This window comes from Argiope bruennichi, chromosome X1 (assembly GCF_947563725.1).
Source record: "Argiope bruennichi chromosome X1, qqArgBrue1.1, whole genome shotgun sequence".
Taxonomy (NCBI): domain Eukaryota; kingdom Metazoa; phylum Arthropoda; class Arachnida; order Araneae; family Araneidae; genus Argiope; species Argiope bruennichi.
This window is the reverse complement of record NC_079162.1, coordinates 101,498,227-101,642,405: the sequence shown is the minus strand read 5'-3', so window position 1 is coordinate 101,642,405 and position 144,179 is coordinate 101,498,227. Positions and strand designations below refer to the sequence as shown.

The window sequence follows — 144,179 nt, the reverse complement described above, 5'->3', positions numbered from 1 at the left end:
ACTGTACTGTTACGCATGAGTTTACTGTTAGGTTATGGATCTACTGCGTTTACACATCTTATAAAGCCCCAAAGCTAAATTAACCTTAGTTCCAGTTCTGCGTTTGTTCAGTTACTTATATTAATGTACAATTTTAAAGCAACACTAGGAGTATTTTGGGACGGACCTTGTAATTTTCATCCGTGGTCAGATGACGAAGATGATGTCTGAGCTGCTCTCTAAGTTTCCTCACTACATCAGTAGGAGAACATGTAATTTCGACGAAATTAACGTGCACCAGACATGCTTACACAGCTTTCCTTCAGTGGAATCGAGTCTCGAACCCAGTATCTTACCGGCAGGCCAATGCGGCCTTTCCAATTTCTAAATTATTGTACTTAATGCCATAAATTTTTAATGTTCTTAAATTGTAATATATATAATGGTGAAATTGGCCTTTAAAGCAAGTATAATTTAAGCAAAAATATTGAAAATATCAAAGAAACACCCGGATATATGCTTCGAAGATAAAACACAGCCGAATTTGTTCAAGATCGTTTTGAAATTAGGGACGCCGTTGTACATGCTTTCTTTCGATGAAATTGAGCTTGCTGAAAAATTAAATATGAGTAGATTTTGATTTCTTATGTGAATTTGATTAAATTGAGCAACTGCCCGGTTTCTGTCTCTTTGTAATGGCTTGAAAAAAATCTCGGGAATTGAAAAATGTGTCCAGTTTTTCCGCATCGAGCAGTTGAGAAATGCAGTTTTCGATCGACAGAAACATTTTGTATTGAAATCCTAAACTTGGTTTTTCACAATTTGATCCTAAGCTGAATCAAAATCTACAAAGATAACAAACAGAGACTCGAGTCTGCCCAAGGAATGCGTAATAGCTAGACTCAAAAAAGAAACCTGATGGATTGTTGAACAATATTGTCTGAACCCCTCTTGACTGTGTAATAATAAGTTATAGTTCTCTAAATACTATGCAAGATGGTACAATACTATGATGGATGGAATTCGTGCCATTATCTTTGATAATGCACTTGTTGAGCTATAGGCTAATGTAATGTACCCTAAGAAACTTCAAATCTGTTATAACTTTAGGACTCATTCAGTATAATTAAGAATTAATTATGTTAATCATAAGCGGGAGAGACATGTTGAATTTATTGTTGCATTCACTCTTTATCAAACTGTTCTTCGTATATCTCAGAATATTCTTCGGGAAAAATCTTTGCACATCGAAGTCTGTTTATAAATTCGATGCATATGATTCTCTGTTGATGTATTTGTCTTCAATCTAGATAATGGAAGGCTTATAATAGTATTTCATTTAAATTATCATAAAGATTTATAAGCGAAATCACCTAAAATGTTTACATAAGGTGGTGAGTAAGAAAATGGATCAACAGTTTTTAAGATAAGATAAATACTTTTTGAGTTTCATTACACAAAAGCAATTTTTTTTGTTTATTTGGTGACGGAAGGTAATATTTAAATTATTTTGAGAAGCATCAGTAAGTTTGTAGACGATATTTTGTATTAACTGTTTAAACAATTTGTTTGTTAATCTATTGAATATCGATTTTGCTCATATTAGCTTCTTATTTACATTAATAACTTCCTGTGGCTTTGTGTTTTCTGGTATGTTTTTGCTGTTTGTAAGCATGGATCATGTCTTACTTTTTCTAAGTGCGTGACGTAATTAAATCCAAACTGTGTTTCTAAGCTGTTTACTAATGTTCCTACTTTATTTGCGAATCTGTAAGAAGTCATTAAAGGTGGAGATTTCATCTACTTTCTATCTACTGAGTTTTGCTTTACTCTATAATGTGTTGTTGTTTACAACTTATTGAGATATAAGTGCATCGCATTTGCTTTATTGTGAATATGAGTTAAGGGCGACCGGGGCAGGTTAACACCAATTTTGATTGCAAATTATTTTTTTTGGTAATTATTAAATAGCTTATATGTATTCCAACATATTCCTATATCCTTTAGCTAGCATAAAACGGAATTAATAACAATTTGATTAAAAAATAAGCGAGCAATATCGAGTTGAATGAGCTAACTCCATCATTGTCAACGTGCCCCGGGGCCGGGATATGTTGGCACCATACGGCATTATATATTTGTACTTTTCTTAAATATACTGTAGGTATTTATCTAAAAAGAAAATTTAAAAGTATGTTTTAACTAGGAACTTTTATTGAATTAATGTTTAAATATTTGAATTTAACTGAAAATTGCATTTTCTTTTTCGAATTTAGGAACATTTAACCAAAATGTAATGAACCGAGATCGGCTTCAAATTGGAAAAAAAAATGTTTTTGCATCTTTTTTGACTCAATGTTCAAAAGCAGTGTCAGAAACATTTCTAAATCAGCCCTTGAGACGACTGCTATTTCAGCTTTATTGGGAGAAATAAATGCATTCGTCATTATAAAACTTTTCTTGAGGAAACTCGCCTTCCATTCTTGTGGGATCTTTTGGTTCAAAATTTTAGACACGAAAATTTTGATTTTTTTTTCAATTAATAGTTTCACTAGTATAAAATCATTAACCTCTAGATCTTTTTCTAGATTCAAATAATCCTAGTCCTCAATCAAATCACAGTTGATATCAAAATCGTCTTCACTGATACATTAGATGTGGCTTAAGGATGGTCCTTTACGTAATTTGGAAGAAATTCAGAGTCAAGAAATATGTCTGAGCTCAGTAGACTTATTTCAGCAGCTGAAAAGTCGCTATTATATTGATCTCGGTGGAAGCCAGTAGGAGAGCAGTGGTAAAGAATATGGAACATGTCTTGTCCATATTTCATATGTCTGCAAGTCCGAAACTGTATTTGTTGTAACACTGTGTAAAAAAAAAAAATGCAGCAACGCATGTTTTATTAAATGAGGTAACCCGACTGAGAATCGTTATTTCAGATTTTCTATTGGACAAGGGAGAGCTCCTTTTTAAAAATAAGATGAACCACTCCTCGCCTACTTATTTATTTCCAATTCCATAATCAGGAGTACTGCGGTGGCCTGGTAGTAAGATTCCGGCTTCGGAACCGGAGGGTTTCAGATTCGAGACTCGATTCCACCAAACAACCGTCGTCTTAGCGGGTCTGGTGCACGCTAAATCCGTCAGGACCAAATGTTCGCCTGCTGGTGTAGTGTAGAAGCTTTGATAGAGGGGTGCCAGCTCAGGTGTCGTCCTCGTCATTTGGACGAGGTTCAGAATTACGAGGTCTGTGCCCAAATAGCCGTAGTGCTGCTTTAAACTGGTACGTAAATATAACTAAGCTAACTAAACTTCTATGAATCAGGCATTTTTCGTTTCAGTGAAAGAGCAAACTGGTAAGTAAATTTGCGTACTTTTCTCGGACTGAGACCAAAATAAGCATCTGAAGCTCGTTTTAAATATTCTGCGAGATATGCTTCCTCCTGACAGCTGAAAATGTTTCGTATTGGCAGGTAGCTGATAGGCACTTCCCGCTTTTTGACGCTTTTTGGCAATATATATATATAATGACATTTTAAACTCTTAATTTAATCCAAATTAATTTCCAAAGCTTTATCTTAATTTAGCCTATAGTAATTTCATTCTCTTAATTCCTGATCCAATTCCACTTTCTCTACTTAATTAGTTTAACAGAAGCTTTGTAAAATTGCTGAATAAGCTAAAGCCTTGCCGAGTGAAGGGACAAAATACCGCTGACTTTACAAATTCTTCTAAAAGATCCCTGTGTTTCCCTTGCTTTTTGATTAACATGCCATGAAAATCCCAATTAAAATATCACAGTATATAAGACAGCGATAATTTGTTTCTCCCTCCTTTTACGCCACTTCTTGACTAATCTGTTGCTGCGAGCGAACGTGTTTGTCCGCGCCTTCTTTTAAATAAATTATGCCTTCCCGGGATGGATTAAAGTGAACTTTAAAACTTCAATGAGTCTCTTCAATGTCTTCGAAACTGCATTCTGCTTCAAACAAAATAATGCTTAAATATTATTTAGTTGACAAGAATAGTTTCCTGTGCAAACTTGTCAAATTAATTAAAATAAAATCCGGGGTAGAGGCAAGTAAAATGAATGACGCAATAGCTCTTCGCCGACGCTTTTCGTCACGGCCAGCCGTCTCCCGTGTCTCCGTAGTTCGTCATGGCAGCCGTCTACAGTCTCTCGTGGCATAGCTTCGCTGCGCAGTTCGGCCACGTTGTTCCACGACGTTGAAATTTTTCGACTCCGTAGAAATGATATATTTTATGTCTTCCGCAACCTGAGATCTCCAACTCTGCCCTTGTGTTTGTGCTTCATATCATCATGTGCGTGCTCCTTATATCTTCAAGAAGTACCAACTTGTGCCATGATTCATCCAGTTGGATCACTTGTGTGCTATATTATCACCAAAATATAATGATCACCTTCCGACATCTGCTTTATTCGCCAGTAGTATACAGAGCCAGTTCCAGTGCTCAAAATTGCCTTTTCGTGATTAATTAAAAAAGTGATTATTCTTCAAAAAGTTATTAGTTTTAAAAAAAGAATCCGTCAACTGACTCAACGAGTGAAAGTCGAGATTTAAATTCTATACTTTTTATTTTATTTTAAATTTAATTTTCCAATTACAGTACAATTTCAAATGATATTTTCATATTATTATTTAAAATATTATGATGTTTTTAATTTTTTTTTCACATCTATTATTTAAAATTTATTCATAATATTATAGTTTGTTGAATTTGAAATTTATGTGCATACTATTAAAATCCAGAAAAATGATTTCCCTAAATAAATTTAATTTAATTTAATTTATCTAACTCCAAGGTTTTTAAATTAAAGAATAAATAAAAATCTTAATTCCTGATCCAATTCCCCTTTCTCTACTTAATTAATTCAACAGAAGCTTTGTAAAATTGCTGAATCGGCTAAAAGCCTAAACGTTCCCACACTCCGAGTGAAGGGACAAAATACCGCTGACTTTACAAATTCTTCTAAAATATCCCTGTGTTTTCCTTGCTTTTTGATTGGCATGCAATTAAAATCCCTATTAAAACATCACAGTATATAAGACAGGGATAATTTGTTTCTCCCTTCTTTTACGCCACTTCTTGACTAATCTGTTGCTGTGAGCGGACGTGTTTGTGCGCGCCTTCTTGTAAATAAATTATGCCTTCCCGGGATGGATTAAAGCGAACTTTAAAACTTCAATGAGTCTCTTCAATAACTTCAAAACTGCATTTTGCTTCAAATAAAATAGTGCTTAAATATATATATATATATATATATATATATATATATTATTATTATTATTATTATTATTATTATTATTATTATTATATTATCTTAATCGTGTAACATATTTACTATTTTTTAATTGCAAGTAATCTCTTCCCCCCCCCCCCTGGTATTGTTGCCGGGAGCGTGAACTTCCTTACCTCTACCCTAACTATGCTATTGTTTTTTAATGAATTCGTGAATTACTGCAATAAGAAATTACCATTACCAAGCAAAACCCACTTCTTGATTAGATAGTTTTTGCATCATAAAACAGAAAAACACAGTAAATCTTTCTTATTATTGAATCCTTCATGTTATTTTGCATGAATCTGAATTACTCATCATTGCATCTGAAATGTGAGTATTTGACATTCCAAAAATAAGAAGCGTATCTACATAAAATGGAACCCAGAATAAATGCAAAAACTGCTCCACTTCTCTAACTTATTTTTTAACTATAATCTGCATTTCTCCCCCTCTTTTTTGTACCGGAAAGGAAAAGAATGAAAAGATAACTAAATCCATATAATAACATAGCGGATGTTTTTTGAATTTCCGAAGCTTTCGAGATGTTTTCTGTTTTCATGCGAATAGAAGATTTGTTCTTTTATTTGATTTCTGAGAAATGCGCACCTGAAATTAAATCGTATATCGTTTTCAGAAAAGCATTCTTAGAATCCTCATGTTTTCAAATTCCCTTGAAAATCAGTATAGTCCCCCCCCCTCCCTTTTGTAGCTGGTGACCTGATTCGCAAGTCAACAGTCCCGAAAAAGTTTTGAACTAGAATATTATTATTTTTGAGCAGGAGTAATAGAAGAAGTGAAGAATTTTTTTTTTTTAAATTACTTTGATTTTTTTTATCCGAGATAGATTGGAACGAATTCTGTTAAAGGTGATTCTCGATCAAACGTTCCAATACCTAGGTTTGTTACATTATTTGATTCTTAAAATATACTAGCACAAAAATTAAATCAAAATAAGAATAAGAAACGCCTTGTTGTGGACGATAGAAAGGAGGAAAGGGACCCCCTGACTAGTATTATCTAAAGCATTGGGTTTTATAAACCTCTGGCATTTATTGAACAAGTGTAATTTTTCTCTTAATTTACTTAATATTATGATTTTTAAATAAATAGATGTGATAAATATGTGAATCAAGTTTTTTTCATTAAATATATATTTTTCACATTTCTGCATTTTGTCTGTTTATTCCCTCCTTACACACACACACAAGTGTGTGTGTGTGTGTGTGTGTGTGTGTGTGTGTGTGTGTGTGTGTGTGTGTGTGTGTGTGTGTGTGTGTGTGTGTGTGTGTGTGTGTGTGTGTGTGTGTGCGAAAACTGCTAGAAATATCCGGTAGTCTTGTTATTTATTAACTATGCAAGTTAATCAAGATGGCGATATATTTAATTTATTTTATTAGAAGAAATTTTAATGAAATATCTGCTTTCAAATACACAGAATGTTCATTCTAATCATTGCGCAATAGTTTATTTCTAAAGCATTAGAAACAGAAATATACTTCCAGTTGGCAAAATGTTTTAAGTGACTTAATTTCATGTGATTTGAGTCATTAAAAGCAACGCTGAAAGACCTATGAAGCCTAAGTCTTTCATTCATCCCTCAGTTCAAATTTGTCATATTCAACAAAATATTTTTAACCGTCTTATATTATAAACAGAAAACGCTCCACTTTTCTGAGATTAAAATTGATCAAGTTCTGATGTTCCGAATTGTATTATTTTAACCTAGTTAATGGGCGATCGTTGATTGTCAGATCTTTTTCAAGGCTGCTGTTGAAACTGTATAAAGTCATTTAAAATAGTTCTGTTCAATTACTCAATCAGCTTTAGTCGTAGAAATGTAGAAGGTTTCATGTATAAAATATTAACGAGCCTAAAATATTTTACTGAAAACTATTTAACAGATTGTGAAACTGTATAAAAATTTGGATTTGTTAATTTCTACTGTAGAGTTTTTATTCACTAAAACAACATAAAACAATTTTCATAACATCATGTAAAGCATTTTTGAAACTGGGACTTTATATACCTTTCTCTTACAATTTAAAAATTAGCTTTGGACCATGATTTGAATGGACACCTTCTAAATTTTATGTTTCGAAGCAGTTCAGATTTTGATAGGAAACTTGAATTAACTGCAAACGGATTTGATTATGAGTTTCCAGATTTTATGTCACCTCAAAAATGTTGATGAGAAGCTTCCGGTATGGTGGTTGGTTCTTACCGCCCTGGTGGGTACAGAAAGAGGTAAGCGTTGGCTACCTCTCATCGATGATGTGACGTATTTCCTAACGGAAGGGTTATACCGTGATCGGTGATGGTTTTTAGGACTCAACAACAGTCCCAGCCTGTATCGCTGTCGCAGTGGTCCAGTCATTCTGTTTCATCTTGTGCCTTCGGGCCGATCGGAGTAATCACTTTGTGATAACCTTTTGTTTATGGGTGGTACCAGAAATATTTCTGCCTTTGCTCATGGTGCGGTACAGCTGTTATACCAATTACGAGATGGGATTTCTTTCCTCCAAGTAAATTTTCTAGCAGTACTCTAACTACACCATGAACCCCCTTCCCTGTTATGTCGTAGCCCACAGAATCCGGAGATTTTTACAAGCAGATTTTAAAATGAGTGTAGGTGCTAATAAGTAAAGTGAGACATGTTTTTTCAACTTTTTTTTTCTAAAGAAGCCATCTTAGTATATAGAAAAGGAATAAATTAAAATGCATTCATATATACTCGATGATCGAATTGAATTGGTTTTATATCCATTCCTCAATAATGTTATATCCTTATTATCCTTATAACATTATGTTATAATGTTCCTTATTAATAATAATGAATCTTTAACAGCAAATAATGACCTGTATAGATAATTTCATATATAGAGAATATAATGATATTTTTCTTCTCTATATGCCTTCTCAATATAATCTTCTCCATATAATCATCATATAGAGAAGATCTATATGATGATATTTTTAGACATACAGAGAAAGGCGTTTCAGCATAATACTTTTGAAATTATATTACTCTTAAAAGTAGTAGTTATAAACAAATTACCACTTATACCGATTAATAAACATAAATGAACCCAAAAATGATAATTCACATCTGTATATCATATTCTAAGCAAACCGCACTCAATTTTTCTTTATTAAATTACATTTCTTTAAATCAGATAGTTAATGATGTTTTATAAATTTTTGTATAAGAAAAAATTATTATAATTCAGTTACCAATTATATACAATCAGCGTATATTTCAAAAATGTGACATCTATAATTGGATTGATTTGCAAAAATGGAATATTTTTTGTTGTTGTTGTTGAAAAAGATTCCACATTTTATATACAAAATGTTAATTAACAGTAGTCTAATTGCCCGCTTTTCACTTTCTTCGATTCACAGTCAATTTTCTAAGTATTAATAAAATGGCAACCAAAAGAAATCGTCACATTCTTTCCTTAATTTTTCAACTATTTCTTTACATTTTTTCAAGCAACGATGATTTGTTAGACAAAATCTATGTTTTTCTTAGTTAGTTTCAACATTCTATTTTTTATAGGAAGGAAGTAAACTGCATGAAGAAATTTGGTTGGCTTTTGAAAAAATGGAATTATACATTGATTGTTAATTTTAATTGGATTAAATTCTTTCTATGACGATGCCTGAAATATAATTTTGATTGAATATGGAAAAATACACAAATATTAAAAATAATTGAGTCTTTCTTCTTTTTATTTTTAAGCATATTATAAGGTTATCAGCGAAAAATTTGTATAACTGTATTATTTTAAAAACAGAAGCGAAAAATGAATCCTAATCTAAATTAATAACTAAAACTAAATTTTCGATAAAGTTTGATTTTTTTACATTCCCCCCCCCCCAAATAACTAAAATTTGCAGATGAAATTCAAATCCTTTTTCGTGGGAAACTAAATCTTATCATACGGACGAAATATTTTAACTGAAATAGTTTAAGATCAAATAAAGCAATAATTCTTCGATTTATGAAAGCTCAAATTCTAACGAATCAGCTGCTAAAAGAAAATAACTCAGTAATTTATCTAAAAGGTTTCTCTTCTAAGAAATGCTCTGAAATATAATCTTACATATTCAAAAATGTTCTCCGAAATGAAGCATGCATTTTACACGAATTTATAGATGTAGATGTATTAAAATAATTTATTAGAAGGTATTGAAATCAAATACATGCTTTGAAATATAGAGAGTGTTTCATTTTAATTATGGAGCTATATTATATTTCTAATCCATTAGAGTGAAAATATTTTTCCGAGTGGGAGTATATTTCTAAGTGACTTTTAAAGATTTAAGTTATATGTAATTTGAGTCAACATACGGCCAATGAATAAACCACGAATCCTAAGTTTTTATACAGTGTCCTGTTCATATCTTTCATATTCACAAAATTATTTTTGGCGCTCTTATCAAAATTATTTCTAAAAGATTAATTGATTGCACTAATTATTATTGAAGTATATAGAATTACTCGGTTAGCTTTAGTCGGAGGCTCAAGTGGAACGTCTTTTGTATCAAATATTAATATACCTAAAATATTTAATAAAAATAATTTATAGGATTGTGAAACTATATAAAAATTGAATTTCTTTATTTTTTTTTAACTCAAACAGCCTAAAAGAATTTTCTTTGTGAACATCACGAATGCTTAGATTTTTATTTCCACACATGATGGTTTTGTAATTCGTAGTATACTAAATAAAACCGGTACTTGTGTATTAACTGCATGCCACAGGCAAAAAGGACGAAAGATCTTTCTTTGCATAAATCAGAGTAACTAAATCTAGCGTGCAATCTTTGGTTATTAATCGCTGACATGCTAATAGAAAAATTCCCAGAAGACTGAGTACGTATTCTGTATGCCATTTTTTTCCGATCAATGAAAACCAAAAATACTATTGAGAAACCCATATAAAAATAGAAATGCAATTGTAATTATATTATCACATAATAAATGTCATTTATTTAATTCATTGTGTTTCTGAGTAATCATGTTTACATGCATGAGAAAGTACAAATAGACAGACAATCAACACTTTGAAAGACCTGGTTCAAAATTTGATATGGATTTATATTATATATATACCAAATTATATACCAATATATATATTATATATATACCAATTTATATTATATATATGCCTGTATACCAAACCCCACGAATGTGTGTGTGTGCATGCATCTACATGTGCGTAGTAAATGTTTCAAAACATAGCAGTCTCGAAAACGAAAATATATTTAATAATTTTGTTCAGAAGAATTAATTTCAAATTCGGGCGGTTTAATATTGTTAGACAATAATTGAGTAAATTATCTAAGTTTATACGCTGGCTCATGTGAAGCTAAGCTTAATGTTATGAATTAAAGTGACGATGGAATTCATAAATTGTTGATCGATTGCATATTAAATGCAAGCTTAAGAGTGCTATTTAAAGCAACGAATGCCCTTTTCTTGTGAGTTTTTTAATTCCTTCTTTTTTATTATTTATCCTTTAAAAATTATATTTTGAATATAATTGTGCATTAATTTGTAATTTCCTTTTAAAGTTTATTTTCGAAAACTCTTTCAGCCACATGGGCTGGATTTTCCTTAACAATTTTATTTACTTTTCTCAATTCTGTACCAGTGTTCTTTTCTGTATATTTTCAAATATTTGAAATTAAATTCTAAAATAACTACTTAAATTTCTTTATATATATAACAAAAATCCTTATAATAAATGTTATACAATTTTTTTAGAAGCTGAGATACATAAAACATTTAAAAAATAAACTATTTTAAGAAAATCATTTTAAATATACTTCCTCTGGGCCCATTAACTAATAATTTTATTAAACATGCATTTAAATATATTTTATTCTCATATTTAACCCCAAAATATGCTTACAGGGAAAGTGAAATTTCGATTTAGGAAACATTTTATAATTTTAAAATCGCCAACCATTAATCAAGTTTAACTTCATTAATGCTAATTATAAAGCATTTTCAATGTAGTGATTGTTTAATATTGTAAATGAAATTATTTGATAACTTTGTGATTAAAAAAAACTTCTGATTATTACCTTAAATAAGACACTAACTGAAACAAATTACACATAAAATTGCTTTAAAATCTTAAATTTAACTCAAACATTTTACTTGATGTGACGTATACCGTCATCTGTTTTCAATTAATAGAACTATTGCAAACGGCACATTACTATACATACTTTCAAATTTTAGAATATTCAAAAGATTTAGATTTGAATAGAAAGTTGTCTATTGAAAATTGTTGTCAATAAAACTATTTCAGCCAACCGCGTGCTTATTCCGTTTTCGTCTACTTCTGCATGCGAATGTATGTATCCTTTTAATTTATTCAGTCGATCTTTTTTAAAAGAAACATATTCCATTCGCAACTTAAATAATTTTCAGTTGATCTATTTCATTTTTCGGCTGCCGTATTTCGTTCTCTGAACTAATAAAAGAATTTAGAGCACAAAATGCACATAATAATAGTCATACAAAATTTTGTACATGAAATCAATCAATAAAAAATTAATCAACATATGTTTGATAAGATAAAATTAATTTTCCACTAACTGCTACTTATTTTGAATATTTTTGACGAAAATGAAAAAATTAAAACACTGTAGGAAGCTATATTTATTTTATATTTAAGTAAAACTAATCATCGATAGGAAATAGGTAACGAATGGTTAAAAAATGTGATTAGTTTTCGTCAAAAAAACATTTTTTTATTTTAAAGATTCTGCATTTTATTTATTAAATATTTGTTAATAGTATTCTTATTGTCCGCTTTCATTTTCTTCGATTCACATTCAATTTTCTACTTGTAAATACAATTGCAACCATAAAAAAATCTCCTTAATTTTCCTCTAATTCCTCAAATCCTTCAAGCAGAGGAGATTTGTTATTCAAAATCTATATTTCTTTAATTAATTTCAACATTCCATTGTTTTATTGGAAGGAAATAATTCCATAAAGAAATTTGGTAGCCTTTTGAAAGATTGGGACTATACATTCACTGTTAATATTAATTTTGATTGGATTAAACTGTTTCTAAGATGATGTCAAAAATATTATTTTGATTAAATATTGTAAAATACAGAAATATTAAGCAGAAATTAGGCGTTTCTACTTTTTTTTAGTTTTAAGCATGTTGTAGTGTAATCAGCGAAGCTTTAATTTTAAAATCGAAGTGAAAAATAATTTATAATCTAAATTAGTATCTGATACAAGTGTTTGGATCTGGTTTCAGATTTTATAAATTTATCTTCTTCGAAGTAAGTAAAATTTGCGAGTGTATAATTCGAGTTCTGTCTAGTGGGGGGAAAAGACCCTATTAGATTTGTGAAATTTTTTTACCACAGTCATGAAATAATTTTAAGATTTAAAAAATTAATATATCTACTATTTATGTAAGTTAAAATTCTAACGAATAAGTTGCAAGACGAAAATAACTCTGTAATACATCAAAAAGATTTTACGTCATGGAAAAAGAAATTTTTTCTGAGAAAAAAAAAACTTGCATATTCAGAAATCAAGTGCTCCCAAATAATATATACTCTGTACCACAAATCGAAAAATGAGACATGTTTATATATATATATATATATATATATATATATATATATATATATATATATATAAGATTTGCAAATCTAATATCTGCTTTGAGATATACAAGGTGTTCATTCTAATATTTAATTTTTTAATCGCTGGAGGCAGAAATATAATTCTGCTTGGAAAAATGCTTTAAGTGACTTTTAAAGATTTAAGTTTTAGGGTAAATGAATCAATAAACTCTCCACCAAAAAAGCTTTGAAGTCTAAGTTTTTTACAATCTGTTAATATTTGTCATATTCAGAAAAATATTTTTAACATTCTAAAATTTTAAACCCAAAATGCTCCACTCTTCTGAGATTAATACTGATCAAGTTAATTTTTGAATTTTATTATTTTAAGTCATTAAGTCTTAAGTAAATTATAAGACTCCACAATTACATAAAAATTTAGATTTTTCAATTTCTAGAGTAGAATTTTGTTATTCACTCACGAAATATAAAACAATTTTCTTTGCACCACGGAAAGCAATTTTCCAACTGGAATTACATTCCTTTGTCTAAAGATTTAAAAATTAGCTATTGGACCTCGGTTTGAGTAGACTTGTTGTATATTTTATGTTTCGAAGCTTTTAAGATTTTGATATGAAAGCCGCATTAACTGCAAGTGAGATCTGATAATGCGTTTCCATATATTTGTATTGACATGAATTTTCTTAGAAATGAAACTGACATATGCGCAATTTAATGACTATTTTCACTATGAATAATAAAAATATATAAAATATCTGTTTGATAATCTTTTCAATTTTTAAAAATACTTAGAGTTTTAGGCTTTAACAATAATGAATGTTTTATTTTTTATCACAAGATGTTTTAATTATTGTTTGAAATACAGCAAATATTATTATGTTGTGTGTGTGTGTGTGTGTGTGTGTGTGTGTGTGTGTGTGTGTGTGTGTGTGTGTGTGTGTGTGTGTGTGTGTGTGTGTGTGTGTGTGTGTGTGTGTGTGTGTGTGTTCACTTTTAAAATTGATACACATGTTTTGTTGTGAAAGAAGTGAGAGAACATTTACATGCAAATTTAATTATTTTCAAACAGCTTTTGTCTATAATTATAAACACAAAAGTACTTGCAAAAATTAGAAATGAAATTGTAAATTTTTATGTATTGTCTTTAAAAAAATATGGCAATTTTGTAATGCGAGTAAATGTTGAATAACGGCAACTTTAAATGAAGCGACTAGTGAAAATATTTATGGATTTAGCTGTTATACTACTTTGTTTCATCAAAAACATCAAATATTATCCTTTATGAAAAGAACATGAATTAATCAATATTTATCTTAGAAATATGTTAAAAGAATAGAAAAAGAATTCAAAAGATAATATTCAAAAGACAACTAAATTTATATCTGAAAAATATTAAACTCTTCGTTTCGAAATCAAATAAAAAAATTCAGCTAATGCCAGTTTTGATCAAAATCATTTTATAGTTTATTTTGCTTTTGAAATTTTGTCCTTGATAAAAATCATTCAAATGTAGCTTCTATTACTGAAAATTAGTTAGCTTCTATATGTATCACAATTTTGTTTCATTTTTCCCTAATATGTTAGTTCACTGATTTTGTAGCATGCTCTATTAAATTAAATATTAAAACACTGAATAAATTATTTAAAATTTTCTGCTGTATAGTTATTTTGCATATTAAATAATGTCACACCTATTTATAATTATTTATATAAATAACACGAATAAAAACCTTCATTATGAAAATTTTGAAATGTGAAAATTAATTGAAATTTAATAAATGTCTAAAGGATTGTGAAATATATAAATTTAGTTCTTTTAAAGCTTGTACATTTGAATGTGAATTTTATTTTATTCTTACATTTGCAGAAAATGATTTTTTTTATGAACAATGTAGCGATTTGTTTATAATATTTTAAGATTCCAGTTTCTAGTACTTTCTATTTCCAAATGTTCACTTCAATCCTAGTGTATCAAATAGATTACATTGCTTTTTTAGTCCATAGATTAAAATCATAATTTAATGTTTGAATATTAGTATACTGCTTACAAAATCGATTATATTTTTTACTTAATGTAGTTCGAAACTTTTGTCAAATAAATAAATAATTGCATTGTTCACTTCATTTTTAATGTTTAGAATGCATGCTGACAATTTAATTTTTTGATGAGAATTTCAATTATTTATTTATGTGTTATTTATTTATTTATTTATTATTTAAAAAATACGCTGCTTTTTTGTAATCGGTAATTGAATTGAAATAATATATATTATAATAAGTTATCTTTCATCTAATTATTTTCGGATAAAAATCTTCTAAAATATAAATAATTATCAGATTTAAAAAAAAAATTATGATTCAACAAAGTAATATTGGCTAAGGTTTATTTAGAATTTAATATACAAGTGGTAATTATCCCTTATACGTTAATTTATGTTTATGAGTAGGTATAATCGGTAATATATTTATAACTACTACTTTTCAGAGAAATATTATAGTTCCGATAATATTATGCAGAAACTCAATTCACTGTATTTCATACGCAAAAGAGCGTCTTATACCTCTTCTGTGTATTAAATTCTCTATATAAGGCAGCATTTGCTATTGAAGATTAGTATTATTAGTAGGGAAAAACTGATATCACAAAACTGTTGAATGAATATAAAAGCTATTCGTTTCGGTCGAGTATAACTAATGAATGAAATTGAACTTACCCATTCCGTACATGATTAGAACGGCTTGTTTTGAAAAAAAATCGCCAAAATAGGACTCGCAAAAATTATTAACGCCAACAATAATTTTTAGGCTGCCGTGTACATGCCAAGTACAATTTCGGAATATAAGGTTAACGTGGAAGATAAATACTTCGTTCGTAATACTTTCCTCGTTTGTTATTACCTGCTTCTTTTAATGCAACCAAGTGTTATAGATCGATGTAATAAAAACACTGGTTTTCACCTACAGAATTTTTTTCCAACGTCTTAAATTACTCTTAAATATTTATTAAATGTCGTAAAGCTTCAATTTCGGTATTTAAACAATTGTATAAAAAAAATTCACCCATACGTAAATTAAAAATTATATGATAGGAACTTTCATTTTGATGCCTTCTTTCTTATGCATACCTCAAATTTCTTTAAAAAATTTATAAAACCTGTATTTTGGTCATGTTATTTAAAAATATTCTTCATATTCTGCCCTCTCCCTTACAATCCTTTAATCACGCCTATTTCACAGAAGAATATGCAATAAACCTTTTCCCTTTCTATTGATTGATTGTATCTGTTGTTCATCTGGTCTAGTAAAATCTTCTCCACATCGAGAAAATTCTTTTATATATATATATATATATATATATATATATATATATATATATATATATTATCTGGTATCACAACTATTGTCATGTGAACATTCACAATCTACATGTGTTTCTGCAAGTGGCATAGCATTACGAAGAACAAGATTTATTCCACGCAATTCTTTTTTACTTATTTATATGTAAATTTGTATATAAATTATTTTTCTTATTCACCATTTTTAAATATTAAAGGGGAAAAATTTTGCTTATTATTTTAATATAATGGAAATTTTAAGCAACGTTATCTCATATTGTAGGTAAAAAAATTAACATATCATCTTGTTCCAACATTACAATTTTTTTTAATCGTGTGGGGAAAGAGGGTATAAAATTGTTGACAATGCTTACCTGTAAATACTTGTATAGTTGTAACTTGACTTCAGCTTATCACAATAAGAAAATTATTCCTTAAATATATTTCTGGTCCATATAATAATTTTATTATGGATCGTAGAAGTTCGTAAAAAAGATGATACAATTGGAGCAGCAATTTCATCTAAAGCATCAGTCATTTCTAAATTCTTTTCAGATGTTCGATGCTGAAGCGGCAGCGTTAAAAACGCAACCACTGAACATAAAAGCCACTGAACCGCAACCACTGAACATAAAGTTTGTCTCGCAAAAAGAAGCATAATGAGACTGGAAACATAATGATAAACATAAAAGTTCCGCAAAGCGTAAAGAGTCAAAATGCATGTCCACTTTTAATTTTGTGTTGTCCTTTTCCTTTTAACAACTGTTAAAGCAAAAAAAAAACCTAAATTTTTAAGATTAATTAAAGCTAGCGATGATTGCTCAACAAAATATTAGCTTTTGGAGAAATTCTGACAGCCCAAACGCAGAAATGTCAAAGAAATTGGTGGTATGGAGATGGGATGGGAGATTATGGGAGATACCGTTAAGTATACCTAGACAAAATAGATGTCGATTAAGCAAATTAATGAACTAGAGTTAACATTTTCAGAATTGATCGAATTTCGGAATTATAGAATCCTCAACAACGCACGAAATTTGCTCAATGTACCAATTTACATATTATCTATGTGTGCGTAATTTCCAGTTATAACTGGATTCATATTTTCATTGATTACCTTCAGATCCCAGGGTTTTTGACAGATGGAAAATTTCCGAAGACTTGATTAAGAAGGGTTTTTAGTCTCTTGCGAGAATTTGGAATAGATGGATCATATGCTGATAAATGTAAAAAATTCATTGCGAATCTTGGGTAATTTTTTTATAAAATTGGATATGATCCAAATCAAGTTTAATTTTGAGATCTCTATGTATGATTTTCCAATGTGCGTACAAAAGAGTCTCAACGATTTTCATTATTCTCTATCTTAATAGACTTCAAACATCATACTGTTTTTTTTTTTAATTCAATAATTTCTCCTACTTTGTCTGCGCTCTTTTGTGAATACTTTGCTTATGTAATATTATGTTTATATGATCTTATAAATAGACTTGTCTAACTATCGTAATCCAATAAATGCATTCAATTTTTCTATCTTTATCTCTACTAATAATAAAGGAGAAAGTGTCAGAGTTTTCATGGTTGTGTTTGCACTGTACAGACCACGCCGTTTAACCTAGAGCAACTAAACTTGATACATATATTCTTCGGAGGGTGGAAATGTGAACTTCCAAGAGATTTTAAAATTACATTTAAATTAATTACAAAATTAAATAAAACTTTGACGTTTCACCTGATAATTTACGAAAATATTAGAGCACAAAAAAAATTTCACATCACTTTAAAATTCACAGATTTCTCTTCTTAATGGTATCATTTTTTTGTCGCCCAATTTTTTCTTATTTTTAATCCATTATTAAAAAATATTTTTTAATTAATTTACAACGATGTATTACATTGTTAAACTGAAACTCTAATTGTTTTCATTATTGCCCCTAGTATTTCATCTTGGATTTTTTTTTTATCTTCTCTGGTAATGATTGTAGGAAGTAACGGCTTATTTTTACATAACAAGCAGATTTCAAATTTTGCTTTTAATATACCTTTTGAAACTTGTACTTATAATAAGTTTTAACTTCACAAGTATGCAATACCTAATTTTTTATAAAGTGTGTCCGTTTTCTAATCCTTAATGTAATAAATTAATTGATGTATAAGAATATATTAAGATATATTAAAATAAAGTATATAAAATAAGAATTTATATTAATAAAATTAACTAATATTAGATAAAAAATATTTTTATAATACAAATAGACAATGCTGAACGATTCTGTTTTCTTCTTTTCAAAAAAACCCTATATTATTTAAATTTTAAACGCTTCTATTTTTCAAATTAAAGTTCACATTTCAGTTGAGATGACTGAAAATTGGAAAGAGGCATTTGACAATAAACGGAACGGTTTAAGGCTTATAAAATATTAGTAAGTGTTACATGTCTATCGAGTTTGAAGTTTAAATATACTCTTTTTATAACCCATCAAAAACAAGCCAAATAAGTTTTAGCAACTTTAAATTCAGACTATGGAAACTAATTAACTAAGTTGATCGTCGCTTTCATAAAAACGTTTTTTATAGGACAAAGAAAACACTCTGAGCTGATAAAAGAATTTAGAACATAAAATGAGTATAATGTTATTCATAAAACATTTGGTACATGAAATCAACCAATAAGAAATGAACAATCTTATTTTTGATAAATAAAAATTAATTTATTACAGGTTGGAAACTATTTCGAATAATTTTTTGGTGAAAAGGTGTTTAAATACTACAGAAAGTTACTATTTTTATTTTTAACGAAAACCAACCGATTATAGGAAAATATTATTGATTTTCTTTTAAAAAATGTATTAGTTTTCGTCAAAATTAAAATAATTATTTGTTGAAAAAGAATCTTGATTTTATATATAAAATATTAATTATATAATTTTATATATTATATTATTACCAGTTTTATTATACGTTTTTCACTTTCTTTAATACGTAGCCAATTTTCTACCTATTAATAAAATGACACCCATAAAAAATCATCACACTGCCTCTTTAATTTTCAAATAATTTTTCAAATCCTTCAAGCAGCGGAAATTCGTTATACAAATATGCTTTTTTTTAAAATTAGAAACAACATTCTATTTTTTATTAGAAGAAAAAGTACGGTAAAAAAATTGGATTGACTTTTGAAAAATTGGAATTCTACATTGAGTGTTAACATTAACTTTGATAGGAGTAAACTGTTTCCAATATTATGCTAAAAATACTATTTTCATTGAATATTGTAAAATACATAGATATTAAAAAAATTGACGTTTCTTTTAAGCATGGTGTAAGAATATAAGCAAAACAATTTGTATAAATATTTAGTTTTTATAAAAGAAGTGAAAAATGTTTCCTAATCTAAATTAATCGATGAAACAAAAATTTGGATACGATTTTAGATTTTTTACAATTTTTTTCTGCGAAATGATTGGAATTTTCAAATGGAATCCAATCTCTGATTAATGTAAAGCATATTCTATTGAATGAATAAAAAATGCTGACTTCAGTGATGAAATAGTTTTAAGATAAAATAAATCTGCTATTTATATAAGTATATAAGTTAAAATTCTAAAATGTAAGCTACAACACGAGAATAATACTACATTAAAAAGATATTTACTTCAAAGGTAAAATTAATTTTACTAAAAAAAAATTGCGTATTCAGAAATGAAGTTCCCCCAAAATATACGCTCTTTATAATCCAAATAAAATATGATGCGAAATCATGATTTGAGTGGCCACCTTGTATATTTTATGTTTCGAAACTGTTAAGATTTTGACATGAAAACCGCATAAACAGCAAATAGATTTTGATGAGGCTTTACCAAATTTTTTGTAACGACATGAACTTTCTTAGAAATAAAATTGTCCTGCGCACCATGTATTATTGTTTTCACTATTAATAATAAATACCTATCAAATAAAAAAATCTTTTCGATAATCTTATCAAAAATAAGAAATCTTGGTATTTTGGACTTAATGAATGTTTCTTCAATCATTTATCGAAAAATATTTTAATTATTATTTTAAATATAACACATCCTATTGCGTTGTGTTTTCTTTTTATTTCTAAAACGAAACATATATTCTGTTGTGAAAGAAACTAGAGAAAATTCAAATGCAAGTTCAATAATTTTCAAATACTTTTTCCTACAATTATAAATACAAAAGCACTTACAAGTATTAGAAATGACGTTTAAATTTTTTTATGTACTGTCTTCAAAAAACATGTCACTTTCATAATGCAAGTAAAATATGAATAAATCCAACTCAAAATATAGCGATTAGGGAAAGGTTTATCAAATTAACTGATAAATTATTTTACTTTATCGAAAATTGTAATTATTAATCCTCTTAAAAAGAACATGAAATATTTATTTAGATTCGCATTTGAAAAGTTACTAAAAATTAGTAAAAATTACGCAGTAGAATTAAATAGACAAATGCAGGCACTGCAAATTTTGATAAAAATAGTTTTGTTGTTTAATTTGTTGAAACTTTTTTCTTGATGAAAATTCATTCAAAAGTAAATTCTGTCATTAACAAGCTCTTAAAATTTTAATGAAATCAAAACTTATTTTTGAGATTCTTTCACCTACTACGGAACGAAATATGTGAAATAACCAAATAAATAATAATCTTTTTCTTATTAAAGGCTAGATCCCAAGTTAAATGTTTGACTTGGGATTTAGAAGATAAAAATAAAAGGCACGAATTTTTCTGTGCATGTTCTTACAATCAAGTGTTGCCGACAATATTGCATTGACAAAAGTTTTTTTGTTTGTTTGTTTGTTTGTTTACAATCTCGAAGCAAAATTTCGGCTTGATGAGAGTATGGCGGCAAGTTCGAGACCCGATTTCACCGAAAAGAAGCCGGGTTTAAAAGTACTTGTTAAATTTCTCGATTTTTCTCTCTCTAATGTAAAGTGGGAAGCCGGTGCCGTCTCACATGTTTTCATTATCAATTGATCAGTGTTTAAAATCACGAGATCCATTCAAAAATTATTCTATAATAATCTTTAAATTGGACGTAATAAAATTGAAACTTGAAAAATGAATTGAATTTTGTGCAACTCAGCTAAATGCATTCAATTTTCAGCTTAAATAAAAAAAACAACTTTTCTCCAAATATTTCATTGTTCTGATAGAGTTACTATCTCCTTCAGAATAAAAATTTATTCGAAAAATCGAATCTTAAGTGAAATATCACGCTCTGAAACAAATGAATGTTATTAATCGCTTTATCGTTGATTGAATGAAAACTAATAGAAAAATTTGGAGTGATTTTCATGAGATCTATGTATTAAATAATAAAACTTATCTAGAAAGAGCAGTATCCAAGAATCTTTCTTGTGCACTTCGTAGTGAAGTTATTACCCAATTCCTACCACTTGAAATTGCATACATACCTTGGGATGAATGATTGCCATGAACACCGCGAGTGATCAAATTCTTATTTTCGCACGTGAGGGTTGTGTACTCCGTAGTGTAATAACGAAAATAGGGCACTTATTTATTAAGCGCATGCCTTTGGCAAATGAGAGTTGCAGAAGTTCGCTTTTTGGCGTACAATCTTTGGCGATTAATCGCTGACATGCTAATGGAAAAGTTCCAGACAAAATAGAACATATTATGTACGTATTTTTCTTTTTCCCTGATCGATTGCCGCAAATAACTGAAAGAGTCGCACAAAAATAAAAATACAATTGTAATCACAGTATCACATATCAAATTTCATTTATTTGATTCATTGAGTTTTGGAGTTATCACATTATCAATGGCATACAAAAGTATAAATCGACTGACGATTAACTGTTTGACAAATGTGATTGGAAATTTGATATGGACCCATACTACAGATGCTTTCCATAGACACTCACGAGTGTGTGTGTATGGAAATATAATATAAAAATAATTTAAAACTCAGCAGTATCAACAAGAAATTATATTTAATATTTTTTTGAAAATAATTCATTTCAAATTCTGTTGATTTAATAGTTGCAGTCAATAAGTGAGTAAATGTTCTAAGTCTTAAGACATTATACTTTTTATCGCATGAAGCTATTTTGCATCAAAGGAACAGTGGAAATTAATAAGCTTTTTTATAAATTATTGACCTATTATATCTTGCACACACGTTTAAGAGTGCTATTAAAGGCAATTTATGCTCTTTTCTTGCCAGTCTTTTAATTTCTTCTTCTTTTTTTTACCTTCATCCTTAAAAAATACATTTTGAATGAAATTATACAACCTTTAGTAATTTCCTTTCAAAGTTGATTTTATACAGCTTTTTCAGCTAAGTGGGCTAAATTTTTATTAATTTTTTTTTTGTTTGCTTTTCTAAATTCTGTACTTTTATAACTATGACTATATTTTATGTATGATTTTCAATGATTTAAAGTTTAAATCTAAAATGACTATTTAAATTTCTTTCAATGTGCAACAACTTTTAACGTATTTTCTTATAATAAATGCTATACAATATTCCCCAGAATTAAGATACATAAAACATTTCAAAGACAAATGTGAAAAAAAAAATAAGTCATTTTGAACTATAAGTCCTATTAACCCGTTAAATAATAATTTTTGAACCAGTATTTAAATATATTTAATTCGACATTTCACTCTCTAAATTTGTTTATTATAAAACTGAAATTTCGTTTTCATAACAGTTTTATAATTTCAAACCCCGCTGTCCCTTAATAAGTTTAACATTATGAATTATAAAAAAATTTCAATTTTTTGACTCTAGTATTTCAATTTTAGTTCAACGTGGCCTATACCGCCATCTATTTTCAATAAATAGAAATACTACAAACGACACACTACTATGCATACTTTCAAATTTTAGAATATTTAAAAATTTTAGATTTGAATACGAAAATATTGTCTTTTAAGATTTTTATATGATCTGAAAAAAATGTCAGATTTCGACAAAATATTTCCGTATCAGTAAAACTATTGCAGCAAACCGCTTGATTATTCCGTTTTCGTCTCCTTCTGCATGCGAATGTATCTCTTTGGTTTATTCAGTCTTTTTAATAAACAATATCCCATTCACAACTTAAATAATTTTCACCCTGATCTAGTGCATTTTTCCAACTGCCTTATTTCGTTCTCTGAACTTATCCAAGAATTTAGGGTATGAAATATGTATAATGTTACTCATACAAAATTTTCTACATGAAATCGGCCAATAAGAAATTCGTCGTCTTATTTTTGATGAACAAAAATTAACTTGTTAAAAGCTGCTAATTATTCCAAATATTTTTGATGAAAATGAAGAAATTAAAACCTTGTAAGGAACTTCTTTTGTATTATTTTTAACAAAAACTAATCGTTTGTAGAAAAAATAAGCTAATGACTGTTTTAAAAACTTTGATCATTCTTCAAATATAGAATAATTTTTTGTAAAATATTCATTCTGCATTTTATATACAAAATATTACTCAACAGTAAATTGATTGAAACAACATAAAACAATTTTCATAGCGTCATGTAAAGTATTTTTAAAACCAGAACTATATATGCCTGTGGCAAATTGGGATGACCGAGGATAGAACCTGGGACCTTGTGGTTCGCAGTCGAGTAACATAGCATAATATAAAAGCAATTCCTCGTGTAGCGTTAATATCTTCACTATAAATAATAAAAATTTATCAAATAAAAATTAACCTATTTTTAATCTTATCGATATTAAAAGTACTTAGAATGTTAGGTTTCAAGAATGATAAATCATTTTTTAAATATTTATCTCCAAATATTTTAATTATTATTTGAAATACGGTAAATATTATTATATTGCGTTTGATTTTAATTACTGTTTTTACAATTTATTTGCCGTTTTCAGTATTATGATAAATATCTATGAAATAAAATACATCTTGTTGTAAATCTTATCAATATTAAAAATTCTTATTTTAGACTTTAATCATGAGAAATTTTTTAAATTATTTATTACGAAAAATTTTTATTAGTATTCCTATTCACACATCCTATTGGGTTGCACATTCTATGATGTTGTTTTTTTATTTTTGCAACGAATGCATATGTTCTGCTGTGAAAGAAATTAGAGAGCATTTACATTCAAATACAAGTGTTTTCAAATAACTTTTGTCTATAATTATAAATACAAATATTCTTGCAAATATTAGAAATGTGGTTAGAAATTTTTATGTTCTTCGTAATGCGATTAAAATATGAAAAAAAAAAAATGCAACTCCAAATGTAGCGACTAGTGAGTTTCTACCGAATAAAATATTATGCTAATCTATTACATCGAAAACTGTAATTTTATTAATTAAAAACTGTAATTTAGAATTTAAACTGTAATTTAAGCTTTGTGACAGTATGGCGGCAAGTTCGAGAACCGATCTCTCCGAAAAGCCACCATGTTTAAGAAGCTTGGTACTTGTAAAATTTGTCATTGGTCCTCTCTGTGGTATGAACTGGAAGTCTGGGAATCTGGTGCAGTCTTTAATGTTTTCTTTATCAACAGATTAGTGTTTATAATTACCAGCTAAATTCAAAATTATCCTATAATATTTTTAAAATAGGACTAATAAAACCAAAACTTTAAAAAAATGATTTAAATTGCTTTGTGCATCTCACCTATATACATTCAATATACAGCTTGAATAAACAGCTTTTCCTCAACTGCTTCGTCTTTCTGGTAGAGTTACTGTCTCTAAAAACAAAATATATTCTAAAAATTGAATCTTATGTAAAATGTCATGTACTGAAAGAATTTAATGTTGTTAACCGTTTTATTTTGATTAAATGAAAACTTATTTTAAAATTTGGTGTGATTTTCAATAGAGGGCTTCAGAATTATTCATTCAGTCAATTATAAAATTTTAAAAATTCTAATCCCGTGTGAATTCTTTGGTGTTTTATGGAATCTCTGCTTAAAGTCAAAGAAGATTTTTAATCCTATAAAGTAAATAATAATATGTCTCTTCATTCATTAGTTTTCAACGCGCAGTTAAATTGAACCCTCTGTATGCAAAATATCTAAAAAATATTATTCTACAAAATCTGTCAGCATACAAAAATAAATAAATAATGATAACTATAATAATATCTTTCCATTTTATTTCTGATTTAATTATTTCTTATATTAATCTATCAATATATGGATGAATTAAGTAATTCTCGGACTTCAGAAGTAAATTTAAGAAGCTTTTTTAATTCGAAATTATTTTATGCATATAAATATAAACAATAAAAATTGATGATGATGATGTCGTGTCCGCGTTACCACGGAAAGGGGGTGCAGTAGTTTTTGAGGGTAAAGACCCCTGAGCACCCGAGAGCAGAAGTCTGACTTCTAGCTCATATGAAGATGAAACTCCCACATTCGCTTGCACAATCCCTTTTTACTGGGGGGCACATTCACACGCCTCACAGATAAAGAACAACCATGCCCGCACTGGGATTCGAACCCGGGACAATAAAAATTCTGAAACGTGAGTGAAACTTCATCGAATAATATTAAAAATTATGAAAAATGCATACGTTTTTTTTCTTTTAAAACATAAATATTTCAGCAAAAAAAAAAAAAAAAAAGAGAAGAGGAAGAAACGGTCTGAATGTGCGTGAAATTTTTAAATGACAAATCTAAGATACTTTTGTAATTTGTTAAGAAAATACATAAAAGCTATGAATTCATTTTCTAGGTACGAAATTTAAAAAAAAAAAAAAAGTTTCTATAATTGTCTTTTTTTTTCTATGAATTGTGCATAGAAGAGAAAAAAAGATTTATCTTGATTAAAGAATCGAAAATAACATGAACGTATTATTGTTATTAAGTGCTAACAGAATGCTCGTGTCACGCGTTCAAAGGGAAATAATAATTCTACTTTATAAACTACTACTCAAACCAATAAGAGATGGCGCTACTAGCTGGATGCGTTGTAAAATGCTACCAAATCGACTTCGATTACATTCCATAATTGGCGTCTATAGACAGAACAAATCGTAACCCTGAACGGATATGTAGGGATCTTTTAGGGATAAATTCTTCGATCATAGAACTGCGATATACTTTTGCCAAACACCGTTACAAAGTAAATTATTCACTAGCAGTTGTTTTGATAATTTATTTGAAAAGATTTGATTTTTTTTTATGTGTGTGTGTGGATAAGGAAAGATTCTACGAAGGGAAGAAAAATAAATATATTACAACTTTCAAGGATTTCATTTTCTATAAAGTAAAGATATAAACCGCGCACGAATAAATAAATAATAACAAATTATAAAACTATATATTAGTTTAAAATTAGATAGAAATAAGCTATCCTGAAAAAAATTATTGTTGTTGTTTCTAATGGCACTTGCCATGGACAAGCCAAGGGAGGGTCTCTTTTGTTTTAGTAGTGCCAGCCAACTAGGGCCAAGAGTACGTCTTAGCTACTCACGCATCACGTTCGCTTGCACACACCTTTTTACAGCAATGTACATTCACACATCTCACAGATAGAACGGGTGAAGAACAACTGCGCCCAAACCGGGACTCGAACCCAGGACGCCCAGATCACGGGGAAGACACTCTACCCTTATGCCAAGACGCCGACGAAAAAAATTTAAATTTCTTTAAATGAAAAACTGTGTTATCAAAGTGAAGAATTTACTGCAAAAAGAAAGTAGCACCAAATTATCAAGTTTTTGGAAGATAATAAAATATGTTTGAAAATTAAATTCCCAAATTGTATTAAAATACTCTTTTTAGTACATTCCTTTAATTCTTGCTAACAAATTTTTAAATAACCAAAAGAACAGTGTTTCCACTTTAAAATTTATCTTCTAGATGATGTGGCACATGTGTAATTGTTGGAGTTATCTTTTTCTTCTTACAAAATGTTGTGTTCTCTTTAGTTCTAGAAAAACGATTTCACGCACAAAAAAATAAATCATCATAATATTTTAATTAGAAAACTTCAACTGAAAATAACATATATTTTGCCTTTACAAACAGAAAATTATTTTTGCCAAGCTTCACATATTTATGTCTATTTAAAAAGCAATGTAAAATAATTTATCATTTGGTTAAGCTCAACTGTGGGACAATTTCATTATAATATTTTATTTTGCAGTTTTAAGTGGCAGGGAGTAAGACTATGCTTACTGAAGATTGATTAATATTAAAAGATTGTTACCCTAAGATCTATCTTGAAACAGACAAGTCCAATTTTTGAAAATGAAGAATTTAAGTTGCATCTTTCATACACCAAATGAAATGTTTTTTTTTTTTTTTTCCAACGAATAATACATGTAATAAAATTCCCTCAGAATCGGCTACTTCTCCTTTGCTTCAAATCCTCTAATTAAAATGCAAATTATGAAAAGCAAAATAAAAATGAATATAGTATTATATTTGGAAGTCTTCTGCCTGTAATAATGATTTCAAGGATATTTGGGAAGAAAAAAATACATTAAAGAATTTTTAAAAATTAGTGTCTACTAAATAAAATAAGAGCTAAAATAAACTTCTTTGTGAATGTTTTAGCCTAAAATTGATAAAATGGTTACATGTTGAATAAACAAAAAGAGCAGAAGAGCTTTTGAAATGTAGTTTTACTTTACAGCCGTTTTATCCACAGTGAGTCTAGTGGTTCTTCATCTTTTTAATGTTCATGGAGTTTTCATACACACCATCTTTACTTTTTCGCTAATATCGCTTTAAAAATTTATCAGCTTTCGCCGAAACTTTAGCAAATAGAGAATTTTCTACCACCATTCGGTGCAGTATTCACAAACAGTAACGTATAGAATTTCTATAATGCACCGATATTATTATCAAAGAACATTTTATACAATATTTAAATAATTTGCATGGAAATGTATATTAATATCAACCAAGGTTTTGGTTTAAGTGAATAGGCCTTATTTGTATAAAAACTGATATAAAATGGGCAAATAATAGAGATGAATAGACAAGTCATAATGAGACATAAAGAAAAAGAATAGCCTCATAATATTGATCAGAGACACAATCTCATCAATTAAGGCTCCACAACACTTACTAAAATCCCTTGGAGTCGTGTTCAATAACGCTATCTTCCATATAGGTATAAGGGTTTTCTTCAAACAAGTGCTCAACACTGACTGATAGAGGCTGCGATGTCGCGGTATCTCCTCACCACTCGTTCTGCGCTTATCTGTAGTTAAGCCAGTCAGTTTTTTGTATTGCTGGCTATGCGAGGTTTGACTGTATAGAAGTTCTTAGATGGAAGCACGTTCTAGAATCGCGACTTTTGGAATGCCAGAGTTTGTCACTATGCCACTTCAGTCTTTCTTTGCATAAAAGATCAATGTAGCAATATCAATATCGGAATGCAGTTTTGTCGATGAGGATCAATGTTTCTCTTCTGAAAAAAAGTTGTTCACTGCAACGTCATCATTATATAATAAATTTTCTATTTCTGAGTAATGATGGTATCTGTTAGAGAAAAAGTTAGTATTTGTCTCTCGGCTTTGAAAACATGAACTTTTGCAACTGAAAAACAAATACATTTCTGAAGCCTTAAACTGAAAACTATGACAGTTAAATCAATTTGCTCTTTTTCATTGCAAAATTTTATCAAAACATTATACGAAGTGCTGAATGCAATCCAGAATATTTGCGTTTCAGGAATATTTATTTCTGATTTATTTCTTCAGGCAAATAAAGTGATAAAAGTGCATTAATAGAATTAAACCATCGATATGTATTTAAACAGTAAGCTTGTTTACAAAACTAAAATATTCTCTCTAGAGGATAGGAAAGGAGTAAATTTTTCAAGACTAGAAATAATTTGTGTAAATTACAAATTTTATCATATTTTTCACCTTACAAAAAATTTGCGATTTTTCTGAATGATCAATTTTCTATCTCGCCTTATGATTTAAAATATTTTTTCAAACTCTTTAGCAGTTTTAATCGAATTGTTATAATCTATATTAAAACATTCTGATCTAATCATTTAAAGCATGTTATTTTATCTTTGTTTATATAGTAATTCAAATTTCTTAAATTTTGTAACCTTTTAGTGGTTCTTGTCTATTTTAAAAAAAGGAGATGTCATTGCTGACCTCTCTTTGCTAAAAAATATTTTATATTTATAGTTTGACAATTGGAGTAAATGTAAAAAAAAGTACCTCAAACAATTCTTTATTCGAAGATAAAATAAAAATATAAGTTTATTATCTCGTTGTTAAGACTTTATTTCACCGGAGCAATCATTGGAAGAAAAAGAATTCCTATGTAACAATTAGAAAGAAGATATGTGCCGTTTTCCAATTTTTTTTCTGAATGTGACTGCATTTTGATGCTAAATTGTGGATTGTTCACGTGATCTCAACACAGTAGTCGCGTGCATCCTGTGAGAGCATCCGTTTTTCCCTACCGAAAATTCCCTAACGATGACTCTAGTATTCGTAGGCACGTATTTGCTAACATAGCGGCGAAGTTGTTGTCTTTCTTGTTTATTATTGAAATAGGCTACATGTAGTCTGAAATCTGCAATTAAGAATTCAAAACTTACATAGTCATTTAAAATACTCATGTTTCTTCTTTAAGCACAAAAGTAGTTGGCAAAAAAGTAAAAATGGTCAAAAACAGCTTAGGAAATTTTTGCGTGTTTTTGGGACTACTATCACTAATTCACGCTGCTTATTCTGCGGCACAACGTAAGTTATCATCTGGAAGTAAATATTGTCTATTTTCTTTGAATTGCGTTAATTTTTTATATAAAAATCTTGTGATATTGAATTAGAAATCGTCCATTATATTAATTACCAGCCATAATACCCATAACAGGTTATTAGACTTTCTTTTGCAAGCAGATTAGTCTTTAAATATCGAATGTTTATTGGTTTTTAGTGTTTTGATATATGAATTAGAACACCTTAATTCACAATCTCTTTAAAATGTGCAAGAAGTTTTGTTTATGTATAGAATGTAGATTTAGTTCAATTCTTTTTCTTGTGGTGACTTTTGTTTAGCTTATTTCATCTGTACTTTGTTTTCATTCTTATTTCTGTTCATTTTGTTTCCAAGAGGATCATGTAAATATTTTGTATCTGAGTAAAATGAATAGTATTTCTACCATTTTTGTGCATAACATTTTGAATATATATGCTGCCTCCCTTTTTAAATACAGAATATAGTCATGTGATGAGAAATATATATATTTTTTAATTCTGGAAATTTCTAATATGTGGAAAGTGATGTTTAAATGCTATCTTTATTAATATATGTGTTCTTATGTTGATACTTGACTATGGAAGGGTACAAATACTTCTCATGACCCCATAGTGCTTCCTTTGAGAATTGGACAAAATTTAAAGTGTTATGGATAGAAGATTAAGGATTTTAGACTGTACTTTCATATTTAAATTATACTTCCATTGATAATTTTTTGTTACAAATGTTTGTTTATAAATACTTAAACATATAGAGTTAAATCATAATCATGCTTTAATTAAGGTTTTTTTAAAAATTATTTTATTTTGGAACTAAATTTCTTTATTTCCAAGACTTAATTAGGATGATTTATTATACTGAAAATTGTGAAAGATTTATTCAATTGGGATATTCAATTCAAACCATCTAAATTGAAAACCTGTAAAGCTTCAAATTTACATAGTTTAAAATTAAAGAAAATTCTGCTTGTTTCAAGAGTGAAAGAAAATTGTTCTGTGGATGCATCTTGATAATAATGTTCATTTTATATTAAATTCATAATGTTAATTTTATATTGCATTTTTGGGATATAGACATCACATGCATGCATTTAAATAAGTTTTCTTAATTGTATTTCTATAGGATAAAATTCTAATTGTATAGAATATTTTAAATTATCTATGCACCCATTTAAATTTGTTCTTTTCATCAGAGTAGATATTTTCATCTTGTTAAAAGAAGAAAGGTATTGCATTAATAATGCTAAGCGTTAATGGGTAGCTAGTGACTAGTGCTACATTTTTTTCATTTAATAAAAATTCCATAAAATTTTAATGGTAATATCATTCTGAGAATTTTAATTTATGTATTAATTTGAATTATTCTTGCATTCCATAATTGATATTCAAATTTGAAATTTTCATTGTTACATTAGTTTGATAAACTGTTCATTTCTCTAAGATTAAATTTTATTTAAATGTGTCATGTAGTAGTTTTTGAAGATTTACTATATTCATACTTAAAATTAAGGATATTTCTTTCTTTCTTCCTTTTTTTTTTCTATAATGAACAAATGTGATAGGACACTCAGCCTCCTTTCCACTTCCTCAGTGATATATAATTTGAAATCTTATTTATTTTCCTTGAATTGCAAAATAATGAACAGGAAATTTTATGATGAAAAGATTAGCCACTTAATTCTGATAATTAACAGTGTATTTGTAATTACCTGGATTAGCTGTAGTAATCTTTAGTTTGATATCAAGCTTTTTTAAAGATTTTTTTTTTTTTTTTTTTTTTTTTTTTTATGTAGGGGAAAAAAAAAAATTTTTTTTTAATGGCATTATATGGAAGAAGTTACTAGACTAAATTGCATTATAGAGAGAAGTAATTCAGTGGTTTGATAACTGACATCCCATTATGTTGCTACTTTGGAAAGCTGTAGACTTTAATTGTTACTGGAATTCCATATTTCTTAAAACAATAAAGAAAATAAAAACTGATTTTATTTTTAAGCGAACATGAATAAAGCAGATTTTCAAGATCTTTAAATTTTGGTATAGAATAATTGATGCTACTTTAATAATTCTGAGAAGGTTTATTTATTTATTTTGTGTGTGTATGAAATTGTCATAACACATAGCAAAATCACTGATGTTAAACATTGTAAGCCAGAATCTTGCTCATGAATGTAATATTGAAGTAGGAATAAAAATTAAATTTTTGAAGATCTCTAAATCTAATTTTTTATGTTCATTTGAATTTAATAACTAATATGAAAAATATATATATATATAAAACTTAGCCAGTTATTTGAATTAAGCTCTTTAACTAAAAATTTTTTTCTTTTGAAACAAACAGACAACTCTTCAATACCAAGTATTTTGAAAAATATTGGTTATTTCTTGGGGTAGGTTCTCTATGAAAATAAAACTGACAAAATTTATTTGATATTTTTGTTTTAAAATTTAATAATTAGTTTTTCGCTAAATGTATTTATTAGAAAATGCTTAACTTTTATAACGTTAGTTAGCATAAAACATTGTCGATGTAAAACTATTTTGTTTACCTCTTTCATTTTTATCAACAGTTTTGATGTGTATGCATCTAAATGTTTATTTCTATTTTTTTTATAAATTCTTATCCTTAATGCAAATGATGCTTAATTCATATATTTATTATCCATTTATAACTATTTGTTAGTGTTACTATTATGCAAAATTTATAATTTTGTTTTTGTTACTTATTCTTTGAAATTTTTTTTTAGATAGAGCATATTTAAGATTAATCGAACAAACTTTTGAGAGTTTACCATGTGATGTAAGTACTTTTCTTTTTTCAAAAATTCCTGAAAATAATCTATAAGATGTATTATATAGCAATTATATTAGCATGCTGATTGCAAATTGTAAACTAATTCACAGTTGGTAGTTTTGTTTTGATTACAAGTTATCTTGCAGATACTTTATTAGGCATTACTTGTCATGATATTTTATCTGTACTATATTTAAGGTTAAGAATAAGAAAATCTTTTTCTAATCAGATTGATTTCTAAGACCAGAAACCTGATATTTGCCTTGGCTGTTAACATATAAATGTTTTAACAGGGTTGCCACAGCACTGGGAAAACATAGGGAATAGAAAAATAATCTAAAAAACAGTAGAAATGCTGGGGATTTTGAAATTTATTTTAAAAATTGGAAAATGGCGTGGATTTAAAAATTTCTTAGTTTTTTTCATCTAAAAAAGTGCCAATCTTTTTTAGCATTTCAAGAATAAAAGATCATTACAATAGCTGCAAAATCTAAACACCATTCATGACTGTTGAACTGCAGAACCTCATCCTATTTCTATTTCCTTTTTTTTTCTGCTGCATAGATCAGTCCAATTTCCAAGACTTAAAAAAAAATGTTAGAATAGTAGCTACAAGCTACTTGAATACTATTGGAATTACTGAAACTGAAAAAAGATACTGTTAGGATTTTATATTTGTGTAGAATACTAAAAAAAAAAAAAAAAAAAAAAAGTACATATATAATAAGTACATAAGTTGAGTACATATATAAATATTTTGCTGCATCTTATTTAAACCCACATTTATTGGAAAACTATCAGTATCATTTTAAAAGTGAATGGTTGATTCGCTGAAGAGATTTGTTTTGGTATGCAAAATTAACACATATGAGATATTATGAAGCTTTAGAAAAGCAGTAAGTTCATGGGGAAAAAGAGAATCGAACAAATGCAAAGTAGCTTTGCAAACTAAATTGTTGCAAAAGAAGGAAAAAAAGAAAAAGATTGACTGAAAAATCTGCAGCAGTTACAGTAATTCAGATATAAATTGGCCGAATATATGGCTCATATATAAATTGGCAAAAAAGACTCATTTATTATGTTTTGTTTGTTAAGCAATTGTTAAATGGTTTGTATCATGATAATAAGAATGTTATTTTGTGTTTTATTTCACTTGAGTCTTTAATTTTACATGACTTTAAATTAGGGAGCATGATATTAGTGCCTCGCCCTCCCGTGCAACATGTGAATTTGTCTTGTTAAATTCTAGGCAATAATTAAATGATTTTTTTATTGTTTGTAAATATAAACATTCATTTAATACACTCTTATTTTGGGTAATTTGTAATATTGAATTGTTACTTCCATTTTCTTTTTACAATGATAAAAATTGGATAAGGGGGTATTGCTATTCTATTATAGCTAGCACATATGTGCTGTTTGTGAATTTCTTCTTATGGTGCATATAAATGCAGGTTAATATTTTTCCATGTTTGAGTGGCAACCCTGTTTTATTACCTCACAACAATGCCATGTAGACCATGTAAAATTGCTGACCCTCTTGTATAAGCCTCTTAGTGAATTTAAGTGCTCTTTGCTGGCTTAAACTTGCAGAATTTGTTTTCATGGATGAATATACTTATTTACTCTTATGTTCAGTATACTTCCTGTATAGATGGATTTTTTAATGTTTTTCTGTAATGAAATAAAAATTTTATTTTGTTTCAGATTCTATCTAAATACACAAAATCTTTGTTTTTTACATAAATTTTTTTAACTGTGGTCATGTGTTATTAATCATTTTTCTGTATTTATTTTTATGCATAATTTCCAAGCTGTTTTACTATTAGTTTGAAAGAAATATTAATTTGAAATTTATAAGTTAATGTAAAAGGGAATTATAAATATCTTATTGTTATATTATTTGCCTATAGTAATATGACTCTCATGTATGAAATTACACGTTTGAAATTTAAATTTTGTAAATCAAAGTAGCAGTTGATTTAACACATTCATTACTATGGGCGAAATATCTTGTGTTCTGGCAGTGTTAACTGTGGGTTAGAATTTGACTTGCATATTAACTTAAGAAAATGGGACATGTTGGTAGATGTCTACAGAATTTATATACTATTTTCTTTCTTTTGATATATTCTATTAAGGGAATACTTTCCCTACTTTTCTTTCCTTGAGCTTGCATCTAATTTATACACTGTGGTGAATGTGTTAAACAAATTTATTTGAGTAAACTCAATCGCTTAGGGTTCCCTTTAAATTCTCAAGACAATTGAAATTGACAGATTGAGACAGAAAGAAATAAGATAAGAAATAATTTCATAGTCGAAAAGTGAAATAAACTTTTTCATCTCAACAACACTCTGTTCCTAATGGCAGATAAATGTTAAAATGAGAATCATGCTAAGCAGTTTTGTTCTTACCTCATCTGAAATTATACATATTAAATTGAAGATTTTTAAATTTATTTCAATATAGTGAAGTGTATTGGAAAAAATAAAGTTATTATTAGAATTAATATTTGGCAATTCATGCTATAAAAATCACAAAAATATTAAATATCATCCAAAATAAATTTTTTTAGGTTACAATGTAAAATACAATTTAAATAGCAACTTCAAATACATTGTTAAATTCTGAATATTATAAGAGACATGTCAAAAATATGGCATTTACCTTTTAAAAGTTACAAATCATCTAATTGTTCTTATAGATTTTTATAAATTCTGATCAATCTGTAATTTACTATATACAAATGAGATATTTTTTTCATATTTATCTAAGATTTTGTTTTATTTGTCTAGATTGTTGCACAGACAATTTTAAGTCTGTTTCTGACAATATTTGGAGTGACAGTTATATCAGGGGATTTTAAAGAAATCCGAGCTGTTACTGAGTTAGAAAATAAGTAAGTATACAAAAGTGCACTTTTAGTTAATACTAGAACTGAGTAGTAGTTAAATTAATTTTTTTATAATTATTAACACTACATTAATGTATTTAATTGGATATTTGTGAGATAAAATGCTAATACTTTCCACGTATTTTCATCAATCTCTTCATTAGTCATTTGCATAAACTTTTCCTTGTATTGTGCATAATGCAATTTTCCAAACTCTATATACTTTGGAGATCTATATTATTTTTGAGTAACATCAAAGGAAGTCACTGTATTCGAGTTACAAATGTTCACCCATTCTGAATTCCCGGTCAAAGCTAAACTTAAATGTAAACCAGACTTTACAAATAATTTTAAAAGAAATTATATTTGCAGCAGTGAGGGTTTATTTATTTATGTGCATGCAGAAAAAAATATTTTGTATATAAAGTGTAGCTGTCAGAATTTTGTTAGAATATGTTTGTTTGCATTGGGCTGCTCTCTATCAGCATAAAACTTTAGTGTTATATGGAAAATAGTTATGTGCAATAATAATAATATGCAGCATTTATTTGAATTTTAAAATGACGGGGGAAATATTTGATCCAGTAATTTATGAGTTGCACTTCCTAAATCACAATTCCATTTGAAAAGCTGAACTCCAAATTCTGTCCTACAAATAAGCTTGAAATTATAAAAGTTGCCTGTTATAAAATTTTTTAAAACTTTATTTATTTGTCCCCGTTGCTTCCCCACTGCATGTTCATCATTAAATAGTATTGTAATATTTTTTTTCATGCTTTGTATATTGTGAAGTTTATAATTAGAAATTTTCATAATGTCATTGTGTTGCCAATTTGTTAAGTGTTGTTTGCTTTCACAGCATTAATTTGTATCTGTTGCTTCACTAAAATGTTTTAAATCTTTTCAGCTTTTAACATAAATATAACTAATATTTTATCAGTTAGAGGCGTATATAAATTTTGAATCGCTGTTGTAAGTTATTTCTTATTAGGATCCTAAACAGATATTTAATGATTTAATCACTTGAGGGAAATTCCAACCCAAGCAGGGTAAATATATAATTCTTTCTAAACCAGTACGAATTTGCTAGTTGAGTTTTTCTAGCATGAATGATGCATTTTATGAATTAACTTTTTTTTTCAAACTCTGCACTATGAAGTTGAATATTTAAAATTTTTGATATCACATCCACATTTTCCTGGGGGGCAATTCCTTATTAGGGGTTAAAAGTTTCCGATATGATTGATTCTTGCTGTCCTGGTGAGTGAACAAATGGTGCGAGGTTGGTTACCCCCTACCGATGATGGGAAGAGTTGTACCTTGAGTGGTGATGATCTTTAATACTCACTCATAGTTTCTGCCAATGCTGTCGTGGCATTGTGGTCATTCAGTTTTTTCCTCAGAGCGGATTGGAGTAGTTGGTTGTGATGTAACATCTTACAGCTGGTTGTGGTATAATTGAACAGTTTCCTTCCATGTTTAAGATTCTGCATTCAGTGTTTTGCTGTATTTGAGTTTAAAAAGAAATGTTATTTTATTTATGTTTTAGAAGATTTTTGATAAATTTTGTTAACTCTGATATAAGTATCTGAAAATATCATCCAGTGTTTTAAAATTCTACTCACTCTACTTTAGGGTTTAGGATTCATTTGTTCTTTTCAGTTTAAAATATTCTGTACGCTATTTTACTATGAATCAAATTATTCCCTTTATAGATCTGCCTTTTAAACTAGTATATAATTATTGCAGTGTATCACTAGTGCTTTAAAGCTGTATTCTCCTTTGAGCTATGTTATAAAATAACTTTGTGTTGCTTTACTTTTAAAGTGTAATTTGATATTTTTTGTTACTTGGTTTTCTTGATTAGTTTTAAGCTTTTATTTTATATTGTACACTACCAATCATATATTAAACTTTTTTCCTTTGTGACTCAGAGTAATCTCCATGAAGTTTATTATTTATCAAAGCTTGAGATGAGATGACATTGAATAAAGTTTGGTGATTGATTTAGATTGTTAAATTTTGAATATATATATATATATATATATATATATATATATATATATATATATATATATATATATATATATATATATATATATATATATATAATATAGAAATTAGAGTTGTATATCATTATTTTCAAATATCAAGTTATAAAATTTTATGATTAAATATTTTATTGGTGTAATTTTTTTTAACCCCTGAAAGACAAAGAAGTTTTGCGGGTTTTGAATTCAAAGTGAATGAATGTATCTAGGAATCAGATGATACTGATGTTTTATTTTGAGTATTGTTGCAGTGTACCTATTTTTTCTTGAAATGTTAACATATTGCTTAAAAATTTTTGTTGCATCTGATAGGTTCCAATCTTAATTCCATTATATCAGTGTATGATTTTTCGTTTTTTTTATTGTTATAGAACATATGAAGTGATTGGAAATAGGCCTTCATTTTATTCATTCAGTCACAGAGGAAGAGTTTTAAGTTCTGTATACACTCAAGGAAGTCTATGAACTATGTCATCTGAATTGAGTCTTCCTTTTATTTATATATTTTGTGTATTTTCAACATAAATAAATAAACAGACTTGTTTCATTTTTATTTCATGTATTGTGTTTAAAATTCTTTAACTTGTAAATATGAATTTTATTTTATAATTCCTACCTTTGAGATTGACTTCAATTATGTTTAATTTGTTAATGTTTAATATTTACTTCATTTAAAAAATTAAATTATATATTTTTTAAAATGCATTTTTATGTATATGTACCATTTTTCCATAACGATTGATTATGAGAAGTGTTTTAACATTTTGTAACATTGTTCATATTTGTGTAAAAAATTAAAGGGGTCATATTTGATATATATGGATTACAATAATTGCTGAAATGAATCATTTTATAAAATAACATAAATTTACTAGTTATAAATTTTTGCATGAATAATTTTTACTGCTTAGCAGTGTCTAGCATTGTGAATATGATTAACTCATATTTACATGACTGTTATGTAAGGCTACGTAGCAATATTCTTCAATGAATTTTCGTATGCAATATGATTTTCGATATGTTTCTTATAATAAATTGCTATTGAAAATTGTACTTTTAATTATCTGTATATTTGAATCTTTATCTGTAAAAGAAAGTTATTCTTAGAATTTGGAAAAACTGAATAATTTTATTTTACGTACAGGGAAGAAATACTCAAAGGTACATTTCAAAAGTAAAATATATTTCAGTTCAGTTACAGACAGATTGGTTATATCATATATATATTTGAAGCATTGTTTCATTCTTAAAATATTTGTTGATTATTTATTTTTAATTTTCATAAATGCATTTTTAATATAGTATTCATAAACATAAAGAAATTATAATATATAGAATATTAATTAGTGAAATAAAATAACAAGATTTTGATTTCTCAAGTTGCTATTTAGTACTTAATTCTGAAATGCCTTTTAAAACATCGAAGATAGTTACTTAATGATGCTTTAAACCTAACATAATTATTGCACCATTAAAATAATATCCATAGTGTTCCATTAATTGTGATAATGTATATGTCTTGCAGCAGAGTAATAACATATTCTTTATTACATTTTTCTGCATTTTTATTTAGTACAATTGCGTTTTCCTAGGCAGTTATTTTTGTCAAGAAATTATTAATTTCATATAATTAAATTATTAATGTCAGCTTGGTTTTGATACTTCTGATGCACTATGTTAAACTTTTTTATGCATTAGAAAGAAGTGCTTTCATTTGTTTATTATTTAAAATTCAGATAAACAATTCTTGTATATTGCAATTTTTGATTTTAAATTTTGTTATTCTTTATGTATTAACAGTGATAACATACAATCGCTACAAGCCAAACTCGGACACCACAGGAAAAAAAACTTGCTCTGCCAAAATATTTTAGCTAAAATGAATTAGAAAAAACACTAAAAGGTTTTTTTGACAGTGAATTTATTATACAACTGAAAACAAAGTCAAATAGCACCAATTCGTAAATTATAATTAAAAATTTAGCTATAAAATTATAATTAGTGAAAAAGAGTCCATAAGCCAAACTCGGACATCTCACAATTAAGCAGCAAATAATTGCAACTTTGAGTAAAAATTACTGCCACTTTTATGATTAATGTTAGAATTCTTCTGGGGAACTTTCCAATTGTGTTATTTTCATTTATTGTGGAATTAAATAATAATTTAATTAAAATATCAGGGCAAAGAAGAGAAATGAGCATTGAGTTAAGACAATTGGCTATTAAACATGCTAAAAATGGAAAGTATGTGCCAGAAATATCAGAGATTTCCCACAGAAGTCATTCAACGTTTAATGACATCATAAAATGCTTATTCTTTTCTATCAGGTGGAAAATATGGCTAAGACAGCCAACAATAAGATTTTCAAAGAAGCAGATGATCGATATTTAATCAGAAAAGTAAAAGCAAATTCATTCCTTAGTGCACCAAACCCATCTATTATTGCTAGAAAGGAATTAGGAAAAACATTCAGCCCATGACAATATAAAAATGTGCACCATAAGGCAGATCTCAATGGGAGAAAAATCAGATAAAAACTTTTCATAAGTAAACGAAATCAGATTAAGAAATAAATTCGCAAGGAACATGAAAACAAGGATTTTTCTTATTGGAAAAATGTCTTATTTACTGGTGAGAGCAAATTCGACATTTTTGTACCCGATGTCAAGCCTTGCGTCTGGAGAAAATCGAAGGAGAAATTTTGCACAAAAAAATTTATAAGCAACTGTGAAGCCTGGTGGTGGATCAGTATTGGTCAGAGGCTCGAATTCAATTACTGGACGAGGAACCCAGTATTTTATTGAAGGGAGAATGGATCAGAATGTATACCTCGACATTTTAAAGAAAAATTTTAGACAATGTGTGCGGAAACTTTCTCTTGCCAACAACTGGCGATTTTATCAGGATAATGATTCGAAACATAATGCTTATCGAGTGCATTCCTGGCTTCTATATAATTGTCCTGACGTCATGGACACTCCACCCCAAAGCCCTGATATAAATTCCATCGAAACTTTATTGGAATACTTGAAGAAAAAAGTCTGGGAACACCCCATTTCCTGTAAAGATGAATTGAAAAGAGTATTTTTGCAGGAATGATAAGATATTGAAATTAATTTTTGTGAAAAAATTAATTTAGCCCTAAGTGTCTTAAAATGGTTATAAAAACAAGGACTTACATATAAAACAATTATCTATTCGAAATATTTACTAATTTTTAAAATTTTCTTATCCGTCCGAGTTTGGCTTGTGCATTATTTTTTCTTTTCTTTTGCTTTTTGCCATAATTTCTGGTTAAAATGAATTAATTTATAATTTTTGTTATTTGCTTTTATAATTGCAATAAATATGCTATTGAAAATTCATTTAACTAAATTTCTTATTATTTTTAGTTTACAAATTTTGACTATATTAGTATCTTTTCTTTGATGTCCGAGTTTGGCTTGGAGCGACTGTATAAGGGCAGAATTTGAAAGTAGTTAGGTTGCTTGATTAGGTTTACAGGGGATTGTTTTCTTGGAATTAAATATTAAATATTTTTTATAACTTATTATGCTACTCATACAAAAATAAAAGCAAATAAGTAACTGTCTATGCAAGATGACTCATCATTACTGAAATGTAAATATTTCACATGTTAAATGTCAATATATATAAGCTCACACACACACACACAAAAAAAAAAAAATTAAGATTTTAAGGACTTTTTTTAAATACTGTCATGACTTGAGATGAAGTTGCCTACTTTCCTTTTTTTTCATATAACTTTCCATAATAAACATACATTGAAAAATCACACACATATATCTTTAAGGCTGTGTAGTGGTTCTGGCATGCTATTGAACCAGATAAAATAGATGCTAATTTCTGAAAGTTTATTTGCAAGCATTGAAAATAACAAGCCAGTAGTTTAAAGGAAAGTATACTTTAATGTAACATTAAAACTCTTAGTAAGAAATTACATTTCGAGACAAAGTTTATCATAGTTGGGAACTGCTTGAAACCTATGGTTAATCACCACATGTGCATCGTGAATGGAGTGCAAATTCATAACGATTACTACTAGAAAATAAACAAAAGCATTTGGATTTATTTACTTATTTTTAAGAGTGGGAGCCATTACAGTGAAAGTTAACCGAGCTCGAACATGATTTTCCGCAGTATATCGATAAAATTCCAGTCATACAATGTGCGTTTAACATTATCGCAAGTAGTTATCTGTAATTTTGAAGAGTTCTCATTGATTGAAAATGAAGCCCCCCCCCCCTTCCATGAACTTCAAAAGTAATAGGCGGCGAAGAACTTTTATTTATAGAATAGGGAGAATCACTGAAAGATAGTCTTACAGTTATCAGTTGACGATGAAAGCAAAAACAGCGGAGAAAAGAATGATAAATCTCCTATAATTTACATAAAGAAAATTGAATTGATAAGAAAAAAAGAGGCGCATTAACCGTCTAATTTTGAAATGGGATTGGCCTAAATGGACACCTTATGAGAGGCATTAAATAATTCTGCTTTCCTGACAGAAATTTTTTAAGTGTTGCATCTATTATGGTTTAAAAAAAAAAAAGCCTTTTTTTTGTTTTCTCATACGAAGTACAGAAGTATTGTGTTCGTCAAAACATTCGAACGCGAGGTTTTGACGAATATCCACCTTTCAGATTTCCCTGAGTCCGAAAAACACCATTTTGCATTTTGTCTGTCAGTCTGCCTGTGAACATGATAACCCAAAAATGCTTTGAGATTGATGGTTGAAATTTAGTATAAGAAAGTAAGACAAAATTTGCAGATTTCTATTAAATTTTGAACAAAATTAATTCACATAAATTCTGCCCATTTAGCTATTTGATTACAACTCTTCCATAACTCCAAAACGCAAAGAGGTTGCTGAAATGTGGCACCTAGGCGTAACATCTAAAATATATACTATCAAATTTGGGAATAAGTTGACCGTTTGCCTGCCTGTACTTTCGGATTTATGTAAACGTAATAGCATAAATGGAATGATTTAAATCGATAAAATTCGGTATGTTATCTCGTGACTACAACTATAGTTTCGTTGCAAATTTTGGTGTCAATTGGCTGTCAAAAGCCGTCCAAAATATGTATCCTCATAATGGATTCAGGAAAAATGCTAACTTCACGCCAAAGATTTATATTTCGTAACTAACGTTCACCAATGCCATGCTAGGAATTCGCAACCTCACCCAAAGTCTACAAATTTATGCGATGGAAGGGGGATAAGAGCTTTATCGGAGAGTGGGAAAGCTAAAGTCGTACCCCTTAAGACTATTCACGAATAAATCAAAAATTTGCAAGAAAGAATAAGAAATACCTTGTTATCATCATAACCATGGTTTATGAAATGAGCAAAAATAAAAATAATAAAATCGGCCGGAGTTGTCTTCCCGAAACTTTTTCGCATACTCTCTGATTTAAATTTTATCCCCCCTCCTCTCCCTCTCCCCTACCCGCATAAAATTATAGACCTTGAGTACGGTTAAATGGCTTGCAGGGCATTAGTAAACAATAATTACGAAATATATTTTGTTTGGCATGAATCTATCGTACGGATATATATTTTTGAAATATTTTTTTGTTGACTTAATGAAACGAAAATTTCACTATGAACTACAGTTGTAGTCACAAGATAACAAACTGAATTCCCTTGATTTAAGTCATTGCGTTTATTAATTATTGCTTTTACACGCATGCGAAAGTACAGGCCGACAGACGGTCAACCCTTTCACAAATTTGGTTCAAAATTTGCTAAGAATATATATTTAAGATGCTAAACTTGTGTTTCAAATTTTATTTATCTAGCTCTTTACGTTTTGTAATTATTGAATCCATTTATACTCGAAAAGACAGACGGGCATATTTTCTATGAATGGATTTTGTTAAAAGTTTGATAGAAATTTACAATTTTGGTCGTAATTCCACATACTAAATTTCAACCATTTAGCTTAAGGCTTTTTTTGTGTTACCGTATTCTAAGACAAATAGACGTAATAACAAAAATGTGTTTTGCAGACTCGGAAGGTTTGCAACGTGAGGATTTCATCAAGTTCGATTTTTTTTTCTTTTCTTTTTTAACGATTACAATACTTCCTCTGCACTTCATTTGAGAGAAAACAAAAAATGAAAAAGGATTGACTGTGGAGACTTGCATCGTAATTTGTACCACGTATTGCTTAAATTGTACTAAAGAATAAATGTTTGGTAAAACTAATTAAACCTTATTTTAGTGCTTCAACTTTTTAAGTATAGACGTGACATGAAAATATTTTTGTTTTTCTATCTAAATGTTTCTTTTTTCACCAATTACATTTCAGTATTTGTGAACCATTTACAGTATTGTTGAAAGAGTTTTTCGGAAAATCAATTTCATCAACACTGTAAATTTGATGAGCAACAGATTTGTGTTTGTTTATTTCAGCTTCGTATTTGTTAAAGAATTCATAAACTCGGTCTTTATCAAAACTTCTAGCTCTTGGCATTGAGGTTGCCTCTAGAATGCATAAAGATAACAAGGGATGATTTTTCAGAAACTTGTAGTAACAGTTTTCCCACTAATTTGGTTTTCCAAGTTAAAACAATTTGGAAGTTTTATGTTTTTTAGCATATTCAAACACCAACTTACCTAAATTAGTTTTTCTGTAATTTAAAAAATACAACAAAAAGATTTTAATGTAAGACTAGACTGAACTAGCTTTTGTTCTGTTTGGGTCTTCCAAATATGACATGCGAGTTTCATCCTTAAAAATAACGTTGGAGAGTCGATTTAAGAATTTCATATTGTTCATGAGCATCATTTAATTTTATTTTAACCCTACTAATTTGCTTAATGATTCAACAATATCTCCTTGTTTCCATCTGTTGTAAATTTGCTTTGATATTTTGGAACCTATAAAAAAACCATTTCTCCTTGTTTTCCATCTGTTGTAAATTCGGTTTGACATTTTGGAACCTATAAAAGAAAGATTAAAACAATTTTATCTTGACCATAATATCGCAATAGTGCTACAATATAGTAATTACCCAATTTTTGCCAAAATTCCTACTGTTAATTAAATTGTTCCAAAAGCTAAATCGTAGTACGATTAAGGAATCGTTGAAGTTGGTACAACTTACGATGCCACACGATGGTACGATTTATGATGCCGATGATTTGCATTTCAAACGAATACATTTAATCCAGGAATAACGCATCAAGGTGCTGTTTCAAATCAAATAGCCTTTTAATTATTACAGAATGAATGTCCGAAAAGAATTATGTACTAACGAAGCATCTACGTATTATGAAAGCTAATAATAGTGTAGAAAAATTATAAGTCTACAAAAACCTTATTTTTATCAGCATGTTTAGAAGCTGGATGTTTTTTGCTGATGACCAATTAAAAACAACATAACTGACTCAAAAGTACATCTCACCATCGGTAAACGAATTGTTTTTGATGCTTTATTTAAAATGTAAATGTTTTATTAAAATGTACAACAATCAATGATAAAATTTAGGCATTGGTACGACATGAGCAACCTTCCACCTTACTACTAATCTCAAAGAGTTCATGTGCAGGTCACTGCAAATAAAAATCTGAACTCTCATGGTATTCACAACCTTGTCAGTGTCCAAAATGGTTATGCGGGGAGCATAACATCTTCATTAAGGAGTATAGGAGAAAGTTTCGGAAGATCACTTCCGCTGGCTTAAAATATTATTGTATAAAACATCTACTTCTTCGATAGCAATTAAAATCTTTTCAATTGACATCTGTTTCATTTTTTTCCTTTTAACTACAACAATATTTATGTTTTTTTTAAAAATATGCATGTTCTTACTTTAACCCATGCCTATTAATTTTTGCCATAAAAAGTTTGACTTTGCGGATCATGATTTCGCCGTACACACAATGTATTGATAACGTAACCCTGGCGTTCAGCAAGGGTTTACTGTATATCGAAAATGACATTGCGTGTATGCAAATTCGAATAGCATGATGACTTTTTTGATATATAATTAAACATCTTGGCTGCCTCATGAATTGCCTGTGATTAATATACATTTTGTAATTTAAATATTCCTTCTCTATTACAGTTAAGAGATATCAATTAATTACAATCGAGAGATATGAATTAGATTGATGGTCCTGATCATTCTCCGTTTTACAAAAAATTCATCTTTGCTATGTAATTTTGCCGTTAATTTCCTTTTTTTTCCAAACAATATTTACTACGTAACTGCATTTATTTAGTATCTCTCGGGCAGCGGTGGCCTGGTGGTAAGGTCTTGGCTCGTGAGCCATAGGGTTTCCGGTTCGAAGCCCGATTCCATCGAAGAACCGTCGTGTAAGAGGGTCTGTTGCACGCTAAACCCGTCAGGACCAAATGTCCCCCCGCTGGTGTGGTGCGGTGTGGAGAGGGGGCTGCCAACTCAGGTGTCGTCCTCGTCATCTGACCGCGGTTCAAAAGTATGAGATCCGTCCCAAAATAGCCCTAGTATTGCTTTACAACGGGACGTTAATATAACTAAACTAATTAGCATCTCTCTTTCAACATGGTAGGGTCGGAGGTAAAGGATTTCTAGGTCAAGTCCTCCGCGATCCAACCCTCAAATAGGTGAATCAATCCGGACCACATGCGTAAGTCGTGGTAGCAAACATGTTAAAAGAAATCGTTCCGTAAATATGAATTTTGAAATAAAAAGAAATATGATTAAGAGGGTTTTTTCCCCTTCTCTTTGCAGCGACATAAAAAGTTTTTTTTTAAAAAATGTTTGTTCAGCATTGTTTTCAACTAGATATATCAGACCGCTAATAAAGATTTTTTTCTCTGAAGAATAAAACATTAACATCCGTAATTCTATATATTTTGAGCAAAAGCTATAAGAAAATTTTGAAAAATAATATTATATTAAATTATTGGTAATAATACTCTCCCTTTTGAAAATTTAAATTTTATTTCATATATTGATTTTTAACTGAAAAGTTATTTTCAATTTTGAACAATAAAAATATGTGTTAAATTGATTTCTGATTAGTTGCGAAGCAATGTCTTTTACAGTCGTAAAAGTTAATAGATTTTACTTTATAAAAACATTAGATAACAGTCTTTTTTTTTTCTGTAGTTCACACTTTTTGAGCGTGTGATTTCTTCATGTGTTAACGTGAGGCGAAATTATATATATATATATATATGAGAGAGAGAGAGAGAGAGAAAGGGAGAGGTCGTAAACATTGTAGTTAAAAACAATTTCACCAACTGACTCGAAAATGCACATTTCTTTAAAAATCTTGTTGTTTTTCTGATCAAGATATTATTTTATGTTACTTATTTTAAAATATACGAGGTTATTTTCCTTTAATAGTTATACACATTTTTCTTGGGCTGCAAAACCATTTAAATTTTTTTAAAGAATGTTTTTAGCAATCTAAAAATATTAATGCACTGTTTTTTTTTGTTTGTTTTTTTTGCGCAAATAATAGCATTGTTAAATTGTTTCCAAACATTATTACAAATCAGTTTATTTTAGTTTAGTTATATTAGCGTCCCGTTTTAAAACAACACTAGGGCTATTTTGGGACGGACCTCGTAATTTTGAGCCGCGATTAGATGATGAGGACGACACCTGAGCTGGCACCCCCTTTCCAAACTTCCACACCACATCAGCGTGACAAATCAGATATGAAGATGGTTTCATTGTATTTAATCAGATATAAAGATGGTTCTATTTTATTTAATCAGACGACTTCCCAATTTTGGAACAATCATTTTATAGCTTTTAAACCAGGCACTGTAATATATTAAAACATTTTTCAGCACTCATTGTTATTTATCTCATGCACTGATGAATGCATATTTTAAAAAATGAAAATATTCGATGAGATTAGTCTTTTCTATATCAATGTCGTTTTTTTATTACAAATTTATTGTTGAAAGAATTGGAAAAGTGTTCAAAGTATGTACTTCAAATGACATTTTTCTGAAATTCATTTCCACAAAGAGAACAGTTGATTGAATAAAAACCAAGATTTAAAGTTGAAAATTATTGGTGTTGCGTTAAAAATTTCGTGAAATGAATTTCGTCTACAAACTGAATAATTGAATGTCTTCTTTGAATAGTATACCTAAGATTATACAATCAGAATACATCTGAAATTAATCTAATTTACGATAGGTTCTGAATGGGAGAATTGAAGAAACTATGAATATAGTAAAAGATTTTTTTTTTTTTTTTTTGTGCATTTTGGTTTTAAAACGGAAAAGACCAATTCCAAAGGAAATACAGATAAACGAGAAGTTTAGTTTTAAGGCAGGGGTTCCCATATTGCGGGTCGTCGCTACAAGATATTGAATGTATATATGTTTTAACTTATGAATACATATCAGGTTTAAAATCATCTAGTCACAGGGAGAAACACGACAAAAAAAAAAGCGTAATTCACAAATAACCAGCTCATGTCATTTCAGATCCCGGCCACTTAATTAGAAATTCTTTTTCGCTATAAGTATTCAGTTCAGTTTGCGTACGCATTAATTTCAAAGCGGTTATTTATTATTTAATGATAAATGGGTTTTTTTTTGACAAAAGCTTTGTTTTTTTTGTCCTATTAAATTTTTACTGGAAATAACATGTGCTATTCGTGTAGAATAAATCATTGTGCCCAGGATGACGAGGGTCGCTATAGATTGGGCCTCAAAAAAGTTCGTCACAATGTTTCAAAGTTTGGGAATTCCTGGTTAGGTTATGATTCTGGGTTTTTTTTCCCCCAATGTAAAGGTAAGGGGAAAAAAAACTGGGTTTACCAGATTTACCAGAAAAAAAACCCAGTTTTTTTTTAATTGACTTTTTTAGAGATATATTTTCGGAAAATTCTACTGCTTTTTATTATCTCAGCTGACAAATAATTTACAGATAGTACAAGTATTCGGAAAGCTCTGACTTTTTGAAAATCACAAAATTTTATTTTATCCTAAATTTAAAGTATGGTAAATTTATACAATCGGATTTCTCCGAATTTGAAATTGTTACTAATTACTAGCACTCAGAAGAAAATATTTAAGGAAACTTGTGTGGGATATGAATTATTATTTCGGAGAACGAGTTTTAATCTTTTAAAAGAATTGTCGAAATTGCATCGATACTTTGTTCTTCTCAACCATAATACTTATTAAAGCACTTACGGAGGAAAAATAAAAAGAGAATTAATTTTTTAAATATACAAGATAACTTTTTTCATAAGTAAATTCTATTTATCTTTAAAAAACATAATAAAGTATAAAATATGTTATATTGGCTTTTGATTATTAGAGATATTTTAATTTAAAAAATGAGACACAATGAAATTAATTTTCATTTCTTATCGAAATATTAGACTTATGCAGAAAAGAAAGAATTTTTAATATCTTCGCTAGCCGTATTTATACTTTTCAGAGATTAGCAACTTAATACTACTTCTTTTTAAGCTTCTTTGTGAAAAACCGTCTAACTTTTCTAAAAATCTTTCATTTCTCATTCAGTGAGTTTCTCGATAAAGTTTGTTATAATCTCTGAAATTTGAAAAAAGTTAATTAATTTCATATCTAAAAGAACGGCAAGATTTAAAGGATTATTTGAACAATATTTAAATTTTAAAAAGTTAGCTGAATGAAAATGCTTGAAAGCTAAATATTTCTTTTTCAATAATCACATCAGAAGAAATATATATTTACTTAGCATAATGAAAGAAAAATGAAGTTTCTTTTAGTTTTATTAGTTTAATATATTCAAAATCAAATTCACGTAATTCAAGTTTTAAGTAAATCCTTAATTTATTTCAAGCGATTGTGTAAATAATTTTCCTTTTGGGAATATATAGTGTTTAAATAAATTTCGAATGATTCATTATCGAATTGTATTTTGTTTCATAGACTTCATTGGGGTCTTTTTTGAATACCTTTTTAATCCCAGTATTTTTTTAATGTAAGGGCATATTTAATAATATATATGAACATCAAATTTGAGTATTAACTTGTTTGCATCATTAGGATATATGTGTGTACTGTTTTCCTAATTATTACTATTAGAATGTGTATATAATTGTAATTATTCAGATTATTATAATCTAAAAAGTTAAGTTACTTTAAAAATTGCAAACAAAGATATTACTTCAGGTTCCAGAGAAATAAGAAATATAATTGTTATTTCGGAATTATATAGCGGAGAGTGAAAAATTTGATGATGGTGAGATATATTAGAGTCATAATTATTTCATCATCATTTCAAATCATTCCGTAACATTTTAGGATACAATAATGGTAATGAATAATATGCAGTTTATCGGTTGAGTACACTGATGAATGAATGAACACAGTGAATCAGTTAAGGGCATATTTTTTGTCTAAATATTTAACAACTAATCAAAATGTTATTGATTGAATCGATACTTTTTTTAATGAATTTTCTATAATATGTTCCAATATTTTTCTTATGCATGATAGTCAAGTAACAAAATAATTAGTACACACATTCAAGAAATTTTTTATTACCAAACTGGTACAGGAAATTTCACCAAATTGAGCAACGATTCTCGAAAGACGATGAAATGTTAAAATGACAGTTAAATGAATCAGAAAATGCTTGAAGATTCGCTGTAGTAATTCGGAGTCTGTAAAACAAATAAAGCATGAAATGTAAAGCAAATAAAAAAACATTTCATCATTTTCATTTAAAATTAATTAATCTTAGCTTGTATGAAATATTTTCAATTTTAGATTTAATAGTAGATAAGAGACTTTAGAATTTTGCTCCATGTGTATTAATCTAACTGGTAGGCTATTTTTAGCGTTACTGGCGTAAGAACTATTTTTTACCAGATTGCTGCTTCCTTTGATTAAAATAAAATAAAAATGGTAGAAATAATAAAAACCAGTATGTGAAAAGGACAACTGATGACGTTCGATGGCTTCCTAAAATAAAAGTGCAATGATATGTTTAAATTGGAGAATAAAACCTTATAGATTTTAAAAATGGAAATAAATTGAATGCGTGAGATATTACCTACCAACGTTGAGAGAGCAGCAAAGTTTTTGAAAGTATTGTAGACAGAGAGGATTGAAAAATGAATATTTTACCAGAATGGGAGAAACAGATGTGGAGAAATCGCAGTATGGACGCATAGGAGCCTTTGTTCCTATTAACAAATTTTCGTAACAAGAATCTAGTATATCTAATGCTCAAGATACTAAAATAATGCTGCCTTTTAGATTTTTCAAAAAAGGCTAATTTTCTGTTAAGTCTAATTGCATTTAGTTTCTCATTGCAAGACTCCATTATGCTTGATTATTTAAAAAAAAAATGCCTTTAAAACAATTTTCAAGACTGCTTACAGGAAAGGATGTATAGGAAAAACCAGAAGCCAACTTTGTATGTCAATTTTCTGCTCTTGGCTACCATTTACTCAACAAAATAAATTCGCTTATGCAGTAAAGTAAACAGTAAAACCTCGAAAAAGACGTTTATAAGAATATTTTAAAACATTGACAATTAATAGATGACCCTAATAATGCAAGCATTTTAGTCATTGTAACTATTAAAGGTAGATTATAGAACTTTCTCCAGGTCATCATCTTGAAATTTCAACCCGGGCAATTTTGAACTGCAGAGATTTCTGCATTAAAAACAGAACAAAATTCGTAAACTTTAAAGAGGAATTCAATCAGTATATCTGGATCAATAGACATAAAAAATAAATAGGACCAATTAGAGTAACTGGAAAGGAATTTCACAAGTTTTATCGCTTTTTTCTATTTCAAATTATCGCGGGAAAAATGCTTAAAATTTATGTTAGTGCATAATCATTAGGGGTATTAATCTAAAATTACCCATATTAGCAATATTAATGATTAGCATTAAATAAAATATTAGCAATACTTTAGAATATATTTTAATTAAATTCTAAACTAACCATGCTAACTTTTCGCACAGAATTGTTCTCAACTTCCGAATGTCAAAAATTCGGTGACATCTAAAAGTTTTTGGAAATAGCATTTATGATAGTTCAAAATTCCTGTGGAATTTTTTAGCATTTACACATGGTGAAAATTAAATAACTAGGTGAAACTTATAGACAGAAATAAATTATAAGCATAATTTCTAATCAGAAAATTCTAATTATGAGTGTATACCTATATGGAGAAGGCGCATGCTCAGCTTCTCTTATGGTACGGTTCAGCATGCCAGGAGCATATTTTGTACACCAAATCTAAAAATAAAGCAAGATCAATATAATTTCGTGACACATGGTTAAAATACGAAAATATCTTATCTACTTAAATAAATACATACTGAAATATTCGTGTGAAAAAATAGCATATATAAACAATCTAAATGTTGACAAGTATTAGTCCATTACCATCCTGTTTTTGTATTAATTTTTCAACAATTGTGTGCATATTTCAAGAATTATATTGATAAGAATTTGCTTAACTTCATTTGTTAATTCCAGTATAGAATCTGAGAATTAATTGATTCTGTAACTGCCGCAGTTAAAACTTTATTAATCGAGATTATCGACGCTGCATCGTGAATATAAAAACGAAATATCTATATAACGAAACTTGTTATTAACACATTTAGTATGAAAAAAAAATATCCGAATTCTGCTTATACGCCATAAATATAATTTATATCTTTAGGTTGTTAATATGAATAACTGTATGAAATTTAACTTTTTCTAAGGAATATTCATTTCAAAAGACATATTATTCGCCATTTATTTTTTCGGTTTTCAGAATTTTATTATGTTGGTACAAACTTATTTGTTCGTATAGAGAATGTGCACATAAACTGGAATTCGAAATTCATATCTCACGATTGCAACTAAGAGTCTGAATCACTTGAACATAGATGATATTTTTCAGCTTAAAAAAAGTTGTACATTTACAAATATTTCATCAACATGTAAAGAAGCAATTATCATTAATAATCAAAAAAATATCCAGTGAAAAGTAATTTAAATAAATTTATGATTACCGATCCATATGTGATGAAAAATAATTGATCAAGTGAAAAATCTTCTAAGCCAGGAAGTTTTATATCTGTTAACTGTTTCTTCCGCCAGGAAGAAAAGGCCTGTAAGATAAAATGTATTTTAATTCATAATCTATATTAAAAGAAAATAACTATTTCTTAATCTAAAACTAAAATGGGAAGCATAATCTAAAGAAGCAACAGACGAAAAATCAAGATAAAGAAGCAGCATGTTAAAAATTTGATCAAATATATGAAAAACAATCATTATCTTATAATTCAAAAATAAAAGGACACATCATTATGCACTTATCAACTGCATGACATTAAAGTTCTTTTATTTAATCTGAAAAGTAAGATTTATCCAAGTTTTCAAGAATATTTCCAGTAATACTACATGGAAAGTAATCTATACTTATAATAAAGCTCACTGTGTGTGTGTGTGTGTGTTGGCGCTCTACAGGCCAGGTCATTTGACATACAGCTATCAAATTTGGTACATGTATACCTTAGAGGTCGGGAATGTGCACCTGGGGTCCCTTTTTTTGAAATTTTAATTAGAATTTTAATTATTAATTAAAAACTAACTTTCCCACCAAAAAAATCTTTCATTTTCCCCACCGCCAACTTTTCCGCCAAAAAAATCTTCCATTTTCCCCACCGCCAAATGAGTAAGGCTTCAGTTGCTTTTTTCTCCCAACAGTAATGAGGCCAGGGTTAACATTTTTCGACGGATTATTTCAAACGATTCTGTTTATTTTCTTAATGTTTTATGCATTTAAAATTAAACATTGTTAATGAATCCATGTTTCAGATTCATTCTGAAGCACTTTTGAATTAAAATAACACAGAATAAAGGAAATTAAAAATGTATTATCTGAAGAGTGTTACCCCAACTGGAGTAGAAAAATTCACGCATTTGTGTTACCGTAAAAAGCGAAGAAAATTCACGCTTGCGCATTGTGTTCTGATTGTTGGCATGACAACCATTATCAACGGACGATTTAAATTACTTTTAGGTTAGTTGTATGCTTTTGTAAGTAAATTGTATTTATGTTAGTTATATATTTTTTGTATATGCTTATAGTTTTAAGTACATCGTTTTTTAAGTAGTTTTTTTAAACCTGTTTTCGACCGATTATTTTAAACGATTCATTTTATTTTCTTAGTGTTTGATGCATTTAAAATTAAACATTGTTAATGAATCGATCTGTTCATGATGAATCTGAGAAAATTTTGTTGACAAATTCTTGAGATATTCCATAAATTAAGAAAGATATTCTTTAGTGCCCATAAAAGTTTAAACGCTCAGTGACTCTATTATCAGTAATCATATTATTAAATAATTGCTTTGTTTCAGTAAAAAATATTATTATATTAATTGCAGATTAATCATTTACACTTTAATTTAAAGCATAAATTCTACGAGGGGAAACAGAAAATTAGAGAGATACATATCACGTTATGACTGAAGGCCTTTATAATATTATGAGTGAATTATATGACTATCAAAATTTGAAGTTTTAAAAGATTTTGCTGAAGAATCTATTAAAGTTGGAATTGCGTAAAATATTTAATGGTACGATCGGAGTTTAACCCCCTGCTTGGCACAATTTTTAAAAATCGCCAACAATGGCCTTGCGAAATGTTCGAAAGCAAAGGAGCATATGTTCAATTATAGTGCATAATAAAGATTGCCAGCTTTGGCGCGTTATCGCAACTTGGCGAAGAAGGGGGTTAAACTCCGGTTCAACCTATTTAATTATTAAAATTTAAACGATCATTAAGATTGCCGAACCGGCTGGTCGCCAAAGGCGGCTAGTATTACTATAAAATGGCCTTCAGTTATTCTAAATACATCATTACCCTAATACTAATTATAGCGGGATTAAAAGAAACTAAATCTCTTTTCTTTACTTAAATAAGAGTTGGATAGAGTAAACATTTATTGTCATTCCTCCTTGTTCATCAGTGATATCCATTTCAAAATAAAATGAAGCTCATGCTCATTTGATTGTATAGAATAGAATATATATGTAACTAATTTCAAGGCAAAAAAACTATTAGTGTGTTTAGAGTATAAAATAATATATATATTATATACCCTAAACGAATTATATCTAAAATAATATAGTAAAACATCCTATTTATAATAATTACGAGATATATTGTAGACTAGTCGCCTCAGGTTATTAGATGGTTCGCCCGGCATATAGACTATTTTTGATTTTAAATAAATCATATAAATATAACTTTATGTCTATGATTTCGCCAAATTATTTTCCACAGGTGTGCTGTGGAAGTTTGAAGAGGGGATGCCAGCTCAGGTGTCGTCCTTGTCATCTGACCGCGGTTCAAAATTACGAGGTCCTTCTCAAAATAGACCTGGTTTTGCTTTAAAACGGGACTTTAATATAACTAAACTAAACCAAATTTCGCCAAATTGTCAGACCTTATAGCCATGTAATTTTAATTGTATCATTTAAGTTTTTCTTATTGTGAATATGAGATTTTCTATAACTCCTAACATCGCATCTCTATTAAAAATGTAAATATTCGGTTCATTTATCTATTAAATTTCGAGATATTGTGATTTCACTTTTTTATTTGTCTTATAAACTACACAGATATTAAACAGAATCCATTTCCTTTAGCTTTCATCAATGGAAGAAAATCGTTGGGATAAGCATATGATGAAACAATAAAAACGATTTGAATTTCAGTCCAACAATGTAATCTATTGTTGAAAATTCGGCAAAAAATAGTTTTAAAAAAATTGCCAAAATTCAGCAAAATTTGCACGATTGTTAAATGGGTATCATTAAAAAGACAAATTTTGAAACGGTGTAAACCTCATTTTTGAACAATATATTTTCAGAAATTATCGCGGAAAAACGCCGAAATTCAGCTTACTTTTTAATTAATTAAAATGTCAAAATAATCGGTCCGAGGCGCACGTTTTCGTCCTAGAAGGTGTGTACCAAATTTGGCAGATATAGGTGAAATGGTTTGATTTGTAAAGGAACAACACACACACACACACACACACACACACACACACACACACACACACACACACACACACACACACACACACACACACACACACACACACACACACACACACACACACACACACACACACACACACACACACACACACACACACACACACACACACACACACACACACACACACACACACACACACACACACACACACACACACACACACACACACACACACACACACACACACACACACACACACACACACACACACACTTTATTATTAATAGATATGACAATTAACATGTAAAAAAATAAAAAAAAGGAAAACAAACAACCAACGAAAAACAGATGCTGCTCACCTTATAAGATTGATGGAGTCCTCCATTATCTGCAATATTTTCTGCTAGTGTTCTTTTACCATCTAACTGAAAATAAAAGAAACATTAAAAATAAAACGGCAACGGATTAAGATAAGGAAACACTTTTTAAAAATCGTAAATTATAATACCTACTCCGTAATCATTATACTGCTTAATAAAGCAGTCCGCCTTCTTTTCAAATATTTGTTTCGTTTCATCTGTCCACCAGTTAAATAATTCGCCAGAGGCGTTTCTTTTGCTTCCTAGAAAATAAGACAGCGTAAAAAAAAAAAAACAACAACTCACCAAGGTATCAATAAAGAAGCTCAATAATTACATCCAGAGCTTGAAAACGTTAAGCGAATATACAAAATTCTAATAATAATTCTTTTTTCCTTCTAAGGCCGTTTGCTGTACAAACTATTTCGCAAGTCACAATCCTATAAAAATTTGTAAAAGTAGTAATTACAATATATTAAGAATATGATTTTCATCATAAGGAATTTTTTCAAGCCAGGATGTAAGAGATTAATAATAAATGAATTTTATATTAAAAATAGCGAAAATATATTACTGGGGGCAAATACCCCCCCCCATGTATTAGAAATAAAACTGCTGCATATCAGAATAATGCCAAATCCAAAAAGGAGCGTCACGAAAAATACTTTTCAAGAGAGCTAAATGAATGCTTTGCTTTGCAGTAACTGTTTTATAAGAAGTCTTTTAAATATAAAAACATTTTTATACTTCTGATGTCCAACCATTTCATGTCTTATCTCAACATTTCCTAAAATCATTTTGAACTAAACTATTTCTGTGATACTAAAAATGTAATTCATACATATCGTCGCTTAACAAACTACACTACCAGTAGTTTTAATTCTCATACTCAATTTTTCAGCTTTTACAAGAAAAAAAAATGAATTCTTCACAAACAATAATGAATATTTCTGATTTTTTTCACATATAATAGGAATATCCAGACTCAGGTTCATACTAGATGTGAAAAAAAAACATGTATTCGTTAAAGGTTGCAAAAAGTTGGTTATTCCTGCTCTTACAAAATTTGAAAAATTGAGATTGTTGGTGTTCATCAAGCGATGGTATTATACTTCTGATTTTTTTTAATGAAAACTACTTCTTTGTTAAATATTGGGCTTATAACTTTTCTGTACCAAAAAGATATCCTCCCTTCCTTCCCTTTCCAAAAGAATAATGCACGTAGCATAGTATAGTACCTGAGTTTTGATCCATGTCGGTGATATTATTTGTACACAAGATTATGCTTACTCTTATTTCAGCTATAAAGCGATCAAATAAATTAATATATAAAAATTAATTAAAAATTTACTGAAGAGCTTTTAATGTGGTAGTAAGTGCAATTATAGAGTTTGGATATCTTAAACGATAGAAAAATCCTTTTTGAAAAAATCTGTTATTTATGTCAAAAGTAATGAACAGCAAGAACTCATTTTATTGTATACATGTTACAATTCTTCTGGCGAGGAAAAATTGGATCTACAAATCAGATACCGAGTCTGGCCATGCAATTTGCACAACAAACTTCTGTTATCAGATGAATAGTATTGAGACTTTGTATTGGTCAGTCAATTCCTGATTTAAATTCAATACAGAAAATTTCACATAATCTAGCAAGAAGAGGTTTTCAAAATGGATTTTTTTTCTTACAATGTACAAACTTGGGTACATACTTCAGCAATGAATGGCGTAAATCATTCCTGCACAATGTTTAAATATATACTATGTATGAAATCACGGACAACTGACAACATTAAAGGTGGCAGGATATTAAATTCTGGTTTCTCTTTTACTATATTGTTTTTATTTTGATTATCTTAAAATTTCAACACAGACCTAAATAGTGCCTTGTATGAAATAGGTTTATTCTTATAATAAAATTCTCAAAAATACAGTTTGCTGACTTTTTTATTGACATCTCGAAATGTTTTTATCTGAATTCCTCTCATCTACCTTACAACTCAAACTTTGCACGTAATATTTCTTATTGGAAAGAGTAAATGAAAAACGTCTGAAGCGTATATTTTACTTATTTCAAATTTGTTGTGAATATCCTAGTTAGAAAAAAGTTAACGAAATCAGAAAAATTCATGATTAATTTCAAATGTTATATCAAAGAGGACAACTCAAGATTCGCTGTATAGGTCACCAGAAATTAAAAAAAAATACTATCAGTAAATTTGCATAACTCACTTTTTCAGACCGAGCTTGCGGCACTCTATTTTCCCTTTTAACAAAGAGATAAAATAAAAATCTTAGCTCCTAGTGTCTCATCTATCGATCCATGGAAGTATTTTAGTCTCAAATCCACTTTCGTGTAATTTCGTGTGTGACAAGAACGCGATAGAGGCAATTTGTTTATTCTAGGTTAAGGTTAATAATTGTATCACTGAAATTGAACTAATCATTTTGCTAAAATAAATGCATATCTACTGCATTTTTCGATCAAAAAATTGATGTCTCTATTCCCTAATTTTTATCAAAATATAAAATTAAAACAATTATATTAAACAACCGCAAGAATTATTGGATAAATTTAAAACGAAAACTTGGGTGAAAGGCTTAAGTGAGCCTACTGTTTCTAATTTGATTATATCACTAATAAATGAGTATTTTATTTTTTTATAAATTGTGATTCCTTGTTTATAACTTATTTCTTTCCAATATTCAGCAAAACTGTAAATATGGTTCATGAGGTGACATAGACCATTGTGTTTTTAAGTGAACTTTTACAATACATTTTTATTTAAATAGCTCTTCTGACGGAAACAAAATCACACGACTAAAAATTTTAATAAGCCCCAAAAGATGTCTTCTGAAACTGAAAGAATATTTTAGAATTTCTAGTTGCCTCTACAAAGTTCTGATAGCAAGAGCTCTTTCGAAAAGAATGAATCGTCCTTGTAACAATTTTGGGGTTTTTAATTTTTTTAAGCAATGAAATTTTAATTTTTATAAATTAATTTAGTGGTCTACATTGCAATAATGTATTTTGTATCATAAATGCTTAGTTTTATATATTTCATGTACATAAATTTTGATTTGAGAATGTTACAAAAATTTTAAATCTTCCATAAACATCCGTTTTTTAAAGTATTTTTAGACTTTATGATGCAGCCTTTTGTATATTGTGTGATTCAATACTTATGTAATGTTTGCGTTTGTAACTGTATGTATTACTGTTACAAAATTAGTAATGTAACTCCTAGGAATTCAAGTTGCCTAACTTCCTAAACAGTGTTTTACATCCCATAGGCAGGGTGTTTTGGTGTAGGTAAAAAATAAGTAACTTTAAGATAAACATAAAAATACGATTTTTATCTTCTAACTTGAAATTTATAATTTTTTTTTCTCACTTAAAATTTTTTTCCTCGCAGTGAATTAGTTCAATATTTATAGAGACGCTTTTATTGATTTTAATACCCGGAAATGAATATTTGGTTTTTTTCCTGCTTCATATTTGTTTTCTTTCCCAAATTATGTTATAAAGTTATGCATATCCAGCATCCGACTAATTTTAATATCTGAATGACGTTAACTGGAGTAAACGGCGAAAGCCTTCTTAAAAGTAATAAAAACTTTCATCTTTCAGTTTGATTATCAAAAACTTGTGTTGAAACAAGGCGCTTCCAATGAAAACGAAAATAAAATAAAATTACCAGTTTTTCTCAAATTTCACTGCTCATAAAAACTGAAGTTAAGATAGATTTACGAGAAGTATTTTTCGTTAAGGTTTTACGACAACTTTATCTATCTATTAATTCAAATGTATCAAATGAAAGCCTTGATTTTCGTAACGTTTATTCTAGGTTAATTTTTTTTAAATTAGTTAAAAATTCTAAAATCCTTCATTAAATGAAATTAAAAATATTATAACATTTTTTGCGAAATTGAATGAAATAATTTTTTAATTGAAAGCATGAAATCAAAAATTATAATTTATTGCCTGATGTATAATAACTCTATAGTTCTATCAGTTAGTGGTGAATTTTAAAATATAATTACAGATTTTCTTTTTCCCAATGAGCATGGTATCGTTAATCCAATGTTAAAGATATACGATCTAAAAGAGGGCTTATAGATTATTTTCTCAAATTTTAGTAGACAATTTGCCCTTCCCCTTTTTTTGCTGAAGAAAAAGCTTTCATACCCCATCATTTAGTAATAAATTTCCATGTAAGATAAGAATGATAATTGTAAGAAATTTAATATTATATATATATATATATATATATATATATATGTAATGATATTTTAAACTCTAATTTCAATTTAATTAATTTCTAAGATTTTATCTTAATTTAGCCCATAGTAACTTTATTCTAAAAATATTCTCTTATTTCGTGATCCAATTCCACTTTCTCTACTTAATTAATTCAAGAGAAGCTTTATAAAATTGCTTAGTCAGCTAAACGCCGATATTTTCACACGCTCGGTGTGAAGGGGTAAAAATGTCCAGTAAGCACATTCTTTCTTAAAAGATCCCTGTGTTTCCCTTGCATGTGACTGACATGCGTCAGAAATCCCTATCAGAATCTTATTAATATATTAGCACTGTGAAGAAATATTTTCCCTATCGAAATCTAAGGTTATATAAGGCAAGGGATAATATATTTCAGCCCTTTTTCCCTACTCTGGCTTTTGCGCTGCGCTGTGACGGACGTCTTGTCCGCGTCTCTGCTTGTAAATAACTATGCTTACCCGATGGATTAAAAAGATAATAAGTCTCTTCACTGTCTTCAAACTGCATCATGCTTCACAACAAATAATATTACATATTAAAAAGCCGACAGGATTCCGAAAAATATTACATATATATATATATATATATTCATTTCCTGGTTTAGCAATTCAAGCAATTTATTTATTCTTCTTATTTATTGACTAAACCAAAGCATTTTAATAAATTTTATAAGAACAAACTGAAAGAATTAGTATAACACTTAAGTATGTAGAAAGTTTTCAAAGAGTATAACATTTAAATATAAGAATACCTTAAATAAATAGGTCTGCATTTTAAAATACAACTTCAAAACTAAATTTATATTGCCTAAAAATTGCCTTAATTTGTCATTATTGTAATTAAATTTATATAGTATACGATGTAATTTCCAAAGCTATGAACCTTTTAAAGGATTCTTTAAAAAAATTAACACTACATACCTGTTTGTTTCTGAATTATGACGAACTGAAATCAAAATTATATCGGCATTGTCACAGAAAAATTTTAGGACAAATAATTCATTTATCACCATTCCAATTATAATTTTATATTTATATCAAAATTTTCATATTCTTTTATATTCAATAAAATGATTTTTTTTGATAAATAAGGAAAAAAAGAAGGACACTTTATAGATTTGCGCATGTGTAGTGCCGAAAAATAATCAATAAAGTCATTTTTATATTCAGGATACCCCATTTTCTAAAAGATTAGATAAAATTGTATTAGCTTCAAATTTTTTGCACCGTAGAATTATAAACTTTCTTTCGTTGTTGATGTTAAAACTTACAACTAGGGTTTCCTAATATCACGAAAAAAAATTATAACCATCCCTTGCATACGGGATTCATATGAGAAAGGTTTCTCTCTCATAATAGTTATGATTTAGATAAAATTTTAAGTTATTTTTTATACATTTATTTTTACAGAGAATTCAGAATAATACCGAAATTAAATAAACAAACAATAATAATAATATAGGGATATTGTGTAGCGAGCTCAGTGTTTAGAAATCTTGCTATACCAATGGAGCAACAAAATGCAGTTCAGATTGATTTTCTAACTTGGGTTTTTTGTTGCATGAATTAAATTTCATTTTAAATGGATGTTGCTCTGATTCTCCATAACTGGCACTTATGGTTGTTTGAAAATGCACGAGCAACAAAGCAACACAGTGTGCAACAACAACATCATCTTTGAGAAAATTTGTGAGAAATAATTTGTATCAATTTTTGATCTTTCACGTCAAATGACAATTTTCGATAGACCTATTTTAAAAATAATTTATATTTTTCTGGTTGGAATTTGGAGGTAAATAGAAATTTTTGGGATTATACATTCCATTCTTATTTTATTCTGAAAATGAACAAGCAATTATTTACAGATATATTTTAATAGAAATCTTTCGGGTTTTTTTCTGATGTTAAAGAGGACATCATTTGGTTAATAAACAAAATGAATAAAACTATAACTTTTACTTATTATTTGTAGACGAAAATAATAAAAAAAATATGAAAGGAATTATGCAATGAAAAGCGACAGCAAAAGCAAACGAGTCTAACACTGCGCATCCATTGATAACATGTATATTTACATATGCTTCACGTTTCTCCAAAGTGACCTATTTTGTCTTATAATCCTATTGTGTAGGCCTTTCGCTGTGGGTTAAGTCATACCATTCAAGTTATTATATTTTTCTGCTAACATTTCCAACATAGGTTTTTTCCAATTAATGACAACTAAATTTACATGGTATCGCATAATATTATATAACTGAAATTATATATATGCATATTTTCACCGTTTGATTGGTAGAAATTTAAAGTTTTGAGTATGCTATTACTTGAAATTGTAAAATGTTAACCCATTATTTTACTCTGAAATGTAATGGAAAATATAAACATTGTTTAAATAATGTAAGATTTGTGGTAGTGTGCGTCTGTTGGTTTCCTCATTCTTAAAAGAGCAATAAAATACCAAATGATCAGTTCAGCGAACCGAAAATACCATCTTAACTAAATGGAGACTGAATTTACAAATTTCGCTCATTTCAAGTTTTTTTTTTTTTTTTGCTGTATGTTTTATATTTTACGAAACGCTCCATCTTTATTCCATCTACTTGCGTCTCACGCTGACAAAAACGTTACTGGATACACACTATAACAATATTTATGAGACCACGTCATTCATGGGAGCTGTATATCAGAATCTAAAATTGAGATCTATATTGAATGTACAATCTAGCGATCGCAAGAACTGAGATCCTTCAAAAGTAATTGAAATTATCGTCAAAAGACAGTTTTGGTAAATTCTATGGCAGTCATATTATTCTCAGATTTAAAAGGTTATTTCCACATTAATAATAAAAACTTCTTTATGCTTATTTCACATTATGTTCTACTTCCAAAAGAAGTAGAAAAATGTAATACATAGTTGTATTTTTTTATGTTAGAGAATTTAGCAAACCGATAACACTTATTTTTTTCCTTTTCTATTTTTCAGAACCTGTGTTTAAAACAAATAAGCGTCAATATTTTGCTTTTTTTTTGCTCATCGTAGAATTCCGTTATAAAAAAAAGCACTTGTGGGATTAGAAAATTCTTCTTGTTCGTAAAATTGCCCAGGCTGTTTTTTTTTTATAGCGTTTAGCTGAACGAATTGTATTTGCTTCCAAGCTATATATTTCAATTGGCAATTGGACGACGCAGTAGCAATTCAGTACAGCTGAAGATTAAACAAGGTGGTGCTTACACAACTTGGTGGAAGCTCCAACCACTCATTGCTTTATCACTATTGAGGGGCTCAGTATCAACCGAGGATTTTTTCAGTGTCATAGCGAAATACTTACCCTGAGCGGGAGCACTTTTAAAAGTGATATGCTATAAAACTTAATGGTAAGCCATAAAAACTGCTGGATACATAAACTACATCTTACTTCTAAGTGATTATTTTTTGTTATTTTAGAGCAGTGAAATCAGGTGCTCAGAGATTTACTGCTAGTACGTGGATTGAAAATCTTTGAAGGTAAGTGTTTTTCAAGCTCCTTTTAATCTTTCGCAAGAAAAAAAAACTGTACAAAGTTCAAAAATACCTATGTAATCGATCTATTTAAAATATTTCAGAAAACGAGTGATTGCTAATAATAATAATTTTGTGAATGATTGGCTGTTTAAAGTGAGTGCCACGGTGGTGTACGCAATTTTGAAATTTCAAACATTCCGACGTTTAAAAGTGAAAAATTGTTTTATTACTGATATTTAACACCAGCTGTTTTACTGAAGAGAGTTATGAAGGCAAAGCAAAATTCCCTATAAAATGTGTAGTATGAAATAATTTTGAATGCAAACTATTATAAAATATCTGTGCTTTAAAGTGATCAATAATGTATTGATTTTGTAGCAGTCAGATATACTGTTTGTAGAAGTGCTTAAAATACCATAGAATTTTTTTTTACGGATAATTTATCTAAAATAAACACAAATTGACTTTTAAGTACTTTTTGACAATATACATACTTCCCTATTCTTTGTTTGCATTTTGACTAAATACATACTCACCCCCCCCCTCTTTTTCGATTGTTTTGAGCAAAATAAAATCATATGAGATATGTGTGAAATAAATTATTTCTATTTTTTAAAAATTATACAGGCATATTCTTATTGTTTCATGTAAATTAAAAGAGAAATAACTTACCTTCACTATCAAAACCATGAGTGATTTCATGTCCGATGATAGAACCAATTGCAGCGTAATTGAAATATCTGTAAAAGTATTAAATATTTTGTGAGTGTAATTCCTTTTGTTTCAAATAGGAATGTATGTATATTCAAATTTTTGCTTACCTAGGTAATGAACTGTTATATAAAGGCAGTTGGAGAAATGCCGCAGGAAAAGCTAAAACAAAACTTAAGATAATTTTATAACCTAAACTTACTTCACAAAAATGTGAAAACACTGTACAAATAAAAAAAAGAAGCACATGAAATTTTCTTAAAAGAGAAAAAGGAAAATTTCTGATATTTGGAAACGTCATGTCGTGAAACACCTACTCCTTTCTTATTTATATAACATTACTTATTTTTTGAGATTTACTATTTTATAACTTCTATTTGGTAGCTTATTTAAGAATGGATTGTTAATATTTTGTCATTCCTATTAAAGTATTCTGGAGGTTTTGCCTTTTTGAAATTTTGTTTTGTTTTGAAACGACAGTAAGCCCTTAATTTGAAATATCTGAATATAGGATGGTAAGTGATACAGCACATTTTATAGAGAAGATATTTAATATAACACGTAATTAATGAAAAGTAACAGAAAAAAAGACACGAAGAAAGTTTTAAAAAAAAGATAAGAAAGGGCTTGTTGATTCTGAGAATCAAAATAAGCATGATGTGAATAAATGTTACCATTAATCACGCACTGAATTGCATGGTAAACAAAAAATGTCATTATAATTTTACTACTTTTTCAAAATTTTGTTAAACTGTAAGATGCTATTTGAAATGTTTTTTTTTATTTTCTTCGAAAAAATCAATATGTGACTTATAATATATGAGCTTTCATGTAAAATATCTATAAATAGTTCACCAACTAACATTTCTTTAATTCCCCATATAACTCGTTATTTATTTTCATTTTCAATACCGAGTCCTGCAAAAGATTTTTATATATTTTACATATTCCTAAAAAACTTACAGCATTTTAATGATATTTTCGGCTGTTGCGATTTCACCTGTACAGAATTTGAATGTCAGACTTCCTACAATAACGAAATCTTTCAATATACAATATATTAAATCTGGTTATTTACCCTTAAGCATTTTTATGTAATTGAAATTAAGCTAATTTAAAAATGTAAAACTTTTTAAAAGTTGGATTTATTTCCTTATTCATTATTTCAATAACATTTCTGAAAATCTGGACTTATGTATAGCTGAATGAAATAGCATTTTTGTTTCATAGTTTGTACTGAGCTTAAAATCAAAAATTATTTTTCAAAGAAAAACTCGTTACACGTTTTGAAACACTTACTTATAGAATTCATGTTTCTGTTGTAAGCAGCATTAATTATGGTTGGAGACATAGGCCATCTAAAGAAATAAAACTTTAGAGCATATTATATTAAAAATATTGAAATGAAAAACCTAACAATATTCACAGGAATATACTTTAATATGAATATATTTAAAAAAGCTTTACATTATAATAATTGTAATAGAAATTTAAATAAATTAACAACTGGGTTAAATAATCAGCATATTCAAAGTAATTCATACTTTCCATTTTGATAATTTTTAGAACATCCAACTCTTTCTTTTTAACCAGTTCTCGACAGAAAATCAAAAATATTTGTAAATTTCTGTAGCACTTTTACGTAAATTTAAACTATATAGTATTTTTAATAATGATTGTTTCAAAAATGTGATAAATTGATTCGGTAATAATCGCCGTTTAAAAAAGAAATGCCCGGCAAATCAATATTTCATAAAAAGAATATTCTATCATTATTTGGTTATGCATTTTATCAAAAGAAATTTTAATTAAATTTTGGTGGCAAAACTTACGCAATTTAAAAAGTTTGTAAATAAAACATACTTGGTAACCATCTTAATATTAAAGAGAATATTAAAATAATGAAAAAGGAACTGATTTATTCATTCCCTGATGGAATGTTACAAATTCGTGTCAGACAACATCGTATCACATCACATTAGTATGTATATAAAAGATCGGTATATTTGGTATACATTTGATTGCATAGTATTAACTATTTCCAATGTTCAAAATTCTTTTTATTTTTTAAATAATTCTTTTTATAGTTCTGAATTTATTTTATGTTACTATTAGTTCTAAATGTTAAGATTATCTAAGCGCTTTAACATTCTATTGAGGTAAATAAGTGGGTGCTATAAATCAGAAATCAAACAATTATAAGACAATATTCGAAATTTTCAACGTTTTACCATAAGAACTGACATTATTTCAAGTTATTTTTGGCTAAAATAAAATACTCAGTTTTTATTAGTTATATTTGCTTTGAAAAAAAGGTCTTTCAGAAACATTTGAAAATCTACTAATTTCAAATTGTAAATAATGTTAAAAAATGTCATGCAATAAAATTGTTCAGGAATTTTGATCAACTGCTTGGTGAATAATGTTTTTGCAAATTATTGCAAAATTCTTTGGTTATTTGCAATTATGTATGTGGTAAAAATGGAAAAATTAAGACATTGGAATTTCGGAAGAAAATATTTCAGCTGCGTAGGAAAACAATAAATTCTGGTACAATAGCAATAAGAAACTTGATATGAGGATGAATAAAATATTAGGAAGCATTTAATATTTAGTTTTAAAAAATTAAAATTATTCTAAGCTCGAAAACATATTTTATTTAAATACTAAGGCAATTTTTGATAATGTCACTATTTTTCGGAATTGTACAGATATATCTTCATAAAAAAGCTTAATTTCACGAAAAGCTTAGTTTCCATTTGTAGCGAAGAATTGCAAAAGCCGCTTTTTACAATATTGCCAGGTTTTCCATTTATAGCATTTTTTCTATGAAACCAGAGAATGAAATTAATTCATGTTTACATGATATACGTCAATTAATAAGCTTCATTTTAATAGTAATAGACGTTAATAAGTTTTACATCAATAATTAGCAGGAATGTCAATTAGTGAAGAAAACAGAACATTTAAAATAGCAGACAAATTCACTGAGTGCTTGTATGAAAAGAAATGCATCAAAACTCCTTTATAAATTTAATTTTTGAAATAAATTATAATTTTAATACAAATTGAATATTTGCATCAACATTGTTGATTTTTCCCCCAAAATATTTTGAAATATGTGCATGGCAGAAATTTTTGGATGTTTTCATGCGCTTAGTCAAATCTGAGGAGTCTAAATTTGATTAGGAGAGCAATTATAATATTTTTTTAAAGGATGGGTGAAGCCAGAAATTTTTGGACGATGTTTTTGATCATGAAAGAAAAACATGTAAAATATTTTTTTTTGTGAAGAAACTAATATTCAGGAAACTATACGGTTTTAGTTCCTGGGGCTTCCGCAGAGTAAATGTTGTTTTCTGTTGCCACGTGACCTGTGTGAAATAAAAATGTCCATTCAGTGAAAGTGAGCTTTTAAAAACAAGCCACAGGAATACGTATATATCGTTTAGAGATATCCATTAGATTATTTTATGCATTAAATGAGATAATATGTAATAGAAGAAGATTGCTTTAATTATAATATGCATGGCATTCGTTCATTTTTCTTTAATCAGCTTTATTTTTACTTCATACGTTTTGGACCTTAACTTATCTATAATATTAATGAAAGGTTATGAAATATGGCAATGAAATCCTTTAGATACAAATACTAACTTTGGTTGTATTTTTATTTGTTGAGCCTTATTTATTTTCATTTTTACATTTAATAAATAGTACCCCAAAAATGCGAGGAATTTCCACATTTTATTACAATCATTTAAATTTCATTATCTTTTTTTTTTTGAAAAAAAAAGATTATCAATATTTTTGTAATTTTAAAATATGTATCTTTTTAGAATCAACCAAAATTCTTTTAAGAAAGTAATTAGTATATTATATTCACATTACTTGCATAGCACTTACATATTGTTATTTCCTTAAAAGTTACACAATAAAATTTTCTTTACACAAAAACAGAAATTAGTACTTACTCTTCTTTCTTGGGTATTGTTCTCAAAGATTTGATTAATTGCATTATTCTATATTGAGTGATTTTGAGATCGTTTTCAAACACTTCGTCTTCCATTGTTGGCATATTTGTCTGAAATAATGAAATTAGATGAAATTCTATAAAAGATTCCTTTTAATATAAGGCGTAAAATTTTATTTATTTATTAGTTATCCTTGATTTAATGGATTAATTGGGATATAGGGTGTCCAAAAAATCTCAATTTTATCAAACTGTAAATTATGTTATGAACTTTATGTAAAAGTATGTATGTATGTAAAAGTATATATGTAAAAAAATGTATCGTTTGGAAACTGCACGAAATTCGATAATAAGATACGTAGAAAATAATTTTTTGTAAAAAAAAGTATATATAGTATTAAAACATTTAAAGATATTATGATTGCTAAAACAATTAAATTTTATTCTGGCTATCATAAAAAAGATCTTAGTTTGCAAAAAAAGCAACGAAAAATATTTAAAATGATGAATCTTTTATTCCAAACACAATCAGAATTCATATTTTACTCGCAATCCAATATCTAGGAACTAATCAGTTTTGAATTGCGGAGTGTAAATATATTTTCATTTAGTTAGTAGATTAAAGACTTGTTTTTAAATATTCTGTTTTAAATTCGGTATTTTTCGGAGCCCAAGAGTTTCTTAGTATTCAAATTTTAGTTCAGCTTTGAAATGCTCTTTAAATTCTATAGAGTAGCTAACTTATTTTTTTAAAATCAGTAAAAGATTCTGCCCATTTTCGAAACCCTCGATAGACTCACATTGAATTCAAATATTTAGAGTAATCTTTCCGATTATTTAATATTTATTATCCGATAAAGAAGGTGTAAATCAATAGATCAGTAAAGATCAGTAAAAAACATTTAGCACATTGAAACCTAAATTAACTCAATCCATGTGACCAATAAAAATGCATTTCGGAATTTGAAAGCTAAGATTTTCATTACTGATATTGTATTACAATTAAAATGTAACTCATCAGACCCCGAAAATCAATAAAAATATAATCAATAAAATCAATTGAAACCAGAAAAATGAATAGCATTTGTGCAGTTGTCAATATAGTACCAGTATTACGGATGGATATTCATTATTTCATATTTTCCACTCCAACTATAAAATTATCTCTCCATTGTGAATAATAATTTCGATGAAAGTGTGAGAAACCTGACTCTATATATAACAAACCTGAACCCGACTTTATATATAACAAAGGGACTCTATTTTCAAGGAATTTGTATTTGGTATTTAAATCTTAAATGGTGATTGAGTGATACTTGCCCTTATTAAACTGAATTTTTATATTTATCGTTTTTTAATTTGCTTAATATTTTGGAACTAATTTAAATAGCCATTTGATTTATCTCTTTAATTAAAGTAAATTTCAATCTGTTGAGATCCGGGGAAACAAATGCAGGGAAATGTTTCTAGAAGAAAAGAGCATTCAAAGTTATAAAATGTACAATGGAATATGTAGATCAGACATTTTTCAAAAAAAAAAATCATCTTTTCAGATAACGTCATAAGGAGTTATTAAGTGTTTGATATCTGGTAGATATTAAGTACAAGGGATTATCAAAATAATGGAAACACCACAAATAAATACAAGAATCTCTATTAATAAGACCTAGAACCACCTTTGGCGTATAATATAGCTTCGATTCGCTTAGGAATCGAATCATACAAGTGCTGAATAGTGTTTAGAGGAATATTATACCATTCTTCATGGAGATATTGTGAATGTTTCGGGTGAGATTCAAGTGGAGAATATCGATTACGGATTGAACCCTCTAAAACAGACTGTAGCAGTTCGATTATATTCAGATAGGAGGACTGTGTGGGCCAAAGTAAATGCTTTACATCATCCTCATGTTCATCAAACCATGATTAGACTAGACCTGCCTGTATTAAACAAGAAAGGAGTATCATCCTGAAAAATTCCCTCTCCCGCAGGAAACAAAGTTTGCTTCATGGCATGGACCTGGTCAGCTAAAACTTCTTTATACTTCTCCCTAGTGATCCTTTCTTTCATGGTTACGATTCGATCAGTAGAAAACCACAACACGTCTGCAATCACAAGTCAAATCCACCTTCATGCCTGACAGTAGTTGGAAGAAGACATTCACGATCATACGTTTATGCACGTGTCCGCCAAACGTGTATCTGTGCTATTGTGAGGAAACGTGTGCTGTTCTGCCGTAAATGTTTAAACAGAACATTTACGGCAGAACACCTAATCCAAGCCACTTTTCACAGATGTTATGCTAAACGTCGTCTACAGTTGTGCCATAACAATAAAACCTGGTCGATTGATAAGTGGAAGGCAGTTACATGGTTAGACGAATCATGGTTACAGTTACATTTTCATAACTGTAATTATTGATAATGGTGGATTCAGTTGCTGATTGAACTCTATGATCACAGTGGCTGTCATTCTTTTCTTTCTAGACATTACAATTAGCTCCAATACCCGTCGGTCTCTAACTCACCTTCTCTTTCTGTCCACTATTTGGCTTTGCTGAGCTTGTCTTGTCTTGTCTCGCTGTGTGTAAGCTTTCATGACTTTAGACATCGTATTTCTAGGAATGTCTAAAAGCTGGGATGTATCGGTCACAATTGCTCCAGCTAATCTGGCTCTTACAATCTGGCCTCTTTGAAAATCAGTGAGGTTCGACATTTTGTGCTTTTGACAAAAATCCAAGAAGCATACAACTTTATTGAAACTATCTTATACAACCATGATATATACTTTTTATATTAAAAGAAACTGGTAGCTAGGATTATATATTAATACCTATTAAGTGCAATCTTAAATTTCACTTTTATTCACAGGTGCTTTCATTACTTTGATAGCCATCTGTATGCTCCTTTAATGTTTGATTGTTAAAAAAATGGTCATTTCATTTGTTTTAAGGTTTTTTCAGTATTATTTTTCATTTTAATGCTATTGGTTTTTCTTAGCAAGAAATCATAATTAATTAAAATGATATCTTCAATATTGTCTGAAACATATAGCCAAAATATCTAATCGTATACTAATGTTTATTCTTATCGAATTCAGATAAACCGAAGCCCTTGATATACATCTTATCAAAATAGTTTCTTTGTGCTTGGAAGGGAAGAGATTGAAACCTTATAAGCCTCTCTGAAACCTCTTTGAAACCTTATAAGAAATTCGATTATTGTTACTCTGACGTATTTTTCTGATATGTTGCTATCTTTAGACATTTATTATATATATTTGATTATTTTGAAAGCTGTCTGAATAATGATTGAAATTCGATTATGTTGTCATTTGATAAAATCCTACGGAAAATTTCTTCACAACACATATATGAACATGATGCAAATGCAATTATAAAGGAATACCTTTATGTAAAAATCATCCAAATTGCTTTCATCTGTTATCCAGTCGGGAAATCCAACATTTACTTTCATCGCGCGTAACTGGAAATATATGCAAATATAAGCATAGTTCGAACTTTATATATAAAATGATATTACAAATTGTTAATTTCTAGCTCACATTTTTATATCAAACTTTTTGTGTCGGTTCTATTCTACTACATTTTTAATTTTTTTTTTATACTTACAAATGCTATTAGTTATAAAATGAATCGAGATTTGAAGATATCACTATAAATTTTTCGTTTAATTATTATATTTGATAGGTCAAATAGATCCATAAATACTCTCCATTATTAAGGGATTGATGCTGGCTTTTTGCATGTAAAGTCTTTGATTTTATTAGCGAAATTGGGTTATAAAATCTGCTGCTCATAAAGAAAAATTAAATGATTATTATATTATACAGATATTAAGCCCATAAATATCTGCCTTATCAACGGAAAGCTTTACTTTGCTACTAAGTAAAATAAGGATAACTTACTGTTGCCATAGGAGAATGATTGGATTTTATTACAACTATTTTGCGTTTTATAGTATTTTATTATATTTTATAACGTAGTGTGGTTTTTTTTAACTACGAATCCAACAGCAAGTGTGGGAGCACTTATAAGAAATTTGTTAACCGCAATGACATCAGAGTTTTAATTTCTATATTTCTTTTAAGAATAGGGGATAGAAAAATAAAATGCATTTGATTAAATGCAAAATATACATTGTAAGTAACATTTTTATCTAAATACTATTTGAGTGTCAAAAACATATTGAATGTAATTGAAGTAATACCTGAATATAAAAAGTTAGTTATTTTTGGTGGTCTCCTAGCTGGATTTGGCTTTATTTACTTTTTTGATATATTACTACATAACATTCTCCTGCAACTATAAGGTTATTTAAGTAGTGTCGTGAACTTGAAGAGGAAGATAAATCACAGCCCCTGAGGGTAATGATCTTTCTCGGTTCTCTCTAGTCTATCAGCATCGAAATTTAATTGTTTAAATTAAATTCTTAAGGAAGATTGATCAGTATCGGGCTTATGAGGCTGGACTCTGCTCTTTTGTGTTACAAAATTTGACAGAAATATGTTGATAACAAGAACTTTGAATAGACAAAATTACACAAATGCACAAAACGGAAACAATCACGAAATAAAAACAGAAAATGGACAAATTGTGAAATGGGATAAACGCTGTTTATAAAACAAACAATATGAAAAGTGAAAGAAAAATAAAGAAATAGAAAGAATAAACGATAAGAGAAGAAAGTATTTGGTAAAAAACTGCTATTAGATCGTTAATTTTTTAATGTACAGAGCGTTTAGGTAAACTATCATAAACTACTACACTAAATTGCGATTTGACTCGGGATTCTGCTTTTCTATTTAGTTATTAATTAGCTATCAAGTGAAAAGAAAAGGAAATGATTAAGAGTTTATTAAAAAAAATCTTATGAGAAAGACAAAAATGGTTTTAACAGCTCAGAGGATATTTAAAAAAAAAAAAACAGCCAAAATAATATAAAAGTTAAGGGGAAGAAACAAAAGAAATACAAAAAATAAAAAAGAGGTGTAAAATAAAATGATTTATTAAAGAAGTAAATACATAAAAAAGTATGGATACATTTATATGCATGAATATACATGCAAAACAAATATAGTATTAAAAATGCAAAATTTCAATGTTAAAAAAAATGAAGAAGCGTTCTTGGTAGGAAAAAGGTTAGCTTTGAGAAACGTGAACTGCAGTTCACCTTGAAATATGTATTCATGAAGGGATGAAAATGTAAGGAGAGCTTTTTATTCTAGGCAGATTTTAATTTCACCATTAGCTATTGGTTACGGATTGATGGAATTTGATATTTCGATAGTAATTTGACACCAAAAAAGGTTTGTGAGCCTGCACCTTATTGTGATGAAGCTCTTTCCCCTGATTTGACTTTTCCCATGAAGGGAAGTTTTGAATGCCTGTAATCATTAACTATGTGATATTGCGTTGTACGTATTTGATGAAATTTACTTACACCTTTCAATTTTCTTGATCTACGGGAAATGGAATATTTCATTTATATTTGGAAAAATTTTTTAAAGTTTCGGAATTTTTTGATCCTATTATACAATATAAGACTGATCATCTGAAAGAAAAAAATTAACTTAATGGTATCTGATGGAGTTATGTTTTATGTAAGCCATCGGTTTCTCTTTTCTTTGTTGCAACATGCAATTGTTATAATTTTTTTTTATTTAGAGCCATTGTGAATATTTAGTATCCTCATAGATAAACAAGAATATCACAGTTCCATGTTGTGGCAGTAAAATTTACGAGCGCAATTTATGAAAAATGACAACGCAAGAAGATGAACTCTGCATAGGAAATGATAAAAAAGAACTGAAAATGTTACAGAGTGTTATATATATTACTAGCCAACTTTGGCGACCAGCCGGTTCGCCAATCTTAATGTTCGTAAAAATTTTAATAATTAAATATTTTATGGAACTCCCATTTTAATTGCTTCTTCATTAAAATATTTTAAAACTTCAAATTTTAATAGTCATATAATTCACTCATAATATTATAAAGGCCTTCAGCCATAACGTAACATGTATCTCTTTAATTTTATGTTAGCTCCCGTAGAATTTATGCTTTAAATTAAAGTGGAAATGATTAAACTGCAATAAATATAATATTTTTTTAAAAATATGAGTACTGAAAACAGAGTCGTTGAGTATTTAAACCTTATGGGCCCTAAAGAATATTTTTCTTAATTTATGTAATATCTCAAGAAGTTTTGAACAAAATTTTCTCGGATTCATCATGAACAAATCGATTAATTAACAATGTTTAGATTTAAATGCATCAAACACTAAAAAAATAAACAGAATCGTTTGAAATAATCTGTCGAAAACATATTAAACCTTCAAAACCAAGTCCGTATCCGTTGTCAACAATCAGAACACAATGCGCATGCGTGAATTTTCAACGTGAATTTTCAATTATGGTAACGCAAATGCGAGAATTTTCTCCTCCAGTTGGGGTAACGCTATGCAGATTATAAATTTTTAATTTCCTTCATTCTGTTTTATTTTAATTCAAAAGTACTTCAGAATGAATTTGAAAGACCGATTAATTAACAATGTTTAATTTTAAATGCATCAAACATTAAGAAAATAAACAGAATCCTTTGAAATAATCTGCCGAAAATTTCTTAAGCCTATCCTCTTTAGCGTGGAAAAAAAATGAAGCCTTACTCATTTGGCAGTGGGGAAATGAAAAGATTTTTTGGCGGGAAAGTTAGTTTTTAATTAATAATTAAATTTCTAATTAAAAATTCAAAAAAGTGACCCCAGGTACGCATTCCAAGGTATGCATGCGCCAAATTTGGTAGCTGTAGGTCGAACGGTCTGGCCTGTAGAGCACCACACACACACACACACACACACACACACACACACACACACACACACACACACACACACACACACACACACACACTGATCTTTATATTATATTATATATTATAAAATAAATGTTTCATCTTACACTTTAATTTTCTTGGAAGTGAAGGTCGAATAATGTTTGATAAAAAAAAAGGGGGGGGGGTTGAATATAGTTTAGAAAAAAAAATGGAAAGATTAAAGTATTAATTTTATTGATTTCTATTAAGAGATTCAAAAATAAAACAAGGATTTGCCCTTTTTTATCTTTATTTAAAATATATTAAAATAAATTAAAAAGGGTAATTGAATTAATAATTATTTAATAATTGAATCTTTATTTAATTAATAATAAACGTCTTTCAAAGAATAATAATGAAATTTTCATCACTGCCTACCTTTTCAAGTGCTGCTTTTTTTGTTTCTCGATCCATCCAATTGTTATAGAGAAGTTGCTTTTCAAATTCAAAGCTTAAATCCAATACTAACTTTCTAACCTGCAAAATGATTATCAGAAATTTCAAGCAAAAGGTATTCAAAATTCAGCAAAAGATTAAAATAAGGTCTTTTTTCAGCTCTTGTTAGAAATTATGGAATAAATTCATTTCTATTTATGAAGTTCTGAGGATCAACGCAGATCAACTAGCAATTTTCATAAAACTGAAATAAATATAATATTTTACATAAATTAGTTGGTTGAAAGCGAACCATTTGGCAAGGCCGCCGCTATCTAATATAGCGCAGTTAAAATTATTTTATGCTATTTATGTTTTAAAAGAAAACGTGTTTCCATTTTAACATGATGCCCTGCTCAGTGTAGCTGAAATCATGGATTGGCGGATTCAATTTCTTAATGATTCATGTTTTTTTCTTTGAGAAATAAGTTAAGAATTGCTTCTGAAGAGAACAGAGAGCGTGGCACATCGGATTAAAAAAGGAAGATGTCAAGAAAGAGAAAAAGATTTCTAAAATTTATTTTTAAAATTTGAAAAAAGATATTTCTGTTAATGCAAAAATAGATAAAAACAAATAAATAATCCAAAGGTATTTTGGAAACAATTATTAAAAATTCTAAATTTAACAAATCAAGGCAGGGTAATTAAAACTGATATAAAAGTTGAGTTAGAAGCACTGAAATGTTGACTGCCAGCGAGTTAAGAGTAATATGCATTCGAATGCAAAGTATAGATATTGAATGCACTATAAAATTTAATTTTATGATAAGTAATGAGAATATATATAGAGTCATGCATCAATTTAGGTTGTTGAAGGATGTAGTTACAGATAGAAAAGTGGTATCTACACATTTCAAAAGGAATATATGCTACACAATAAGAATAGTCGCAGCAATTTTAAAAGCAGAAAATAGAATTTAGCAATTGGGAAAACAGTTAAATTATTTGACATCGTCTATTTCCTAATAAAAAATCCCCCATGTGTACGAATAGTACAAAACGAAAGTGAAAAGTGTGCGACATTTTGATTTTCCATTGATACTGGTGTTGATTTCGTTACAGAAAGGTAATCAATGTACGAATCATTCATTCCTTCTGCAATAATAATGTGAATTGTGCAAACTAACTTTGGAAAATTCACACCAACCAAGCCTACAGGGTAGGCCAAAAGGGCGTAAGGCCTGAAACGAGTCGGAAGCTACAAAATGAAATTCACCTTTTCTATTTTCAGTGTAGACCATTCATACACAAAGATCACAATTTTATGATCATTTTATTATACAGCGCATAATCATTTTGCCGTGTGTAAACATACACATTTATAGTTATAATTATATCTGCTCTTAAATTAAATATTTGCATAACTTATACGCTTTCCAACATGTATATAAGTTTTATTTTATAAAATGAATATCTTCAGAATCGAGATTACATTTAACCAGGAAAGTAACGCCCAAAGCAAAGCTTTTACAAATCGAGACAAATTTAATGTATTTAAAGACACGGCTTCTGAATCAACAAAGGTTTGTTTAGCCATAGAACTAAAAATGATTCTATATTTTAGTGCATTTAAATCTGTCGCACTCAGTTGTCATTCGCTTCAAGTATGTCTGCTTTTAAGTCATGTTGAACGCTTGATATGTTATTCAAATCTTTTTTGGGTGGCGATAATGAAATTTAATTGTTGCAACAACAAAAAATTAATTTTTTTTTGCCAGTTAATTATGCATAACATTTTTTCTGTCTTAACATTAAAGTAAATCTCGAGTTTAACATTCTCTTCTTTCTGGTGTCATTTAAAAAATTTCAAGAATTTGAAGTAATCAGAGCTCTTTTTTAGAAAATATTGTTTGATTAGACAAGTCTTCTATTGTTTAGCAAAGAATTTTCAAATTAGGTCTAACATTAAATATTAATTATTAAGTGTTCAGTATCAAATTAGTTATAACTATTCCATATCTACTAAAATAAGCTATTACATTCTGCTTTTAAATATTTGCTCTCAAAAACGAGCTCATTACAAATTTGCTTTAGAATTTACCATAAAATAATTTATAATAAACGATGAAATGATTGATATTAATAATTTTTTTTTTGCATATTTATAAGTCGTTGGTAAAATTTTTCACTAGGATGATTCAGGAAAAATAAAGAATTATTATGTATTAACAATTACGGATCAAAGATTGAAATCAATAATTTTTTTCGCATATTTAGAAGTCTTTGGTAAAATATTTCAATAGGATGATTCAGCAAAAATAAAGAATTATTTTTTATAAACAATTATGGATCAAAAAGTTATGATTTTTATGTACATACAAATTCAAAGCTATAAACAATATCAAAACTCAAACATTACTTTCAACTAGATCAAAATAATATTCTAAATAAAACAAAGTAATCAGTAATTATATATAAATATATCGAACTGAAAAGCAAAAACAAAAATCCGAACCTCATTTCTGTCCTCAAGAGAAAAATATTCCTTTACGTACAAGAAACCGGCAATCATTCCGAATATAGAATTTATACGATTGATACATATTTTCCATCTGTCAGAGATTTGCAAAGGAACTCCATTGTCACGGTAAAATTCATGAAGAGCAACGGTGAAATTCTCAGGCAGATGTGTTAATAAAGACAACAGAACTCTCAATCCTAAGTAGGTGGAAATCTGCCTTAAAGAAAATAATCTATTTATATGCAAAACTGTGTAAATATAAATAACAAAAAACATTTAAATAAAATTTTCTAAAATATAGCATATTTTTTGAAGGACTGACTGTAATTTTTAAATAGTTAAAAACTGGTGAAAACAGGGATATCCATTTTTGGTACAAGATATGATCCCAAATCACACTTAAGGTATTCCTGTTTATCAAAAATTTGAAAAAGTAATAATCAAAGTATTGAAAAGATTTAAAAAGTAGATGACTACGTTAAAAAGTCGAATTTTTGAAAAATTATCTAATATTCTTGATGCTTGAACAGGTTTTCATGTTTGTAATTATGTATTTGTTATGTTTATAATTAGATGAAGTCTGATTTAAAATTAACATTAAATTATTTTAACTCAGAGCTTTATCCATTTTATGATTTTTTTCAGTGAAATAAATGGCAAATAGAAGTGTAACTATTTAAATGTATAATATTGGTTATTTTGCTAGTAAACATTGAACCATTAAAATCATATTAAGCCAGTATCAGATACTAAATTCAAAATCCACCAAAATTCGGTATCATACAAGCGACACACAAATAGAACATACAGATAATAAGCAGAACTATCAAAAATTCAAAAATTGAATCAAGTATGTTAACCATCCCTTAGAACAACAAACGCCTTTTTCTCTGTATTATCTGATTGAATATTCTTATACGAAATGTATTTAAACGGTAGTCCAAAGAAGAAATAAATGTACGTTAAATCTTACCTAAAGTTCTTTTCATTTCTTATATAATGAGAAATTTTTTCTGCGTATGGTAAATCTCTTACAATAACTAAGTCTTCTTTGGTAATTTCGTTCCCTTTACCCTGGATAGACAGGCTAGAATTGCTGAATTCTTGAATGTAACGCAACCAATCGATCTAAAGATAAGGATATTCTAATAAATTTTCAATCTAATTTAATACATTTTCAGCTTTATATTACACTAAGTAAATATTTATCAAAAATATTTGGATGATACCTGTGGAATTCGTCTTTTTAAATCTTTAATGGACATTTTATTATACCATTGATTATTTGACTCCAACTTCTCAGGAGGTGTCATCATCTGTAAGATTTTCATGAAATCATTAAAAAAGAAAAAAAGAAATAATTCTAATTTCATTAAAATTAAATCACATGGATAAGAATATAGTGACGATGATTTCCATCTGTAAACATTGTTTTGAAAATTCTCCTTGGCAAAATTAAATATCATTATTAAAAGTATATTTTAATCACGAAAAATGACGTTAGTTTAGTTGTTTTCAAATTATCTTAGTGATTTTGGCTCTTCGGTAATGCGCAATCGCTGTTCAAAAACGATATTTTACCAGAGCAGGTGATTTTAAGTACTGCAGATGTTTGTGAGGTTACTCAAGTCTTCAAAATTATGGCAAAATATGTATGTTTTTATTGACACTGTCATAAATATGTCAAGAGCAGATGTATGTGAAGTATTGAAAAATGATAACAGAAACCCAAAGTTGTCTTTCGTTAAATCTAAAAAAGTATTTCTAACGTGCTTTGAACATAAATTCACCAGTCTTCATCACTCTGAAATGTTAGCCGAGTTAAATGGTCTTATTCCTTCTTTACCGTTATACTCAATGGCGGACGGAAATGCGTAAAGTAATAAAAAGCTGTCTGACTATCTCTAGCACTAGTGACTAGTGTACTAGATATTCTCTGGGGGATTTGGTTACAGGATATCAAAACTAGAATAACTCAGCGAACTGTCAAGTTTAAAGTGTTTATTTTAAGAATCTTCTGTTAGTATGCAGTTAAATTTGAGGTGACAGTGCCTAATAACATACAGAGGAGTCTCCATTCATTTATTTATTGCGAGATATTCATAGAATATGAAACACTCGGATAATTCTGTGAATTCAAGAAAAATATCTGTATACTCAAAGAATTTTTCTGTTTAAAAGCAGTACTTCTTTTAATCAATCTTTTTAATGATCAGCACCATTTACTCTACCCGTAATGTACCATTTTTTCTTTAAGGACGATTTTGATGTATTCGTAAAGCCACATAATGCACTAGGAGTCAATTTCAAAATTTTGTGTGATGCCATTAAAAAATATTAATTACGGATGTTAAAAAGTATATATTAATATATACCGAGCACAATTTGATTTCATCACGGTTTTCATAATCCAGAGATTTCTTAAAATTTCTAGAAACCTGTAAATGAAGAGGTCAATATTTGTTGATTCATTTTTTAAAAAATGCTTTTCCTTTTGTCTTATTGCCTATTAATTTTTTAGTTTTTCAAAAGTTATTTGAATCAGAATTTAATCAGTTTCATATTATTATAAACATATTTGTTACAATATTATTTTGTATCTTGTTTGCTATTAATATTTTTTTTTATATTATGGCTCTCTGATATCGGACATGTTTCTCTAATTTATATAATGGATTTCTTTAGTTTATATGTTATTACGCAAAAAAGACTTTTTTTTTCAATAGATGGAAACATTATTTGGAATGTGCATGGCTGCAATGCAATATTAAAAATGTTTGGTAATAAATTGTAACATATTGTATTAATTTTTTTACAAAATATTTGGTCAAATAATATTCATGAAAATTTACTGCCTGTTGTATAATGGTTTGAAATTTACTACCAGTTACGTACAGCCCCCATTCGTATCACAATGCTATAAAATAACACCTGATGACGTAAGTACAAAAACAATAAAACTGTTGAAATAAAAAAATATTCTTTATGAAAACAATATTTTTGGAAGACAGTTACAGCAAGACATTGGTATGAAGCTCGAAACATTTGCAAATCTCTCCTCCAAATGTGGAAAAGTATTTAATTTTAATTTCATAATTTAAAAACTTTTTTATTGTTAACTGAATTTAAAAACAAATGCAATTACATAAAGATTCATCTGATTATTTGAAGAGAAATCGTTTTTAGGATAATCATTTAAGAATTTTTGGTTTCAGTCTCGAGTAAATCTCATCAAGTAAGAGGATGGGAGTTAATATATTAATTTGGAGCTAATTTTGAGAAATAAATAGTTTGCTGACTAAAAGAACTTAATAGACTTTAATTATTGCCTACAAATTGAATGTCCATTGTGATTGAAAGAACACAATTCGAAATGAAGGATATTCGTGCTGAATGAATATGAAAAATGAAACTTGATAAATTCTATGATCAAGATTTCACGAGCTACTGCATTTTATAAAAAAGTTGCTCTATGAGACAAATTAATCCTGAAAAAAAAACCTGCATATTTACCCATTTTCTGAAAGTGAATATTGTGACATCTTCCTCGATTTTGCACTGGTTAATTTCTTGCGATTAATTTTGCTACAATTGATTTGCTACGAATTCTTAAGCCTTAAATTATAGCCGCATCATTTTATGGAGATATTTTTTTTTGTCTCTGAAGTTCAGTGTCTATAAAATATTATTATAAAGCTTAGAGTGATTTTATTTTTAGCATTTGCAATAATATGCATTGCAGAAAAGTTTGAAATAACGTAAAAAGAACTAAGATAAACAAACTTCAACTTATTTCTAACTTTTTTTGTTTCATTTGAAATGAAAATGTTCTAAATGAAATAACATTCTGTAGAGAAGATGGCTTATTTTTACTGCTATCTCGATTTTATTTTATTTTATTTTAACATTTAACAGAGTAATAACTTTCTTTGAAAACATTCCCCAAAAAAGCTGCAATTTTTATAAGTTTAAGAGATTTAATTTTACTTTAGAAATAGATAAGAAAGAGACCTAGATCATTTTGGGAGCACTTGAAGATTCATTTAAATTTGTATGACCTCAAATAGAATCAATCAGTCATGCTGTTTCAAAAAATAATTTTAAAGTCTGGTCAGATGATAATTCATTTTAGGGGTTGGTACCTTCGATTTCTGTGTGCAGTCTTCTTCAAAATAGTTTCTGATATACTAGTTTTCGTCTTCAATATTCGAAAAGCAGCATCAAAAACATTTATATGAAAAGTTCGTTCCTCAGCACACAAGTAGGTCGTGGTCCATACGGTCGGAACGAATATACCTTTAGTCAAAAGCAGTATAGATACTAAATAATTGGAAAGAAGTTTGATACTTAAAAATCTTTTTTTTTTGCTTTAAAATCAATCTGGTAAACTTCATCAATTAAAAAAAAATCAAATTTTTTCTTCTAAAATATAATTTTTTATACAAAGGTCAGATTCTGTAAACTTAATTCTAATATAAAAATGTGCAAACGAATACTTTAAAAAATAACGAATGGATACCGACTTTCAATAGAGTTCATTTTATTTGTTGTAGTAATGTTCTGTTTTGATAGAATACAAGGGCTATTTTGGGAAGAATCACTCAATTTTGAACCTCAGTCAAAAGACAATGTTTGAGCTCGAGTAATCTTTCCAAACGTATGTATCACAAGGCAAAAAGACATTTCACCCACGAGGGTGGATTTAACGTGCGCCAGACACACATAAGCAACGGATCTTTACGAAAATTAAGTTCCGAACCTCGATCCTTCTGATCCAATAGCCGAGACCTTACCATTATGCCACTGAGTTCTAAAGATTGCTTTCGAAAATAGACAACTGTTTAATATTTATTCTTCTAAACTTTGGGAGTATATTATATGATTAAGCACTGCCACTTTTCATGAAAGCTTGATTTATAGGAAATTATTTAATCTGTTACATTGGGGATTATTATTATCTTGTATGTATTACTATCTAGCAAAATATCAATTAAGGTTCATTGAAATTTGAAAACTTTGTATCCATATTTACAGCTTTGAACATCAAAACTTATTTTCTTCAAAACATTTTGTGTTAATTGTACTTTTTACATTATCAAGAGCACAGACTATATATTTTTCTTCATGTAAACGATATGAATGGGAGTATAATTCTGATAATCAGTACCGATTATTAGCTTCGACGTTGCCATCTGTTGTCGTCCTAAAATTATTAATTTGCTGTTTTGGGAACTTTTATTAACTTGGATCTATTACTATCCTGGAGAAGTACAAATGAAAGTCATTGAAATTAAAAAAATATTTCCCCCTTATTTACAATTTTGAATTTCAGAATTTATTTACTCCAAACTTCAGTTGGTTACAAGTATACAAGTATTGAAGTTATACTTGTATTACCTTACAAGTATAACTTCCTTACAAGTATAACTTCCTGTACCTCACAAGTATTGAAGTTATACCTGTAAGGAAAAATGAGATATTTTAAAGAACTGCCAATTTATTTCAGAGTCAGTATCAGTGCGAGAATAAGCTCAATGCGTGATCACGTGATAAACGTCAAGTGCGCCACACCAACTTTATTTTTAGAATCCATAGCGCATCCTGAGAAATTAAAAAGGGAAATTAAATCATATCATTTCTCAAAGCAACCAGTTAGATGTCAGATGACATAGTCATGAGATTATGACATCACGCGAATTTACTCCTATAGTTAGCCTTTTTATTGATTTAGTTTAAAGAATCTTATTTCATATCTCTTTTTATTTAAATTAAATTAATCACGTGCATTTATCTGCATTTTGATTTCGGGATTTTAGTTTTATAGGTGAGGAACCCTTAAACCATTAAATAATTTGTTCCCAACTTTTTTTCTGCTACGTACAAACATACAAACTTTTACAAACTACATACAAATTTTCCTTAAGCCATAGATGCTCGCTTTTTCATACTTTTAAGATGAAGAATCGTCCACATAAGTAAAAAAATAAACACATATCCTCTATTAAGCTCACTTTTAAAAAAATAAATTATTCCAATAATTTTATGTAAAATTCATAAATTACATAATAAAAAATTACAACTTATAGTGCAATGAATGTCTTATAATGTAAAAAATTATAATTGACACATAAAACAAACGGAATAGTTTTAATCCTTTCGCTGTTTATTAGATTGTTGTTGTGACTTATGGCACTTTACAAACCCACTGACAGTTATCTGTCAGCGATTTAAGCTGAGTGAGCGTCTCTTGTTCTTTCAGAAGCGCCAACTAGGGACAAGAGTATGACTTAGTTACTTCATGCGTCACATTCGCTTGCACAACCTCTTTTTAGAGGGGGAGGGGGATAGAAGAACAACCATGCTCGAACCCGGGACATCCAGATCACGGGGAAGACGCGCTACCCCTATGTCAGGACGCCGGCATTTTAGGTTGTAAACGGTATTTATTAAATACTTCACATTGAGAACCACCATTATATGCGCCATCATTTAAAGAACTGGTTATATCTAGTTTTCACCGCATGCTTTGCGGTTGCTCGAGCCTATAAAATTTGACATCTGCTGCTACGATACGCGAATTGAATAGCCTGTGCTGAACTAGCGCATTGCACAAGTATATTTCCCTATCGCTGATGACTACTTCCGCGGATGATTAAAAGTTAATTACAATTTTCTACGCTTAATTTTCTTTATTAGTAAATTTCTTTTGAAATGAAATTCTTTGGAATTCTTCTGTCCTTTCTACAGCATGAAATCCAAGACTAGATTAAATTCGAAGTTTCAATTCATCCAAATTTCAGTTATCTCGATGAAATTTTATCAGCTTCTCATTTTCATTGATTTTCAATAGCAGAAAATTTCAAATTGTACAGATCTGTTGGGACTTCTGTAACTTGTGAAACAAACTCATTTAAGTAAGTGCAGTTAGTTTGGTTCAAAACGATTTATCCTCCGCTGTGTTTTTATAAGCTTTTATTAAAGATGACTTGTTTTTTGTTTGTAAACATGAAATTTTGCAATCGATTTTACACTCATTTTCTGATGTTCTGGAATGTTGAAAATTTGCACAGTTCTTCATTCACATTGAGAAATAAATTTAAGGAAGAAATCTAATTAAAATATCAGGAAATAGATTTAATATTTTCTTAACTTAGTTAGCTTACAACATCCAATGGTGCTCATATGAGGGCAAATGCGACTTGACTTCTCATTCCCAGAATTATCCAATACCACAACACAGCATTACTAAAAATGTTGGCTCAACTGTCATCCACAGGGACTTATGAATTGACACATTTCTAGAATTCTACAAAGTGAATTCTAATTCACATTGTAGAAGTTATATAACAGTTAGATGGGATCTTACCTCCCATTGACTCATTTTCATTTCAATCGATACTTATGTCCTTTTCGGGTTAATAAGTTACACACGGTCATGCGTGTATGTTATAATTGTTACATAAGTGGTGATTATTCGAGTTACTTATACAACACAATATCACATTTATAATAAAATCATACATCATTTTTGACAAGAAATAAAGTTGCCTTTAAATCCAAATAGTTTTGAAGTAGGTAACCTAACTTTTTAGGTAACCGAAAATATTATCCTCAAAAAGATGATTAATATAATATAAAAATCTTATTATGGTTCATCTTAAATCATTAATTAAATATAATATATAAACCAGAAGCATTGAAAAAATCGAGAAAGCACAAAGCTCTCATTCATGCACACGCACCTTAATTTTAAGATATTTTTATGCAAAAATACACAATGCATTTTATTTTTTATTTACTTTTTCGTTCCATCTTCTTCAAATGAAAAAATGAAATTTTAAACGATGATCAATAGCAATAAACGCAATTATTGCATTAGAGAATAATAACCTCACTCCCCATTTAGTAAGTGCATTATGATAAAAAAACAATCACTCGCTGGAATTTGATGGGTTTTTTCTTGCAGTTATCCGATTCCCTGTAGAGTCATCTGAAAAACCTCAGCTTTTTCTTAGTTATTGTGCTTTTAATGACTCGTTGTTTATGCCTTTCGATATTAATTTGATATCATGCCACTTAGGTTTTAAGGAATTCTTATTTATATATATGCGGTAAAATAAGATCACATTTTAAATCTAATGAGTTTATATTCATCCGGACTGATGTTATTCATACGATAACTGATGTCGGCTGAGAGATATTCTCTAAATTTTTGCACATTCAATTTTTAATTTACTTCGGCTTCTAGTTTGTCAAGGTAGTAATGCTTTTCGCCATGACCTTTTTTTTAATGATCATTTGAGCATGAATCATATAAAAATCATTTATTAATCACTAGGTGCTTATTAATCACCACTAATACAAACAAATACATAAAATTGCTTACAAATTTATTATGTCATATTTCATTTTCAATCAAATAATAATGACAGTGTTTTGTTTTGAAATAAATAATAAAAAGTGCTCTGCTGGCAGACTGTTTCAATTTTGAATAAACTTTTTGCTCAGTAGTTAATTTACTTACGCTAAAAAAAAAAATGATTAACATTCAGGTTTTTCTATTTTTGCTCTATCTTTTTAACAGAGAAACGCAAACAGCAGACACCAGAAAATGTGCAAAATGACACTGGCTAATTAACTAAATTCGTGCAGTGAATTTCCCCTGTTACGCATCCAGAAATCGTTTTGACGTCATTTTAATGTTAGAAATGACGTCCGCAGTCATTAATTCGAATAACAGCTGTAATAATTTTGCTGATGTCATTCTCATCATTTCCCCCCGTCATTATGATGTGAATAGCAACAACCTATGATGTAAAGATGCCATTAAATATTTTTTGTGGTAGTTAGTTTTTACTTTTCAATCCCTTCATGCTGTTAGAATCTGTTTGGGTATTTTCGTCGTTTTTGTGATTTAAACACTGTTTATGATCATGTTTTTCAATCTTTTTTAAAGTCTGCTGGCTAACTTCTAAGTTCTTTCCCTCATTATCTGACCACAATGTAAATTTTAGATTCCAAATTCATAGTATAATAAAATTTTATAGCATCCAGTTTCTTATATTGTGTCTTGTATATAAACATAGGGTAAATACAATTTCTCCGCGCCTTTATCCTACATAGGGCAAGTATAAACTGTAACTTTAACTGTCTTATATTGATTTTTTCCTGTCGCCTAATGTTGAACTCTTTTAAACTGCTGATTTAACAATTCTTTAGTTTCACTTTCCAAACACGGGGAAATTCCTTTATGAGTTGAAAAAAGGTGTGAACACGATGCTTCTGCTTCACATTGCTTCTTCTCTAAGAGTTTAGTTAGTTGGCGAATATAAGAACTGTGTTGCTCTAAAATGGACATGGTTCGAGTCCATCTTAAATAACATCCGAAGTACATTATTTAAGCTGTTATATATTTCCAATAATGTGCCACGACAGAAAAAAAGTGATGTCTGTGTATCGAGTTTCCAACATTAAGTTGTCTCTTCGCTTTCAGCATTCACTTAAATCTTCCATGAGTTTGAAGAACTTCATTCACTTCCCGCTCAGTGAAGTGTTCTTAGATTTGTATACATGCATTCATACGTTACCAAATCTTAACTGTTTTTAATTGTTAAACTATCTCTTATATCTTTATTCGTCATCATTTACAATCATTAGCAAATATGTCTTTCTATTATAACTATTACAATAAGAAGACACAGAGGTTTTGGTTAGTAAATCATTTCTTATTGCACCTCAGAGGTTCTGATCTTTCAATGCATTCTTTTAATATTAATTTCCTTGTTTTCTTTATAGTAGAACGCGATTAATATAGTGGTTTGGATAAGCTCCCATTTTTTTGTCCATCCAAAACACTCATAAAGAATCAAAAAGACTCTAGACTGGGAAAAAGAGATAGTTTCAAGTCATGCTAGTTATTTTAAAATGTTTGCAGTTCAAACAAATATAGTAAAAATACAGTAATACACACTTAGGCAGTTTATTAGGCAGTTTATGTTAAACCGATCAGATTTTTATTATTCTTTACTTTACCTCATCATTTTTTTTATCAATTTCGCTCTAATTTCGAAAATCCGAGAAATTAATAAATGTTTCCTTAAACGATGAATAAACTTCACGAGTGAAGTAATTAAATCTTTTATAATGGAAACGTCCCCTTATGAAGCTTCACGAGGGCGCTTTATTTTTGGACGGGCATAGAAGCTTTGAGGCACGGTCAGATGACGGCACTTGGCTCTTGCATAAGTCATTCTCATCTTTCTTTTCCATTATTATGATGTGAATAGCAACAATCTATGATGTAAAGATGCCATTAAATATTTTTGTGGTTTTTTTTTTTTTTTTTTTTTTTTGTTTTTTTACTGTTTCCCTTCATGATGTTAGAATCTGTTTGGGTATTTTCGTTGTCTTTGTGATTTAAGCATTGTTTAAGATCATGTGTTTAACTTTTTTTTAAAAGTCTGCTAGCAAACTTTTATGTTCTTCCCCGCATTAACTGCCCACAATGTAAATTTTAAGCACCAAATTCTTAGTATAATAAAATTTTATAGCATCCAGTTTGCTACATTATGTTTTGTATATAAGTATAGGGTAAATACTAAGTAACTAACAAATCTAAGTTGAAGAACATAAGATTTGGTAAAAATTTTAAATTATTAGGTTTAATTAAAGCCTTTTAAACATATGTATGATTCATTTATTCCCATATTACAAGAAGTTATTTTGAAAGACTTATAGAAACACGAATAAAAATGGTTTAATAAAATGCTCCGTCACAAATTTTATTTTGTAAGGATAAGGAATTAATATGAAGTCTTGATTTCAGAAGTTATATAGAAATGTAAGGTGAATTTCTACAGTTCCACAGTATTTTAATTGTAAAGAATAATGAGAAGGCAAGAATTAATAGGGTGGAAATTCTTCCATAAAAATGTAAATTCTAAATATAGATTTGATGAAATATGAAACAAATATTCTATCATCTAAACTAAAATAGGATGTTTTCTAAATTTCCATTTCATAAAAAAAATTACTACTGAATTATTTCATGACGAATAAGTTTCATCCTTAGCCTTTACTATTCCCTTTTATACGATTAGTTACTGTAACAACACTTTTCATGCGTTTTTAAAAACTGCAGCTTTCATAGTAGTAAATTTTGTAGCAAATGTTAAAATGCTTTGTTTTGGTATCCTTTACTTTTACCACGCGATATGATTTTCGATATGCTGTCAAATTGTCGGGATTAAGAATTTATAAACTGTAAAAATACTTCAAATATGTCTTTACAACTGACAATTATAATAAAACTCCTAGATAGTATTGTAAAAAAAAAAAAAACGCTTCTGAGATAATGCAGCACAATTTGAACCATCACAGCCAAAAAAAAAAAAAAAATGAAAAAAAAAAAAAATGACGAAACAAGTTACCATTTTGCAAAACTTGCAAAAGGCAATCATTTTTGTTTTTGTGTGTGCATACATGCTATAATAATGCTCATTAAATTTTTTAATAACTATTTTAAGTGTATTTTATTATGATTTCCAAATTATTTGAAATTTTTTTTTCTTTAATTGTATATGACTGATGCAGCCTAAATACAAATTAGGTATTCTGAAAGGAGATAAAGTTACGTGACTTATATTGCCTGAAAGAAAAGCATACTGTCTATGACCGCTGACTAACGCTATCCGAACGGAAAGCATAGTGTCAATCACATTTGACTGACATGGCGATTAAGGTATTAAATATATTTGGAATTTATGCTTTATTTAAGAAACCCGAGAAAAACATTGTATAAAAATTTAAGATCTGTTTTGAAGTAAATGAAATAAAATTTTCTTCTTAATGCATATACGGTTTAAACTCACCGTGTAAATCCTGTCAGATATTGACCTTGAGGTTAATATTACAATTGGAATTCTTTAAATATATCGCAGAATATGTAAGAATATTGATACATTTGTACAATATTGAAAAGAGGTAGTTTATAAATCTTTCGACTCTACCAGACCTATTTATCTTTAATTCTTTATTAACCTTGAGGTTAATATTAATGAAATTCTTTAATTATATCACAGAATATATAAGAATACCGACATTGACTATTGGAATTCTTTAAATATATCACAGAATATATAAGAATACTATTGCATTTGTACAGTACTGAAAAGAGATAGCTTATAAATCTTTAGACTCTACCAGAACGATTTATCTTTAATCCTCTCCTGGCTCAACTTGCTGTTTGCAGATCTTTCTATGCATAAATTAATTGTACAATTATTGTTTGTTTTCAAATTTGTAAAATCATACCTGTAACATCTTTATTTCCAGATCTACTATGCTGTTGAAGTCTTCACTAAAATTGCTCCGCGTTGAACCCAAAATTAAGGCCAATTTTATAAATAAGTTTTCAAATCTCTTCAATTCTTTCTGAGCTGATTCCTCATTTCTTTTCAGAAGAATTTTGTCCGCTATCATTAAAGGAGCCTGATCAATCTGTTGAAAAAACAGAAATAACTTCTTTTAAATTTGTCAGCATCTAATATTCTATTTTCATATTCATTTGATATAAATGCAAGAACTTAAATATCAATTTTGTTTTTATTTTAAAGCCTCTAAATAGCTTAAACTGTTTCTTTACTTGACAATTTTTCTATCAATATATTGAATTTAAAAAATACTACTTACATATATTATTGTAAATAAATGTATCGAGAAGCTTCTTGTATATAATACAGTTATAAACGCAAAATTACCCGAAGCATTTTGAAGAATAGAAAGTTTATTAAAATGTTTTTAGAAATTAAAAAGTACGAAGATGGAAATATGTTTCATTATCAAATTATTTAAGAAAAGTGATGCAAAACTATCTCTGTCAGCTATAGTCAAACATAAATTTCAGCTATTCAAAGTCAGAATTAATAAATGATTGGATATTAAACATTTATATCTTAAAACAATTACATATAATGTAATCAGTGACACATGAAAATAAAGAAAAATATTTCAAATTTTTTTTCCAGCTATAAATGTTCGATGTGCGAACCTTTTGTAATACGATAAACATCGAGTCGGTAATCAAGTTAGTTTCTCTCATTTTGAAGTTTTGCACATCAATGGTAATTAACTCTCAATTGCGTCATCCTTTAAGTTCATTGACTATTTTCGGCAATGGGGACTTATAAAGAGGTCTTTATTGTTATCAATAAAAAGAAATCACATTATGTAAGATATCGGGATCTTGGTGACCAAGTGACTAGGGTTTAGACAAAAACCAACTTTTTGAAAAACCTGTTTTCGAATTAAATATTTTTAAAAAAAATGGTTTTAGCTGGTTTTCGAATTTTTGTCAAAAAATAAAATAAAATAGGGATATATCAATATCAAAGTCAAAATATAAAAAACAAAATTAAAGCTTACATGTACATATTACTTACACAAAATAACGAAAACTCAAACAAAAGTTTCAAGTAATATTTATATTAGTTTCACCAATTTTAATTTCTCCTCAGAAAATAGGATTTTAAAAAACATAAAATATTCACTGAACGGTGGCTAAGTCTTGTTCTTATTTTAGACATAATATTGCCTGAAATTGAAAATACTCGTTCACTATTACTGAGCTTGGTTTTATAGTTTTCATGTCATCTAATAACAAATATAAGTTTTTGTTTTTTTATTCGTTGCTTCAAATAATGAAAATTCAGCCTTCAGTGTTTTTGGATTTGTAAGTTTTTCTTCAGGATCTTCAATAAACTTATAAATTGAATTTTCCATGGCTTCTTTTAAAAAATCATTACTATGATAAGTAGTTTCTTCGATTTGCTATTCATCAGAATCGGTTTCCACATAAGAATTTGGAAATATTCTAGACAATATCTATCGAGATAACTTAATAATTTGGGTTTTTGAAGCTAAAGAAAGTACAGTAGAGTTACAGAAAGTGCACTAGATTTCTTCGCTGAACTAGAAATATTTTGTGGATTTTGCAAATACAGCAAAAGAGTTGTTAATTCTACTTGTCTTCTTTCTTGAATTCGTTCTTCTAAAGCATATAATAATTTAAAACTTATTTCAGTGTTTAAATTTGAACTCTTTAAACTGGTTTTCTTAATTTAAAAACCGGTTTTCAAATGTGACAAAATTACTTTAAAAAACCGGGTTTGAAAAACCGTCAAACCCTACATGTGACGAAGGGTAAATCAGAGCTACCTGCACCTCCAGTACAGGAATGTAAAAAGTTCCTCGTTTAGATATGCTACGAATGTTCAAGCGCTAACGGAAAGGGGTTGCCTCTTGTTGGAAAGATAAAATTCTCACTATCCCCCCGTAGTTGTAGAAATAACCATATTCCAATCTGTTCAAGTAACTGACACCAGTTGAGCGATGCTGAAAACAACATTCGGGACGTTTTTCTTTATTTTCATGTATTACTATTTACATTACGAGTAATAGGTTTGAAAATATACATTTCTTAAAATCCGGTTATTCTTTTATGCTAATTTTGTGAAAAGATAACATATTTGGCGGATGAAGCACCATTTAGGATCTCTTATACACATGGAATTGAAAACGTATATCAGCCTGAAATGTTCATTTGTTTAAGAATGCTGATATTTTCAGTTTGTCAGTCCTACTAAATGGAACCAAATTTAAGGGGTACAAATAATTTAAAAGAAATTCGAAACTCTAGGAAGGACATCATACTTCATGAATTTAATATTAATCAGAATTTCATATACAACTGGAAATGAAAGATCTATCTCGAAATGTCCACATTTGTTTAAGCATGTTTATGCGGATTTTTTTTTCAATTTATTAGTCTCTCTGATAAGTTGAACAAAATTTAAAAGACAATAATAATTTTAAAGAAATTTGAAACTTTAGACCGAAACATTATAACATAATCGTGCTTTAGGCTTGATTCATCTGTTTTTATATTATTTTTGGAATTTTAATGTTAGCTATAGTTACGATAACGTGGGCACAAAAAAATTAATTCACGAAGTAATTTAAGCAATGAAAATATTTTCGTAAAAGATACGTAAGAATATTTTTAAATTTATTAAAATAAAAAAAAAAATGTACGTAAATAAAGTTGCTATCACTGGAAAGCTAAATTTTTTTTATCTTAAAACTCTGAAAAAAAGCAGATGTTTACAATAATATGCACTGAAGTTTCTTAGGAAAAAACCTTATGATTTAAATTAAAAATTAAATTACAGCATTAAACATCTCTTTTTTAGCGAACAGCTATTACTGAAAAAGTAACTACAAGCCAAGTAATAATGATTTATTGGGTAGTAACTCCTGCCTGGAAGGCAAGTAATCATTTGGTAGTTTCCAGTCAAACGACCTGCTCAATATAACATTTTTAACGATTTTTGATTCATGCATATTGCAAGATGGATCACACAATTTATTGTATGCTGTCTATAAACATCATTTGCTAAAATCATTAATTTTTACTGTCTGACACTGACAATATGTCACTGTTATGTAAACTGCCATTACTTTTTTTCATGCTTAAATTTTTTTTTAAATGCTTATAAAAATGGAAATTTTCTCAAATGTCGCCTGTAATAAATTAATCCGCTAAAATTACTTTCTTAATATTCACACAGGGAAAATTTTAAATCAAGTTTTACCTTTTCTTGTTTGAATAAATTTGACGAAATAAGAGTCTTAAAATAGTGAATGACTTTCAATATTTGTAAAATTGTAAAATGATTAAAGTAAACCAAGCATTTGATACATAATGAAGTTTTTGATGTTACATCATATTACAAAAAGGAATTTCTTTGCATAGAAACTTACTTCTATTAATTTTCTAGAAGTATTTCTGGGATCAGTAGACACACTGAGAGGAAGAATGTAGCCCCTACCAGTTTTTAGTTGTATGTTTGCTAATGCTGTAAGGGGATCAAAGAGCTTTGAAGACCAATTTGTGTCAATAACAGGCCAACCACCCCATTCTCTTACAAATTTTAAGAACGGTGTAGATCCTAGGTTTTCAATAGACGCTACAAAAAGAAAAAAAAACAATTAAATTATTATTTGAAAGATATGGTTAAATGCTGTAGCGAAAAATCTTTGGAGGAAATTCATACATTGTTTTAGTGACTCACATTTTTTCTGTATGAGAATTGGAAATATTGACTTAGAGCGGTTTTATTGAATATTGAATATCAGAATAAATTTCTTTTGATTCTATTTAATTATTTATTTGATTTGGATATAATCAAATTTTTTGCATTCAGCAATTAAAAAACTGAAATAGATATGTTAAATAGCTTTCGAATTTAATGTTAAATTGCATTTGGGTTTACTTCAGGTAAAGTAATATTTTCAAGAAATAGAAAATGCATATAAAATCTATTTAAAATTTTATTATTTATATTATACTACATCTATACTATATACATCATTAATACTATATTATTGGGATTAATAAGTAATTAAAACTCTATATAAATGAATAAGAATGTGCTATATATAGATTTTTTTCTATAAGCCATCAAAGCTGTGTGGTGCTAAGAGTAAAATTTCTTTTGGGGAGGTTTACAGTGGCTTATGAAATCTCCGACAATAATTTACTTTATTCCATTCGATTTTCAGATTTGGATACGAAGAAAAATCCAACTCATAGAACGAATTCTTTTTGTTTTTTATTGAACAAAAAATTACTGGTAAACAAAGACCAAATATCGTTTTTCTGAAATCGCATTTAAAAGTATTATCATACGATATTGATAACACTTTAAAAAAATTTACCATAAATATTTCATAAACATTCTTTCAATTCCGTCTGAAAAGTTCAATGAATAGTGTAGCAAAGTCAATTTCCTTTTAGATCCCAAATTAAGATGTAATGTGGTGTACAAAGATTTTTTTAATTTTGAGAAATAAATTTCTAAAGAAGTTTGCAACATCCTTTTCGGAAAATCGTGTAATATTATCAAAGTATGTTACAGCAATTCTGTTTTTATACTCTTATCAGTGCTGTTACTAACTTAAAGGTTTTATCTAAGTGTCTTATCATCCGTAAAAATCAAAATCATGGGTTAAAAAGGTTTCGGTTCTCGATAAACATTAAATATTAAAACTTATGATACCACTTTCAAATTTATCATCACATTAAAAGAATATTAAAACTCTAGTGTAAAAATAAACTTCATAAATAATTATTTAAATGAACTGTGTTTTTACCCTTTCCTTCATTTTAACTTCTTTTAACTGATAACTTAATAGAAAACCATTAAAATGATTTAAACGAAATAATTCAATACTCAATCAAATAATTGATCAAGAAACTGGCTTTAGATAAAAAAAAAATAACTTACATTTTTAGTTAAAACTGAAAAATATTTAAGATTTTGTTTTTATTTTTTTTAAATATAAGCAGGCTTAAGGCACAACATTTCCTACAAACTATAATATTTTCAGAATACTTACACGTGTTTATGCAAGACCTATAAAAATTGAGCATATTTCTGGCAGCTAAACCTTGAGATTCTTTATTTTCAAATAGATCTAAAAGAAAATATTCAAGGTTTAAAGAATAGTGGCTTGGTAAAACAATTCATCAAGCAACAGCAAATTTCATGAAAAGTTATATACCTTTTAATTGATGAAGAACTTGCATTTGAAGTTCTTCAATAGCTCCATACTTTTTCAGGTCAGGAGGTATTTGATGGTTTTTCTCCCAACCTCCACAACAGTAAGAATAGAAATCATTGCAAGGGTCAACGTTTCTGTCCAGCGAATTGCGTATTGATTGTCCTTTTGAAATAAATTACATTTAGTTTCATTTCTAAACATTTAACATTTACGCAATGATAAAGAGGAGATAATAAAACAGATAAGTAGATAAAAAATAAAAGGATAAATTTCCTCACATTTTAATATGGAGAATATTTCTTTGAAAGGTGGTCAACTTACTGAAATAATTATCAAAATCAAGCCATAATGCAAGTACAAATTTCTATATTTAGCATTCTTCGAAGTAATATGAATTAAAATTCAACGAAAGATTCATGTTTTTTAGTGCAAATAATTTTTAAATATATGATAATAAATAAAGCGATATGGAAGTCTGTATTTATCCGCATTGAATATTTTACTCATAAAACTAATTCAGCATCATTTTACATTTGAAGTTGGGCGTTTTATCATTGGTCATTTCTTTATTCACAGAAAGTAATTTAAGATTTATTTATTGTTATAAATACAAAATTTTAAATTATAAATAATAGTGAATTACTGAAACATTCCACTTTTATTTCATACGATATATTGAAATTAATTAAGAAGAGCATAAATCGTTCAAAAAGAACTTTTCTTCGCAAACTAACTCTTCTAGTTTATGTTGTATGCAAGCGCGGCATGTTTGTTTGTAGAAAGTTTGTAGAAAGTAGGATTATTTAGTCACACCAAACTGATAGATCACTATTCTAGTCACTCAAATCGATTGAAAGCAATCATTTTAGTAAATTTATCCTAATTCGTATAAATTAATATTAGATTGATATAAAAAGGTCTCAGTATTCACAAAGAAAATAACTGTAAAAGCAGAAACTTTATCTGAGATATTAAAATCAAGATCTAAAAAAGTATGCAGTTTTATCAGTCTGTATTCATTGAATGTTTAATATTCGATTTTAGTTTGTTTAATCACATTAGAAGCTTTCTGCTCTTGCTATGAGGTCGTTTTCAAGGAGGAATTATTTTAATAAAACCTCGTTTTAACAGATTCAAATGAATTCTGATAGAAAAAAAATCACTGAAAATAAATCAACGGATTAGTGATTGCATAGTTAAAGAAACTATCAATTTCGTTTCTTGAAAGGCATATAATCATAATGTGACTTAACTTTCAACTTGGATTTCATTTAAGTCACGTTATTTTCATTTAATTTCTATTAAATACTTATAAGGAAATCATCAAAGACAGTAGAATATTAACGTACATACGAAATTGATTACATATTATTTTGAATATATAACTGTTAAATGCCACCATCTGCTTGAAGTAAATATATGAGTATTTCATCGAATAAAAACGAATGAAATTTAATTATTAAATGGATTTCTCGCATACATTTTATTTTCTGAAAAGTTGCATATATTAATTGCATATATTATCATCCATAGTAATGTAATTAATCTTTCTAGTTATTAACAAATGACAAAATAATCAGATCTATAATTTACTGAATTATTTTCGCTTTTCAAGCCTCTCCAAATGATGAAGAAAAAAATGATGACAATGCGATGTTAAAAGAAAAATAAACGTTACATGAATTAAACATATGAATCAATTTATTCTAAGAAAAACATATGACTCAGAGAAGTGTACTGATTTGATGCTTATGCAACCAGAGTAAAAGAACGTCGTTTTTAAAAACATGAAATGCATAAACACGCCAAACGTTTTTCAAAGGGCAATAAAAGTACCGTACAGTGGCTTGGGTACAAGAGTTGTAAACTGAATTCGTAAAAACAGTTGGATTAGAGGCACCTGCCCTTTTTAAAGAGCCGACGTAGCAGTCACTCAGAAATAAAAAGTAAGCAATTTTAGTATGGAAAGATTTTTTTTTTTTTTGCACTTTGGAAAGAAACATCCTATGAATGTTTGATCTATAGGCCAGTGATTTGATTCTTGATATATATGTAATGATCTCTTAATCTAATTAAAATCTTAATTTCCTAATTTTTTTATCTTAATTTAACCCATATTTAACTTTAAAATGTCCTTATTTCCTGATGCAATTCCCACTTTTTTATTTAACTAATTTTACATACGATCTATAAAACTGCTGAATTCAGCAGGTTCCCACGTTCCGAGGGAAGAGATAAATCCTTAATGTTTACCACATTCTTTTAAAGATTTCTAAATTTTCCTTTCATAAGACTACACGTGTCAAAGAAATTCTTATCAAAATCTCATTATAAAATCAGCGAGAGAAAAATTTGTCTTTTTCGGTCTTCTGCTCTTGTGTCACGATGTAGACTGACATACTTCTTACCACTTATTTTTTTTGTATGTAAATTATGCCTCCCCATGGTAAAACAAATCGAAATTAAAATTTCAAAAGGTTCTTCTATTCGGTCACGCAACTTCTAAAATGTGTTTACATATATACATTTAATTCTCTGCACTTATTCTAAATTAAATAATTAAAGATAGAAGTGTATCAATTAGCAACTTAAGAAAAGGTATTTGGCAATAATTACAAATTATTCGAAATCTTCCGAACAAAATATGCAGAACGAGAATCTTCCCTAGGAATGCATAAAAATTGTCCAAAGAACCATCTATGATGCATAGTTTTCCAAAAAAAAAGTGAAAGAAGAAATATGAGGTTACATTCGGTGAAGAAAAAGATTTAATACTACAGTAAGCTTTAGTACTTACATGGTATTATATGGCATTATATGGGAGCTTACACGGCATTACGTGGCATTTATATAAGTTGCCGCTCAAAATAACCACCGCATATATTGAGAAATGCGAAAGTGATCCAACAACGGAGTTTCGAGATAAGTGAATTAAGTCTCTTTCTGTAATGTATGGGGTTCGATATTTTGAATCCTTCCAGTATCCACAATCAGAATAGATGAATCATATCTAATGATGACAACGGCCAGACAGATGGATGATTTTGCCATTAAAACTAATTTGCAGTGCTCCAGTGTGATGTCAATATATTTTTTTAACGTTTTTCTAAACTATTTTTTTTTTTAATAAAGGAATGTTATTTGGGCAATTATTTGTATACCAAGTGAGAAATCTTATTCTACACAATTTATCCGAAGTTGCATGAACACTTTATATAATTGCCAAAAATTCTTTTTCCTGCAATTCATATCACAAAATTAATATATTTTTGGAATATGTATGATTTAATAGTTTCAGGTTTAAATGAAAGCAGATGAAACGAGAGGATAAACTAACTTAATAGATTAATATGCATTGTGTTAATCATTTAGTTTTTTTATGAGTAGAGATTTTTACAATTTCCAAAGCTTTACAAGCTAAATTAGCTATTGGGCTATGTTTAGAATGAACAAACCTAGTATATAAAAAGTGTCTATTAAATTTCTGAGCACTTTAAAAAAGCTTTTTTTTAAGTTTATGTGTTGGGAAATATTTGTATAAAGAGAAAACTTGAGAAAAGTTTATATATTCTACCTTTTTTCAATTTTAAAAGTTTCATTTTTAGAAATTTAACATACATATATATCAAAGTTACTATTGACGTATTCCAGTTTTATCAAAGTAAAAATATTTCATATCATTGCAGAGTTAAAACTATTTTAAATTGTATATGAAGTTTATGGACATTCGTTGTATTGCTCTAGGAAACGATGAGTTTTCTCATTACGATTAAATTTTGAATATTTCTGTATCTATTGATTATTTGACATAATACTGATCCTGTAGTTATGAAAGATCTGTTCCTGCTATAAAGTTGTTTCATATTTAGATAGATTCTTTGAAATATTTTTGAAAAACTAATAATCAAGTAATGGTACATGTACTACAATTTTATGGTGAATTGTAGCTATCCAATTCTCTTCTGAAAGGAATGGCCAAATACCTGAGATATTCATACGAAGAGCTTTAATAATTATTGCAAACATACACATATTTTATAAATTATTATTAAATTAAGATGCAAATTTCTTTTCAGATTTTTTGCATGTTGGTTTCTGTTCATCAAAAAGATTTACTGCTGTATGAATTTTTCTAATAAATGTTTCTTGAATTCATCTTTTTCTTGAAATATTGTTTTTGTACTGCGGGCCATTATACAGGGCCACATTAATAGTGACCCGGACTTTAAAGTCCTTAAATATTGTCCAAGAAATGCAGGTTTGGGATCAATATTTAAAGATTTAAGGCTCAGGTTAAATGCTACATAAAAATGCTGCAACATTTCGTGAAATCAACTAAAACTGTGACAACTGTGATTTTTAAGAAATAAAATACAAACCTTACTTTTTTCTTAGGAACTATGCATGTTCAACTTTCAGCATTTTAATTTCTTTTCGTCTCATTAATAAATCTTACGGAAAATTGCAGCATTGTTTTAAGTTTCAGAAATATGAGGAAACAAATAGATTACTTATCAATATATTCCATAAGAGGAAATTAGTGTCGATGAATCGGACCTCAGAGGCAATATACCAAAAACAAAGTGAAACAGTGATTATATAGAGAAATAGTAATTCTTTTATCTTTTGGTATAAATGCATGCAAACTTTAAGAACTGTAAAACTTTGAAAACTTAGCAAAAATTATAAAATTAATAGACAAAGCTCATTGAAAATGGTTTCCACTTCAGAATTTAATATATTTTATAATACTTCTGTGAAATAAATCTTCATTTTCATTGATTTCGAGACAAAATTCTTGAATGAGTTTAACAACTTGATACAATTTAGTTTATGTATTGGAGAGGGCAGATAAACAGATTCGCCCTAAAGACCCTATAAATTGAAATCCATAGAAGTTAAATCGTACCATTTAGGGAGAAATTCTACTGTCCTGCGAAAGTCAAAACCTGGGAAAGTTAGTTACATTAAAGTCCCGTTTTAAGCAACACTTGGGCTATTTTGGGACGGACTTCGTAATTTTGAACCGTGGTCAGATGACAAGGACGACACCTGAGCTGGCACCCCCTCTCCACACCACGTCACACCAGCTGGAGGACGTTTGGCCTTGACGGATTTAACGTGCAACAGATCCCCTTACACGAACGTTCTTCGGTGGAATCGGGTCTCGAACCTGAAACCCTACGTAGAGAGCTACTCAAGAGTAGAGACCTTACCACCAGGCCACCGAGACCCCCAAAACCTATGAAATCTCTCTGGAAAATCTCGACTCAACCTATTGATGCTGTGTAATGATCTGGAGCTCTATTCATTTGAAATCACATTTACAAAACTATTGTCTAGTTTACCAACGCTACTAGAAATAACCGCATTTAATATCTGATTTCGTATAATCTTTTACTGTGGAACCCATTCAGGAATCTCGAAAACGGTATACCAAACAAATTGAAGAACTGATTTTAATTTGAGATCATGGATCTAAGGTACACCAAAAAATTTTGCTTTGATTAATGCATCATTTTGTTTGAAATTGCATTCCTTAATTAAAATTATATTTTTCAAGAAATTTTCATTTTCTTATCTGAAGTTCAGTTATAGAAATCTATTCTATACTGACTATCCTATCAATCCGATAAAATTTTAATATGTTTGTCAAGGAACATATTTTTGAGAATTTTTTAAATAAATCTGGAGTTTTTTCTGAACATACTTAATTGCATATATCTTTGTCATTTCTTAAATACATATGCTCTAAATATTTACACTTTAATTTGTGAATATTCCTCCAACACTTTTGTATATTTCTCGGGATTTCCTTAAGTACATTTCTCGGGATTTCGCTGAAATGATGCTAGTATTTGATACATTACCTAGTTGTGAACGTCACACAATTCACTCTTTGAAAATCTAAGGGACAAAATAAAATTTAAGTTTTGTGTAGCTTAAAAAATCAACCCACCGCGATTTTTAATTAATCTCATGAATTCTTGCTGGTTTCCAGGGTAATTTTATAATTTAACATAGATTTCTAGAATTAGTAATTAGGGAATAAAAGTTTACTGTTTTCTGTGACTCCAAGATTTTGTGACTTGTTTTGATTACCAGAATTTTGGGAAAAATTTCCTATTAGTATACTAATAAAAGAAATGCTTTTTTATATTTATTATTTTCTAGTTATTTGTCATTTTTATGGTGTTAATGAAGGCTTAAAGAAGAAATAAAACACATATTATTCACGTATTGGATGAAATCATTGATTTGCGCACAATCTATATATTTAGTATTCTACAAGAATAATAAATATTTTAATTTACATTAGTAATATTCCTACTTTAAGAATAAAGTTTTTAATTCACATCTTTTCATAACATTCTTTATATCTTACTTTTATTAATTTTCTTATAAAAATACGAGTAAAAAGCAAAGCCGTTAAAGTATGACACTCTCATAGGAATACTTTGTTAATTGGAATTTAAAAGAATTATAATATATTTTAACTTTTAATGAATATCCAAGAATATCCTTTTTATATTTACATTGTGTCTTAATTTCTTTATAATATTACTAAATTTTCGGTAAAAAAAATACTCTTTCCTACTTTTTATTACATTGCTAAAACGGTGTCTGAAACATTTTTTTTTGGTTATTGTTTACTATTTCATAATTCTTGATGGAACTAAAAAATGGAACTATGGAAATTATGGGACTAAAAAATGAATATTTATCAAAGTAATTACAAGATGGCGAGTTTTTTGTGAAATCCATTTTTTGTTAAATTGCTATATTAATTGATAGTTAAGAATTCTTAAATTATTAAAATATTCTATTTTTACCAGGAACCAATATCTGCTCAAAATTTCTGAAATCTAGCATAAAAAGAATGATGAGCTTATCAATTACAAAGTTCCATCATTACAAGCATTAACTTTTGGGTACATTTGACGGCTAAGACTATCAAATAATCGTTTTATCTATTTTAAGGAGGGTGTATTTAATTCGTCAATAAACCTCTTAATTAGTTTTATCCATCTTTATAATCATAAACTGAATAAAACTATTCTTCAATAATCCTTTTATATACTATTCCTCTCATCACCAAATTAAATCTGTTCCAAATGCAAACATTTCTTTAAAAAAAATTCATATCAAAAAGGTTAAACATGCGAAGTTAAGTAAAGGCGTTTAATGAAATAGAACAGTGACGAGGAGAAGGGAAAAGATGAAAACGACATGCAGATCGAAAACGTTTCGTGGAAGTATACAGACAAAAGCTTTCAGATTGTCATTAAATTTGCTAAACAAGGTTCATCCACTTCAGCATATGATGTTGTGAAGTTCCGTTTCGTATGCAGAGTATCTTAAAAATTCCTTTGGTTATCATTTAATCAGATGCACATTTGAAATGGTAAATCACATTAAAGAAATAAGTAAATTTTATGTGGTAATATGAGTGGTAATTTCAAAATATCGTTTAATTTTTTTCTGATAAATAAAATTACGTTTATGTGTGGCAGTTTTAAATTATTTGCATGGATTCATATATTATTTATATAACTCTTTGAACTCTCCACTACGGCGACATTAGGTTGCATGCATACTTTAAGCTTAAAACACATACCATTTTTTTAATCCAGGATTACAACGCAGTTACTTTGCGCAACCAAAATTAGTAATCAGCAACTGAAATTAGTAATTGTGTTTTCAGTAAAAGCCTGTCTATACCGCTTGAATAAAAAATAAATAAATTATATGTGTTTTAAATCAAAGCACATATTATTCAAAAGTAGGTGCATGTCTATTTTAAACAAAAATATGCATGCCTATTTTATAGGCATGCGTCAAGTGCTAAGGGTTAATTGCATCAGAGAGATCGAAAAACCTGACCTACGATCTTTGCGTACTGTAATTTCTATAGATGGTATCATAAAACAATCAGATAAAATTCATGAAACATCCTTTCAATTGTCCGGATAAACATCATAACCGTAACTGGCAAGATAGCATTAGTGTCAGTTAAGAGAGATTTTTCTTATTTTTTTTCTAAATTGATGATTACAGTAAATTTCAGGTTTTGTACTATCTCATTTTCATATATAATTTATTACTAGAAAGAGAAAATTAGAAACGGGATGGATTCAAGTCAGGTTCAAGTTTTAATATTACGGATTGAGTTCACACATTCTATGAAAACTAGAGAAAAGGGTAGAATTGGACTAAAAACTCTGACCCTACGGACTCTGATTGTAATTCTTTTCATTTGAAGGGCTAATCGCATTTATCGTTGCTTCAAATTTACTAATTGAAAGATTTTTTGGGGGGCATTCCTGTTTAACTTATAGGTTGTAAAATTATGGCATCAAATCATTAGTACTCACCAACTGATTGGCAAGCTGCAGTTTGGCATACTATTTCTGAAAACAAATACATAATTAATACAAACTGTGAAATAATCTTTCAAGCCAGAAATTAAAAAAAAATCCATAATACGATGAAGCAAGAACAAATATTCAGTCAAAAGAAGAAAAACGATAATTTTCTTCAGATGTGTGTTGATTTAATTTTATTCTAATTACATCATTTTGTAAACATTTAAGAATTAATTTAATATGAAATATTGTAAAAACTAGAATAATGCGATTCCTTATTTTACTCCTAATCAAATATTTCGTGAGTTTAAATGTGATATAAATGGAAAATTTGTCTAATATTTTTTCAAAAATAAATCAGAAACTAAACCAAAAATTGACCCAAACAGTCTTCTAATAAAAATTGCCTACTTGCATTACAATTCCATTTAGAAGCCGGAAATTGATCCCGATAATGATGAAAATGAGATACTGATTTCTCATAGCAAATATCGGAAAGTTGAGTATCTTGCAAAGACGTATCGTTTTTGTAGAAACCGACATCTCAGATCTAGATTTACAGAAAAAGCAATAACAATTGTATATTTGGCAAGGAATATCGGATAATTAAAAGAGAATTATACATTTTAGAGACGTAATATTTTAACGAAGAACATATCGTAACTGCAGGGTCTAAAAGAAGAAATTTTTTGTGGGAAAAAAAATTGTTAAGTCATCAGATGTATTGGTTAGATTTTACGAAACCAGAAAAATAATGTGCAATACTTTTATTTTAATATTTAATATTTTGCAATGTTGCATATAATAAAAGTATAATTTCCATTTTTTACTTTTCTTCTAAAGGCTGTTCTATAAAACATTACCTCTAATTATATTTCGTACGTATTTATATGTAAAACCACAATTCGTTTTTTATACATGTTATTCAGAATTCAGGTCTATATTTTAGCTTTATTTGGAACTTAATGAAGACAATGTCAATATTCTAAGCATCAAAAATCTCTAAATAATAGTTATTGGTATTTTATGTTTTGATTTGATGGTATTGGAAAAAAACTTACCATTATTCCCTTGTTTCTTGGTATGAGAAAGTATGAGGGCGGTAGTCAATCCTATAACAAGGAAAGAGAGAAGAAGCAATGCACAGATAAGACTTTTTTCTAATGTTGTTTTCTGCTTGAACCTATGAAGATACAGCATAATAACAAATATAAAATATAAAACAAATATTGAAAATGTAAAATTTAAAGAATTTGTTGACTGAAATAAGATGGATTTGATTGAAACTTGTTTTCTCATCCTCGTCTTCCCATTCTTATTTTTACTTAAGTATATGTAAAGTTCTGACCGATTTTCTATTCTAACTTCTGTTTTGTTTTGTTCTGTTTCTCACGATCTTAGAGATTTCGGACTTAGATAATCTTTTTACAAAAACTATATGGTTTGTTTTTGTATGTTAGCTTGAAGTATTATTGTTCTTTTGCAAATCTAAGTTTGAAAAAGATATTGCAAATTTATATTTTCATTGTTAGTATCGCTTCTATTAACAGATGTTGCATGATGAGTAGAAAGCTGTATAGTATTTGAACTGATAAGACTTATAACAGTTACAAGAATTATTAATTTTGCATCATGATTTAGGGAACTCACTAAAAAGAGTTTTGCATCATTGTAAAATAAATATATAATATTTTGCTTTTCTCATGTACACCGTACAGTTCAAATGTTATTTTCTTATTTTGAGATCTATAATTGTGTGTTTGGATAAAAAACCAGCATGCAGAAAACATTGCAAAACCACCAAAACAAAAAAAAAAAAAGTTAAACATTGCATTCAGTAAATTGCATGCTGGTTATAATAAAATCGAAATACTCAGAAATATTCCAACGTCGAAAATAAATGAATAAATTAACTATTTTTTAAAAACGTTTTCAAAACTATTCTGGTCATATTTTCGCTATTTTTTAAAAATTTATTATAATAGTCCTTGAATTACTTAAACGTTTTAATACCACAAAAAAATTTAGCAAGCTTTTGTTTTTAACGACGATTTTGGCTCCAAATGCATTTTTTAGTAACATTCAAGATTTTAAGCAAATGTTTTTTTTTTTTTTTACTGAAATCGCCTCATTTGACACTCTTGATTAAAAAGAGAAAATACTGTTTTCTCAATGATTAATTTATTCATATGAAAATTCCCTTTGTGGTTATTTAAGGATAATGAATATTTCGAATGAATTTTAAGAATGAATGTTCCGAATTTTTTTTTTAAGCAAAATATCATTTACATTTTTTTATGTCTATGAGCAATTACAAATTAGTAATTAATTTACAAAAGAAATAATGGAAATTATTTTGCATATAATTGTTGTGCATAGTTCAACATATCGTTTTGTAAATTAAGTAAATCATACTCTTATTAATATCATTTACTATCAAATTACACTCAACAGTATTTTCAATGATTTCGCTTATAGTTTAAAGCGAAAGTAGAATTATTCATACACTTACTTAATTCTCAAAGAAGAGAAAGATGTCACCAAAACCTTCATCTGAAAAAGAATTATCATATAGTATCCTTGAAAGTAACAAAACAATTTTTTTCTACTGTAACACTATATCTAAAGTTTATATTCTAATTTTCAAATGTATTGTATTTTATTCTTGGAAACTGTAAGAATGTATTCAGTGCTAAACAAAACCAACTATGATTTTATATTAACCCTTTAGCTCAAGAGGTTTAACTCGTTTAATTATAAGTACACTCCCATTTATTTCGGGAATGCATTGTCGTATTGATTCAAAGTAGAGCTCGTATAGCACTTGAAATGCCAATGAATAATTGCAATTTTTTAAAATCAAATTATAACATCTATGAACGAATTAATTTTTGTTTTTAAATTTAAAAATGTCATAATTCGATGCACGACTGGAGTTCGGGCATCGTTATGTAAGGTTTAAATCACAAATAGACAATAGTAGTATTTAAATGCAACTCAATATATTTTAATCCCAAACTAAGAAAATATCCGATTCTTTTAGACAGATCTCATGATTAAAAAAACGTGCTTGCAATTTTTAAGCAGATTTTAGCTACAATTTTATCTTTAATGTGAAGATTATTATAAAAAATCCAAGTTATTGGAATGAAAGTATTGAAAAGATTATATTAACAAAAATTATCCGGAAAGGAGTGGAAACAGTTGAAAGAATCTAAAAATAAATATACATACTTTCTATCAATTAGGAAGCCTTTTAAACAAATTTTTATAAGTATTTTTTTAAAGTAAAGTAGAAGAGGATATATTAATTGGTTATAACTTCTAATTTTCATTTCGTTTAATTCTTCTTCGGCTGAAACTTTTTTTTCTGTCTTATTTTGAGCATGTACTCTTGTATTTGTTCACATGGCAGCTACTGTTCCAGCAAATAATTAATCAGGTAGCCTAATTGTGAGCAAATTGGACTTCCGGGAAAAGTCATGCAAATAATGACGAAACGAAAAAAAAGTTTCGCTTAGTTTGATTTAGTTTCGCTTTAGTTTAACGTCTCGTTTTGAGCTACAAGAGTACTACTGACTTCGGACGAATTTCGTCATTTCAAGGTCAGAAGACAAAGTCGCCTTAACCGTACTGGTGTGGACAAAATCCTTTAACTGGTATGATTGATTTCTTACATTCCAGTCACATCAGTTAAAGGATTTTGTTCTCGATGGATTTAACTTGCACCAAGAATGAGTAGACTTCACATGAGAGAACTAGGTTTCATTAATAGATGATTTTCGTATCCTGATGCTGGAATGCTGGCACCAGATTTTTGCTGTGACCTTGGAATTCCTATCTAAAAATTCTTACATCATACAATGGATCATCTTAGAGTTGAAAACCAGGGTGGCTTAACATATTTTTAGCTTCACCGAGCTATGCATCACACTAAATAGGAAAAATAGTTTTTCCAAAATTAGAGTGAATCAAAAAAGTTTTTGTTGCTTATACAAGATAGCAGATAATGTCAAGCAGTTCATATTTAATATTTATAAAATATGGTGCCAAACTTAATTTAGAGAAATTTGTGTGCAGACCATTCTGACTGTCAATGAGTCAATTAGTTTTATGTGATGGAGGTCAAAAACATTATTGTATAATTTTATGAATCCTCCACTGCATGATCACTTTATTTTTTAGGCGAAAGATGTTTAAATTTATATAAATAAACTTCAGAAATTTAATAAAAATAATTTAGAAATTTAATTTAAACATATTTAATTAAATTATATAAGTAAAAATATCAATTTATTAAATTAAAATTCTTGATATTTTCTTTAAATCAAAATATTTCAAATAAATTATTTTTCCAACTAATTATTAAATTATTCAAAATTACTCAAAAGCTCCAATATTAAAAATATTATTCACTTCATAACTTTAAATTAATAACAATACAAAATTAATACCGAATATCCGTAGCTTTAATCAACGGTTAATAATAGAGAAATTAAAGAATCAAACTTTAACAACCAGAGTCCCTCTAAACAGCGAAAGTGCAAAATTATTTTAAAATATTTAAGTGCAAATTACACTAATTATTATGAAAAACAAATATCACTGCATTTCATGCCAATTAAAAATGATTAATATTATGTAGTTCAAATTTTATTAAATTCATACATACCGCTCATAAATCGAAAGAGTGGATGAAAAAACACATTGACTTTGTTTTCAGAAGCAGAGGAATTGTTCAGTAAAAAAAATATCTACGCCGATCAAAACTTTTGTTTTTAAACATTAAGGAACAAGGAATGTGATCCTTATCATTTCACTTACTGGATTCAACAGAGTTTTGACGTAAGTCACACCTTGTTTATGATCAGGTATTATCAATCTACCATTCTCTTTTCGTGTGAGATTGTGTCAACTTGTCAATCAGGAGCAATTTAGATTAGAGATAAATCACTGAATTCTATGTGCTATTGATAACAATATTGGATACTGTCATTTAATCCATTGCGAGACAAGTTATCAAAAAAGTTATTGACAATTAATCAAAAGTATTTTTTATAATACATTCTCTAATAAATATTTTCCTATAAATGTTTAAAGTTTTTCGCAAATTTTTGTTGTTTTTAAAAATTATATTTAAAATTTTCAAGGACAAAGAAATTCGTATAAAAGGAGAAGATAAAGAAATGCTGACTGAAAAATCTTTTAATGAAGCATGATTTATAAAACTATGAAAGGAGCGTGTATTATTTTCCGAGTCTCCAAATCTATTGAAATAAACGTGACAATGTCTCAGTTGAAGTTTTTATTACGTTTATATTCCAATTATTTCCCGTATTATTTCCGTTTATATTCCAAAAGTATTATTTCCTACAATTTTTTGTCTCCATATAAAAAAAATCTTAATTTTTATTTAAAAAATTGTTTATCCCTTTTCACGCTCCACGAGATGAAATATGAGTGTGCATTCAACATTCAATTTTTGTCTGTTAGCTTGAAAAAGACACAGAACATCAATCCATACACTTCTGTCTAAATTACCCTATAATTAAAATGACTGCTTCATTAAGTTATAGGTAAAAATGAAGAGGCTTTCCTTTCATTTTTATAAATTAAAAAATATTTCATATGGCTATGAATATTCTTGGCGTTAGAGTATACACAAAAAAATAAGAAAGAAAATTTATGAAATACAAATTTAAAAAACACTTAAATTCTACACTCCACAACTGCGTGCACCAATTTAACGTCAGAAAAGTTATAATATATATATATATATATATATATATATATATATATAGAGAGAGAGAGAGAGAGAGAGAGAGAAGGGTTGATACGCATGGACTTGAAGCTTAAAATACTCATAACCAATATTGCCCAAAATTTAGATTTCTTGCTGGAAACAGTTTTTTAAAAAGAGCGGGTGATAAAAAAGAGATGATCATGTCTTGTAATCATTCAATCATGCTGTGAATTTTCTTCCACCAAAGTGTAAATTAGAAACCATTGTAGCGATAATTTCTACACGTTCTTGCAAGATATTGACCTATCTTGGATTTTCTCTAATGTTAGTTGTAATGAGGTTACACTGTATGGCACAGATTATCCATGCTTGGGTTCATCTTTGGACAGCTTGTCAACTTTCTCATTTCTTTCACGACCAGCATGCGTTTTAATTCTATTTGAAAATCGTGCACTTTTCTTTTTTTCTTCCATGTTCTTGGTCATTGATACAGTTGCTCCACAATTTTATATTTTCTTACGTTCTAATAATTTTCATAATGGTTTTTATTGTATTTTTGTACTTTCTTATTTCTATTGCCTAAATTTTTTTTTGTATACTGCACTTCTTTCACAATCCACTTCTTTCGTTTTTATTATTATCGTCAGCCGATTTAATAACGTTTTTGAGTTGCTTTTTATTAATATTTATTTTTGGTGTTGTTGAAGCTGGTATTGCTGGAAAAAAAAGGTATTGGTTTCTGTAGCTCTTCTTATAAGAGCTACAGAAACCAATACCTTTTTTTTTTCAATATTTTACACACTTTTATTTGTCTTATTTCATGCTCATAAAGAATATGACTGGACAAAGATTTAGAGTTATTATAATTTAATTATCAGTTGATCGCTTAGTTTTATTTTGTTTCTATGCAATAAGAGAGGCATCATCTGGTATATTTGGAAAATTCTGATTATAAGATTCCAAAATAAATACAGAGATAAATTAAAATGTATATTATGTACTAAACTCTAGTTAATGTGAGAAAACGTTTTTATGATACATACTTTTAATAGTGCTGGAAAATATAGAAATAAATTTTGTTCATATAAAAAAATGTAGAATTCAAAGTAAAAGCTATGAAACTAAGAGACTGAAAACAATCGATGAGGAATTAAAGCATTAAAGACTATTAAAAGGAAAAGAATTCTTAAACATTCATTAAAAATAATAATGAATGTAATTAAAATTGCTAACAACATATCATTACTTAGAGTATATCAGCAACTGACTTTTTTTTAAGATTTTTGCTTTGACCTACGCATTTCTAACAAAAGAAATGGTAATAATTTATACATTTTTATATGCTAATAAAACCATACACTCAAAAACTAACTTATTTTTATTATTTTTTATTATCTGTATTGTGTTAGAATTCTTTTTTTTTTCTTTTTACCTTTTTATTTCAATTTTATACTCTGCAGTGTTAGCCATCATTAATATTTGAATTTCCTTTTAATATTTACGGTTATTAATATATTATACAGCGCATTAAATTATTTCTCTGAAAATATAGTAATTTTTTAATTCTTCAACTTCTGAGGTAACCAATATTTTTGTTTAAAGATAGAACTGGTATTCAGTTTAAACAAAATTTTCTGAGAATCGAATGTCTTCTCATTTACATTGGTGCCTGATTGGTGAGAATAATTTGTCCTACATTGCGGTAACATACAATTTATGCAATAGAAGAGCAATTTAAAAATAATTTTCTAGAAAAATTCGTAACATATAAAGGATGCGCCAGCTAAAGATCTCTAAAACTTCTAAGAGGGGTAGTATACACCAAGACCAGTTGGAATTGCATCAATTATCAAAAAAGCTTACCAGACGCGATAAATGACATTGCACTGGAGTTCTGAGTATTTTGAGGAATCTAACAGCAAAAACGCGCTACCTATGCCCTTTTTCCAGGTTGGACTTTCAATGTGGGGAATCATTTCCTTCTATCATACTTGTTGCTTCCTTCGAATGCAACTATTTTATCTTCCTGGATCAAATGTTACCGCACCTGTTAGACGAAGAACACGTTTTGGCAGTGATGTAAAATTTAGTGGATTAACTGTAGGATAACTTCGTCCATTATTTCAGCTGTCACTTTTATAAACAATTAGAAACCACATTTAGCAACGGGTGGACAGAGCATAATGCTCCGATGCGTTAACCTTTTCGTTCATAGCAGCTGTCATACCTTCATTACTTCTTTTGGGGATAAAGTCACTTATATATGAAACATCTGCTGACAGCGACGAGGAACTGATCGTGCGCATTACAATAACTACAGGAAACGTTTGAGACACAGCAACAATCTTAGAGATTTTCTGGACCAATGATGCGCTGAAAATAAGAGGCTTGCATCTAAGCTGGTTCAGTTCAGTTCAGTTATATTAATTCCGTTTCACATCAACACAAGGGCTATTTTGGGATGAATCTCGTAATTTTGAACCTCGGTCAGATGACCAGGAGGACACCGGAGCTGGTAACACCTCTCTAAGCTTCCTCACCACCCCAGTGGAAGGCATTTTGCCCCGACGTATTTAGCGTGCACCAGACCCGCTTGCAAGACGGTTCTTTGGTGAAATCGGGTCTCGAATCTGAAACCCTCCAGTTCCGAAGTCAAGACCTTACCACCAGGCCATCGTGGTCTCCTAAACTCGTAAACGACAATACGAATGTCTCTTTTGATATTTTTATGTAACTAATCTTTATTATTACTGATCATGTAGCTTTTATCGCATTACTAAACCACATATTCATTTTAGTTAAATCCTTTTCATTTGTTATGTTATCTGTGTTTATTGTAGCGTACAGAAATAAATGTCATTTCTAACACAGCACTGCTTCGTGATTCCGGCTTGTCTAAAAGACTCGGTGGCCTAGTGGTAAGGTCTGGGTTTCAGGTTTGAAGCGAAACACCGAAGGATCACTTATAATTGAGCTTTGAGCAGTTTAAATCAGAAGTCGTAAGGCAATCATCATACCGCCGGCATGGTATGAAATCTTCGAGAGGTGAATGTCAGTTCAAATGTCGTCATCGTAATCTGACCATAGTTAAAATTACGAGATTCGTCCCAAATATCTCTCGTGTTGCTTTAAAATGTGATGTTAACCCTTTGCACTCGGAAAAGTGATTCGAAACATAATCCTTCATCTACTACAAAGACTTGTTTATTGCCCTGAAAAATGAATATATATCATTGTTTTAAGTTGAATTCTTCCAAAAAAATTTATCTATATCTTCTTACCAAGACTATTTTATTTATTTTAATAAATTAAATAAAAAATAAATTAAACGTCAAAATGATGCACCATTTTGAATGGTGTCTAAGAGGAGCCAGCCGAGTGTAAAGGGTTAATGTAACTAAATTAAAACGACTCATCTAAGTGTACTCCATCCTTCTTAGAACTTTCTAAGCCCTTTCCTAGGACACTCAGTAATTCAATAGCGTGATGGAGATGTTTCATACAGGTACATATATTAAAATTAAGAGAGGAACACTCAACTAATGTATGAAATTCGGTAAAGCTATACTTAAAAGCCACATAATTGAAATCCCAAGTTTGTTCAAACTCAAACAAGTTTGTACAACTCAAAAGTAAGGACAGAAACAAAAATCCATTTGATCTGCACTGATATCTTGCTTTTTAAAAAAAATTTATCTTCTTAGATGCTCTTTTGATTCTCGTAACTAATTAGCAGATTCAGTAACTTGAACTCATTAAATTAATGTATTAAAGGTAATTTGAGACTCGTTAATCAGATATCAAAGTATTAATCTTGAGCAAAAATTTGAAGCAATTCCATGTATTAATCAGTTATATTTACAGCCTTTTCAAGCAACTAACCAAACTGTGAATTCAAAATTTTCTGTTGTGATTATTTTCCTCTGAATACTTCTGAATTAATTTGAATTAAGTTGTTAATGGTAAATTTTAAAGTAATTTTTCTTTTGGGAATACTTTGTTGGTATTTGAATGTTACAAAACTTTGAATGAATAATTTTTTTATAAGATAATTTTTTAAAACAAAATAGACAAATTAGAAGAAACAAGTTTTTCTATAATTAGGAGTTGTAACCAAGTAGAAACAAGGCAACAACTTTTCTTTTGAGCTACCATTGTATTAGTATTATTTGTATCGTTACAACTGTCACCAAATTTTTATTGCGAGCATTTTTGTGTTTTTTAAAAAGTGTGAATTTCTGCAAGTCATCTTTTCCTTACTGCTTTCACATTTAATTTTTGTTTGCGATAATGCTTGTGACATTTATGTGAACGGACAGGGAATATTTTCGTCTATAATCAATATAGATTTCGATTCTTGGAAATACTTCGAAAATATATATTTATAACGTTCCAAAATAAATGTCTGATATTCGATAAATATAAAACACTAGAAGGGCGGTAAACATGGTATAGAATTCCATATTTATCATCTTGAATCAATCGCCAGAATTCTGAAACAAACACCTGTAAACCACGAAAGAAAAAACAGTTCCGAGAACTCTAATAGGCTCACATATTGTTCACTTTGACTCTGAAATGCTAATATTCGCTGAAATAAAATACTGAGGAAACGTTTTGTAACGGACACCTTCTTGAAGGCCTCAAAGGGCAATCGAAATTTTTTCACATACTATCTAATAAAGATGTAATTTCTCTCCCCATTCTCGTACAAAACTGTGACCTTGGGAAAAGCCGCGAATGCTACGAATGCTCAGAATTTTTTTTCCAGAATCCTGCACATAAGAGTTGTGGCTCCGTTTTATTAAAGAAAATCAGTATTTGTGTAACACAAACCACTGACAAACATTGTCACGAAAGAGTCTAATAACGTGTCTTCTTTGGGCTTCGGTTAGTATACAAGTATCAGAAAACCGAATATGTACTTGGTTATCTTTCTTCAGGTCGATTGAAACCAAAATTTGTCATGAAACAATTGTAGTTACAAGATTACATACCAAATTTCATTTATGTAAGTCATTGTGTTCTTGAATTATCGCGTTTGCATTCGTTACTGAAGCACAAGCCGACAGACAGTCAATTCCTTGATGGATTTGATTCAAAATTTGATACATAACTATACTTTAGATGATCTGTATGCTATATATAGATCTGTACTGCTCTATCTATGCACCAAAATTTATGTACCTTGGTGTTTATGTTTATAATAATCGTGTTCCAGGACAGCTGGATAGACAGATTTCCTCTGAATGGGTTTCATTCAAAATTTGACAAAAATCTACAAATTTGATGTAAACTATGTAATAAATGTCATCTATCTAGATCAAAGCGCTTTTGAATTATCTTGCTCACGGACAGACAGACATAAATCCAAAAATGTGTTTTTTTTCAATTTCATGGAGATCTGAAACATGGAGATTCCGACAAAATCTTGATTTTGAATTTTTTGATGAACACAGTTTTTTTTCTTTGTATAACTTCGTATACGAGTAAGTAAAAATGAATCCAGTCTTTATAATGTGAAGTATCTGCTAGAAGAACTTGGAAGTTATATGTGCAATTTTTAAGTGGAAGTTATATGTGCAATTTTTAAGTAGAGGTTATATGTGCAATTTTTAAGTGGAAGTTATATGTGCAATTTTTAAGTAGAGGTTATATGTGCAATTTTTAAGTGGAAGTTATATGTTCAATTTTTAAGTAGAGGTTATATGTGCAATTTTTAAGTGGAAGTTATATGTGCAATTTTTAAGTAGAGGTTATATGTGCAATTTTTAAGTGGAAGTTATATGTGCAATTTTTAAGTAGAGGTTATATGTGCAATTTTTAAGTGGAAGTTATATGTGCAATTTTTAAGTAGAGGTTATATGTGCAATTTTTAAGTGGAAGTTATATGTTCAATTTTTAAGTAGAGGTTATATGTGCAATTTTTAAGTGGAAGTTATATGTGCAATTTTTAAGTAGAGGTTATATGTGCAATTTTTAAGTGGAAGTTATATGTGCAATTTTTAAGTAGAGGTTATATGTGCAATTTTTAAGTGGAAGTTATATGTGCAATTTTTAAGTAGAGGTTATATGTGCAATTTTTAAGTGGAAGTTATATGTTCAATTTTTGTAAACTTTAAATAGCAATGTATAATTTTTGTCTTCATTCTATAGACTACTAATGAGATTTAATATTTCTTTAGGTAAGAATATTATATAGAAATGTATTATTTTTTTCTTAATAAAACGCTTTATTATATTTTCCCACTTTTTTGGTCATTTCTTTAATGATTTTTAATTAATAGATATTTTACTCTTATTTAGATAATTATTATATTTATATTCATTAAAAATTAGCAATGCAAATTATCAAAAATTAACATTTCTAGCTCAAACTTTTTGCCTACTACTACTAGTGGGAAAAATAATGCATTTATCAAATTAGAGTTTTAAGATCATATAATTTGAAGGAAAAATTCAGACAGATGAAAAATAATGTAGGGTTTTTTAAATGAAAGAAATAGTATTCTATGTTTTTCATATTTTATAAAAGCATTGAAAATAATATACTATAGCTAAAAAATTTTCATCTTGAAGAGAGAATAAATAATTCAATTGGAATGGAAGAATAATATTAAGGACTTTATACATTGTTATGCTACATTCATTAATATTGTGACGTGAATTCCTTATAAATCAAATATGCATTCAACATTTTTAAATGTTTATGTTTGAAATATTATGACGATAAACGGAGGAACTATTTTATCTTAACTTAAATGGAATACTATAAAAAGTCTTTTGGCGCAAAGTGGATTGAAATATCCCTTTTTAGAAATTTCAGTGACATATGGGGCATCTACTATAATCCTGGTCCCATAAAAAATTCATAAAATGGTAGGGAAAGGGATATATTTCCATTTGGAAATATGTTCTAAATGTCACGAAGAATTATATTTTATGTTATTCAACTCAATTGACATATTGCTGAAAGAATTGCGATGACTAAATTTTTATACAATTCTCCACTCCTATTAATTACTTTCAAAATATTTTTGGTATACTGTTTTAAATAAAAGGAATTTGAAGATTTTTCAACTAAATTCGACCAAGTTATGAAGCCATGAATTTCTTCATTTTAGACGAATCAACAGCCACTTAGATGTGTCTGCAGAGATTCGAGAATCTTCCTGAATTTTTCAAAGGCTTTACTCTTCCTTAAAATGATCTAAAATAGTAATATTCAAAACTGTTTAACTCGATCAGTTTTAGTAGCTTACGTGCGGAACTTTTGTAATGTAAAAAGTTAGTATATCAAGAATATTTTACTAAAAGCGATTAATAGACCAGGGGAATGTAAAAATTTTTTGACATCCCAATTTTACGGCAGCACATTTGCTGACTGAAACGACATAAAATACAGTCCTTTCCTGCATTGTTGCATTACAGTTTGGCAATTATTCTGCAAAATTTTTCTAATTAGTTATATATACCTAGCTCTAAAAGTTTAGATATTAATTAGTGGGCCGCTATTACTATGGGCATCCAGCATAACTCAATAATTACTGCTAACTCTTATCTATTATATCTTGCAGCTCCTGGTAAAGTTTTATTATAGCATATAAAATTTTTCATTGCTCGAAAAATAACAATGTATTTCTGTCAAAATTCCGTAACAAAAATATTTTTACACCACTGATTTAAAATTTCGTATCTCTGAGAAAAGATTCTCTGAAATTTTAATCATATGTGTTGTAAGTTCATTTTGTAATTTTTTTGTTTTTTTATTGATTTTTTTTTAAATATTCAGAAAAGTATGTATAAACTTTATTGTACGCTCTATATTTCGAAATTTCTGGTAGCAGTTACACCTGTTTTTGAGAACATACTTTCCAAATATATCGTGAACATAGGAAAATTTCTCATTTAACTTCAAGAAAAATTTGAATAAATATTCTGTCCCCATCAGAAACTATAAAATTAAAATTTATCGAATGCATCATGAATTTATAGGCTTTAGCTAGAAATTCAAAATACGACGCATCATTAGAAATGTTTAGAAGAATCTTTATTACACTTTTAAAAGGCTTTAAGTGTGTCCCGATATATTTTGCTTGAAATTGTGTAATAAATTTATTTCGCCTGGATTAAACAAGTACTTTACAATCCACCATCCTGAACTGCATCCATTATTGATTAATAGTGTAATTTAGAACTCTATCTAGGCGTCCCATGAATTCAATAAGAAAACCTTTATTCAAAAATACAACAACAATCCCACATTTATCTGAAAAAATATAATCTGGCTTTCAGGAATTGGTGTGTGTGATGCCAAAATGGCGTGATATGAGTCCATTTTGATAAATTAGGAAACTGCCATGAATCAAAGTTTACCACATCTGGCTGAAGTTCGCTTCTTCATAACACGCATTCAAAGATATATAAATAACGAGAAATATTTGAGAAAATATGCCGATTGGTTGGTTTGTTGGATTTTATTGGCGCAAGAGCCAAGTTTTGGCTAAGCTGCTCCAGGAGAAAATATGCTGAGTTTAATACAACAGAATACATTAGAACCCTATTATTTCTCCGCTACTTACTCTCCGTTTTAGACATATCTACTTTTAGCAAAAGCACTAATCCGTCCAAGGTCAACAGCCAGATCTTATTTATACCTTATTTGATTGCAATCAAATTTTATATCATAAATAAATTTTAATGAATATGCTTGATTTAAGTATCTTTTTTAATATAATGGAGGACTTACGGTTAAAAATGTATATTTGTTTCGGCTAAGATGACCGTAAAATAAAATCCCTCTTTTCCCATATAGTTCAAAACAGTTAAAATGGTATGCGTTCCTAATGTGCCGGCTGCTATTGAAATGGTAATTTCAGCTACAAAGTTATTCAAAAATGTAAAAAAGTGCAATGTTAACTAAGACGACAGCACAAAGATAAACTGTAGTTTGAGAAACACAATTGAAAAAGTCAAATAAAACCCATTGATAGAGACAGGTAGATATAAAGGAATAGTAGTTTTTATCTGAGGTAAGAAAACAACTCGGTCTGGTAAGAAAGATTAATGTACACTTTCGAAACTCCCTTTTGTAAGAAGGAAATTTCAGAAGCAGAATATTACAATGGAATATTAAAACTTAGTGCCACATATCCACACGAAACTGCCATTACGATGGAGTATAACTGTGATATAATTCATGGAAATATGCATTGTTTTCAATTGAATTTTGAAGTCTGCTTCCAACAAGTGGACAAGTGATGAGGGAAGGATGCTAACGAAATTTTACAATCCAGACTTGTTTGCTATTATACATGGTGCAGTCTAGACCCATTTGGATAATTTTATGGATGTTTTCATAAGATTATACTATCATTTTAAGAGGTAAGATGAAGAGCAATAACTATTGAATCACTTTAAGGACCATATCCATACAAATATCCGGATGTTTTGGCCAAGGATTCTCTTTCGAAGATGAAAATTTCTTAATCCACTGTGGTTGTAGAGACCATTCATGATATAATAAATATGACGAAAAATTTGTTGTTAAATTTTGTCTACCAGATCACAAGATTTAATAATCTTTCTGTCATTTGGATTTGATTAATGAAAAAGAGTAAAGATTCTTTCATCCTTTCCAAGAATATTTTGAAAAATCAGAAAAAATTATGCATAAAGGACGATAAAATCCAACACTCATCATCAATTAGGCTTTCAGGCATCTTATCTAGGAAATGTTGATTCCCTTAAATGTAAGTGTCAAGAATGTTCTGCATCATGCTAGGTGCATAATGCATTTTAAAAGGTCTCTACAGTATTCCGCTTCTAACGCATGGAGTCTCTACAGTATTCCGCTTCTAACGCATGGAGTCTCTACAGTATTCCGCTATCACATGGAATATGAATCGGATTTTGATATAAGGAATAAATATCTTTAAAGAAAAAGAAAATTGTTCTGAAATAGACTCATGGAAATCGATGTCTATTAACATATCACAGGGAAAATTTATAACACTAGAACCATACAAAAATTTACCTTTGGATGATCCTGTTTTTCTTCAAGATAACTGGTAATATTTTTAGTTACTTTTAAAATACCCATCTAATATACTCCTGATTAATGTCTTTAAATGATTTTTATTGATGTCTTTAAATAAATCTCTTGTTGATTATTTTGAATATTTTTAGCAGTTAAAGAACAATTTTTCATGTCCATAAAATAATAATAATTTTTACTCTAAAGGAATAATATGAAGAGCATAAACTCGAAAATGTTATTCAATTTAGCAAAAAAAGCGAGTACTCCAAAATCAGTTGCGTTGAATACTAATTTTAGTGCTACTTAAATTTATACATTTTTTTAAAAAAAATTTTGAGACTATTATGTTAATACAAATAATTTAAAAATCATTTTCCTTTACAGGAACTCCACGCTAATTGTGATTCAATAGCTAATTTTTAAGCCATACTTCCAATACGTATACGTATACTTCCAATAGAAAAAATGCCTTAAATGGCATAAAGAATGATAAATTATGTTATTTGAATCAATTAATAAATGTACTTCTGAAAAAATACGACGTCTGGACTTTTTAACAACCCCTCGATCCTATTATTCAAGCTTAATAAAATATTTTTAACATGATTAGATATTTTAAGTGAAAAGTTATATTCTCTGGACATTGAAGTGCATTCTCATCCCCGCTCCGCTCATTTGATAGACAAAATTCAGGAAAGGTATGGATTGGCCAACTAGATCTCTAGACCATAACCCTTGCAGCATGTCTGAGACGTTCTTGAAAGGCAGTTGCAATCTGCCTACTCATTTTTAGAACCATTCAGTACCTAGAAATAACATAATTGTAAAAGTTGGAGCGAATGCCTGTGAAACTCACAAACTATAAAAATTCCATCATTAATTCATATTGAGAAAATTGTGTAAATGGGTATCATATTCTCAATTCACCCATTTTTTTGTATTCTGTTTTGTAACGGCTGTTTCATAGGTTCATGCTTTGATGCTTCGTATACATTATAATTCATGTGAACCATAATTTTTTATGTCATTTCTCTTTGCATAACATAGATCTATGTTCATGCCAAATTTTATGAAAATCTATGCGGTACTTCGGGAATTAATAGTCCGAAAGTAAAACTTCTCTTAAGTGTTAGCACTAATGTATATATTTTCCATTCATTTTGATAATAGAAAATATGCTAGATATCATGAAGGAGAATTTATAAATAATACCATTAGTATGCAATTAGAATTTAATTACAAAAGAATTTGTTGAATCTAAAAATTAAAAAGGCAAAAAACATTATTTATTTCTGTTAAGTTTTTAATCTACAGCTATCGAACACACTCGACTAGAATATTTACAAGTAAGATTCGTTTTAAATTGAGTACCAAAAAAATGATATATGTTAATTTTGTAATTTTTCGCTTTCTTCTAAAATTCTGCTCTATCATTTTCAAAAAAAAAAAAAAAAAAATCATCATCTTCAGAGTTAAAACGATTTAAAATGTTTGATTGTATGATTTCTGGCAAATTTATGAATTATTGCAAAAATTTTATTGTATATACGAATGTATATATTTTTATAAGAATATGTATGCATTAAAAATTTTAAGACATCATTTTTCAAAGTGTTTTGATTATAATTTGGGGCATATTATATAAATCATGAAAAATAAAAGCTTTGCAGCGATTTTTTAAATCTAAACAAGGAATTCATCCATTTCAATTATATGACCTTGAAAATTTCATACAAGAGGAAGATAATTCTATCATCTAAATATAATAAACTTTAGCAAACCATTAGAAATCAGACCAGAGAACTATTGGATTAGCGAAAGCTGGGTATTAGTAGTAATTCTTTAAGAAAACGCTTTCTAATAGTGAAATTTATGTTTATTGTACAAAATATTACAAACATATCAAATTATACTATTTTTTTAAAAACCTTCTGGACTTATAAAAGGAAGTATTTGTGCTTGTGTCTGCGGTGAATACATGAAATCTGGTACATAGGTAATCATTATAGGGATTCAATAAACCTCGAAGTCCGAATTGTAAATTTAACATAGAAAAATGTTCATTTAATGTTCTGTGTTGTTTCGGGTGATTTCTGGTGTGCATTTTCAAGTTGTGTCATTTCTAATGAGTGTAGAAAAATAAATCAGTGCGCCATCGAAATGAACAAATAAGTCTTGTTCAAAGGAAATTTGTTTTGCCCCTCTTACATAGTTTGCTAAAATTTGAGAGATTTTCTTCATATGCAAATTCTCTTATTATTTCGCCGAATATGTTTTAATGATTTAAAGAAAAATTTCTTCACCCGATACGCTAATTTTGTTATTTTTTCAACTTTTTTGAAATTATTGTTCAAATATTTTTTCTTATTTGAACAAGAACACTAAAAATTGGTTTTTTTCCATTGATTTATAATTAATTTTTATCATAATATGCTTCACAGATTTTATTTGATGATCAGAGGCAGAAAACGCGTATTCGCGGGGAGAAGTACTTTCTTCACTGATTTGGTAAAGAGCGAAAAATTATTTTTATACGATCTAAATTCTAATGGCTTCAATTGGGAAAATTTTTTACTTTCTGTCTTTTTAGCGTGTCAGTTATTTGTTTCGATTTTTATCGTCTTCAGTTCACTAGGTTATATCATTGTCACGAAGAAAAATAAACGTGCAAAATCAATATAATATATTTTTTTTTACTTCCTTTTCATGGATTTCTTTTATGTCGTGTTTCACTGACATTCTTCATATCACGAGCAACGACGTTCGGATGCCATTCGTTATATAATACGAAATCCTGACTTTTATGTCTTCCCAAGGCTATTGAAATACTCATGTAGTGTTTTGTTTTTATTTTAATTTTTCTTACTCTTCTCTCGGAAAATGAAATGATATCTAATGCTTCTTATTATCCTTCCGGACTTTTAAAAGTGGTCGAAATGGTACAATGCAAGATTATTGAGAATCTTCTGTACGATTTTCAGAAAATGCATTGTGCAGAACAGTATACTGGCAGCTCAAATGTATGAGTTTGAATGTTAGTTGCACAAAAATTCTGCCCTTTTAACTAACCATAAAACCTGATTGCTGATGTTTTTTGTTTGCAGATTATAAAGGGAAGAAATAATTTGATTGAAAAAAAAGACCACTGAGTAAATGAAAGCGTTGTTTTTTCAACTCTGCCGTAAAGGGTATATGTAACAACCCAAGAAGAGTATCATACAGATATGACGTTGAACAAGATACGATGCTATTTTTTTTCTGTTACATAAATAGCTTCTACTTTCTTGAAACATGCATCCATTGTAACTGCATGTATATCATTACAAATATTTGATAAAGAATTAAGTTTTGTCAAGCACTTTTTGTTGTTTGCTAATCTGACGTCATATTTTTTTTTTTGTGTGTGTGTGTGTGTAAAAGAATATTTTAAGCCAAAAATTAAAGATATCATCTCAATTGTGGAAAAAAAAATTCTATGATTGCGCTTTTTTTAGAATTTTTTGATCGTATTTATTCCGAAAATATTTTTATGTCGGCGCTTTTGATATACGGTGGTGTCTGGTAATGGTGTTTCGCCTCAAAATAACCTGAAAGAAATTGAAATTTCCAAAAATTTTTTTAGAAGATATTTAAATACTATTCTTGATTTTTTAAAAACATTCACCGTATATTCATTGATATTTCAAAATACTATTCTTGATTTTTTAAAATTTATATATTCATTGTTATTTCCAAAATTCAGACCAATCGATTAAAAGACGATATATATTCTTAATAACTCTTTTTCAATAATAACTAACAAGACATCTTTTATATTGCTAACATTCACAAGCAAGTCAGTCTCATTGATTGTAAAATGATATTATTCTTTCATCATTTAAATTTTATATCATTTAAAAAATTTAATTCATTTTTTAAATGTACTTGGACATTTTACTGAAGTTTTATTGAAGGTTTAAACCAACATATGCACTCATTACTCATGAGAAATGTATCATATAAAGGTTAAAAATATTTCCATGCTTTGAAGAAGATTTTCATTGAAAAAATTATTTTAAAAAAACGAAAGAAAACTCTCAAAACTTAGCCGTGTTACCATCGAAACAGTGTTACGTACACAACGAAAGATAGATAATATTTCAAATAGCTATTGTTTCCTTACAGATGTTTGAAAGTGACAGTTTAGAACAATAATCAAAAACATTTTTCATTTTATTCTCTTGTTTTTATATTCTTTTGTTTCACTTTGCTGCTTTCACATTTATTTATTTTCATACTTATATAAAGACAGTATCTTGTAATCCATTTTGATTCTTTTTTTGATACATGTATTGAAATTTTGTACAGAAATGTGTCCCTGTTATAAGAAAAGCGATATTTTAATATTTTAATTACTTTATTTTTTAAATTTTTAATTAATTATATTTGCTTTAAATTTTTAATTAATTATATTTGCAAGTAATTTATTATCAATGACACTCTGAATGGCTAGTTGCGAAGGGTGACTATCATTTCATTAAAATCTGGATATTGACTTGGTATATTTCACTACTATGCTATTGGAACATGAAAAAATTTGATTTATTTGATTTATCACAAAAAAAATCGAGAACTTTGATATAGATGACGGAATACGGTAGAAGGTTCATTCACATGTTTGAAGCTTAGCCATTATTTCTGATGTTTGTTAAAAACTAGTATGAAAATTTCAAATTTTTCGAAACAAATTGTCTCATATGCTTGAATTTTTGTTTCTGACATTGTAAACTTTTCTACTCAGCACATAACATCACGAATTACTACAAGTAATAGAAAAAAGTATTTCCACACAGTAGGTACAAATTATGTATTGAATATTTGAAAATGTTTTCACATTTGGAACTACAGACAAAACTTTTTATTTGATTTCTCTTCCGCACACTTTTATAGCACTACCCGAAGGCTCCCAGGTTGTGTGGGTACATTGCGACTATAATTAAAGTATATGTATTTAGAGCCCAATTACAATTAATTTATTAGAACAAATGAAACACTGATTCATAAATATACTATTTGGGACATGAGAAATTGATTTATAAGAAAAAATATTATAATTCAAATTTTCGCTATCAGGAGCAAAAAGAGTACTTACTGCAAGCTGATTTTGGCCAATAAAATAAACATAACATTTTTTTAAAAGGGAATATTTTATGTGATTGCATAGAATTTATAGATATTTTGACGCAGAATTATTTATTTAGTTACTGCATTTCCTTTTTAATATTCAATTGAAATCTTACATATTTGCATTTGCTGATTCCACAACTCAGAATTTATTTTTAACAATTTACTTCTTTCATTTCATAATTTTATTTACAAAATGTGTTTTCTGTACTTTGTCTTGCATATATTGTATCGCGGTCACTAATAAAATCTCACCAACTTACTTTTGTATGGCCCTATTTGAAAGTTAATATAAAGAGTAATGACAATTTAGGTCATGCCATCTGATAACAGTTTAAAAATGGTAAACATGTCCATTTATCTGTCCAAACATTCCCAGTGAAGCTACAAATTGGGATCCTAATCAACCAATTACTTGTTCTTGAATTCGAAGTATCATCTGCTGCATTTACGAATTCGTGCTTCGGTATTATATTATAGAAAGTTTTGACTTAAATTTGTTTGGAAAACAATTAATAAAACGCAAGTTTTGAGATAATTATACAGAATTTATAAATCATAATTTAATTTTCATAATCAGAAAGAGTCAATCCAATGTTTCATTCCTTTCTTCATTCATTTTATAACCTAAGCAACACGGCTAATTTCCCTTTTCAAAATACTTACTAAGTGATTATATTTGCGAAAATGGAAATTATATTTTCGTAATATATTTTGAAACATTTTGGTAAATAAGGTATTAAAAAGAATTTTTTTTCAGGCAAGTATGAGGATTCTTTTAATTTTATCCTGTTTAACGATGGCAGCGTACGGTGGGCTCGTTATGAATCGAAGGATAAATAATCAGTTGTGGAACGAATTTAAGGTACAAATTTCTCTGAATTTTTCATTCAATTAAAATGTTTGATATTTTCATTAGCTTATCGATTACTTATAAAATTATTTAATAAATATTAATTAAATTGCGTAACTTACTTCATGATGTCGTTTATTTGGTTAATATATTTTATCTACGTTGTTTTTATTTTGATATTCTTTATTTTAGCTTATTTCTTTTTTATAGGTATAATTTATTTCACTGAAAAATTTATCGTTTACCATTCGAAGAATTTTTTTGTGTGTTCTAAAGGACGATATATGTTGGCTCCTATTAGAAATTGTTGATTTCTGCAAGTACTGTCTTTGTTTATGCTTCGATTGTGTTTTAAGTCATGTTTTCTTGTGGAATGAAGCATCAATGTCAGTAATGGAGCTTTTTGAACTTCTTGTTCCATAGATACAACAGATGATTTTCTGTAGCAGCGTATTGCATGTTCAGTAATTAAAATTTCCATGGTTACTTCTGTTGTTGTTGTTGTTGCTAATCTCCATGGTCTGACTTAGTCAGACCAAATCCAAAAATCCGTTGACAAGAAGAAAGTCAAAAACGAGGAAGGGAGAAGAATAAATTTCTCCCCAGTGAAATCCTAAACAGTCCAGAATATGTTCAGCAGAGGCCTGATGCTGGCAGCATTTCGGGCAAAAAGGGTAAAATTTTTCACCCTGAGAAAAGAAAAGACACTTAAGGTGGCCACTGGCAAGGCGCGACAGGCAAGTGTTGGTTTTTCTATCACAAGGAAGAATTAAAGACTGGCCCGGCTTATTGGCTCTATACTAATCATGAGTAGGGGGAACCATCCAATTCTTCTTATTTAGGAATTTCGCCTGAGAGAACAGTTCTGAGTATGTGAGCTCAGCAGAAGATGAAGTCGCTAGGCTGCTTCCTTTCTTTGCAAGCCTGTCTGCTATTTCGTTACCAAGTAGATCCACATGAGATGGGATCCACTGGAAATGAATATCATGTTGAAGTGAAATCAGCTTCAACTTCTGAAGAATAGACAAACTTGCTTTATCTCCAACATAGGTCCAATTGTTAAGGTGTTCCATTGAGCTGCGGCTATCAGTAAGAATCCAAAGGTTCTTATAATTATTTTCGTGTAAAATTTTCTTAAGTCCCTCATCGATTGCTAGAAGTTCGCTTCTAAAAACGGAACAGAAGTCTGGATTTCTCTGACATAGAGAAAACTAGACTGAGGAGGTACAATATAGATGCCACTACCGGCAGAATTGTCGATTTTGCTGCCATCAGTATACAATTTAATGTCACATTTAGGGATTTTATTAATGACTTCCAAGGCCAATTGTCTAAGGTATTCTGACGCATTTTCCTTTTTATTAATGGGAACAGGAAGGTTGAAATGAAAGTGAACCCTGGTAAGTTCTTCAGTAGGATTTATACAGGAGTGAAGAGAATGTGGCTCTACATTTTTAGGAATTATATTCTGAGACAAGACTTGACTAAAGGGACTATTTTTCTCGAGTCTCTGGAGGTTAGTCCAATTTCTTAGGTATTTTGAGGTGTTGTTTTGAATGCCATAACTGGAAAGTTTGTTGTAATAATGGTTACTTCTTTCCTCAGTAAACAAAAAATAATTATTGCTGATACTTTGATGATAAAAATACTGTACAAATATTCATTATTTGTTTTTGATAATTTTTGTTTAAAACTTAAAGAACATTTTTTTTTCCACAGCACTTCTTCGACAAGAATTATGACGATGATGAGGATACAATGAGACAAAATATGTGGAATGATCTTTTGAATAATATGTTCAGCCACAATATGAAATTTCATGCAAAAAAAGTTCCATACTCAATGGGTCTCAATGAATTTTCTGATATGGTAAGTATTAAATTCATAAAAAGATAATTAAAAGAAACCAAATTCTAGACGTTTAAGGGAAAAATTCATCTTTAGGGAAGAAATGAAATGCAAACATTAAAAAATGTATAAATTAAAAACTGAAATACAAGTATTATTTATACCATTTATTTTGTCCTATTTTTTATAACTATCTATTATATTAATGTATAGGTTTTTTTTACCGTTAGATACAGTTAAGATTTACTAGAAAAATATTAAAAAAAATAGTGTCAATGTTATCTTTTTTATTAAAATACCGCTTGGTAAGATATTATTACCAATCAAAATGCTTTATCAATCTCGTATTCAAGTACACTGCTCTCTTTTTATAAATCAAGAAAAGTATTGTAGGAGCAAGGTTGCTCTAAAAAAATACTAAAAAGTTTTTTTTTTTTAAAGGATTTGTCAATGCATCAGGGAATGCCATATCCATAAGCGATAAAAGGAATTCTTTTACAAAAATAAAATAAAGACTCTTCTTTAATGGGATTGTAGAAAATTCTCACAATGCAACTATAAGATACCTTTGAAATCTTTATCGTAGTCAAGCGTTGGATTGATGTAATTTATTCTTCAAGGTTAAGCAAAAAATTTACGGCAGAAATTATGGTCCACAGTTCTTTAGTATCATACTTTTAATTGTTTCTTCATCGAAGTTACATACAAAAATGGAAATTTTCCTATTTAATGAAATTGATATTTATACTCTTCTTTATTTTTGCAAAGATTTATAAACTAAAAGGGAACATGTTAAGGTTAAACAATGTAGCAAAAAATATTTCAAGTATTTCAGAATGACCTATGAATGATTTATGAAAAGTGGTAGATTTAGGCATCTTACGATCCTCAGCAGTACTTATTACGATGTTTTACAACTTTATTTATTTGGTAACTAGTCTGGGCGGTGGTGGCCTGGTGGTAAGGTCTCGGCTCGTGAGCCGTAGGGTTTCAAGTTAGAGACCCGATTCCACCGAAGAACCGTCGTGAAAGGGGGTCTGTTGCAGGGTTAAATCCGTCAGTGCCAAACGTCCTCCCGCTAGTGTGGTGTGGTGTGGAGAGGGGGATGGCATCTCAGGTATCGTCCTCTTCATCTGCCCGCGGTTTAAAATTACAAGATCCGTCCCAAAATAGCCCTAGTGTTGCTTTACAATAGAACGTTAATATAACTAAACTAAACTTGGTAACTAGTTTAACAACATTTTTAATTGCTTTGTACACAATATATCTGAGCCCAGTGTCCTTAAGCAGCTGCTTAGTTGATAATCTACCACTGTTCTTGGATTACTTACGGTAAATGTAGGATAAAAAATACGAATCTTTCTGAGCCTGAGTAATGGCTATATTTTAAAGATCTTCTTCTCTTAGATGAAAATAATTTAAATCAGCGTATGTATAAAAATAATTCTGGGAGGTCCAAAAGATTAATTTATCAAAAATGTCTTTAAACATAATAAAGTCTAGAATAAATGATAATTTTTTATCATTCTGAAAACAAAAATGTCAGTCTTCATTTCAGGGAGAAGTTTGGGTGAAAATATCAGAAAAATATATCAGCAATTCTTATTACTCATTTATTTAATTTATTTATCATTGTTTCTCACCTGCATGTCAAGTAAACAAAGGCTTCAAATATTATTTAATTAAGTTATTTAGCATTCTATTTATTTACTCAACTATTTCACAATAATAAAAACAAATTCTACACAAACTTGTGTTTTTATTGAAGGAGTTTATTTATGTTAAATGAAAAATTTTAATTTTTTCGACTCTTAATCTGTAGCATATAAATTAAAAGCCTTGACCTTTTAATAATAACTAATCACAATTTAAATATCATTAGTAAAGTAAAAATACTCCAAAATGTTTTTTTTTCTACAAGAAAATATTTAAAAAGTCAGCATGGAGCGTTAAGAATAAACTAAAATGGGGAATGATTTCCAAAATTTATATAAATCTTCTTTTTACACATCGTCAGCACAGAAGTTAATAGGACTTTTTGAAGTATCACCACTGTAATTACACTTTTTAAGAGGGATGAAATTACTTTATTACCCCATTTTGATCTTCATTGCACTTTATGGCCTGAATGATGTGTGTTTATGCGTTCTAACGTAATTTTGAGGTTTTCCCCATTCTATTAGTCCTTATAAAATCCTTTTTAGTTTAGTTCAGTCTAGTTCGTTAAATTTTTATTAATAATTTTGAAGAACATATATTTGAAAACAAGACACTGTAAAAGTTATTGCTATTTCTGACATAAACATAAATTTCCATCTCTTCTATAATGGAATGGACTTTCATTATTTCTGAGTTGTTAAAGCTTAATATATGACTAGCTTTAAAACTTCCTATAATGAGTTTACTATTTTTTTTGACTTAGAAATGATGCTTTTTAATTTTATATATAAAACTTCATCAAACCTTTCCCTTAATATGGTTTTAAACCTTTCATCAATCAGGCAGCATAACTAAAAGGATGCAAATTTCAGGTGACTGCTTTAACTATATATATAAACACACATTTAGATGTTATAAAATGGCTCGTTTTGGGAATTTTAGTGTATGAGTTCAATACTGTAGACAATTGTTTTAGATGCCTTTCTGGGACAGGGGCTCAGAAAAAAATGTAATATAAAACCAACTATGGCTTCTATAGAAATAATACCTATATAAAGCGTCCTGTCATTTTCATTTATAAGCATTCTCTTATTCTTTATAAAGCTATTTCGTAAAAATTTGATCCATATGCTAATTTTATTTGATTTATGTTTGTAATATCAGGATTTAATATAAAATTTATTCGAGTTTTTCATATTAGAAAATAACCTTGTGCCTAGATCATCTTTCTGTTAATATTTCTGACAGATACATCATTAAAAAAGATCTGTTTTCATCCACCCCAAAAAAACTGATCTATCATAAACAATAATAATTTCTTTTAAAATCAAACTTTTTATATGGTTGACTGTTGCCATTTTTTTTCTTTCTTATTTGCAATGATATATTTTTCAGAGCCACGATGAATTCACAAAAAAAATGACGGGATTGGATAGTGAAAAGAATTGCCAAAACTCAAGCCTAATATATCAGCCTCCACCAAATCCCAAAATTCCAGAAAATGTCGACTGGAGAGAGCATGGATATGTAACTGAGGTTCAGAACCAAGTATGTGAAAGTATATAAACTATTTTGTTGTAAGATTATAAAATTCCAAATATTCCATTCGTATAAAAACTTCTACATTTCTTGCTTTCTGAATATATTTTTAGACAAGTAAAAAAAAAGATAATAAAATATATAATTGAATGAAAGGGAAATGATACACAAACAAATTTTCCAGATACGAGGAAGAATTTTCCTTTTGTACTTTTTTTTTCTCATGCGTCAATAATTAATGCACAAAATTCAGTTACCTGTTGCTAGTTTTTTAAAAATGAAATGGTCGATTTGATAATATTCAAAATGCGCAAGAATATATTTCAAGTTTTGATACAAGGTTTTAATAAGGCTTTATTAACCATGAATTATGTTCGTTGAAATGTTTTAATAAAAACGGAATGGCTAGGAGGTAGTAAAAGGTATAATATTAAAGAAGAAAAGGAAATACAGATAGTATGGACCACCTAGTGTTTCTGAAGCTTGTTAATAGATAACATTCTATTAAGATGCTTAAAGTGCATCCATAACACCAACCCACCGTTTGCAGATAGATGGTTGACGTAACTGTCTTGTCCCCTTTCCCATTTGATTTTCTTTATTTGTGGATCTACAATTGGTTGCCTAGTATAACATTTGACAACTTCTTACAGTGTAACATTTGACAACTTCTTACAGTATAACATTTGACAACTTCTTACAGTATAACATTTGACAACTTCTTACAGTATAACATTTGACAACTTTTTTAAAGTTAAGGAGAAAAAAAAGCATGAAATTGTATTATTATGTAGCTTGCTTCATTTAGGTTAAGTCTTGAAGGTTTCATCTTGTAACTATAATCGTCACCATGTTTAACTTTTCAGTGTTGGTCGGGTAATATGGGACACGTAAAAATCTGATGAAATGGACCTGTAACTAAAACCAAGTTACACTTTAGGAAACGGTAGAAAAATTCAAAGTATGTCCAGAAGGCGAGAGTCAAATTAACGGTCTATGAAGCTTGCAGTCTCTGAAAGTGTTGCTTTCAGCTATTATTGAAAGCCTCAAAATAATTGCAAGGAAGAAGAAAATCGATTTTTTGATTACCATCTAATGAATATGACACCTTCGATGAGATATTTCAGAACAACCTACAAACACAGCTATGAAGCTAAACTAAGAGAATATCTGAGGTATTTGAATGCAAGAATAATTTCTCAATCTAAGACAGAAAGACTAAAGTTTGTTCTTGACTTTGCATTTTAACTTTGCAACTTCTTGACTTTGCAAAAATATTTTTTGTTATTTCAAACCTCGTGCTTCTTAATGTAATATACATTATACAACATATTTAAAATTCTGTAAAATAATGAAAAAATATTTATCTATGATATGCAATTTTTAAAGTTAAAAATTAGGTAATTTTATATAATATAATAGGCATGGAGAAAATTGTTAAAAGAGGTTTTTGATCGATTGTAGTTAATTCTAACAAATAAAATGAATGTTATATATTTTTTTTCTTTAGGGGCCCATACTATACACTGTCCTATAACATTCATGTTTGAATTTTAATGGATATTTAACATATTGCCATTTAATTTTCTTCTGATGTTCAGTCATCTATTTTTTGATTTAAAATGTTAATGATTTTCATCTTATTTCAAGGTTTAATAGCTTGGTAAAAATATAGTAATTTACAAATCTATAAGACTTAGATATATCCTTTGTTGGTTACGATTGGAGATCTAGTTATGTCCTTTATTGGTATCAACTGGAGATTTAGATATATCCTTTATTATTTCTATATTACCAAAATTCTTGAAATTCCATATTCCAAATGATAAAAAATATATCATGTAAGCCACATATCTGAATCAATATTTTGACATTGAATTTTATTACTGGATCACATTCTAATTGGTTAAAATCAAAGATGCGAGATGTTTCTAAGACTTACTGAAATTTTTAAATTTTAAGTGCCTGTAATTAATACATTATTTTTTATACAAACATTGCAAGCATAGAATAATTTTACATATTTACGCTCGGAAATGTACAGGCAGTCAAAAAAAAAAATATATTTTGTAATCTTTCTCTTTCTCTTCATGCAATTCTGTTTACTGCTCACCAATTCCAGAAAGTCATATGATCGATATAAAATATAAAAGAAAATATTATTATTGAAGGTGAACTGAACTAAGCCAAGAAACAGACGGTCAACATCAGAAATGAAAAAGGAATTACTTGCTTACTTTAATTTTTACTTTGCACCTACTATCATCTGTAAACCCAGAAATGCTAAAAAGAAGAATTGTTCAATGCTAGAGGTATTTACGCTCCATATCCTTACTGTAGTTTCATACAAAAAGGAAAATAAGGATTGTACTCTAGCAACAAACTAAACAAAATCATGATTCTTCATAAAATTATTGAGAGGAATGAAATCAAATCTGATAAGTACACTACATCTTTACAGAAACACAGCTTCACTTGAATGCACGTCACTGACCAGAAGAAATTGCTATTCCCACATCTTTCAATAGAGACTAGAAGAATAAAGATAGTGATAGCCATTTCTGTTGTTGTTGTTTCTTATGGCACTTGCCATGGACAAGCTCGCTGTTATGAAAACAGCGATTTTAAGCCGGTTGGGGAGCGTTTCTTGTTTTTATAGTAGCGCCAACTAGGGCGAAGAGTACGACTTTGCTACACACGCATCACTCATTCGCTTGCACAACCCCTTTTTACAGGAGAGCATATTCACAAATAGAACAAAGGAAGAACAACCATGCCCAAACCGGGACTCGAACCCAGGACACCCAGAGCATGGGAAAGACGTGCTACCCTTATGCCAGGACGCCGGCGATAACCATTTCTTTTTTCTATTGTTGATGAAATCAATGTATATTTTATTATCAGATTATATTTGTCTTGAAGAAAAATTTTCATTTTAACTGAAGAAGTAAATGTTAGAATTTTCAAATGTTATTATTATTATTATTATTATTATTTGGCTCTGCCTCATGATCAAAATTTGAATGTCATCTTCAGTTTTGTAGCTTGAAGTTACAGGAAAAAAGTAATTTCCAGATTATTTTACAAAAGCCTCGCAAGAAACTAAAATTTTCTGAAATTAATGCTTCCTGTCTTACTAATTTGCTCTTTTTTCATTAATGATGAATCACTTTTATTCAATGCCCTATTTTTTCAAACTTTTTATGTTTTTATCGTTATAAGGGTTCTATAGTTTAAATCCATACATTTTGTTTTCTTTTTGCAATAGGGCGCTTGCGGTGCATGCTGGGCATTCTGTTCCATCGGTTCTTTGGAAGGACAGCATAAAAGAAAGACTGGACAATTAATAAAACTGAGTGAACAAAACTTGATTGACTGCTCAAAACCGGAAGGTATTTAAAAATCAATAAATTAAATTGTTTCTGTTCAGTGCTCATAAACACTGGCAAGTGGGTTTATTATTTAAACTTTTTGAAAACTTTTTAACTTTTGAATTAGAATAATAAGATCAATTTATTCAATGATAACTTTTTTAGTCAGCTCGAAACTTATAATATTTAAATTAATGCCTAATTTTACGAATATTTTAATTAGAATCATGCCGAAATTCACTAGTAATTCAACTGGTATCATGCTTCAATTCTCGAATTTTTAAATTATTTCATCAGAAGATATGAATGAATTTTTTTAATAGAATTAAAATTCACTCCTATCTAATTCATGGCTCTTGTTATAAAATTTTATTAAATGTAACCTAGAGTTCTTTACTTTCTGAATCAGTCCCTCGGGGGAAGCATCTCATCCTCGAAATGAGGATGAGATGCTTCCGGCATGCAGGATGGATCTCGCCACCCTGGAGGGTACACAAATAGGTGGGGGATCTGACTCCTCCCATCGATGACGGGACGTACTTCCTTCGGGAAGGGTTGTACCGTGGCCGGTGATGGCCCTTAGGACTCAACCACAGTTCCCGCCAGTGTTGTTGCTGTTGCGGAGGTCCGGTCATTCAGCCTTATGGTTTAAATATGGTTAATATGGTTTAAAGCCTTCGTGGCGGGTCGGAGAGTCAGCTGATTGACTTACTTTCTGAATCAAAGTTTCTAAGAATAATATCTATTATCTCATATTTTGCAACTGAATGAAGTAAAACACTGATTTTGTGAAAAGTGTTTTAAAATATAGTAAGTGAAAACTCAACAAGAAAAATACCTGAATTACTGATTGTATCCCACATGAAGTATTAATATGGTACAAAAGCATGCTACTATGCATTTGAAAAAACACTTCTTAATAACATGTCCATTGATTGTTTCTTGGGATTTCAAAATTTAGGAGCTGTAAAACAAAATGCGATAATCTTACAAATAACACCGGTTCACAGTTAAAAAGCTTCAGAAACTGAAGTAAATGAATATTGTTAATCCGAGGATGCTGAACAAGAATTTGACAATAAAAATTGCAGTATGGCTTCAGTATTCAAAATTACAAAAATAAAATTCTCTAGCTACATATAGTCATATGATTTTATTTCACTTAATTATTTGCATATTTTTGATATAAATGGCAGTTAATATTTTTTCTGCTCTTCTCTATAAATCATTTCGTCACTCAAGAAATTCTTCTACAATGCTATTATAGCCCGGAAAGTAGTTACCAATCATTTTTCTTCGAGATATCCTGTGCTGTAGACACGTAAATATTTATCCTCATGATTTGTTCCGAGTTTATCAGTAAATAAGTGTATTTATTACACCGTGCCTCAAAAGTAGGGGAATAATTTTGACATGTTTTTTCGTCATATTTGTGGTGAATTTACATTTGCTTCGAATGCCGATCATGATAAAGCAAAGGCCCTGAAAATATGTTATAATTCTATTAGCACAATATATTTTAGATGTCTCCACGTTGTTGTTCAATTTTCTGAATGTCAAATAATATTTGGGAGATACTGTTATTATATTGCAGAGAATTTTGTGCTATTAGAGAAATGTGACATAACTCTTCGTCACTGGCAGAAATGAGAGAAGTGCTGTATGAAATGCGGTCTTTAAAAGCACATTTTTTTACATTTTCTCATTGAATTTTTCCCTGACAGCTGTGGTTCTGTAATCGATGAGCATGGTGAACGCTTCCATCGGAACATTTCTGGTATGGAGAGATGCTACCAAGGGAAATGGAGTTCGTCAATGTTAGCAGACTACTGCTGGAATGTCATACTTGAAAAACCTGTAAATTCATAATAAAGAGGGCAGAAAAGAAACATCGTACATGCACCTTATGTCCAGATTACATTGTGCTATTATTTTTTAACAGGTACATTGTGTTTTTCATAATTAGAAGAATATCTTGACAGTTCCTGTTTGAAAGTAGCCTGCATTACATCATAACTAATGTTTCCAACTTTATAATAAAAATAATTAATATCTCTAATCAACTCGAGTTAATACTAAGGCTTTTTCAGCGTCATTTTCAAACTCAGCACGTCGAAATCATTAGGAATTTGCATACATCCTTTCTGAAGCAAACAAAATGGCGAAATTTGTCAACAAGTGTAATCTCAGGATTAAAGCTTCGACTTCTTGTGATTTTCAACTAAGGTAAGAATGGTCTTCAGATAAGAGAATGAAATTAAATAAATAAAAAATCAATGAATGGAGGGGTATAAGAACTACAAAGCGAATCAACAACACAATACTACCTTTCCCTAACAATTCTAATCTCATTCCATTTTTATTCAGCGCATCAGAATTAAACGCAATACAACTTGTTTGGCCACTTTTTTTTATATGTAATCCAATATTTCTGTTTGTTATATAAATGTTCATATAAGCATATATATTTGATAGAGACTCGTATGATAATAATTTTCAATTTATTTCCACAGGTAATAAAGGATGTGGAGGAGGTCAAATGTGTAGAGCCTTGGAATACGCTGCTCATATTCCTGGAGTGGCAACAGAAGAATCATATCCTTACATCGGAACGGTAAATTGACGGTTACCGGAATTATACCAATTCTAATATACATTATCATGATTTTATACTTAATTAGTCTAGATTAACATTTCTAATAAAATAAAAGATCTGATTACAAATAGATATTTATGTTTCAAAACCTTTACATTTTTGTTAAAATCTGCCATGTTTAGATTAAAATATTTCAATAAAAAAAAATTTGCAAAAAAAAAAAAAAAAAAACTTTTTTTATTACACTTTTATCAGTGTACCAAGAAAGTAGAAACTATTTTTTTTTTTTTAACTTTCTAATATGGGAAAAAAAATCTCGAAATTTTGAATAATCTTTGTTTAAATCTTCTTTGAGTTCAAAAAAACATTTTTGGAAAATGTCTGTCTTTCCGTCTGTATTGATATAGAGTCTTTACACCAAATTTGTGGATTTCTATCCAATTTTGAACGAAACCCGTTTGGAGGAAGTCTGTCTGTCCGGCTGTCAAATTATACTTTAACACGATAATCACAAAACGAAGAGATATAGATAGATAAAATTTGATGCACATATTTAACATCTATAGTATAGACGCCTGCCAGAGTTTTAACAAAATCCAGCAAGGAATTGACTCTCAGTCAGTTTTTGCATTTGCATACATGTAAACGCGATAATTCAAAACCGCAGTAAATTGGTGTACAAAAAGGCTTTCAAAATACATACTTAGCTTTCTTTTACATACCACGAAGCGCAAACGCTCATGTACGGGACTTCAAAAATAAAAACTTGATCACTTGAATTTTTTAAATATTTGAACAGATTGCACATGAAATTTTTAATGTTGTGTATATACTCAAATTTGAACTATAATAGCATTAATCATTTTGTAAAAGTACATAAAATAACTTGCATTTCTCAAAAAAAAATTTCGTTTTATTAAAATTGTATTGAAATAATTTAGATTGAATTATAAATCCTTTTATATATCAGTTTTTTTCTTTTCTATAACAGTTGAGTTTTTTTTTTTCATCAATCAATTTTTTGCTATTTTTTCTCAGAGTACAGATGGCACTTGCAAGTACAAAAACAGTACCATCGGTTCAAAAGTTGGTGGTTACCTAGAGATTCCGTACGGTGATGAAGATGCTCTCAAAAAGGCCGTTGGATTGCTAGGACCCATAGCTGCTGGACTAGATGGTAGTCCTGAAACATTCCGTCATTACAAGTAAGATGGTTTTCTTTTTATTATATAAATGCCCCCTTTAAAAGCTATGTGAAACCTATTTTAAGACAAACTTTTTAATTTTGAGCAACGATAAGATAATGTTGACGATACCTGAGCTAATATCTCTTTTTGAAAAGTGGAAAAAGTATAGTTTAGCTACGTTGACATTCCATTTAGAAGCAAAACTATGGCAATTTTTGGACGAACCTCGTAATTTTGAGCCCTTGTCAAATGATAAGGATGACACCTGAGTTGGCACACTCTCTCAAACTTCCATATTACACCAATTAGAAGACACCCTTACCAGACCCACAAACATGACCGATCTTTAGAGGAATCGGGTTTCACACCTGAAGCTCTACGTTTCCGAAGCTGTCACTTTACCACTTGGCCACAGTGGCCACCTATCCACGAAGGGCTGCAACAGAATGGAATTATTAAAGACTTAATATAGTCAGAATCCTTGTAAAAATGTTGCCTAAACAAATTAACCTCTCTTGGATAAAACTAGCATTGTTAAATATGAAAAGAAAGATATGCTTATATTTGAAATATTTCTGTATTTATATCAACCATCTGCGTTAAAAATTACATAAAATTATCTAAATAATAATGCATGATTTTTATTATTGTGTACGCGATATTTGTAGTCGCATGCAATTTATGTTAATTTTAGTTTCATCAGATGCCATAATATGAATTTAATCTCGCCAAGGTGATTTCATTTTACTATTTCGCCTTTTTTAATTTTATTTCTATAGCGTCATTTTCTTTAAAATAATTAAAAATGGATTTAAAGTAAGATGGTAAAGGTATTAACATATAACAAGATGCATATTCCGATAATAATGTTTCATCTCATGCAATTTTTTTCTGAAGTTTCTTTTACTTTATCTTGAAGTATCTGTCAGTCGATCAAATTACATAAAATTTGTTATATTTATACTTGTGATCAATATTTTATGTTTAATTGATTTCGGTGTTCTACTCAATTATGTGTTTTTAAATATTGTCGGCGAGAAATTCGTTTTGTGGTTGTTATTTTTAGCAGCTAACCGCCAGAAATTCTAATAAGCTAAAAGGTTACATCCTTTAAATGAAGTGTACTTAGAAGTTTTCAAAAGCACATTTTACAATCGATTCTGCCTTAAAATTGGTTGAAATTTCTTGAAAAAAATTAATAGAAAACAATTAATCTTTTCTTTTTTAAAAAATAAGCGCATTCTTCGTCAAAAAATGTTTGAGAGAATATATTTATGTGGGCCAGATCGATGTATTTGAAATAATAAGCTAAAAAAATACTTCTTATTTATTATCAAGTATGCTTTTTATACAGGTAATTCGGAATCTGTGAAAAACCTGAAGTTAATCTATTACTTTAGAAAAGATTCGTTTGCGGCAAGCAATTCTTATATTTAACCGCCAGAAATGATGGATAAACTAGGTAGCATTTAACTACCAGAGATTCAGGCATAATCTAATGTTTAACCAATCAACCACTTTAACAGAATTTTAACTTTCGAAATTTCAGTCCATTTGAATATTATTTCCTTTAAACTGATGTAATACGAAACACAGAAACCATAAATTAAACAAATGATATTTTCTTTTCTCAACAGTGGTGGAATTTATTCAGATCCAGCATGCAGCAATACCACTTTAACACATGCCCTGACAGTTATAGGATACGGTACTGAAGATGGCACTGATTATTGGTTGGTCAAAAACAGGTACGAATACTTGTAAGAATAATTTGAGAATGTTTAAAAGATTGTCTTTTCTTTGAGTAAAAAAAAAATGCTTGCAATATGCGCCTTTTAGAAAATGATAGAGAAAAGCTTGTACAAATTTTAAAATTTATTTCTCTGCAAGTGACGCAAGAAAACCTTATATATAATTTTCCTTTACATACTTTTTTCGGAAAATACATTTTTATCAATTATAAATCAAAAATTAGTCTAAACTTCCTTAAATCAAATTACTTTATATATATACTCTGTATTTAAAATTTTAATTGCTATTCTTATATTGGGAAGGTTCATTAAATTTTCGGAAATATTTTTAACAACAATAAAAAAAAGGGATAATTTTCTTAATATAAAATAAATCAGATTATTTACGATCTGGAATTCTTAAACTTCTTTCATTCGCAATTTCTTTTCTATTTGGAAATTCATTCACGACTTTGCTTTTGGATAAGAAAAAAAAAGTTGCAATACAATTCGTGAGAAAATAAAATCAAATTTGTTAAATCAATTAATAAATAAAGAATTTGAAAACTTTTAATGAATCATTTTAACCAAATCATTGTTTATTGAATTTTTTAATTAGTTGCATTCAAAAATAGGTTGAAAATCGTGATTTTGTCATTTTGATTATCCGAAAATTATGCTTCGCTATCTCATTATAAATTGAAATAAATAGTAAAAGTTCTAGAGAACACTTTTCATTTTGCGATTATTTATTTGTAAAATTGTTATTCAAATCTTCTTTTTTAGTTGGGGAAAGTCTTGGGGCCAAGGTGGCTTCGGAAAACTGCTTCGAAATTCCAATAACCACTGTGGAATAGCAAGCAGAGCTTTGTTCCCAGTCCTAGAGCAAAACACTGACGGTACTCCTAAACTATCGGGTCCTGCAGCGTCATAGAGAAACTTATCAAGCACCGAATCCATGTTCGATTCAAACTTCCGCAACGGTTAATTTAATTTCAATAGAAAAACGTAAAAATGCTCTGCCTTCCAAAGAGTTTTTTTTATTAAAAATGTTATTTAATAATGCATCTTCGTTTTATTTATTCCTATTATTTAATCACTGCAATTTACTTTTATAGTAGAAAATCCGTATTCATTATTCACAAGAAAGGTGAAAAGCAATAGTTTTTATATGGAAGTGTAAAATATGTAATATAAATTCTGTGAGAATTCACGTGCTGTGATAATATTTACATTATAAAAAAAATTAGTATCTCATTTCTTTAAGCATTTAATGCAACACTATAATCTTATATCGGCAGTAATCATCATCAAGGTAGTTTAAATAGTTTTGTGTAATTGAAAAACAGATATTCTGTTGAATTATGCTATATTATTTATAGTACCTTAAACTTATTAAGATGTGTATAAACTTGTAATTTTTTATCTGAAAGTTATGAAAGGTCACAAAATTTTTAATGAATGAATGAATGAGAAAGACATTTATCTGGGGGGAAAAGTTTAATTAAATATTGTCAGAAAGGGGTGTTTATCATAAAACTGTAGTATACATACAAATCTTAACCACTGAAAAGATTATTAAATAAAAAGACTCAATGAATCTTCCACCAGAAGGTTCAAGCTACGAAAAACATTCACGGTGATGCAGTGATTGCAAAATGGTTACAAAAATGATTAAGAAATTCGAGAAAACTGGATCTTTGGGTTTTCGTCCTGGAAGAAGGCTTGTTTTACAGAGATCATTGAAGGCATACCGCTTTAGGTGAAAGAGGGAAGAGTTTAAACTACATCGGCAGGACAAATCTTCACCCCATTGGAAAAACACTAGACCTGCCTAGTACTACTTTTCATAAGATTCTACAATATTTCACCTATAAATTGGCATATGTTCATCAGTACTTATCAATATACTATCCAACACTCTACGATTTTCTCTGCTTACTGTTAAATCGTTAAGGATTAGCTTTAAAACATTTTATTGGCCGATGAAGCATATTTTCCTCTGGATGGCACTGAATAGAAAGAGCGGCTGCATTCCGGGTGAGGAAAGTCATCATTTTATTCGTAAAGTTACATTGTACTCTTAGAATATTACAGTATGATATAAACTCACTGCAACATTTATGTCCCGTGTGTTTTTATTATTGCCAGGACATGCTTCGTAAATGAATAGAACTAGAGAATAACAATATCGTGCCTTTATAGACACATGAGTGCTTTGACAGAAGCATTTACTCTTTTCATACATGATGGAGTCCTCATATAAATACATTTAATGCATATTTGTCGATTGTTGTAATAATCATCAAAACTCCTATAGGTGGCAATTTTGTCTATTGTAATAATCAGTAATACTTCCTCTAGCAGCAGTTTTCGTAACTAAATTTTTTTTATCTGATTGAATGTGCTTTCGCATATTTTCATTATGAAGCTTGCCAAATTTCATAACTTTCAAATGATTAGTTTCAGATATATATAGCTTCTTGCTCACTGTGAGGTAGAACATTTTTAATTATTCTTTACACCTCGTATATTGAATTATCTATCATATTATTTAAACAGGTAAGAATATAATATTTAAGATAGCTTTTAGTGTGACCAAGTGATATTGTTAAATCGGTACATTATGCAATTGTACGATATTCACCCTGTCCACTGACTTCACTAAGGTAGAAGAATTGAGAGTCCATTTAACGCTGTTTTCATAGCCATATTTTTTAAATTTTGAAAATATACCGTTCAGATCAGACAGAATATCTGCCTTATAGTTGCGAGAAAACTTTTGTAAAGAAACCGGCATATCAGATAATATGTTAGCCTTCTATCCTCGGGTAACACTGCACTCGCATCTCATCCATTTCATAAACGAGGGCGAACTATGCTATTACAGAGCTGTATACGTACTTTAATAATAAAAGCTGCATAATTCCTAACAAAAAAAATTCTAACAATTTAGATTCATAATTATTTAACTGAAAGGCACACCAAATACAATACGAAAACATCGAGAGTGCATGCGTAAAAACAGCGCGCTAGCTAAAACCCGCCAAAATTGTATGCTACCTAATTCTTTTATCGTCCTCTTTTCAGTAAAGAATTGTGGGCCTTGACCAAAGCCATGAATAACACGAGGGGTCAGATATTAATTTTCAGTATTCCTTCATATTATAGTGAAAACCTAGTATACATTTTGGATGCCTTTTTTTAACCGCCTGAAACCAAAATTTGACACTGTGCAATTTTAGTTCCAAGTTCATGTACCAAATTTCATTTTATCTCGTTTAGAAAGATGCAATCAACATTTCATCACCTGATAGAAATGTTTTAAATTTGATTCAGATCTATACTTTAAATGCTAAAACTGCATACCGAATTTTATCTATATTTTTTTAGCTATCACTCACGTCTACTTGCTCCGAGATAAACAGACGCATTTTCTGAGAATGGATTTCGTTCAAAACTTTAGAGAAATCTACAAATTCGGTGTTAAGACCACATACTAAATTCCATCAGTCAGTATTTGATCTCGAATTATCGCGTTCAAATATTGAAATAATTCCAAGAATATACACTGGCGAAAATAAAACTCCCATCATCAAGAAGGACTTGAGCTAGATAAGCAAAATTTAGTAGGCATGTTTATACAACTGACAGACGACATCGATTCAAATTTAGTGCTTCCCGCATAAGTGTGGCGCTGGTAGCACCAATCAGAATTTACATATCATGTTTGCTTTAAATGCTTGCTGTAAAGTTCGTGAGCGTTATTTATCTTTGAAATCTGACGTATTGAGTTGATGTTAGCCAAGAATGCCTTTAAGAAGACGAAGAAGCTATTATCAACAGCTCTCCGAGTTTGAACGAGGTCGTGTAATAGTGCTACGAGAAGGTGGATTTTCTTCCTGTGATATTGCAGAAAGACTTGGCCCGGAATGTATCCTTTGTGAATGATTGTTGGTAGCAGTGGTCAAGGGATAGTACTGCCTCAAGAAGACCGGGTTCTATCGAGAGGAAAGACCGCCATATTCGGCGTACGGCTATGGCGCATCTTACTGCCTCTGCGGCAGAAGTTCGAGCTGCAGTTAGTACCACAGTGACACAACGAACTGT

At 28.9% G+C, this 144,179-nt stretch overlaps 3 protein-coding genes across 8 annotated transcripts; 2 read left to right on the top strand and 1 right to left on the bottom strand.

The window, feature by feature from the left end:
- The first annotated feature begins 29,683 nt into the window (after nt 1-29,683).
- Nucleotides 29,684-38,264, top strand: LOC129958255 (ER membrane protein complex subunit 5-like). The gene is made up of 4 exons (XM_056070567.1): nt 29,684-29,955; nt 32,718-32,770; nt 35,563-35,666; nt 38,083-38,264. Exons 1-4 carry the CDS (start codon nt 29,874-29,876, stop codon nt 38,174-38,176), a joined length of 333 nt encoding a protein of 110 aa, XP_055926542.1. The 5' UTR covers nt 29,684-29,873; the 3' UTR covers nt 38,177-38,264.
- Nucleotides 38,265-50,224: 11,960 nt separating this feature from the next.
- LOC129958252 (neprilysin-4-like) lies at nt 50,225-112,442 on the bottom strand. Of its 3 annotated transcripts, none has more exons than XM_056070560.1 (22): nt 112,312-112,442; nt 106,854-106,894; nt 105,403-105,524; nt 104,351-104,386; nt 95,976-96,137; nt 95,811-95,888; nt 94,173-94,378; nt 90,666-90,851; nt 79,583-79,669; nt 79,327-79,481; nt 78,348-78,570; nt 75,836-75,934; nt 71,972-72,049; nt 68,565-68,674; nt 65,890-65,948; nt 64,701-64,752; nt 64,552-64,619; nt 56,250-56,359; nt 56,097-56,162; nt 52,729-52,827; nt 51,882-51,958; nt 50,225-50,362 (listed from the first exon to the last, which is right to left on the bottom strand). In XM_056070560.1, exons 1-22 carry the CDS (start codon nt 112,315-112,317, stop codon nt 50,263-50,265), a joined length of 2,220 nt encoding a protein of 739 aa, XP_055926535.1. In that variant the 5' UTR covers nt 112,318-112,442; the 3' UTR covers nt 50,225-50,262. The 3 variants fall into 3 exon arrangements, with proteins under 3 accessions (XP_055926535.1, XP_055926537.1, XP_055926536.1); XM_056070562.1 differs by lacking the exon at nt 112,312-112,442 and adding an exon at nt 111,948-112,271; XM_056070561.1 differs by lacking the exon at nt 112,312-112,442 and adding an exon at nt 109,014-109,155.
- Nucleotides 63,579-141,136, top strand: LOC129958253 (procathepsin L-like). Of its 4 annotated transcripts, XM_056070566.1 has the most exons (10): nt 63,579-63,752; nt 63,823-63,882; nt 126,047-126,151; nt 127,859-128,008; nt 131,042-131,194; nt 134,454-134,577; nt 137,070-137,170; nt 138,191-138,357; nt 139,977-140,087; nt 140,856-141,136. In XM_056070566.1, exons 3-10 carry the CDS (start codon nt 126,053-126,055, stop codon nt 141,001-141,003), a joined length of 1,053 nt encoding a protein of 350 aa, XP_055926541.1. In that variant the 5' UTR covers nt 63,579-63,752; nt 63,823-63,882; nt 126,047-126,052; the 3' UTR covers nt 141,004-141,136. The 4 variants fall into 4 exon arrangements, with proteins under 4 accessions (XP_055926541.1, XP_055926539.1, XP_055926540.1 ...); XM_056070564.1 differs by lacking the exon at nt 63,823-63,882; XM_056070565.1 differs by having other exon boundaries at nt 63,743-63,882.
- Nucleotides 141,137-144,179: the final 3,043 nt, after the last annotated feature.

Excerpts from the sequence above, each read along its gene's own strand:
- LOC129958252 (XM_056070560.1), bottom strand. Across the intron at positions 104,387-105,402 it reads CAAGAAACAAGGGAATAATG|AAATAGTATGCCAAACTGCA; the intron begins GTAAGTTTTTTT and ends ATTTGTTTTCAG. Across the intron at positions 79,482-79,582 it reads TAAAAAGACGAATTCCACAG|ATCGATTGGTTGCGTTACAT; the intron begins GTATCATCCAAA and ends CCTTATCTTTAG.
- LOC129958255 (XM_056070567.1), top strand. The coding sequence starts at position 29,874 with ATGGTCAAAAACAGCTTAGGAAATTTTTGCGTGTTTTTGGGACTACTA. Across the intron at positions 29,956-32,717 it reads TGCTTATTCTGCGGCACAAC|ATAGAGCATATTTAAGATTA; the intron begins GTAAGTTATCAT and ends ATTTTTTTTTAG. Across the intron at positions 35,667-38,082 it reads GTTACTGAGTTAGAAAATAA|AACATATGAAGTGATTGGAA; the intron begins GTAAGTATACAA and ends TTATTGTTATAG.
- LOC129958253 (XM_056070563.1), top strand. Across the intron at positions 126,152-127,858 it reads AGTTGTGGAACGAATTTAAG|CACTTCTTCGACAAGAATTA; the intron begins GTACAAATTTCT and ends TTTTTTCCACAG. Across the intron at positions 128,009-131,041 it reads TCAATGAATTTTCTGATATG|AGCCACGATGAATTCACAAA; the intron begins GTAAGTATTAAA and ends TATATTTTTCAG.